Genomic DNA, 127,925 nt, shown 5'->3' on the forward strand with positions numbered 1-127,925 from the left:
GATAAAATGAAAGATACAATAAGTGATGAAATAAGATAACAAAATGCTGAAGTTGGTATTATAAATAATGCAGATTCGGGAAGACGTGGGGAAGTCCAAAAGATTCTGTAAAAGACTTATGATTTATGAAACTCTTGTATTTTATTTTCTTTCTTTTTTGTTCTTTTTCTTATTCTGTAAAATTAATAAAAATTTAATTTAAAAAAAAAAAAGAAACCTCCCCGTTTCGGTGCCAAATTAAGACGTTTAAAAATCCAATTTTCCGTTCTACTCACGGGTAGTTGTTTAAGATCAAATTGTCCACAGGAAAAAGTCAGCGCTCTCCGGCAACAGCAGTGCGGCTTCACTCCATGAAAGAAGCAGTCAATTCGAAGCACCGCACCACTCACCCCACATTGCTCCGGATCCCCAAAACCGGGTCTCCCTGCGAGTAGGGGAGGCGCAAAAGGTGCCAGCCGAATTCCACGTTCACAGGCTTCTCCCGCCTGTGATTTTTAGTGGGTCTCCGCCTTCGCCGTGGCGGCCAGACCCTGATTTCCACGGAGCAAATTCCTCCCGATCAGAGGAATTCTGCCATTGTCGGAGGCGCCAACCCGGAAGACCGTGATTGACACTTTCCAACATTACACCATTGAGTTGGATTTGTGGCGCTGTGCTTGTTGGTGCAGCACTTTGATTTTTTGGGTGTTGAGCGATAGGCCAAGCTTTTTGTAAGCTTCTGTGAAGATATTTAGGATGGTTTGGAGGTCATCTTCTGAGTGTGCACACACTATGTTGTCATCAGTATACTGAAGCTCTATGACGGAAGTTATAGTAACCTTACTCTTTGCTTTCAGCCTACTCAGATTAAACAGCTTTCCATCTGTTTGATACATGGTTTCTACCCCAGTGGGGAGTTTAGTGTATTATCTGTAGGAAAGTATCTGTAGGAAGTACTTCCCTCAGTTCCTCAGTTAGTTAAAGTAAAACCTATGTCTACGTTTTCCAAATAGGCCATATGCTTCTGTGATTATTTTAATCTGTTTTTGTGTTCTCTCTATTTCAGTGCCAATATTTATATTTTTAAAATCGAATACGTCTATGATTCTGTTCTTGAGTCTCTTCTGCCGTGTGGATTTATGGATCAGTGAATATATGAACATTGGACCACCTACTCTTTTTTAAACCTGTTTCATTTCATATGTGATGATCATCCTGGCATCTCAGGTAAGAAAATGTGTCCTGTTATTCATTACACCATTCTTCTGATATACTGTGTTTTGGTTTTTTTAGGTTCAAATTACTACAAGAATGGTGACTGAGAGGTAATGAATAATTGTTAAGGTGATAAATGATGATTGTATTAAACATGGGGAAACACAATAAATTGGCATTGTGATGAGTTGATCAGTCAACTGTAGTCTCAAGACTGAAACTCCATTGAGTACTGAACTGGCATCCCAAGGAATGTGGGGCAGGGATTCAGTCTGTGCCACTGTATTTGGTTGAACCACTGTGTTTGGTTCAGATTTATGCTTAATCAAGGCTTAAGATCAAGAAGTTAAAAGGCTACAAGAGGGTGCCAGACAGGCCACATGTGGCTTCCACAGCTCTAACATGACACCATTGTTCTCCACCCTCCAGCATCTGCTGCCTGAGGGGATTATGTTATGCTTCTCAATGGGAGTTCTGGCCCTGATATGTGTTGCGGTTAAACAGAACATGTACAGCCAGCCTTGCCTGAGCCACTAAGGGATGGGTAAAAATAAACTGAATCAGCATTTGATTCACTGGCTGCTGCATGTGGGAGGAAGCGAGGTTTGTCTCACTGAGGAAATAGGGGCTATAGCTCCCTTTTTGGGGCCAGTTGGTACATAGCTTATTTTTTGCTACTAGTTTTGGGTTCTAATGGATGTGCGTTATCCTTTTTTTTCTTTTCCAAAAATACAGATAAATAAAAACCTATCTGAACAAGAAAGCCTGAATGTACTCTATGTCTACCTTTACTTAACACTTCCAAGACTATTTGGTTTTAAAACAAGCTCTTTTAAACCTGGATGGTTAACCTGAGGGTCAAATCTGGCCCAACAAACCACAGGAAGTTTCTCCACAAGTCCTGAAGCTTGATCTTCTGATCTCAGTCAGGCCAAATCCCTCTGCTTGCTCTTTAGTGATTGCTCTATGAAAATGAGTCAGAGCACCTCACAACCTGGTCTCAGTGCTGTGGTGGTCAGTATTAAGATTGGGAGATTTAAAATCTCTCTCTAAACAGCAGGCAGGAGGCCCTTATCTCCTGATCTCAGTGCTGAGCATCACCATAGAGAGATGTACAGTGAAAGGCAGTATTTTCCCATACTGCACTGGACAAGTCCTATATGTGATGGGGATGTCTTTATAAGAACCATCATCCTGCCAAGGAAGAGAGCAAGTGCTGTATATATACATTCACATGCGCGTAAGAGAGTAAAAGATGTAGAAAGAGAAGGAGTGTTGTGTGCCTGTATGCTTTGATTTAAGCTCTGAGTCACGCTAAGAAAACTTAACAACTGCTACTGGTAGCATAGCTAATAAATTCTGAAACAACACACACACACACACACACACACACACACACACACACATGTGATACATACCATTTGGCTAGATGACACAGCTGTAATGAGTATACTTATAATTACCCCAAATATAATTTTAAATTTGGCTACAGTTGTGACTATCAAAGCTATTAATAGGGGAGAAAGCCTTGGTAAGCAAAGAACAAATATCAGAATCAAATCCCTTCTGTATACATTTGTTCAGTATTTTACAAAGCTTTAAAATTGGGAATGAGTCACCTTGCTAGCACTTATTCATGCAGAAAGAGGATTGTGTTTCCCTTTTAAGCTCCACAGTTTTGCACACAGTTTTGGGGGTACTGCTCTTTTGCACCTAGAACATTTTAAAGTCAGACTACATGGAAACAGTGGTGTGTGGGTGTGGGGGAGAGAGAGAGAGAGAGAGAGAGAGAGAGAGAGAGAACAAGAGAGACAGTAGTGTGACACTTTTTTCTGCCCATGGCAGGCATTTTGTGCCAGCACCCACAGCACGTTTATCAAGATATGAGTACCAGCACCTCATTCTCCCACTCTCCCAAAAAGCACTGAGCACTGTATAGGAGACACATGCTGTATGTGTGTGTTTGTGGTGTGTGAAAAACAACCTTGTAGGTTGTAATCAGGAGCAGAACAGTTAGAGAGGGGCTAGTTAACCCTCTTTCTTCCTGCGTTTGGTTCAAAATCACTCCCTCGAGGGGTGGAGGAACAAAGATTGTAAAGACCTAGTTTGAACTTAAATCATTATCAAAGTCTAGGGAAGCACAACATTCGAGATCTCAAGCATTTATTTTGTATCTCCAGCTTGTGCGGAAACATTGCCTCAGGAAGCAGCTAAAGATGATTCATGCTCTAGTCTAGCTAGAATGTGTCTTAAAGCAATAACATTTCAACACCATTATGGTTAACAGTTTATCATAAAGAATGAAAATTAAATAGAGCTTAATGAGGTAAATAGTTTTGTGCACCTTGTAGGTGATACCTTTAAAAATATGCAATTCGTCATTCTTTCGCCTCCAGAAAAAAGTGGTGGTGGGGAAACTCTAGGACCCCGTCAGAGCCTCATGCTTCCTTCCCGAAGCACGCTTCTTCACTGAGCCAGCTCTGGGAAGTCAGCACAAGGGCTGGGGGTGGGCATCAAAGTTTGGCCTTGTTTCCTCCACCCTCTGCATGACAATACAATGTGCGGCCTGCTGGTTCCATGTCAAAGTACTCTTGCAGCCCACTTGTTATGAGAAGTTGGATCGCCCTGATCTAGGTCAAGCAATCAGCAGGGGAGCCCTGTCAGTGATGCCCTGTGACAGGGTCTTGTTGGTGGTGGTTCACCGTTTGTGGAATTCCCTCCCTGCTGAAGTGTGTCTGTCTCCCTCATGATTGATTTTCAGGAGAAATGTAAATAGAGTACTGTTTGCCCAAGCAGTTGATGGCTAAAAGATACGGGCCTCGGCTACCTTGAACATAGCAACTGGAAGGGTATGTGATTGGTTTTATGTGTTCTTTCATGTTCTAAATATTGCTTTACATTGTTTAAACCTTTAACATAGGCTTTTATTTTGTTTTAACTTGCACTGTTTCATCTTGCTTATGTTTGCTGCCCTGGGTTCCTTTGGGAGAGATGACAGAACTAATAATGACAATAACAACAATAATAACAATAATAGCACTCCTCCCTCCTGCCTGCCAATGCTCCTCTAGAAATTTTTCTTCTGCCCACTGAAAGTGAACATCACTTTCACCAATGCACTTGCGTTACCTCAGTAAATGCAGGTTCCTGGCCATGGGTTTGCCAGAATGATGTCTAGTTTGGCTTTCAGTCACCTAGCAGGATCTGAAAGGTTGGTTTGTGTTATGGAGATGGGCCCATCCCTGAAATACTCATAAATTTATTTGCTGATATATATATATATATATATATATATATATATATATATATATATATATATGTAAATCTAAACAAATACTTTTTTGTACTTTAAGAGAACATTGAGGAAGTAAAGCACGACAAGCCAGCCAGGTTAAAAGTACAGAAAACCAGGCTTTGAATGCAAGTGATGGATTTGGACAAAGAAGGAATTTGGCTTTTGGGCAGAGACTGAAGTGTTATGAAAATTTTAGGAGGAGGTTTAGAACTCTCCTGTACTCCCATGAGCCATTGGCTCTTGCAACCAGCAGCTGCGTTTCTTCAAGCGAAACACCAAGTGTTACAGAGGATGACTTGTAGAACAGCACACTGAGCAAGATTGAATAGGGTAACTGCCTAAGGTATGTCATAGATCATCTCCTTTTCAAAGGCTGTTTCCTGAGCAAGGCAAAGGGAAGATTCAACCAAACAGAAAGCTATTAAGTGTTTTCGTTTCTTAAGTGTGGAGCTTTTACAGTTTGTGTGTGTTTGGAATGCTTCCCAGTCAGATGCCATGTGCTGTGAAACAGGTTTTGGACTTCAGGTAAGAAGCACCCTGTGCAAGAGAAGGAAAATCACGCCCCACAATCCCTCATTGCCTCTCTCCCTCAGGTGCAAATCTCCATTCCAATCTCATTCGGGGACTGAAGAGATAAGCTTCCCCTATCTGCATGCTGTCTTCAGAGTGATAATCGGGCTCCTCTGCCCCATAATTCGTTAAGGAGGCTCAGGGCTGGCACTGCTTGGAGAGGTTTTTGTTCAAGTAGTTTATACATTTTCTAAAGCAAATAAATAAAATATGGTGCACCCACAATCCCACTCCTCTTTGCTCCTCTCCGGCCATTCCCAGCTTAACTTTCTTCTGTTTCGTTCTTGGTGAAGCGGCAACACCTAAGGATTGGTAACAACAGCAACTGAAGCACCACTTTTTCAAAATTATAACAAACAAGTAAAAGTGGATTCAGTTGTAAGCTGAAGAAGAGGCACTAAAGCACTTGGATGATTTGTTCTGGATAGTGTTCTCGAAGCTACCAGCATGAGTTTGACCAAACTGCGGGTGGCAGTGGAAGACAGGAGGGACCAGTGTGCTCTGGTCCATGGGGTCATGAAGAGTCAGACATGACTAAACAACTAAATAGCAATAACAGCAACATGCTAAAATAGGCATGGATCCACTCACCAACTCACAGTGTTTACGTGCTGTGGGAATGAAGCCTTTCATAGATTAATAACGTTATAAATTGCAGGGGTCAATCTGGATGACACACCTGAGGTTGCTTCCAAATCTGTGACCCTGTAATCAGTGAGGCAAAATGAGTGAGTGGGAACCTGGTGGACCAGCCAAACAAGTCCCTTTGCAAAGGTAATGGATCTACAGTATCTAGGATCAATTGGCCTCCAGCCAGATAAGGGGGAGGGGGAGGCCTCCCCTCTCATTGGAGAGAACTAGCCCTATGAGAGGCTGATGAGCAATTAACCGACCAGCTAAAGCCATTACCTTTGAGAAGACATAGATACAGCCCTACTCAAAAATTACAACTTCAACATTTCAAAATATAAGTTACAAATGAAAAATAGGGTATTCAAAGGTAATGTGAATACTCTAATATACTGTAGCTCTCCTACCTACCACAAATGTATACCTATGCTATTTTATATTTGACTTTTCTTCTTATTTAATTGTATTTACTGATGTCTGTCACTACTGCATGGTATGCACAACTGACATATTGCTAATTAACAATACTTATTAATGAATCTCTCACTTTGAATGTCCTTTGTCCTTTTAGAGAATGTACAACTCATTTTTCAGTGTGAAAATTTTCAAAGTGAGAAACACGCACACACAAACACACACTTCCCATATGTTTCTGGCTGCCGCAAAGGTCATTCTATTTAAACTGCCTCCTTATACTTCTCTCAGGTTAAATCAAGAGCTAATTTGCATGGCGAAGTCTCACGCTCCATTGACTTGCTTGCATGTAGTCTGCTTTTGCTTTTAAGTTGTCAAAATCCAAATTAAAAATGCCAACACATTCTGCACATAAAGAACAGACCCAAGTTAGAGCAGGGACCACTATCTTGGATGCTAACTTCCTGCTCCAACCCCCTCAACTACAGGCTGAGGTAACTCATGCGCAGGAGTGATACATTAACATACGTTCTTGTGGACCCCTGCATGTACAGTATATACTATTGTGAGTTTGGGTGGGAGGTGGGTCAGGCTGCATGCTTGAGTCCCTTCTAATTCCTGGATCCGGCAATGATTCAATTGCTGGTATACTTAGGCCAGCTTCCTGGTGAAGCAACGGCCTAAGTATGGGTTGTTGTTGTTGTTGTCGTTTAGTTGTTTAGTCGTGTCTGACTCTTCGTGACCCCATGGACCAGAGCACACCAGGCACTCCTGTCTTCCACTGCCTCCCACAGTTTGGTCAAACTCATGCTGGTAGCTTCGAGAACACTGTCCAACCATCTCATCCTCTGTCGTCCCCTTCTCCTTGTGCCCTCCATCTTTCCCAACATCAGGGTCTTTTCCAAGGAGTCTTCTCTTCTCATGAGGTGGCCAAAGTATTGGAGCCTCAGCTTCAGGATCTGTCCTTCCAGTGAGCACTCAGGGCTGATTATCTTAAGAATCTTCTTAAGATCTTCTTGCAGTCCATGGGACTCTCAAGAGTCTCCACCAGCACCATAACTGAAAAGCATCAATTCTTCGGCAATCAGCCTTCTTTATGGTCCAGCTCTCACTTCCATACATCACTACTGGGAAAACCATAGCTTCAACTAGTTAAGGTAATAGACCCCCTTCCTCAACTAGCAGTTAGTTAGAAGGGAAAAAGCCAGAATACTGTGTGAGAGTTAGAAGCAGAGTGCAGGCCAGGCATGCCATCTCCAGGGAGTCCTGGAGGCCTGGGCACCCACAAAATGTTCATTGTGGGTGCTCGGGCCGCCATTCCTTCCTCGCCATGGCCTCCTCCTCCTCTGGTGTGTACAGCGACATGCAAATGCAATTTGAAACACAGTACAGAAAATAACCTTACCACTAATGTGTTTTTAAGCCGTTAATGTATACATAGCCTTTGTTATGCCTACAGAATGCTGACTGATAATTGAAGGGGAACTGGAGAAGGGGGGCAATGCAATGGAGTATTCTGAACAAGAGCACTCCATTTCACACTGCAACACTTTGTTGCAGATTCCAGTTTATCTCTTACATTTCAAGCTTTGTGAATCTGGGTAACTTGGTGAGAAGGAATCTGTCATCCCAGCAGAGCTTTGCAAAGGCGTAGCTATGATTATCTTAACAAAAAGCCTGTTTGATGGAGATGCATCAGAAAAGTGACAGGTCAAAGGGCTGCCTCTTGACACTTGTTTACCTCATGGGCTGTATTCAGCTGAGACATAAGTAGTCACAACTCCTCCTTAAACTGAATCAGAGATTCATTTGCCAGCAGCTGAGGCACAATCTAACCACATATGCTGAGCATCAAAATGACTGCGGTTTCTGTTTGATTCCAAACCAACCGTAAATAGGATTGCCACCTTATTTTATGAACAAATGGCCGTGTCAGTCTCCCAGAAGAAATACAGAAGTAAAACCAGTATGTGCAAATGAATGCATGTGGCCCCAATATGTTTTAACTCCCACTGGTTCTTCTTCAAGAAAAACATGAAAATTTTATGATAATATTATCTAATAATACTTCTTTTTTGCAACAGCAAACACTCTCAAAAATAATACTGTTTCCAATTTCTCATTTCAAGTGGTAAACAGTCTCAGGGCCACTTTTTTATTGCAGGGTCAATTGCCTTGCAAGAACAGAGCACTAGAGAATCATGGCATGCTTGTAGCATATCTGTCTAGTTAGAAAAACAGAAATTGAACAGAGTGGAGAAACTGCCACACAGGCTGGCAGTACTGAAAAAGCATCAGGTCCTTGCAGTCAGCAGGACAACCGTGCAGCTCCTTGACACTCTGAAATATACTCGGAGTTGAGTGTGAATTTCATGCTCTTTATTCAGCTCATAGTAGCAATGAACGAAACTTTTCCCAAAAACGTCTAGCTATATATACATTATTTACACAATGGGCCCCACGTGATTGGCTAATTCTGGGCTGCTCCTGCAAGCCAATCAGGTTGCTGATTCACTTCCACCTGGAGCTGGATTGGGTGGCTCCTGCGGACCAATCAGACCGCTCCATTCTGGATCCTATTGTTCTAGGATTCAGCTCAATACATAACACACTCCTTGGTAGTCATGTGCAAAAATTTAAGCCTGATCTATATAAAGTGGTGCCTCGAGTTAAGAACTTAATTCATTCTGGAGGTCCATTCTTAACCTGAAACTGTTCTTAACCTGAGGTACCACTTTAGCTAATGGGGCCTCCTGCTGCCGCTGTGCCACCGCCACATGATTTCTGTTCTCATCCTGAAGCCGAGGTACTATTTCTGGGTTAGCAGAGTCTGTAACCTGAAGCGTCTGTAACCCGGGGTACCACTGTATAATAATGGGCTACATTCAGGTGTTACCAACCAGAAGGTGCCAGTATGGCACTTGTGTCCGAAGAGGCCTCCTGTGGCACCCAATAATGCTTGAAAGAAGCATTATTTTAAGCTCCATACATTCAGTTGCAGAAGGTGCTTGTTTACAGGATGAGGATAGTGCCCACAACAATTTATCTGATTTGCAGATGCCTCCATAATCCCACAAAGGTTGAAAACCCTTGCTGTGAAGCAGGGTTCCCCAAACTTGTCTCTCCAACTGTTTTGGGGCTACAATTCCCTTGACCACTAGCCCTGCGAGCTAGGGATGATGGGAGTTGTAGTCCAAAAACAGCTGGAGACCCAAGTTTGGGAAACCCTGCTCTAAAGCAGAGTCTAGCCTGCATAGGCGCCGACTCCAAAGGGCCTGAGGGGGCCCGAGCCCCCTCAAAAATTCGTTTGGGGGGGCTCTGCCCCCCCAATAATTTAGGAAAATTATTAGTTATATTATGCTTTGTAAAATCACAAAATTATGTTGGTATTTTTTATTTTCCTTGTTTGACGATAGTTACCTTTTAAAATACATTCAGTAATGAGTTAAAACAAAGCCACTCCCGATCTAGAGAGGGGGTGGGGTTGCGGGCTCTCGACCCATCAACAATCTCGCGGGGCTGGCGTAAGCCCCGCAAGAAGCGGGGATTCCCCCTAGCTCATTAATATTCACCGCCCACGGCGGCAGCCAATCGGCTGCCGCAAAGGGCAGGCCCTCACAGGTTCACTTAAGGTCGGGGCAGCCCGGGGCTCGCCCCTTTCGTTCCTCCAGCAGCAGCGGTTTGGAGGTCTTGGGCCCCCCCAATATTTTTTATAAGTCAGTATGGGCCCCCGCCCCCCCAATATTTTTTATAAGTCGGCGCCCCTGCTAGCCTGACATGAACAAGCGTCAGCGTCAGGAACTGCTGATCGTTGTCCCTGATGTGGTGAACTTCTCAACGGCAACCTCTCAGTAAAGAGCCTTCTGGCTCTGAACTAATAATAATAATTTAATAATAATTTATTATTTATATCCCGCCCATCTGGCTGGGTTTCCCCAGCCACTCTGGGCGGCTTCCAACTGAATATTAAAAACAGTACAGCATCAGACATTAAAAACTTCCCTAAAGAGGGCCGCCTTCAGTTGTCTTTTAAAAGTAAAATAGTTGTTTATTGCTTTGACATCTGCTGGGAGGGTGTTCCACAGGGCAGGCGCCACTACCGAGAAGGCCCTCTGCCTGGTTCTCTGTAACCTTACTTCTCGCAATGAGGGAACCGCCAGAAGGCCCTCGGCACTGGATCTCTGTGTCCGGGCTGAACGATGGGGGTGGAGACGCTCCTTCAGGTATACAGGACCGAGGCCGTTTAGGGCTTTAAAGGTCAGCACCAACACTTTGAATTGTGCTCAGAAACGTACTGGGAGCCAATGCAGATCTCTCAGAACCGGTGTTATGTGGTCCTGGCGGCCACTCCCAGTCACCAGTCTAGCTGCCGCATTCTGGATTAATTGCAGTTTCCGGGTCACCTTCAAAGGTAGCCCCACGTAGAGCGCGTTGCAGTAGTCCAAGCGGGAGATAACTAGAGCATGCACCACTCTGGCAAGACAGTCCGCGGGCAGGTAGGGTCTTAGCCTGCGTACCAGGTAGAGCTGGTAGACAGCTGCCCTGGACACAGAATTAACCTGTGCCACCATGGACAGCTGTGAGTCCAAAATGACTCCCAGGCTGCGCACCTGGTCCTTCAGGGGCACAGTTACCCCATTCAGGACCAGGGAATCCCCCACACCCACCCGCCCCCTGTCCCCCCAAAACAGTACTTCTGTCTTGTCAGGATTCAACCTCAATCTGTTAGCCACCATCCATCCTCCAACAGCCTCCAGGCACTCACACAGGACCTTCATCGCCTTCACTGGTTCTGTTTTAAAGGAGAGGTAGAGCTGGGTGTCATCTGCATATTGATAGACAACCAGTCCAAACCCCCTGATGTCTCTCCCAGCGGCTTCATATAGATATTAAAAAGCATGGGGGAGAGGACGGAACCCTGAGGCACCCCACAAGTGAGGGCCCAGGGGTCTGAACACTCATCCCCCACCACCACTGTCTGGACACGGCCCAGGAGAAAGGAGCGGAACCACCGTATAACAGTGCCCCCAGCTCCCAGCCCCTCTAGACGTTCCAGAAGGATGTTATGGTCGATGGTGTCAAAGGCCGCTGAGAGATCCAGCAGAACTAGGAAACAGCTCTCACCTTTGTCCCTAGCCCGCCGGAGATCATCAACCAGTGCGACCAAGGCAGTTTCAGTCCCATGGTGAGGCCTGAATCCCGATTGGAAGGGATCCAAATGGTCCACATCCTCCAGGCGTGCTTGGAGTTGTTTGGCAACCACCCGCTCAATCACCTTGCCCAAGAATGGTAAATTTGAGACTGACTCAGCCTGCTAGGCATTGGCTCCTCCTGGAGAGGAAAGAAAGCAAGAAGACTTCCGGCTTTCCTTGAGCAACAGGCCAACCTGAACTGTGCTATGCCTCTGTGTTTCTTTTGGTCCTGCCTCTTCTTGCCCTGATTGCCCTTTTATCCTGACTCTGGTTCCCTTCCTGTTTCCATACTGGTGCCCATGGCTCAACCCGCAGACTAGGTGACCAACAGGCAGGGGCAAAACTAGGCTTTATTTCACCTGGCCCAAAGACCCAGTTTGGCAAAAAACAGAGAACCCCACATTTGCTTACACACACACAAATGCACACACACGCACACAGAGGCTGGGAGCCTCAGTGGTACTCCTCAGGAGGCTTCCCCTGGGGCAAAAACCCCAGCTAGGCCCCCACCCCATAGCTATGGCACTGCCATCAGGCATGCACTCTTGCCCCTTTCCCTAGGCTTACTCATGCCATACTAAGCCATGCTTTAGCATGCCATCCAAAAAATGCAGCCGTTGGGTTTCTTCAATTGACTTGCAGGGCAGATCATAAAACTCTTATTATTGTGCTTGCGCTGCTTGGCAAGAGAGGTAATGCTGTTGCAATGAAACAAAGCAAAACAAAACACCAAAGCAGTTATGCTAAATAAAACTATTAATGTCTTCTGTTTTGAAAAGAATGTTCATGGCTGTCAAAGTGCAGGGCATTTTATAGTGAAAGAGACTCTGTCTTGAGCAGTAATAAGGTGTTGTGAGTCACGCTGTCCTCCTAGGGTGGGACCTGAGTAGAGTGCGGTGGAGCAGTCATTAAGCTGCGCATTCCCTAAAACCTCCTTTAAAATTCAAGAGGGGTAGCCTTGCTTATTCTGTAGCAACAAAAAGAACAAACAGTGTTCTGGCGTGTTAAAGATCGATAAGTTTATTGTGGCAGAAGCTTGTGTGGGCCAGAGCCATCTCTAATGACTGCATCAAGGGGAGCCTAAGTGCTTGGTATGTATACCTTGATTGCAGAGAGAAGAGCGCTGTTTCTATTTTGTTTTTGTCTGTCCCCCCCAAAGTAAAAGGTAATAAAGGTCAAGCAATGCAAGAGATAGCTGTAGGTAACCTGGGTCACACCTGCCTCCAAGGTATGCTGCAGATAAAACTGGTTTGCCCAGTCTGGTCGCAGGGAGTGGGGGCAAGGAGAGTTGAACAGAGTAATTTGTTTGGCAGGTGAGAGGAGAATGAATTGGTTCTTGATTTTTGCAGGGAGAGGACAGGCCTTGCTTTGGAGATAACAGTGACCGCCTCTATCTGCTTGCTTTTAAACCCCTATACCAGTGGTTTTCAACCAGGGTGCCTTGAATGATGGTCAGGGGTGTTGTGGGCAACACTGGCCTCTGTCCCTCTTTCCTTCCCTCCCTCCTCTGATGCCCGCTTGTGTCTCTGCCTCCAAAAGGCTTGCACAGGTATTCGTTGCAGCAGCCCTAGCTACAAGCTCCCCAGGTGAGTGGTGCCTCTAGGGCTGGCGGGGGGGGGGCTTCCCAGGCCTCTGTAGGGCAGTGTGAGGAGGCACCTCTTCTTGGGGTAGGGGCGGGGCAGCTCAGAGACCAGGGGCGGCAGCAGTGGCTACCCGGAGGACTCCCAAGGAGAGGGAAGAGGAGAGGAGGCTGAGGGAACACTCCACAAAGGAGGGTGTTTGAAAAGGAGTGAGGGGCTGCTGGCTCTGTAGGCAAGGGGTGACATAACTGGGCTCCTGAACCCCACGGGGGTGCTACAGAAAGAATGTAGTTGGTCGAGGGAGCCGTGGACCCAAAAAGGTTGAAAGCCTCTGACCTACACTATAGTAATTGCTCAAACTATGCTTAAGAGAGCCAGTGTGGTGTAGTAGTTAAGAGTGTTGGACCAGGGAGACTAGGGTTCAAATCTACTTAGCCATGAAACTCCCTAGGTGACTGAAATATACTCAGAGTCGAGAGTGGATTTCATGCTCTTTATTCAGCTCATAGTAGTGAGGAATGGAAGTTCCTCCGAAATGTCTGCTTTATATACCAGTACATTATTTACACAATGGGCCCCACGTGATTGGCTAGTTCCAGTATTCTCCTGTAGGCCAATCAGGTTGCAGACTCACTTCCACCTGGAGTTGGATTGGGTGGCTCCTGCGGACCAATCAGACTGCTGCATTCTGGATCCTATTGTTCTAGGACCAATCAGACTGCTGCATTCTGGATCCTATTCAACTCAGTACATAACAGTGACTTTGCTTTAGTCATTTCCGCTCAGCCTAACCTACCTCACAGAGGCGTTGTGGGAATTATATAAGGAGGGGGTGAACAGTGTACACCACCTTGAGCTCATTGGACGAAAATATATAAATGTAATAAATTACAAACTTTTGTAAATAGATGGTTTCAAAGACAATAGATGTTTCCAGTGTTGCATTATTGAAAGGAAAGGGTTGCTCCAAACTTTCCATAGTCTGGGAAAGGACAAGCACACAGAACAATAGATTATTCCCTAATGCTATTTAATTATGCTGTACCTAAGGATATATATCGGAAAGGAAAGAGGTTTAGAAAGCGCTGCTCAACCCTGGAGGGTAAAAAGGTATTATACCAACTCAGAGAGCTGTTGACACGAAGCATTTGATAATAATAGATTTCATCATTTCCTTCCTTAAACAGTTCTTTAAGGTTGCTGTGCAGCCGAGAATCTTTGCAAAAGCAATGCAGGGTGGGTGGGTGGGGGAAGAGTATGGGCAATATTTGCTGTGTTTTACCATGAATCCCACTGAATGAATCCACAGGGTGGACCAGTTAAGATGCCATGAGAAGACTATGCTTTGGCCCTTTGGAACATGCTGTGGACACAGGTCCTCCTTTCTCCCACTTTCTCGGCTTCTTCTCCCCTCTTCCTGGTTTCTCATAACAATAGTAATAATAGTAATAATGATAATAATAATAATACCGCTTCAAACCATTTCCCCCAATTATGATTTGAAGGCAAACCATGGTACAGTCCGTAGCAATACATGCCCAGTTTGGACACCAGTGTAAACTATGATGACCGCAAATCAAAAAGGAGAATCTGTGTATGGGAGGAGAGAAGGGGAGAGAGCACATGACCCCTGCAGTTCATTTCTAACTACCGTATTTTTTCGCCCCATAAGGTGCACCGGACCATAAGGCACACCTAGTTTTTAGAGGGGAAATTTTTTTAAAAAAAAATTCTCCCAGAGCTTCTCCCAGAGCTTCTCGGGACTGCTGGGGGAAGCTGGCTGTCTTGGCTTCTGCCATAGCCGCGCGCAGCCTCTCCCAGCTGGAGAGGTTGCACATGGCTAAAGAAGAAGCCAAGACAGCGAGCGCGATGGATCCCGCTCGCTGTCTTGGCTTCTTCAGCTGCGCGCAGCCTCTATGGCAATTCCCCCACCTCCCGCAAAAGCCCACAGGAGCCGCGCACCCTTTAAGGAGCGTGCGGCTCCTGCGGGCTTTTCTACACTGCGTCAGTCCCTTCTCCCTCCTGGGGAAAAGCCAGCAAAAGCTGCGTGGAGCTTGTGTGAGGTTCTTGGGGGCTTTTCCTGCCTGCCTCCCCCCTGCATTCACTCCATAAGACGCACACACATTTCCTCTTACTTTTTAGGAGGGAAAAAGTGTGTCTTATGGAGCGAAAAATATGGTATGTTTTGACCACAACGTTGAAACTAAGCTTGAGAATCAGAACCTACCAGCACAGCAACACCATAAAGATATATCTTTCAGGACAGCACCGCCATGCTGAGACCTATGGATAAAGGACGATATACAAAATTAATAAAGAATAATAAAAGTACACAGGCAAGCTGGTTGAGCTCCAGCCAGGGTCACACTGAGATTTTTATTCAACAGAACACACAATCAAGCCTGACCATCCAGAATCTGCTTTGCATGCCTGTGGTTAACTCACCAATAAGCAGAGGTTCATCCTGCACAAGTTTTGACCAGTTGCACCTCCAGCCTCTCAGAGGACTCAGTGAACGTTGTTTTGGTCATGCTTGACATTGCAATAAAACAGGAGGGAAGTACCTGTCAGGCTATGATACATGGCTGGTGGATGGGACTTGGCTTGGCAAACCACAAGTTACGCAAGTCTGGTTTAAGGCTGTGCACACGTTATTTTTTTTAGTCCATTGCTAGTGTTTGCTCATGACATTAGCCACACTCCTTATGTATCCTGAAGTCCCAGGAGCTGAGAAGGTCAGCAATAAAACACCCAGTGTCAGTGAAGTTAACTCTTTATTCGAATAAACCAAAAGAGCACAGGCCTAGTGATCACAGGTGGTCTTGCTCCAATGAGGTCGCTGCAAGGAATGAAGATCCCTGCCTTCCTACAGCTCCCTGTCTCCTTCCCCGGGTCCTTACCCATCAAGCTGAGGCTCCTTTGCCTTGTCTCTCTTTACTCCACCCTCTTCATTCCTATTCTGGTTCTGGGAGACCAAGGGGAGGGGAGCTGGTCGCAGCAGGAGGGGATGACTCTCTGGCTTCTTCACCAGCCTGTTTCCACTGTGCCTCTTGCCTCCGCTCCTCTCTAAACCTTGTGTTCAGTTTGTACCTTTCCAACCACATCCATCCCAACAGACCTTTCCAGACAATCCTACAAGTCTCTTCTTTCCCCGCTGTCCCCAAATATTTGTTTTCTCCTTGTGGTGAATGCTGGCCTCACACTCCCAGGCACAGTGAGAACATACAAAGCTGTTCATGCTCAAGCATGTGCAGATGAGCAGTGCTCTTCCGGAACCACATCAGCAGGGATGTATGACAGGCAGTGGCAAGACAAGGGCGGGGTTAGGGCAATGAGCCCCATAATTTAACCAACGGCAAATTTAAACCCTTCCTTTGTTAAACCACGTTACACCAGTCAGCAGCTGGCGTAGCCCCCAAGATGAAACTCAGCGTTGGAAGAAACTCTTATCAGCTGCATACTGCATCATTAAAGGCTTGCCTACTTTGCAACAGTAGTAATTTTTTAATTCCAGAAAAAGCAGATGAGCTTGCATCACTGTCAAGCGAGCTCGGTCAGGGTATGGTGGTTCAGCGCGGCATCATTATCTTACCGCCTGTGGTTTTGTTTGACATTGCCGTGTAACCTGCTTTGTTTTTACCCAGCTTTTGCACAGGAAGTTCATTCAGTCACGTATGTATTTGCAGGTGCCTTCTGCTCATCCCCCAATGTATTTCCCATCAATTAAAAAAATGGGTGTGGCATGAGCAAGTTTTTATTCTGAAGGTTTGGCCCAGAGAATTAAATTTTGGAACTACTGGGTCAGAGCACACAACAATATGAAGCGGCCCCACCTTCCCACAGAAAAGTTGGGTGCAGAATAAGAGAGTTGTGAGAAAGCGCTGGCAGATCCACTGGCAGAAATTAGAATTATTCTGAGGCAAGAGATTTAAGGCTCCCTGGGCTTCTCAAGAAATGCATACCACTGCTCAGCTCTGAATACAGTGGTACCTCAGGTTACAGACTCCGCTAACCCAGAAATAGTACCTCGGGTTAAGAACTTTGCTTCAGGATGAGAACAGAAATTGCGCGGTGTCAGCGCGGCAACAGCAGGAGGCCCCATTAACTAAAGTGGTACCTCAGGTTAAGAACATTTTCAGATTAAGAACAGACCTCCAGAATGAATTAAGTTCTTAACCTGAGGTACCACCGTACTGAGGTTTGTTCACCTGTAAGTTGTTGGTTCTGGGCCACTGGTTTCTAGTAGGCGACATCTTTCATACTGTGGCCATCTCATCTGGGGGAAACAAATATACGCAAACTGTAAATGCCAGTGTGAAACTTTTCCATTGCTTAGCTAGGGAGCTATTTAAAAAAACAAAAACAAAAAAGAGCAGGAAAACACCACCTCGATATGGCCAAATGGATCTGGTTAGCAAGCTGCCAAAAGTACAAGCTGTCTGGAGGCCATTCCGTCAGCACACAACAAATAATTTGGAATGCTGCCTTCACCGACATCCAGCTCAGCAGCCAGGAAGTGTGTGGGATCCTGTTTCACTATCAGACACCTAAGGGACTTCATAGCTCTGCTCTGGTACAAAGCAACTGGGGACAAAAAATACCTTAGCACCATCAACAAGAGCTTTTTCACACACCCACACCCTCTGGAGTGGATATTTTGCCTACGGAGTGTTACAAAGATTCACTGGCAGACATTTCTTTTAAATTAGAATTTGTTTTATGGGTGATCTCAATTTACTGGTGTAATTTCGCTTTTACATTTGAAACAATCAGCCCATCAATATATAAACAACTATCAGCCTTGTTCGTGGTGTTACTTAGGAATTGTAAGAAACCAAAAAATGGATGCAAATTTGAAATCAGTGGTTAAAATCACTGCAGTTTTGAAAGGTTCGGTCTGCCATCTTGATTCAAAATGGCACCCCACTATTTCTAAACGTAGACAGAAACCTGCTCTTTGAACTCAGGAACCATCATGCAAAATTTGGTTATGGTATTTTCAGAAATATGTCCAAATGTGTAGTAGGATGACTTTCCAAAATATATAGTGGTATAAGGAGTTCAATATGGTATACATGCTTTCCCCACCAACTGCATTATCACAACAACGCTGTTCAGACTCTCTCTCTCTCACCCTAACTGGCCCAAGGTCACCCAGTGAACTTCATGGCTCAGTGTGGTGCTGAACCTGGTTCTCCCTGCTATTACCTTCAGCTCCAACCACTTCCCCATAATAGCATACTTGGCTAATGCAATAATGTGCAGAATATGTATATTTTTGATAGATACACATGTGACTATTTCCCCCCCTACGTGCTTCTGAAATTCAGCGAAACTTTTTTTAAAAACCCTACTTGTTACTGTTTGTTTTTTAATCCCAGTGGATTACATAACCAATGTCTTTTTTTAAAAATAGAGATGCATGCGTATTAACCTCAAGAGACAAGTAGTCAAATGGGGACAAAGTTACAAATAGACAGTGACTTTGCCAAGACCGAACTGAACCATCCCTAGACCTTATATGCGGAGATAAACTAGAGATTGCTTTGTTTGAAAAGGAGAAAAGTGGGAGGCAAAATTAAATTTCTCTGCAACTTTCTACAGTGTGAATTTAATGCACATTCAAGGTCCATTTTGGACATGGCACAAAGGCATAGTTTAGCATTGTGTCAGGGGTGGGGAACCTTAGCTCCAGGTGTCAATTGTGGCCCTCTAGGCATCTTTACTTGGCCCCTGAGATGATCCCCAGGTCACGCCCTCCTTAACTGCTTTTGCCCGGCTGGAATGTATTTGAACTATAGTGATGGTTCTTGTATGCCTGGGAGTATGTGTGTGTGTGTGTGTGTGTGTGTGTGTGAGAGAGAGAGAGAGAGAGAGAGAGAGAGAGAGATAGATATTTGTAGAAACTTCTAGCTTCTGCATAGCTGTAATGTAAGGTAAGTGTCTCACCATTGCTCCACCTGTTTTGCTTCTGGCCCTGCCCACCACCTTTCCAGACTGCTCTTTCCTTTGGTGTGCAGCTCTACCTACCTAGAAGAACAGGAAGCCTTTCTGAAATGTATCCTTGAGAGGACATGCATTGTTAGAAAAGTCACTTAAATAACGCAGGCGACATCCAGAAAGAAAATAAATCCTGGTACCAAAAGCTGAACAAAAAACACCCAGCATATAATCTGAGGAGAAATAAACAGAGAGATTTTGTCTTTCTTACTTCAGGCCTTGTTCATAGCAGGGACACATTCAAGCAAATATACAGACAAAAACTCCTTCAGAACTACACAGCCAATCAGATCCCTTGCCTCTCTGGGGAGAGCATTCCACAATCGGGGAGCCACCACACAAAAGACACGTTCTCTTGTTGCCACCCTCCAAAACTTTCTGGGTTGTGGGGAGGGGGAAGGGGAGAGACATAGAGAAGTGTCTCAGATGACAAGCGCAGGGTTGGGGTCAGTTTGTATGAGGAGAGACGATCCCTGAGGTATTGAGGTCCATAGCCGTTTAGTAGTCATCAATCACCTTTGTCCTCCAGGAATTTGGTTAATTCTCTTTGAAAGCCATCCAAGTTGGTGTCCATCATGAAGGATAAGCCTATAAATAAGTCAGGATGGCTATGATCTACCTGCACGGTTGAAAGCAGTATGCCTGTAAAAATAAGTTTCTGGGAATTACAAGACTCAGCTCCTGAACCAGTTGGGCCTTAGGCTTGAGGCAGCAGGTCTTCTGTTCTTCCTAGTCTATGTTTCTAAGCTGTTCCACATAGGAATGATTTTTTCCTTCCAAGTGCTGGGTTTCCTCACCTGCGTACGTCTTGGCTTCTTCGGGTCTCTCCGTGAAAAGATAAAAATAGCCAGAAACGCACACTCTCAATTTCAAGCCACGGTTACCATTCAGCTGTTTCTTTTCTGTTTTACATTTTGTCACGTCATTCTGATTCGTGAGCCTACAGCCTGGCAGTTATACAAATTCCAGCCAGGAAACTTCTCTGTTTAAGTGACGGGAGAGGAGAACGGATGTACCACCGAGCGCCAACACTTCAAATAAGCCAACAGGCCCTCCGTGATCCTGGAACCTGATATGCAAAAGCCTCACAATTCAACCGCTTAAGTGTTTTGATTCCATTTTAAAAATATCCCTGGGCTGGATGCGTTGTTTTCCCCCCCTGGGGTCGCCTGAAGAAAGGACACATTCCATTTTTAGCCAAGGTGCATGTTCTCCTAATAAGAAAAGCAGAACTGTAGAGATTGTGTAACATTTGTTCGAATGGGGTTGCCTGGCAACCAGCAGGAACTGCGCTGGAGAATGAGACAGGCCTCAGATAAAGGAAAGCCTCTTAGGGGTGGGGGAGAGAAAGAGAACCCTGGCCACAAAACGCATTCCTCATGCCCATGTAGGAAACTTTTTGCCTGCTCTATAGTCTCTCATTGCGGTGGGCAGGAGCTGTGCTTCCTGCTGAAGCTGCCTGCTTATCAGAGTGTCATTTCCAACATTTCGCCGATGAAAATAGGGACGTGCCATTCCATAATGATAATTTTACTATTTATACCCCTCCACATCTTACTGGGCTGCCCTAGTCACTCTGGGCAGCTTCCAACATATATAAAAGCATAATAAAATATTAAACATTTAAAAAAACCTTCCCTATACATCTGATTCCCTTCAGATGGTTCCCAGGTTGGATAACTCCAACATTTCTCCATTGAAAATAGGGACATGCTAAGGAAAAGTGGGACATTCTGGGATCAAATCAGAAACCGGGATGGCTTCCCCAAATTTGAGACATCCCTGGAAAATATGGACACTTGGAGGGTCTTGGAATGTAGTAATTATAATTTAATTAGGGGAAAGGTTTTGGGGTGGAGAGAGTCCAAGCTTCCTATGATTTTGTAGGAGTTCCAACCATGGAGGCTTCTCTTGAATGCATAGAAAATGAATTAAAAAGTTGTGAAACTCTGGCTTAAGCAAATTGGATCTTCAGCCAGACCTGCTAAGCAGATTGGGAAGAGAGCAGCAGAGTGCCTGAATAGCACCTCAGATTCCATCCCTGGTATCTCCAGTTAAAAGGATAAAGTCGTGGGGTCAATGCTACAATCCTGGCCTAGATGGACAAAATAGTTTGATCTGGTGTGAGGCAGCACCCTGTCCTCAGAGATCAAGCAAGTTCTAAACTCTAAAAATGAAGTTTACTTTAACCGCAACACCACTCACCTTCTTAGAAAATATAGCTTTCAAAATAATGTATGTGGGTTTACATACTCCTTAAGAAACGGTCCTTTGCTTCAGATAATTTAAGCTACAGGCCAACAGCAAATGTCCCATTCTTGGGGAAGGTATTCAAGTGAGTGGTTGTCAACCAGATCTTGGGTCATAGAATCATAGAATCATAGAGTTGGAAGAGACCACAAGGGCCATCGAGTCCAACCCCCTGCCAAGCAGGAAACACCATCAGAGCACTCCTGACATATGGTTGTCAAGCCTCTGCTTAAAGACCTCCAAAGAAGGAGACTCCACCACCCAAAGAAGGAGACTCCACCATCATCTGCTGGATGAAACCAAGATCTGATTAGGTTCAGGCTTGGTTTTGGCACAGATATCACCTTGTCTGTAGGAGTGAAAAAAAGGATGTAATGCTTATCTGAACACTTGCATATCACAAGTTCTTTAGGATAACCTATAGACACAGGGGAAGTGTGACATTGCAGGTTCTCCTTGATCGCTAAGCTAATGTAGGCACCATTATGGTATTTTTTCTGGGACAGCTGTTGGAGCAAGGGTGGAGGGCAGCACTTTGCAGTTCTGCTGCTACTTGAATACTTGGTCTCAAAAGGTTGCTTAGTCCCATGGACCCTCTAAATTTGGGGTTCCATGTGGCTCTGTCTTATTCTCCATGAAAATAAACATGAAGCCACGGAGTGGGATCATCCTGTTCTGCCCCTTAGCATATCAGGGAGCTAAGGGCAACCTTTCAACAGTATGCCAAAGATACCCATCTCTATTTCACTGTAACATCTGGATCAGAAGAGGCTATGCATGCCCTGGACCAGTGCCGAGACTCAGTGGTGGACTGCATGAGGGCCAAGAAGCAGACTCCAAACACTGGCAAGATCAAGATCATCATCATCATCATCATCATCATCATCATCATCATCATCATGTTATTATTTATACCCTGTCCATCTGGCTGGGCTTCCCCAGCCATTCTGGGCAGCTTCCAACAAAACATTAAACTACATTAAAATCATCAGATATTAAACATTAAACATTAAAATCATCAGATATTAAAAGCTTCCCTAAATAGGGCTGCCTTCGGATGTCTTCTAAAAGTTGGATAATTGTTAATTTCTTTGACATCTGATGGGAGGGTGTTCCACAGGGCGGGTGCCACTACCGAGAAGGCCCTCTGCCTGGTTCCCTGTAACCAATCACAATGCTCTGAAGCAGAGGGCCTCTTGTAGATACTATCTGTACAAGGCAGGACTCAGGCCTTTAGTGTGGAAACAGCCCCTCTTTGGAACTTCCTCCCTTCATATATCAGATATATTGTCTTTTTAGACTGATGAATGTCTTCGTTTTCCAACAAGGCTTTTAATTAGAGATCTTTATCCCAGTTTGTACTGGATTTGAAACTGTGTTTATTTATGGAATGTTTCAGTTTTGTCGGTGAAGTCTTTTTTCATATTGCTGTTTTATTGTTAACCGCTTTGAGATCTTTCATAGGAAGTGATTCATAAATGGAACTGAATAAAGGATATTTTTTCCACTGTTGATACGGCATCGGTGCCATTAATTCCAGTCAGGTGTTCTTTTGTTTCACATATCTAAGCACTACAGCAGTTATTTGAATATAAGCCCCCGTGATGTGCTTCGTTCCTGCGGTGATATTGTGAGGAAAAACTTGACTTTAGCATTGCGTCCTCAAGCTTTGCCAATGAAACAATTAGCATTTGGTTCAGTGTGTATTATTCCCCAGTCCCTATTCTTTCCAAGGTTTAGGAGTTTAATCTCCTAAACTTGTACAATTAAAAAAGGGGCTGAAAACCACACTTCTACCTAAATAACAGGGCTTAAATCACTGTTGATGACACTTCACTTGAGGGGGGGAAATAGGGCATGATGAACTCACCTACTTTTCTGCTGCCTCATTGTGAAAGAAGGCTTGCTTCCAGGTAAACACAGATAGGACCTGGCTGCAAAGCCCGAAACTATAAAAAGCACCTTGCAGTGAAACTGGATTATGAGAAGTTCCAGAGAAGTGTCTGCATTAAGTGTGCCACAGCAAACACAAGAAGCCCACAGCACCTGGAAAGGCTCTAATAAGCTGCAGTATAAACGTTCATTTGGTAGACCCTATCTCATCAAATACACGAAGTCATGTCTTAAGTGGGTAGGTATATATACTCCAGAGAAGAAAAACAAACTCAAAAAGGTCTAGCGATGCAAAGCAGGAATAGGTGTGTCACGGTACTAGGCAATGTGCCAGTGAATCGAGGCTCTGATCACAGGATATTATAAACAAACACTCTAAAGGCGGGCAAATTACTTTCTGCGGTGATCCAGCCATTTGCAGGATTTGCTGAGATCAAGCTCCACTTTGCTAAATAATCCTTTGCATTGCTTGACCCTTTGGACTCCCTTTGCCCAAATAATAATCTCCCCCTTTGTTAGTCAGGTGCCTGCTCTGGCTGGCATCCCAGAGCAAGAGCTCTGAGTGTATGCTAATGCTCAACTCCGGCACTTGATTTGTTTGCTAGGTGCTGGCTTCCAGCACAAGCATGCGCCTCCATTTGGCCATGAAATTTCCAGCTCTGGCTGGTTCAACCAACTACAGCCACTCTTGTACTCCATGCTCTGGGAACTTCCAGACTGGATGATTGCAACATGCTCTATGCAGAGCTGTCCTTGAAGACAACTCAAAAACATCAATTGGTTAAAAATGCAGTGGCCAGATTATTGGCTGGGTTCCATTTAGAGCTCACATAACCTGTCTGAAAACAGGTTCAGGGTGCTCATGTTAGTGTTTAAAGCCCTAAATCGCTCAGCTTTGACGACTCAGGCTCCAAATAGCTGAAATGCTGCCTCCTTCCTTACAGACATCCTTGGGTGTTAAGATTGGCAGAAGGGGCCCTCTTGGTTGTTCTACTGCCCTCAGAAGCAGAGGGTGTGGTGGCCTGGAAAAACGCCTTCTCTGTGGCAGCCCCAAAGTTGCAGAATTTCTTCCCCACAGAGGTGTGTCTGGCACCTTCACAAAAACATTACAGTGAATGCTGAAGACATACTTCTTTAGCCTGGCATTTGACACGCCGGCTCCCACGGCCAGTAAAGCGAGATGAGCGCTGCAACCCCAGAGTCGTCCGCGACTGGACCTAACAGTCAGGGGTCCCTTTACCTTTTATATGAGTGTAAGACACCAGAGATTTGTGGGAGTGTAAGTTTTTTAAACGGATTTTAACATTGTGTCTTAGCTGTTGTAACCTGTCTTGGGACCTAAAGGTGACAGGCAGGTTACTGATATTAATAGCAGCCCTGACAAAAATAAAGTCTTCCTCAATTAGTATTGTCCCTACCAATCAGTAGATGTTTGTATCACTTAAGGATGGATTCACACTCAAGGCCTCTTCTAGTCTCGGCCATTTGATTTGTGTCTCAGCTCTCAGGTGCCTTCTCCTCTCAGAAGCCCAAGTTATTTTAAGTGCTTGTCCATGGAGGACCATGCTGTTCAGCTTTCCTGGGAACTCTCTCCTAAGACAGAAAGCTCCAAATGTCACTTAGTTTCCCTCCCCTACCTGCTCCCTTGCCTCCTATCTGTATTTTTCCTCGTACTAGCCAGAGATGCTTGAGAGAATATGAAGGCATGCATTGTCCCCTTAAATCAATTTTCTATTCTAGGAACTGTACTTGGAAGGTTCTGAAAAGAACCATTCAGTGATTAAGATTACCTACAAAGGCATACTTACCTTTGGCCACTCACAACTGACATTTTCCTGGATAAACCAGACTGATTTTCAGTGTGTGCAGTTTATGGGTTGTGTTCTGCCACTATAATAGCCTTGGTATCCAGTCTTAGTCCTTGACCCCTTGGTCACAGTGAAAGTTTCTCCTTCTATTCTCCTTGGAACAGGAGTTTCAATCCTTTTGTTTTTGTCATTTCTTCCCTTGGCTGGTTCAATTCCCTACCATTTACATTTGAACTTTTCCTGGAAAACATAGGCCTCATTTATTACAGCCTGGGAGATTCCTCCCACCAGTTCCCATTCCTTATACAGCAACAGTAATATTCCTTATCTCTGCCTAGATTTGTCCCTGTCATAGAAACTAGTAGAGTAGAAGATGCTAGGTCCAGGGAGGGTGGAGCATTGAAGGCTGTGCACACATTTTACTTGAACTAACCATTTTAATCTCTGCTCTAGCAATTGAACTACACAACTATTTCAGTATTTGACCCCAATTTGGACACCTGTAACAAATGTATTTCTCTTGCATCTAATCAGGGGTTTTTGCTAATTCATCCTAGTAACTTTCTTACGGGTCATGACTCTGAGTTCAGGTTCCTGAAGTTATTTTTGAGATGTCCACTCCATGTATTTTGTAAATATCTTGGGGACTTCCGGGTTGGCGCCAGCGCCGAATGGCGGACTCCCTCCGAGCTCCGGAGGGAGTCTGCTCGGCAGGGGCTGGGTCCTACCGCACCGGCGATGCGGGGACCCTTAAAAACCACGGCCAGAGGAGGCCGTGGACATGGAGACTCGGCTGGCACCGTTAGCGCCCTCCCGACTCGTGAAGGAGCCTTTTTAAAGGCTCCGGATCGGGTGCCGGGGAGAAGCGTGGTGCTTGAGTTCTCTGCTATCCCTGCCGAGCGCAGCCGCATGCCATCCGGCGGAGAGCGCTGACTTCTTCTATTGAAAATTTGGATCTAAAAGAAGAACCCGTGAGTAATTGGAATATGGACAAAAAAAAAGGGGGACAAATTTTTAAAAATTTGGAGCGAACGGGGGAGGTGGAAAAAAGGAAGTCAGCCCCCCCCGAAATTGTAGAAGAGCCAAAACAAAGGAATGGATAACTAAGATCGAGAGTAACCTTATTTCACTGAATTAGCAACTTCGCGAGGGAAATTTATAAGATTGAGCCGGAGGAGAAAAGTGGAATTTGTATTAAAAAGCAACCCCCCCCCCCCGGAATCCCTGGAGCGATTCGTGAAAATGCCTGGAGAAGAGTAACGGAGGTTTTGACAGCTGTCAAGGAGCTGTCAAAACGGAAGAATGTAACAGAGACTTGGTTATGGACTTTGCCGGTTACATTTGATATAAGTTGGGTATAAATTGTTTCAAATTGTTTAAATAAGGATAAACAAGCTATTTGGACTGGTGGATGGGCTTTGGAAGGGAACTTTGTTACGGGAATCCACCTAGAGGAGCTGAGGGATATTGCATGTGTTTTTGACAGGAAACATGTGCAGTTGAATAGAACTTTTAATCTCCTGGGAAACTGCAGAAATGGAACACTATTTTGTCTACAGAGGTCTACACACTATAGGAAACAATGGAACTATCTGTTGGAAAATGAAAGGATCATGATGTAATGTTTTGTTCCTGAACAACAAGCCTCTGCAGGGATATTAGAAACTTTTGGAGAAAGAACATTTCTGTGGGAGAACAGAGAAACAAAAAGGAGGAGAATGGCCGACAAGAACAAGGAAATAACAAGAACTGGACAGAAATGGGAAAGGGGATATTTGGGATATCCAGATTTGACAAGCTTATGGTTTTAAAATTGGAGTTTTTACTCCTGGATATAAAAATCTGGATAGAAGAAATGGACCCTCTTCTCGTTAGACTTCTTTTAGGATTGGACATTCGTAATTTAATGATTGGACATTTGCAATTAATAAGACTGGCAAAGAATCAGAGGGATGTGGGTTTAACGCAATGTGGGAACTCCAGGAAGATATTAGAGATGGAGGGTTAGGAGGAACGTAACAGGGAAAAAGGGGAGGGAAAGTTGGAATCCAAAGGTTGTAAAATTATTATTTAATTCTATGTTTTTTTTTTTTTTTTTTTTTTGGGGTATTATGTTTGAAAGGGGGAAACTCGTGGAAGGGAATAGATCGATCTTAGGGGGATGGGAATTACGCTAAACTGGGTAATGGAGGATGATTGCAATTTGGGGATAAGAATTTGTTGAACCTAATTGTTTATTTGGAAGATTTGGAATACATGAGGGGGTGGGGAGGGGAAGTCCTAGTTATTGGAAAAAGTCTTTAAATTGGATTTAATTTGTCTTAATTTGGAAAACCTTAATAAAAATTATTTAAAAAAAAAAAAATATTTTGTAAATATCTTAGAGGCTGCTGTTGTGCAACCAAGCAATCTATAAATTTTGTTAAAAGAAAATAAAAACAGAGGGTTGAGAAAAGAAGTGAGTCTTTCGCATGTCAGGGTATTAGGCTTTCTGCCTCACTTCTCTGAACTACGGTGACAATAATGCTCTCACTTAGGCATTCCTTCAAATGACGCTTCAAGGCATGGGTGAAGTATTTTCCCCAGTACTGTATTAAATGTTTTTCCCTCCTCCCATTCATATGAACTCCATTAGAAAAGAAGGAAAAAGTAGCCACGGGTGTTAAGAAACTTTGCATTCATATAAAACAAGTCACATTTACACTGATGCAACAATGGAAGAATGAGCAGCACAAAATGTAGATATTTCTTTCAATGGGAGTCAGAGGCTCAGCTAAATATCTAATTTTACCATTAAAGGCAGGGTGCTAATGTTGTACTTGAAACCTCCTTTCATTGAAAGCAGTATGCCAGACATGGCAAAACATATTTCCAACAAAGAAATACAAAGGATTTGAAAAAAAGGTTGTTAGAAACATTACAATTAAAAACACACACCACAGTTTATATTTTAAAATCTATCTGTTCCTATACATTAATTGAGCAGATATCCCCCCTTAGCTGGTGTATTAACTAATTAAATGCAATAAATGGATAACAGATTTTATATTTTTTAAAATAAATAAATCAGGAAGTTAATTTTATTAAGGTCCAAAGACAACAGTGTCTTTCAATGGGTGGTACAAATCCACTCACAGTAATATCAAGTATGCTACAACATTACAGAAAGTCTAGAAGAATGTTACTCGTCAGTTTTTCTGCAATTTTCGCTCGAAGTATGTGCAAATCTTCCTCATGGGAACCAAAGTAGCTACGCCCTGCGAGGGGAAAAGAAAGGCAGAGTTATGTATCAGGTCAGACACACTTATAGACATTGGATATGTACTTTTTAAAAAAATTTTATCCTCTCTAAAGCCATTCTAGTCCAGAAATTTGAATCCTAATAATGAACTTCCTCAGGATCCTCATGTACCCAAAAGAGCACCATTAATGCTGAGGTATCAGCAGTCTCTGGGGAACCCCAAGGTTTGAAGAAGTACCAAAAGGAACCTTATTTTATAATACTTTTGTCGCTTTCCTCTCCCCACCACAAAGTTCTCAAACTGGCACGATATGGTTGTCCCCCACCGCAGACAACATAGTTGTGCATGGCTGTGAACCCAGACACTATCAAGCATCATGTCAAGTCTTACACCTTACTGGCTCTTGAGAAGACAACAAACCACAGAATGCAAGCCTTGCAGTCCATAAGTATCAAATTGATGCTGCTGAGCAAGGGCAGAACCCCCTTCTTCTCTCAAGGAAAGGGCAGCCCTGAGTTACCCACTCATCATCTGAGTGAGATAGTGTTATCCTCACTGCAACTCTCAGAGTGCAGGGTCTGCACTATGAAGTACCACTGCCTTTCAGAAAACATAATCAGAGAAATTAAGCAAGGTGAAGTTAGCTACCCATGAAGCAAGAGAGGCCCAATTCTGCCCTGGTCTCCCAAAAATGGCAAATACGTTTCCCATAACCCCAAAGCAAAGTGTCCTTCCTATCATAGAATGGAATGCAGCAGTCCTGTTATAAATGTTTCCATCCCCATTACACAGCTAAGCTCCACTTCCTTGTATCTATTGCTGCAGCTTTGCCTGCTGTGACAGAGCAGGAAAAGAAACTCAGATAACAATGGATGATTTGCTTCCCGGTGCTGTTTCCCGCTGTCAGCAACAACCCTCATCAAAGCCTTTAAAATGGGATTGAAGGGAAGGCAGAAAACACTTAAAAATGCTCAAGCCACTCTGAGCAATAGAACAGGGTGGGGTAAACATTCACATAAATGGGCTGCCCTACTTCATCTGTGCCTGGCATGTCCTAGTAAAAGGTAAAGGGACCCCTGACTATTAGGTCCAGTCGTGACCGACTCTGGGGTTGCGGCGCTCTTCTCGCTTTATTGGCTGAGGGAGCCGGCGTACGGCTTCCGGGTCGTGTGGCCAGCATGACTAAGCCGCTTCTGGCGAACCAGAGCAGCGCCAAAATTTTTTGAAAGGGGGAAACCTCCAAAAATAGAACACACATACATAAATTAAACATTGGGAGTGGCATATAACAAGTGGAGTACCTGAGGGACTGCAGGGTCTCCTCAGGCACCACACACTGGAAACCCCAGAAATAAACTCAAACATCAAAGATGTTGTAGCCACGTTAAATGTACTTACAGGCCCTGATGACACAATTCCTGCCCCAGATTCCTGTCGCCTCGTGCTCAGATTCCGCAATGGCTGGGAGCTGCAGCCAGACCCATTTGGACAAGTAGGCTTGTTATTCCGTAGCTTGTCCCCTAAAGCAGCCAGCCAGTTTCTTTTGTCTGGAGAACCGTTCTCCTTGTCAGCCATTTCCCCACAAGGGGCCTTGAGAGGAAGCGAAAGGTTTGAGAAGATTGCAGGGGAACAAGGATTTCCAGGTGGGGAAGGCCCTTCCAGGCTTTCAGTGACTTGAGCTTGACCACTGAGGGTCAGGCAGCCTTCCCCTTCTAAGTCTGCTTCCAAAGTGTCCTGCTGCAGCCTGGATTTTTTAGGCACCGGGTGAAGATCAGTCAGACAGTTGCAGGTTCTTAGGCACTTGGTAGGTCCTTCCTTGCTGGAGTCTAGCCTCCTCTTGGCTCGCACCTCAAACCTCAGACGTGGCGATTCAGAAGTGGCGAGGACCTGAGAAATCTCTGCCGCGGCTTTCACATGGGAAGATACATTTGGAGTCTTGGTAACCCACTGCCGTATGGACATAACTGAAGCAGGAGCTGGTTTGGGCACTGTATCTGTAGCGGTTTCCTTCTGCCTTGTTGGAATGTAGGCCGATGTGGCTGGAGGTTTGACCGATGACGATGTTGGTGTGCTGGAGGGAAGAGGAAGATCTCCAGTGTAAGCTGGAGCGCACGCTGCAGGCTGCGGCGAAGAAATAGGGGGGCTGCCCGTCAGAGAGGCTTTAGCAGGAGTCCCCTGGCTGCTGCTTTGAGTTCCTGAAGGTAAAACACAAAGCCCAGATGAGGACAAAGAATCCCAAGGGTGAAGAAAGCAAGGGCACAATCAGGACATACTAGCATTCCACATAGTCAAAGGGTCTCTCATTGCAAACTTCTGAGGATTGCAGCCTAAAATTATGGACGTGTGTGCAAGTAATACAAACACTGAAGCAAGACTCATCTTCTTGAAGGATTCAAATACTTGTACGGCGCCCTGCCTCCCAGGTTATAGCTCTGAAGTGAAAGGGAAGAAGAGCTTGCTCTATATTGCAGTCAGTTTAATAGTCTCTGCACAGCTGCAGCTTTTGCCAATCACTAGCTGGATGCAAGTTTTATTCAAATAAAATAGTACCTGGTTAAGGAAACAGTGAATCGGAGTGCAAATAACTATTGTGTGCACATAGCGCATGTTTGGTGTTCAAAAAGCCAAAGTATGTAGGAAGCCTGCCTATGTCTGCATGATCCTTGCACTTCCTTTTCCATTCCTGAGCTGAATAAAGAATAAGGAATCACATTTTTTTCCTAACAAGAGCCAACTTTTTGACTGTAAATATCCAGCACGGACATCACTTGCAGTTTTCAAGCTGGGAGATTTAACAACTACTTCTGTATCAATAGGAAGTTGTTTTTTTAAAAGTAGGTTTCCTAAGAGGACAATGACGTATGCATGTGTACACGAGATACACACAGCACGAAAGAACTGGCACATACCCTCCTATTGTTCTGCAAGTTTCCTGCGAGTGAATTCTATGTTGGCAAAACAATCCCTTTCTTCCATTTCTCTGGGTTGAAAGAAGCCATTTGTGAAGGTGAAAAAATCACCCCCTGGTCAAAAGCAGTATCTGGGATACCCTCTCTTGTGGGTCTGGCATAGGGGTTCTTACATACCTTTTGGGTTTGTTAGGGGTTTTTTTTAGACAAACTCATGGGATTTGGGATAGATTTGAAAAACTTCTGGTCCCCAAGATCAAGATATTAGGTCTGGTGCCAATAACTTGCTACACAGCTGCAGACCCATACAAAATTGCTTTAGTACATCAATTGGACCTTCACAAATCATAGTGGTTATTAATAGTTTGAGGTTCTAGCTCATTTACTTGTAAAACTAAGTTGAACAGAAAGGCAAGGACTGCAAAGCCTCTCGATTCAGACAGAAACAGCAGCAACTGCAATTGTTCAAGGCAAATCCCAACAAGCTCCCTGCTCTTTTGCACAAGCCACACTTCCAATTTGCTATTCAGAACCTAGGGCATGCTAATGTCCTCTTTTATCCTCTCCACTAATGCCCCCTTTTTCTGCAAATAACATGTAAGTAAGAAGAACACTGTCCTGAATAATTTGCCACACTATTTCTATTTGCTCTGAATGGACTGTAGGGCAGGAAAAGTCAAGTCATAATTTAGTGGCCTGGACTGAATGCATATCCTTCCTGTTACCTCCACAGAGTAGGGATCTGTCTTGCAATCACCCTGTTAAGTGCCAAGCACACTGACAACAGTACAATAAACAGCGTAAACCTGCCTGGTAATTCTGTTCACAGTAGGATTTCTGGATTTGAGATTACAGTTTAGCAACTATGATTGTATCTGCCACTGCAGTCCCATGGATAGGCAGGATACAACCCAAGGAGGTGCTGTGGACAAAGCCCAGGAGTACTGATTTTACTCAGGAAACTTTTGGGGTGGGGATGGAGGTTGTATAAACTTTAGCTCTGAACCACTAGTTCAGCACTACATAACTAGAATTCCTCTTAATCCAAATATTTGTATGCCCTACCCAGAGGATTTAGATAAAGATGGTTTTATTTTTATTTATACAAGCCAGGTTGAACCAGGAAACTCCATTTGTTTACATTCCTTGTGCTGCATTGTCCTAGAACAGTAATAGACACATGCACACCCCTTCCCAAACATAGCTTGGCCAGGTAAATAAGCTTTAAAGATAAGTGTAAACATACAGCTGCTGCCGCCACGATTGCATCTCACAGCTGCCCAGAATTTGATGGCTTCCAGATGTTGGACTCCAATTCCCATCAATCCCAGCCAGCATGGCCAACGATTAGGACGATGTGAGTTCAGCAACATCTGGAGGGCCACAGGGTCCCCACCACTGCTGTGAAGAATGGGAGCTCTTTAACCATTTCATTAGTCTTGTAATGCGGTGGTTCCCAATTAGCTAAGTACCGCAGACTCCCTGTTTTTTCAAAAGCCAAGCCATGGACCCCCTACTGGTAGTTTTTGTTATGTGAATTGTGCTATCATACCCTCCAACATGTTCCAGCACAAAACCAGGCTGTACTCCTGCATGAGTCATGTGACCCACACAAGAGCATAGTACCCCCAAATGAGATGTCCCGGACAGCTGGTGGTTATGTGCTACAGAACCCCTGGGAGGATTACACAGATCCCCAATTGGGAACCAGTGCTGTAAGACATTTGCTCCCCAGCAGGGCATCTTTCCCACAATTCAGCAATGCATGCATGCATGCTTATTTATTTATTTAACTTTACTTTTTCATTGAACAAAAACCAAACACTGCTTTTCCTTCAGAGCGGGTACCTCTTTCAGGATTTTTTTTAATTTATGAGTTGCTAAGAGGACTCTAGCCAGCTCCTTCTGTTTCCTGCCTGTAGATATCATCAATCTTTTTAGCAACTGGGAAAACTACTCCAAAAGCTTTTATTTTTATGTGGTGGAATAGAGGGGAAGAGCTCTCCCTGCCCTCTAGGTAGCAGCCTAGCTGGATTAGACAAAATGTCCACCTAGCCTGGCATTGTTTTGCTCAGATATAGGTCCAAAGAAGACTTCACAGGGCATGAGCGTGAGGGTTCCACACACCCCCATCCCTATTTATGTTCCCAGCATCTGACATTCCGAGGTATGCTGCTTCCAGACATCAGGCTCCATTAAGGCTTATGGTTAATAGCCATGGCCAAAGCTCCTCCATGTATTACTCCAGCCCATTTTAAAGTCCTCTAATCTAGTGGTCATTATGTTTTGAGGCAGTGAATTACACACGGTAATCATGCATTTCTAGTCTCCTGAGCCTAGAGCCCATCAATTTCATCAGCTGATCTTGGAGATCTCATTTTATGGAGGCAGAAACTTTTCTCCTTATTGACTCATTCTATTCCTCATTATGCACATGCAGCTTCCAGGTTGCCTCCGCCACTCCAAACACTACCCTTTCCTCAAAGAAAAGGTGCCTCATCCCTTTGGCAATCTGGGCTGCCCCTTTTTCAGTGATATCCACAGAGCGAGCATGCATGTGATAGGTGCACTTCACTCTACAGTATGCAGCTGAATTTCTGGTATTTTTGTTTATTGACATCTATTATACAATTCTTATGGAATGAGGGTGTGTGGCTATCTTAGCCACAAGATGGTTGCTAAGTCACTCCTCGGGATGAAAAGCTCTCTAAATACATATTGGGAACAGAGAAAGAATGATCCGAACACCATGAAGAGATCAGCAGCATAGGATGCTGCAACTAGATCTGAACTGAAGGAAGGAGAATGTCTTGGCACATCTCAAGAGACCTGAACTTTTGCTTTTGTTTCAGTTTACTGACTTTACTTTCTTTGCTTAAAATAGACTGTGTGTGAATGGACTGTATGCTTGTACCTGTAATTGTATGGTTGCAAATGAGACTATGGAGAACATATTATAAGAGAGGCTTTATGCCTCAAGCAGAAAGACAGCCTGTTTCCCTATTACTGTGAAATCCCAGGGCAGGGAGCACGATCCAGAGAGTATTGTTGTTTTAAACTGTACCATAGGATCAGTCTATCGCCAATAATAAATGTTGTGCTAGCAAGTGGTCTATGCCATTGTCTTATGCCTTAGCACGTAGGTGTGAATAGTGTGATTCAATCACAATCCACTGAAACAGTTTTACGTGTTGGTGGTTCTTTTTCTTCTTTGTTATTGAGTTGTGGGAAGAAAAGGATAGGGGGAAGAGTGTTTCCATGGGTATGCTTCAGCAATTGTGAAGTGACAGATTACTGAATTTTCCACATGATCACAAAACAATAAAGCTGTATTTTTTGGAAGAAGATTAAATAATCTAGAACCAATTGTTTGTGGGATAACATACTTAATTAAACATCTATAATTAAAACATGAAGGGGTTAAAACCATAAGAGTAAGCTGTCGTGTAAGGTTTAGCTTGCCTTGGGAGGGCCTAGTCAGGCATGGCCAAACTTGGCTCTCCAGCTATTTTGGGACTTCAGTTCCCATCTTCCCTGACCCTGGCCCTGTTAGCTAGGTGGGAAGGAAGGCTGCCTGATTATGACTGGTGAGCTTCAGTATTGGTCTCAAGTGGGCCCTGGGAGCACAATGTCTGAGAACCTCTGGACTATGCAATACAACCAATTGTAAATTTTCTTTATTTGCATAATTCACAGAAAATCCTTAAAAGATAAATAAGAAAAATTATCCTTGATTTCAGGGCCAACATAATCAGCTTCAGGTGACCAGCTTACTGCATTAACTTACAGAGCTGTTTGAATGCTTCCACTTCTTACAAATGTGTGGCAAGATTGGGTTTTACCATGCCTTTAAATGCTGTTTTAAGCTGGTAATCACCGAGCGACAATTTTGCCACATGTCTGCAATGCTTTTTGACATTCAACCTGTTACCTTGCATACACACGTTCATATTCTGTGGCAGCTGTGTCCTCTCAGCTGCACATCAAACTGATAACCTGAATTAGTAATTGTTTTCCATGAGCTATGCAGAGGGGTGGGAAAAAATCATCTTCCGGCTACACAGGTATTTCACACACTGACAAGACATCAGTTTCATATAGCTGTTGCGAAAACTGTTCTCGAACCTAATTTCTGCCATGCCTCTGCTTTATTAAAGAAATTGCCCCCAAGCTACAAATCTACTGTCAGCGTCTCAGAAGTTCTTACCTGTTCCACTTTGTTCTCCTACTTTCTTCTGGCAGGCCCAACCCACCAAGCTGCTTTTGTCTAGACAGTTCTCTTCTTTGGTTCCTCGCTTTAAGCGCCAAATCTTGATGGTGTTGTCGTCTGAACATGTGGAAATCTGCAAAAGAGCACAGGGAGCCGGTTGAGAAATGCCGCACTTCGCAAACAAGTGAAGATGTTGACTCTCTAACAAACAGTGGAAGAGTGGCGAGTTTTGGGGATGGTAAATGTGTCATAGAAGGGACTTGCAGCTATCCTGCTACATTGAGAACCTCAGGCTCTCTCTTTATTAGCTGAATTTTAAAGGATGTAATGCTATGTCATTTCAGATTAGAGCCTGGTAGAATTTTGAGTCAGTAGTATTTTTTTTTTACCACCTGTCTTATTAAGCTTAAATCAATAGATTTCTATACCACCTCTTAAATAAATTTCAGAGCTGTTATGGAATTAAAATATAATAAAACATAGCAAGAGAAAAAAAAAAGGTATGAAATGGGCCTTTAGGCTATAACATCTGGTTCCAATAATTGCCAAATATGTCTCTATGCTACCAAGATGAGATGCTGGCTGTAGTTTTTGCATTTTCTGCTGCTGCTTTTTATAGATTGTTTTATGTTGTTGTTTCATTCTGTAAATCCATTAAAAAAATATTTTATTGTTTTAACAGTGATGTTGTTAGCTGTCTTTGACAATCTATTGGAATGGTGAGATATTCAGTTTTAAAACATGTAACTTTGTAAATGATGAAATATTAAAAACCTTATTGGGGAAAGAATTCCACAAAGAGGTACTAGCTCTTCAGTTGACAGGATTTTTTAATCCACTCTTGAGCTTACAAATCAAACACACACACAAAACGAACAAAGGAGATAGCCCCTGTCTTTAGGCTTACAATCTTGACAAGACACATCACAAGAGGAAAAGGGATTGGGAGAAATGAAGAACTAAGCAAACACATGTTCCATGTACAAGAACATGTGAGAATAAAAAAAGGGTTTGCCTGGTGCAAAGATAACCTTGCCAGACAAAGCCTTAAAAATAAATAAAATTATTGTTATTAAAAAATTTCTTAGTTTACAAAAGTATGTGCATTGTCTCTTTTTTCAAGTTGTGTTTTCTACAGATCCATTACATTTGTTGTGAGACATTAGTGTTGTATATAGTAGAAGGCTGGGGAAGAAAAGATGGGGTTGGGGTGGTAAAACTTATATTCTTTTACTTAGTGCACGTGTGACTTGGGTAGGTTCTCTTTCTATTTGTTTATTACATTTCCTTGGTAGTGAGAGGGATGGAGGGGCTAGGGTATGGTTGGTTGTCTTTAGTTGGTTGTAGTGAGATTTTTTTTGCTTGTGTGTGTGTGGGGTGGGGGAGGAATTGTTGGGTCAAGCTAGCCATATTGATTCATATGCTATTGGTGGGTTCTTGTTGTTGTCTTGTTGGGCTGTGTATGTGATAAAGGGGAGTTATACCAAAGTGAAGGCGTACTCTTCTATTTGTCCCCATGTCAGTTTCAGTCTACTGATTAGCTTTTCTAGTAAGGCACATAGTTTGATACCAGTGGCCCATGTATACTCCTGACAGGTCTTTCCAGTGGTCCTTCTGAGCTCCACAAATGGTGCTCTACAACCAAAAAAAGTCCTTTCATCTGCCTTATCTCATAGCGGGAGAAGCAGTTGTAAAGCCAAGGGCTTAAGGCTATCTAGGCAGGAGAAGCTACCGTATTTTTCGCCCCATAGGACGCACCAAGTTGGGAAATAAAGAAAAAAAAATTTATTTCCCCCCCAGGCGCTTGTGGGGCCGGCAGCGGGGAGAAGCGCTCTTCTCCCCGCCGCCCGCCTGCAGACCAGGTCCGGGGACAGCGGGAGGACGCGCTGCGCCTCCCAGCTGTCCCCGGAGCTTGCGGGGCTGGCGGCCGGGAGAAGCACGCGTCTCCCCGCCGTCAGCCTCCAAACCACATGGGGAGACATCGGGATGGCGGCGTTCCACCTCCCCGCTGTCCCCCGACCTTGTGGGACTGGCGCTGCGGCTCTCCTGAAGCCTGGAGAGCGAGAGGGGTCGGTATGCACCGACCCCACTCGCTCTCCAGGCTTCAGCGAAAGCCTGCATTCGCCCCATAGGAACGCACACGCATTTCCCCTTCATTTTTGGAGGGGAAAAAGTGCGTCCTATAGGGCGAAAAATACGGTACTTTTGCTTTGAAGCAAATGAAAAGAAATTATATTTAGGCTTTTGTTAGTGGAGTTTGTTCCAAAAGGCAGGTATAAGGAGAGACTTTGAAAATGTGGAAGCAAACCTTAGTGAAGTCAGATGGACACCAGGCAACAGAGGTAACCTCCTGCAAATGGCCAATGAGCATCATGGGAGGAAGTTGGGGATCAGATACCTATATAACGGAAAAATTGCAGAGAAAGTCAGAAAAGCGAAGACACCGGAACATCAAAACATCTAGGTATCAGAAGGAGAAACATCAATCTGGGATATTTTCCAGCCCGGCACTCTCTGAATGTTTTGTACTACAACTCCCATCAGCCCCAGCCAGCACAGCTGGGGCTGCTGGGAGTTGTAGTACAAAACATATGGAGGACGCCAGATTAGCAAAATCTGCTCTGTAATCCACAATTACCAAACAGTGCTGCCTTTCAAACAGAGCAAGTTTAAAAGGAAATTGAGAAACCAGCGGTATGCTGAGGAAATGTGTGTGTGCGCACACACAAAATGTTAAAAGCCATCCAAATTCTGCATCTAGAAAAGCTGTACAAATCACGCACATTTGCAAGGCCTCTCTTATTTTGCTCAGTTTGCGCCAATTGTCTCACTTGTAGCGGGGGCAAAGAACAATGCAGGACACAACCTTCGCTTCCCAGTCACTGGAAATGTAACTCAGCTGCCACATCAATTCCTGGCTTCAGAGATATCAGCAGCTGTTGGCTGCACACTTTCAAGCATATCTTATTATAAAATCATAGAACTGTAGAGTTGGAAGGGGTCGTGAGGGTCATCTAGTCCAACCCTGCCCCCCACAATGCAGGAATCTTTCACGCAATGTGGGGTTCAAACCCACAACCCTGGGATTAAGAGTCTCATGCTCTACTGACTGAGATATCTTGTCAGCCATAAATCCCAAGAGCTTCTTTTAAAAATTATATATATTCCCCACCCCACCCCACCCCAAAACCTGCTCAGTGTTTTAAGTAACATGATTTAAAAACAAATAAGGTTGTCAGAAGTCTAAATTCTGCACTCAGAACCACTATTCCTGCTTTTTCCTTCCCCATCTTCCCCTAGGACTGATATAGGGAAACCTGTGGCTTTCCGGATGTTGGACTATGACTCCCTTATCCCTGACCTTCGGTCATTCTGGCAGAGGGGCTGGAGGGAGTTGGAGTCCAACATCTGGAGTGCAATAACTTCGACATCCTTGCTCTAGAATCACAGCACACACAAACCTGGCCACATACAGAACAGGCATCATAAGCCCAGCTCATCAGCAGCGCTTACAAAATCTCCATTTCTTAACACAGAGTTATATTTTGCAGACAGCCTTGGTATGAATGACGTCTTTCAAAAAAAGACAAGCATTTTTAACCCAGGAAAAGTAATAGGGAATAAATTTAAGTGTGCAGGTACGGAAAGCTAGAAATCCATAAGTATGTTGGGCACATCCTGTATTACATCAGCCAGGGTTCAGGAACCTGCAGTCCTCCAAATACTGCTGGACTCCCAACTCTTATCATCTCCAACCAACATGAGAAATGCTCAGGGATGATGGGGGAGTTGGAGGCCAGCAATATTTGAAGGATCACAGCTTCTCTGACGCTGGCATAAAGCCAAAACCCTGCACCCTCTCAAGAACCTGCAAAATTAACAGCTATGTATGAGTCACTTCAAGTGCAATCTTTTCCATTCTCAAATAATGCAGAATATTTTGGAAAAGTCTGGGGTGGCAACAAAGATTATGAGACAGGTGGTGTGGGGATCAGGGGAGAGTAGAAAGAAGTACTGATTTTTTTCAGTCACCCTTGCACAGCCTGCTGTAACTCCAAAAAGCTCAGAGCAGCTTACCTCTGGTTCCCTGGCAGGCTCATACCCAGAGAGCTTATGGGGACAGATCTGCTTAGCTTCAGCAGCGTAGCATGTGCCTTCAGACTATCCTCTGGCCCATGTAGGGCACAGCACAAAAATCCCCACCACCTCCCAAACACACACAATTCCAGCATTCTTGATTTTCCGTTTGAGAGTCCTCGGTTGATTTACCAGGACACTTTCAAACGCTTCTGCAAATCCACGAGGCAAAGTAATTTGCTCTGATGAATTAGGCTGAAGTCCTTCGGAAGCCCGATTCTGTGTTAGGTTCCCTGTTGCACTGTGCAGACAGAACGTCCATATAGGAAGCTATCTGTAAATCAGAATTCCTTTCTTGAAAGGTCAAGGCAACACCCTTCTGCTTCTCATACAGAAACAACCGGTTTTGTTTGACTGCGATGCATTCAGAAATCTCAGTAGGCCTTGTTGCTAGATTTGCTTGCTGTGAGTCAAAGGCGACTATGGGGTGTGGCCTTGATCCACTTTCAAGGAGACTGAGTGCTACAGCCTACCCGGGGCCTCTTCACTTGCCTGGTCCACCTCTTAGCTATGCCATGGCCTTTTGACAGGACTAATGTAATGACCAGCAGCTCCTTGTATGCTGTGTGGCAGAGGAGCTAGGGGGGTGTGTGTGTGTGAGAGAGAGAGAGAGGGGGGGGGGAGCTCCCTTCTCAGAAGGGAAAGGGCCAGAGGAGATGTTGAAGAGTATCAGAAAGCAAGATAAAAGGTTAGTGTGTTATTTATTATTATATAAATAAAAAAACTGGGGATATAAAGGAAGGAGATAGGAAATAGGAAAGCTATTAAAAGGAGGAAGACGTGAACTTAAAGAGGCAAGGGAGTATGGATAAAAAGAAACCAGAAACTGGAGAGAGCTCAGTATGAAAGGAGAATGGGAGAAGTTAGAGGGCAAAAAGGCATATGGGGGTGTGAAAGGAAAAAATATAAAAGAATGTCTTCTCTGCCGCAGCAAATACCGCCTAAAATGGGATGCCTAAGTTGTACTTGGGTTGAGGAAAGTCAAGCTTTGGAACACCTTGCCACACTGTGGTGTTCTAGCTATTTGCAAAGATGGATTAGATAAATCAGTAGAAGCTGTCAGTAATTTCCAGCTGGTTATGACTAACTCTGCCTCCATCCGCTGTCATTTTGTGACTGGCAGGGACCCCTGATCCCTGTTTTGCGACTGGTGGGACTCAGTAATTTCCAGCTGCCTCATCTGGTCCCTGGGGAGTGGACAGTTTGAGGACCCTTGTTCTACGGTTTCTTTCTGGAGAGACACCAAGAGGGACAGAGGTGACATGGCATGGGATCTCCACTTTCTGGACCTTGCATGCCCACCCCATCCTGAAAGTGCCTTAGGCGTAAAAAATCTTTCAGTACAGTCCTCTATGCATAACTCCTCCTGGCTATCTGTACTGACCGAGGCAGAAAAACTCCTCGCAATGCCGCAGGTGAGGGAGCAATTGGGAGAAAATGCCACACCACCTACTCTGACTCATTAGGCCGCTAATGAATAAGGAGTAACCTAAGCTAACCTCAAGCTGCAGCAGATTCTCAGATGCTCGATTCTATTTTTCAGCTGCTCTCTTTCCCAAAGCTGTGAGTCACCGTCAGCAATGTGATATTTGACGAGGATTTGCACTGATGACTAAGCAAACTTTATTAAATTCTTCACCATGTGGGTAAATGAAGCTTTGCAAGGATGTATGAAAAGCAAAAAAAGGATGCTCTACTTTTCCTGATCTAGTTCCTCTTTATTGTTCTGGCAGCTTGAAAAGCTATCCATAAAGTTCTTAAGTAGAATACTGAGGATTGGGTTTAAGTCAGGTTGGTGCATTTTAAAGGGGTTTTTGCCCCCTCTGAGTTTAGGTCAGCTTCTTGCCTATATATATTTAGAAAATGCCCTGTTCAAAACCCATCCTCTTTGCCAAAGGAGGCAACAACATGGAAACCAGAGCCCTTTTAAGGAGAACAGCTAAAGCTAAAGCTCTTGGTAGAGAGAGTATCTGTGTTTACATTTATCCATTTCCCCCTTCCACGGTGTGTAGCAATGTCTCACAATCCCTTATTAATGAGAGCAGGCCGAAAAAAGACATACTTCTTGCTGGGTCTGGATTCAACATTCATAAGGAATAATAATAAAAAAGCCCTAAGCAGCTGGTCCCACTCATGGGGATTGAATTGAGGGGTAACTGACACCTTTGAGCACATCCTTCCTTACAAATGCTCATCTTTAGAGCAATAATCAATGCATGATGGAGCAATAAATGGATCAGCCCAGCTTTGGCTTAGCTCTACTAATAGTTAGAAAACACTACCCACCCCCTGCCATAAAGCTTGTGAAATTGCAACTACCCAGACTTTCTGTGGCCCATAAGCTCGAAACCTGTTTTATGATTTTGAATTCCCTGAATACCCATGTTATTTGTTTTTAATATGCTTTTATACTCCTGTTTCATGCTGCACTTCTGTTTTGATGAAAATGGTCATTTTATGTTGCGCAGCACCAAGAGATTTACAAAACTTTAAGCAGCTTATAAATGCTCTTAAACCAAATAAACAAACAGACAATCCCAAATGTCAGCCTACAATTCAAGCCTGGCACGCTGGCAAGACGCTCCTGTCCAGAACAGCCAATCTCTGCATGGAAACAAATCTGTGGTAATGGCAGAGCCAATTCATGTGCAGAAAAGGCAGAGTGGTGGCAGACCCCACAGCAAATACCCAGGCCCTGCATTAGACCTGGATAGGGAACATGCAGCCCTCCAGATCTGGACTACAATTGCTGCCATCTCTGGCCACTAGCTGATGGGAGTTGGAATTCAACTTCTGGAGGGCCAAAGATCCTTGTCCCTCTAAGACATGACCAATGCTTTCACCTCCAATGGCTGCCTTCTCCCCTACCAGCTCCTGATAAGCACTCAGGCTTCTCAGAATTAATCACATTTGAAGTGGTGCTGCATGTGGGGTGCCTATAGTGGCCCATAAGGACAATAGATATTCTGCAGCCTCCTCTTGCCCTGGCAAGAGAAAGCCATAGTTTTCAGCCACAACAAGTTGTGTACACAACAAAAGAAACTACCAGGATACTTTTTGTGGAGTACTGCCTAGAGGTATCCCAAATGCTGAGGTAACAATAAAACTTGCTCTTTATTACTAATGCACCTCCTTTCCTTACAGAATATTAATTACACTGCTTCCAGAGAAGGTTATGGCGCTGAGGGAACTTTACCTCAGGACACTAGGTTGGAACTGGAAGCAATGATTTTACTCCAGTGTGCTCAATGAAGTGACAGACGTCTTAATAAATTTCCCTCCTATTGGCGATCAGGTTGCAGGACAAGAGTTGGAGGGTTGGGCCAGGCAGCCATGTAATACAAGGAGGATGGCAGGAACGTCTCTTGAGAAGTTAAGACTATGGGATCAGCATGCAGTGCAGACAAAAAGTGAGGCAAGTTCACCCAGGGAGTGATGGTTATTATCTCCATGAAGTCTTACACCTGATAGGCCACAATGAAGAATGACTTGTTAGTGTCGTGACTGGCTACTTTGCTTGTGTGAACCGGCCTCAACTCCAAGACTTCGGTCAGAGAAATGGCCATGGCTCAGTGGTAGAATGCATGTTTTGCATGCACAAGATGCCAGGTCTAATTCCTAGACTGTTCAGGTAGGTTAGGTTTGGGGGAAATCCCTACCCTAAAGAGCCACTGCCAGCCTGTGTTGACAGTACCAAGCAACATGGACCACTGTAAGACTTGGTGAGAGGTGGCCCCCTATGCTCCTTTGAAGGTGGAAGAGGTTAATGCTTTGTGCAGAGACAACAGCTAATGAATAATGGTTTTTCAGTACCTAACAAGCAAGGCAATGTATAGTACAAAATTTAAGATTTACAGAACACAAAACTGTATCTGTAAGATAATAATCTAAATAAACACATACTTGAGATAAAGTAAGGAGGAGGAACATAAGGGAAGGACAATTAAAGGACACCAGTTAAAATCTCAGTGGAACAGAGAAGGCTGGTAGATAACGGAGTATTTCAACTTTCAAAAAGGCTTTGACAGAAGTCTCTCAACCAAAGGTTCCTAAGGAAACTGTGCAATCACGGGGTAAAAGGATAAATCCTCTTATGGGCCAGAAACTGGATAAAAAACAGGAAGTGGAGAACAGAAATAAATTGACAACTCTCACAATGGAGGGATGCAAGAATGGAGGGAGATTCCCCCAAGGATCTCTGTTGGAACTGCTGCTTTTTAACTTGCCAAGAGAGAGACAGACAGAAAAAGTATGAGACAAGAGATCTATTGTTTGGCCCAACTAAGGATCTGGAATCAGGAGGCATATAAAGAGGGATTAAAGAAGACAGACAGGAGCAACAGAGCACACACATTTTTTTTAAACAACAACAACAATGGAACTTTACAGTGAACTGAAGAGAAAGGGAGCCAGAGCAGAGAGAGAAGACAAGGAGAAAGGTGGTCACATTTATGAAAAGCTGCAGAGTGGGTCTCTTCCAACTCAAAAGCTGACAACTTAAGGGCTGGACAGATTTGATCTCTGCATATGGCACAGCGACTTGGAATGCAGTGGGGAAAGGGAGGCACTGGAAGGCAGAGGATCATTCTTTGGGCAAGGGGTTTTTTTTGGGTGATGGGGATATATAGCCTTCTGTTCTTTCCAATGCTATGATTTTGGCTTCTCTGCTCAAAATAAGAAAAGGAATCATGTAGATGTCAGTATGGTGTGATTCAATTTCATGCTTTGTTCCTCTCTCAGGATCTGACGTGTTCCTGGTGTGGAACAGTGTGGTGGGAAGGAACTTGTATCCAATTTTTGGTAGCCGAGAGATGAATGAATCCGAGCGCTAACATTCCAGAATTTAGGACAGAAGTTTTAAGAATCACACATGAGGAAAGACCGCCTATTATACAGTTTAAAAGTGCAACCACAGATTTGTACCTGCTGTGCCCAAAGTCAACCCAAGTTGACAGGGGAAGAAGTGGCCACTCTAGATTCTTATTCTGGACAGGGACAGCCTAATTTATGTTGTCTATGCTGTGGTAATCTCTATGTTAGATTACTGCAATGTGTTCTACACAGGGCTGTCTCTGAAGACTGTTCTGAAACTTCAGCTAGTGCAGAATTTGGTGGCCAGGTTGCTCACCAGGGTAAGGTTTGAGCATATAACACTGATCCAGTGGCACTGGCTACCAATTAGCTTCTGGGCCCAAGTGTTGGTGTTCACCTGTAAAGCCTTAAACAGCTGAAGACCGCAATACCTCAAGGACCACCTCTTTCCATATGAATCTACCTGGACCCTGAGATCATCATCCAAGGCCCTTCTTTGTGTGCATACTCCATGAGAAGAGCAGAAGGCAGCAACAAAAGAATAGGCCCTTTCTGCAGTGGCTTCCCACTTGTGGAATGCTCTACCCAGGGAGGTTTACCTGGCGCCTTCATTATACACCTTTAGGCGTCTGGCAAAAATGTTCCTCTTTAACCAGAACTTTGGCTGATTGACACCCAATGCCCTTTTAAATGTGTTGTGGGAGCGGGGGTGGGTGGGTTATTGGCTTGTTCTTGTTCATATTTTTATTACGTATTTTTTTTTTTTTTACTTTGCAATTTTACGTTGTGAACTGCCCTGAGATCTATGGACAAAGGGCGGTACTGAATATTTAATAAAAAAATTTAGCAGAAGGCATCTCTTACTGAGGTTGTTTTACACTGGATGGGGTGGACAAAAAAAGAAGCCTACATAAATAAGTGCCCTTGGGTGGAGAAATAATAATACAAAAGCCTCACATCATCTCAGTGTGCCAGCTAAGCTTCTCAGCTGCTAGCTGGTGCTTGGGAATTTTGCTGAAAGCTCTGGCTCAGCCACCCTAATAATGCAGAGGCCTTAACTCCTGAATACTAAGCAGCTAGGAAGGTGAAAGGTGGAGCAGGAGGAGAGGAAGAAGAGAGACAAACCTGACGAAGGAGCTTGTGAAGTGGGTAAAGTGCGGGGGGGGGGGGGAAGAATCAAAACAATCAAACCATTAGGCTCTGTTAAATATGAAGCAAGAACTTTCAGCTTGTCATAGCTGGCTGAGTAAACAGGACTGAAAGGGATCTTTTAAAGGCCTATTAAAACCAGATTAAGATCTGCAACTTGAAATAAGCAGGAGCCATGAGAGAAAGTAGAAGGTGGAAGTTAGCTGTTTTCTATCAGCGCTTGCATTTGGGCTTGACAGTTGTATACTCTTGGCACAGTAATGCTAGGAACACCCCACCCCCCAACAATGATCTTGTCTCTGCCTCCTCTCCGTGTTCACTGGGTGTGGAAGAGACCAGCCGCAGGGGTTGGGGCTGCTTACCTTCCAGATGTAGGCATTCTGGTCACTTGAGCCGCTAATCAAGAACTGGTCATCTGGGCTGATGCTGGATTTGACATAGAAACTGGAATTTTGATGCCCACTGAAAATGGACCCTGAGATTCAACAAAGAAAACCAAACTTTCAGGATTAGTCAGTAGTTATAGACACACAGACAAATAGTGCGTCCATTTCCTGCCAGTTCACATACACCGAGGATGAGAGCCCCTTCCGCACTACACATTTAAAGCAGTATCATACCACTTTTAAACAGCCATGGCTTCCACAGAAGAATCCTATACTGCCGTTTGTTAGGAGACGCCAAGAGTTGTTAGGAGACGCCTATTCCCCACCCAGAGCTACAGTTGGAAGAGTGGTTTAACAACCGGTCCTGTTTCCCAGGGAACTCTGGGGAATTGTAGCCCTGGAACTGAAGCTCTAGCCATCCCTGACTATTGGCAGTGCTGGCTGGGGCTGATGGGAGTTCAACATCTGGAGGGCACCAGGTTGGGGAGGCTGCTAGATCCTCTTGTCCGCTGAAGAAGCATCCCTTTGCAATAAAATATGAGAGGTCAAATAACACTCCCAGCAGTCTTTTGTCAACCCTTCATAATACTTCGCAGCATTTAGTAAAATTTGAACGGCCGACTTCAAAGCGATAGCATTAGAAGCTGGGCTTGTTTGGAAACAGCTGCGCTCAGTTAAGCAACAAGTGAAATGGTTGGGAAACTTGCTTCACTTGACACAAAGCCTACATGGAAGAAGAGCAAAGTGGAAGTTCAGCCCAAAGCTTTTCAGAAGTCATCTTCAAAAGGCTTTCGTTTCAGACTGGGAGGGCCTTGGCTTATGGAGGGCAGGGGTGGACACACAATTAAGGGAAAGCTCACACAGTCAACAGAAGCACACTCTGCCCCAAGGAAACACTGCCAGTGCCTTATTAACATTTCAGGGCAAGGGCAAGCAACCACAATGCAGTTCCTAACTTTTACCCACAATGAATGCTGGTGGTAACTAAATTCTTATGTATATATGCTGGATTCTGCCTGTAAGTTCAGGCATCTCATCTTATGGTCTACACGCTGATCAAACAGGAATCATGCTGTAAAGTGAATGTGTGTCTGCATGGCAAAAGGTGGGCAAGCTTCAGACTTGTCAGATCCATTTTGCCTTTTACTAGCAACTCCCTCCCCCCCCAACTTCTACCTTCTACCAAGTAGAAGAGCCAGATGCAACAACAAAAAAACTCACAAGAATTTAAAAAGAGTGCCTCTGAGCACATTCTGAGTTTAGGGACTTATTTCCAAAACTGAAACTTTCACACAAAAGTCCCCATTTTTAGGAGGCTTATTTAGGTGGAAAAGGTTGTTTCGTTATTGCTACTACTGCTGAACAATCGGGAGGCAGAAACCTGGGCCTGTCTGCAGCTCATGACCCAGGGATTGACCATTAGATCCTGATCTGCCTTCTGCTCAACCCTGCTGTACAGCCCAGGAGGCATTCCAAAACTGACAAGGATTTCACCAGCAGTTTATGATAAAACAAAATTATTTTGGCAAGTGATTTATACCCTGCTTTTCAAAAGGTTCCTGGTTTGCCTTACGAAAAGATCGCAATAAAACAAATCTGACCCGCTCTTCCCTTCGCCCCAGTCAGTTACCCTATGTACTCTTTGCAGTGCAGTTTTGCTCTGCTTCTCAGTCTTCAAAGCCCCCAGTTATGGCAGCTTCCTTAAACCTCTTAGCACTCAGCACTTCTTGGATAGAGAATGAAGCTCCAGCATCTGTCAGGGAAGCTGCTTCTCTCTCACTTCCTGCCTCTGGTATCCTATTTCTCAAGGAGGATATGCACCGGCTTGGTGACACGGGTCAGTGGGCTATTTTTAAGGGCTCCGTAACAGCTCACCTGATCGATTACGCCTTGGAACTACTGCCCCAAATAGCTGTGACTCTTGGCACATCAAGAACTGGAAGTGGCTGTCACTAATGGGGAGAGTTACGTGCAGATGCCAAGAGCTCTGGGTTGACTGTGAAGGGGGAAAGGGCGCATTCCTAGCCTTAGCACAGAACGTTACCGAGGCCTCCCTCAGTCCTGAAAGAGAAGCTCATTGCGGCACCCATCATATAGACGGCAATACCATAATCTGCAGCGATAACTGACTTCAGAACAGTAAAGGCGGAAGGAGTTTCTTTGGTATGTGGATTTGACATATTGGGCTATTTGCTTCCTAACATTAAGGAAATACATACACTTGCTACCTTTGCAGTCTCCTTCCTTTACACCCAGCTGCTAGCAGCCTCTATGTTTTTCTTATACTGCTACCTCCCACCCCAGTTCCCTGCCAAGAAATAAATAAATAAAAATCGAGGTGCCACTAGAACAATGCTGTTACTACAGCCAGAAATGTATACGTTTGCACAACTGCTTAATTAAAAAAATCAAGTATTTGACTATAAATGCAGGGCTCGGGATAAGGTGTTTAAAATTGCCTTTGGCGAAGTCACCCAACACACCCAAAAAAGTTCATTGGACCTAGCCAATTTTTATTAAAATTGTACAAAATTAAATTACAGGATATAGTATGAGCTCAGATGCTTGGAATGTAGACAGACGTCCATGAAAAGTTTGTCTCAGACCACATTTCCTCCAAAGGGGGATGGGTGGAGAAGAAGGTTTAAGTAATTATGCTCTATAAACTCTATAGCGAAGAGACTTGAATTAGAGGAAGTACAAAAGGGAAAGCGAGCAGCACTTGCTCTTTCCAGGCTTTCAGTATTTGCTGCTCTCTGGTGGCCTAAGAACAGATTTTGAAGATAAGCCACTGGCTAAAGTGGCAGAGTGAGGAAAAAAAATACAAGAACAACTTCTCTCCATTATAATAGGATATGGAACTGAACATGGTAACAATTCACAACTATATTTCATGGGTATTTATTTAATCACTTATAACCCATTACAAGCAGATCCTCTATGGATGTGTATAGGGTGCAGTATAGTAATCAAGCAAATATTTTGATTTTATGAATACAGTGGCCCTACTTCTCGGTAAATGTAGGAGATAACCGCACAGTTTTGCCAACCTGGTGCCCCCAGATGTGTTAGACTAAAATTCCCATTAGCCCCAGTCAGCAAGGAGCAAGGCTCATTGAACACTGCAAAGGTTCTTTTACAGGAAATACACATAGGATTTGGCGATGCACACACACATGCCATATTCGCCTAAGCTTCATGAGCACCTAGATTTAAATGTGTGACATTAATCATACTTACCTGGAGTGGTCTTTGTAGTCGACATACTGAACATGTATATATTGTCGTCAGTGCAATTAGCGAATAGGCTGGTACCACTCGAGTCCAAAACAAGACTAGAATAACCTAGAAGAGAAAAGGGTCTATGTCAAATGTACGATAAACAAGTAGCTGCTTCAAAGGAAATAAGTAGAAACTGCAGAAAAATGGTGCAGTGTGGAATGCTCCCATCTGGAGTCCCACCCAGCTAACTCTCTCTTTTCCATTCTAGGGTCATAGCAATACAGTGGTACCTTGGGTTAAGTACTTAATTTGTTCCGGAGGTCTGTTCTTAACCTGAAACTGTTCTTAACCTGAAGCACCACTTTAGCTAATGGGGCCTCCCGCTGCGCTGCTGCTGCGCTATTTCTGTTCTCATCCTACAGCAAAGTTCTTAAACCGAGGTACTATTTCTGGGTTAGCGCAGTCTGTAACCTGAAGCATATGTAACCCAAGGTACCACTGTACTGCAAACTTCTATTCAGCAGGCTGATCATTACCAACCCACACAAGCCACCCACCAGCAGTTCCTCCACCTTCTCTGGATTGAGTTCCAGTTGGTTAGCATTCATCCAGCCCTTCTAAACTGAATTATGTGTTATAGAGTGGAGTTTATTGATATCACCCTCCGTATTCCCAGATGACCCCACTCAGAGCCTTCATGTTGATGTTGAAAAGCATGGGGGCGGCGGCAACACAGATGCTACGGGGCCAAGCAGCAGTCCCCAGACACCATCTACTAGAATCAGTCCTCCAGTAGGAACAGAAGCACCAAAGTTCTGTGCCCTTAAATCCTAATCCATAAAGCCTATCCAGAAGGACACCATGGTCAATAGTATTGAAAGCAACTAGAAGATCCAGGAAAATTAGGACCGCACTCCCCACCCTTCTCCTGGAACAGTTCATCGAAGCTGAAGCCAGATGGACAGATCTACATAATGTGTCTCACCGTAAAGTGAGAAAGCAGAGGAAGGCCTGCTGTTTTGTTTTTAAAGGATTCTGGTTCCCTTCAGTCTTCAGCACAATGCTAGGACATACCAAGCTTACGAGTGCTGGTCCCAGGGTAGCTGAAAGATCTGGATGGCACTGGATCCTGTCGATACGTGGTGTAGTTCTTGCGCAGGTCCCATACCTTGATTACGCTAAAATTCAAGAGACAGGCCCTCTCAGAACTCCACAGTTCTTTCTCGTTTGTAACACACATACCAAGGGGAATGGAATGTTGCGGGAGGGCGCGAGATTGGAGGCCATGCCTTTTCCTTCGGAGCCCTGTGTCAAGATAAGGCATTCCACGCTCCATTGCCTCCACCTCCCCCACCAATGACTGCATGGGTGGATACTTGCTTAAAAATGTGATCAGCTTATATGGGCACTCACAACTGAATAGGGCAATATGCTGATCCATAGTTTGCTGTATGTATGTATGTATGTATGTATGTATGTATGTATGTATGTATGCCCCCATTCCAGGACAAGGGTAAGAATCAGCTCAACCGTATGCACGTAACCAATAGTCACCACCTATTTCCTCCCCATCTCCTTTTATCTCATTAGGTAACTTTTTTCTTTCCTGGTAAAAAAATTTACTTGTGGTAAAATGCATCCCCACAGGGAAATGAGGGAGTTTTTCCTGAGCGAACTCAAAATTGAGGACACATATAGCAAAGGAGCAGTGTTTATTCCAAATTGGCTTTCCATCTTTGCCCTTCACCTGTAAAATACAGCTATATTTCTTACTTGTTTTAGGTTGTTTTAGTACCAGATGGGCTTGATGTGGGACAGGAGCTAAGAGGGTTTATTAAAGAATTGCCGCAATTGCTTCCTTACCCATCAACTGCCCCAGCTGAGATTAAGGTGTGTTCATCTTGAAGTAGCACCACTGTTACACTCTGCTGAAAATCCTAGGGAGAAGGAAGAAATTCTGTCTGAAAACCACAGAAAAGTTATGCGAGGTAGTTTCAGCCTTGATTTATTCTAAACATTCCCTGTAAACAGCTTCATTAAGCAGCTTCTCCTTGCTCCCCAATTGCTGCCCTAATATTAACAGAAGGTGGAAACCGAGGCCATGAAGTGGCATAGATGGGATATGCGTTCATGCCCGGAAGCCAGTGATATGCCTACTTATTAACTGAAAGGACTAAGTTTAAGATAGGCTGCAGAGAAGCAAAAGAAAAGGGAAGGAAGGCTATTACATCATCTCGGCTGAAAAACCAGCTGCCTTTGGCACTCCTCATTTGCCACTTAGCAGCAGCCATTCCATCAGGCTAGCTGAACTGTTCCAACCTAGCTGGTTGTTATAAGAACTGTAAGAACCTGTGTTTGCTTATTGCCCCTCCGCATTCCTTTTTCCTTATGCATCGTATCATTTTGACTGCAAGCCACAGGGCAGTGACTGTATTACTACTTTTTGCTGGAAGCGTTTTCTGCTAAAGAGCAACGGAAAGGTAAGGTAAAAGCAGAATGGAAATTAATGTGTGGCAATGGACTGCAGCTCAGCGGTAGAGCATTTGCTTTAAATGCAGACTGTTCGCTCCCTGGAATTGCCAGTTACAAAGGACCAGACACCTGGTGATGTAAAAGACCCCTCTCCAACTGGAGATTCTGGAGAGCTGCTGCCAGCCAGAGTTGGCAATGCCAGTCTGGACAAACAAGTAGTCTGACCTGGCATAATGCATGTTCCTAGTAGGCGCCAAGCAAAAACATTCCTCTTCCCCCCAGAGCTTTGGCTGATTAAACAACCTTTTAAAACTGTGTCTGGGGGGGGGGTATTGTTTTGCTTGTTATTTTTGTTTTGATATTGTAAATCGCCCTGTGATTCCCAGATGAAGGGTCGCAAATAAATTTACTAAATAAACAAACAGCAAAGGGGAGAGTGCTACAAATTCAAGATATACGTATGCATATGTATACAAGTGGTGTGTGATGCTGCCTGCGGGTGAATGTTCTGTAAGGTATACATGTGTGAGAAAGCACTAATACACATGGGAAAAATGAAAGGAGAAAAGTTTGTACACCAGACTGTGTGGGCACTAATTTGGAGAAAAGCCTAACAGAATAGTCTGGTGAAAACAGTGGATTTTTGGTTTTTTTATCTCTTGCTGGAAGCAAGGCTAGCTATTGATAGAGGCTCATGTGGACCTATTTCATTCAATTTGCTCACTCCTCGCCCCCACTCTCTAGTATTTACAACGTCCACAGTTTATTTTCAAGCCAAGGCAAAGCTCAACCTTATGCAGCAGAACATTCTATAAAGCTAGTCTCTTTTCTTTGCACAAGCGGGCGCTGAATGGCCTTCAGCTTCCAAATCCTTACCACTGAGGGAGCAAGTCCTCTCACATTCTGCTTTTTCTTCTTTAGTTTGGATGGAGTCTGCTTGTCTACTATGTTGTGGGCCCCACTTATTTGCTTCACCTGCCTGTAAAATCCATCTGAAAGGCAGTTTCAAGAAACAATATTAAAAGGACCTCCGCTGCATGGCAGTTCCACACAGAGAATGAGCTCGTAAATAAACTAAATTGGAAGGCTACTATCACACCACTACAAAGGAAAAAAGTCAGCAATCATTATGAATGCTGCACTCAGCCCATATTAAGTGAACAGACCTGAATTATAATAGGATGTACCTTTCTTATTGCACCGTGTGTCCCAAACCATGATGTTTCCATCCCTTCCTCCAGTACAGAACACAGCTGTGGAATATACAGTGCAAAATTATTAATAATAATTATATTTCTATTCTGCCCTTCATTCAAGGATCGCAGGGCAGCTGTACATATACAAAAATATGTAACATAGTAACAAGCAAAAAACAGTACAGTGGTACCTCGCAAGACGAAATTAATTCGTTCTGCGAGTTTTTTCGTCTTGCGATTTTTTACGTCTTGCGAAGCACGGACTTTGGAAAAGCTTCAAAAATCACCAAAGTCTTCAAAAACCTCAAAAAAGGCTACCACACCGCGTGCTATGAGTTGCTCCTCGAAGTGAATGCATGGTTTTAAGAAAAAGGAAACAAACTTGCAAGACGTTTTCGTCTTGCGAAGCAAGCCCATAGGGAAATTTGTCTTGCGAAGCAACTAAAAAAACGAAAAACTCTTTCGTCTTGCGAGTTTTTCGTCTTACGAGGCATTCGTCTTGCGAGGTACCACTGTATCTCCCTCCTGCTGTTTAAAAGACCATTGACTGAGAAGAGAAATAGAAGAGAAACATTTTTACCAGGCACCTAAAGTTATGTAACAAAGGCATCAGGCAAGGCTCCTTGGGTAGGGCATTCTCCAAGCGAGGAGCCACTGCAAAAAGGGCCCATTCTCGTGCTGCCACCCACCAGACCTCTCACAGGCATACGAAGATGAGCCTCAAATGATTGTGGGGTCCAGGTTGGTTAATATGGAGAGACACCGTCCTTGAGATATGACAGTCCTGAGCCATTTAATACTCTCAGAGACCAAAATCGTACTCTCAGTTTGAAATACTGAAACATTTTTCATATGCAACCCTGCAATTTAATTTAAACTCGGTAATTATTTAGGAGGTATTCTGCATAACAACTTGAGGTTTAAGAAACTTGCTGTTACAAGGAATCTCTAATTCTTTTAACATCAGGTTTTGGCTCTGGACTCTATGACATCTCTATTTTCTGTTTCTTCACCTGCACCAAGCATGGGGCAGTAGGAGTCCTGTTTAGATGGCTGAGAAAGACTCAAAAAACACCTTGAGGAGCTAAGCTGGAATCACTGCCTTTCCACTCACCGAAGCTCTGAAAAGGACACAATATCACCACAGAAGCAAAGGCTGCCAACATACCTAGATGTACCAACATGAGACTTCTACCCCATTTATGCAGGACTAGCCACAATCTCGTCTATTCAAAGGAAAGCCAAGGATTTCCAAACTTTCCTGGTAACATTGGAGCAGCTTTTTAAAAACCTGTGATAAATCTATAGAAAGACTAACTCAGTGGCAGAAAGCAAGCTTTGCATGAAGCAAGTCTCAGGCTCATTTACTGGCATTTCCAGTTAACAGGGTCAATTAGCAGATGACCTCAAAAGTGGCGAGATACACTGAAATATAAAATAGGAATATTTACCCCTTTCAAATTTAGAGAAAGCAACCGACTTGAGGCTGCACTGGTGCCCTTTGCAGACTCCCAGTAGCTCACTAGTCCGTACATCCCAGACTTTTGCAGTTTGGTCTCCTGAAGTGGTAACCTTAAAAGATAAAGAAGTTAGCTAGTTGTAGTAAAAAAGAAAGAAAGGCAGAGTCCTGTTGCCCTCCAAGACTATAGCTTGTATTGGCATGAGCTTTTGAAGGTAAAACATGTTTCCTTTCAGCATAAAAGACACTCTTTGACACTCTCAGTGCAAACCTATGGGTGTTTACTCCAGCAAGTTCAAAGGGACTTACTCCCAAGTCTGCATATGATTGCAGCCTTAGAAGGTGGCAGCAACAATATGACTCAGATATGAAAGTGGAAGTTTCAAAGGTAACAGAACCACAAATAACCAGGCCCCAATTTTTGGAGTTGTAGCCAACTAAGTTCTACTCAGAGAAGATCTACTGCAATTACTAGACCTAAGTTAGTTATGTAAATTTCAGCGATTCTGCTCTGAATGGTACTGAATGCACTGTGTAAAACAAACGTACATTATAAAACAAACATACATTATAAGTTGTAAATTTTATATGCAGCTGCTGGGTCAAAGCATGGGATCTAAACTACTGTAAAGGCATTCTGTAAACAGAGAAACAATCATGAATTTTAGGTAAACCGCAAGATACAGAATCGGATTCATTCATGGATACTGTCCATTTACATTTTTTTAAAGAATGGCTAACAAGGTCAGCAGATATCCAAAAGGTTAAAAATGCCCCCTACTAATGGCCATCCTTCTGTACATTTCCATCTTTAAGAATCCACTTGTGGACAATTCTTTAATAGATTGATTGCCTCCTTTGGCCTATGAAACAACAGAACACAATGATTTACCTGCATATCAGGTAAACCAACTTTTGCAAGTATGAGTGAGGTTACTGGGTCTGCTAGTGATCTTATCATAGAAGAGATGGAAAGAACACTGGAATTTGTGACAGAATTTGTAAAGGGCCAAATAAGGAAGGGATAGTTTTAGCTTACTCACAATTTTATGTTCTCCAGGCACCCAAGCAAGATCAAAAACAGCATTTGAGTGAGCCTGCCACTCTATTGGGAAAATAAAAGCCTGTGTTAGTTCCTAACAAACAGCTGTTGAAAAACACTGAAACAACTACAATTTACTGTATTGTGTGCACATAACTTTCATACAAACACAACTTCCTCTGTGGTAGAGCAGTTAGCAGGAAGAAACCCCAAGCACAGAGCAATGCATATACCGTATGAAGGAGGTGGCAAGGAACTAATCATCCTCTCAAGTTTTGACTTGCCATCAACCAAGTAAGAAAGAAGTAATGGAAGCAGACATAAGAATTACAATGAAAGGTATAGTATGCTACTTTTTAAATACTGAAGTTCTTGTTCCCAATAACTGCCAATTATTTAATCAGTCAAAACTTTTTTTGTTTACTGCCTTTATCAACTAATTCAGCTCATAGTTCCCATCAAGGTTTCCTTTTTACCTCTAAAAATCCCCTTGTTACTTTTTCGTGTATGGGTGTCATACAGCCTAACAAATCCTTCTTCATTTGCAACGGCAAGTACATGCTGCACATCTGTAGCTGTAAAACAAAGCAGTATTTGTACGTTTGAAAACATTTTTAAAAGTGCTTTGGATAACACTCCACTAAAGAGGGTCCAATCTAACAGCACAAAATGTCAGGATAAAAATGTTAAGTAATCACAGAACTAAAGTAAGAACATATATAAAATAACGTATCACAGCCCTGTTATTTTATTATATGGGAGCATAGATATACTTCTATAAATAAGCAATCATAATGACTGGTGCGCATCTGAACTGGAATTGTTATAAACATGTTTTTATTGCTAGTTGTTTTACCACCTTGGGTTCATATGGGAGGTAGAATGGGATATAAGTTTAATAATAAATAAATAATAAAGATAGCCCCTGCAGGTTTATATGAAAGGCCCAAACATTACAGTATAACCTTTCTTCACAGAGGAGTTGCTCTAGGCCTTGACCATTTCGGTTGCCCTTTTCTGCCACACTGCAATGTTTACAGATAAAATTCCCCCATACCTGTTGAAAAGGTGCAGCCAAAAGGAGGAACGGGCATTCCTGTTTCTCCATATGAAGCATGTTCATCTCCTTTAGTACACTGATAGCACTCCAAAAGGTGGTTTAAGGAAAACCTTGGTGGAAGACCTGGGAAAAATGATTTTTGTAAAGATAAGCAGTGTTTGAAACTCAGATATACAAGGTAGGAGCCAAGTGGCTCCTTAAACCAGGTTACAGTAGCCAAAACGGAATGCCTAGTTACCATTTTTTTGGGCCAGGTAGCTTGAAAATTATATTTTTCAATACAATTTGCTGGTTCCTGAAATTAATTCTGCAGATAAAATATAATGGATAGAATTCTACAGCAAAGAATTGAAAACAGTCAAGATCCAAGGATCCCCAGGCATGCATCCCAGATGGATGAGATGTCAGATGACATTCTGGCACCCGGGCATCTTCACTTGGTCACAAATGGCCGACTGTTGCTGTTTAGTTGAGTCCGACTCTTCGTGACCCCATGGACCAAAGCATGCCAGGCACTCCTGTCTTCCACTGTCTCCCACATTTTGGTCAAACACGTGTTAGTAGCTTGTTAGTAAGTGGCTGATAGCCATGTGCAAAATGCCTGACGATTTTGAATGCTGAAGGTAAGTACCAAAAACTCTGCAAACAAGTTTATAAAACTGCAGCTGACATTTATGTTGTCCTCAAATCTACTATTTCACTGGTTCTGAGCATCATTCAGATGGTCCATGGCATGTTGACATTAAATAAGTGTCTTGATTATTAATTGTATTTTATTGCTTCTTTTATTTATTATTTAATATCTCCACTGACTGATTTCTGATACTGGACACCCCAAGATCGGTTAAACTGTTGTCTGGAGTGAAATAGTGGAGGGGGAGGGGAGATGAGGGATCAGGAGCGCTGCATGTTAAGAGCAGATTCCCCTGCTTAGTTCTGATGCTCACTGGTGATCTTGTGGCAAGGCTTGCCCTGTATGGCATAAGGTATAAGAGTCCTTTGGAGAAAATGTGGAATTAAAAATGGATACAACTTATTTATTAAATTGATACACTGTCCTTCATCCAAAGATCACAGGGTGGTTTACAGCATAAAAAAATACATGAAAACTCATAAAATAAATAAACAAATAACAAGCACATTTAAAAGGCCACTGATTGTTTAATTAGCCAAAGGCCTGGGAGAAAAGGAATGTTGCCTGGTGCCTAAGGACATGTAGTGAAGGCACCAGGCGAGCGTCCCTGGAGAGAGCATTCCACAAATGGGGAGCCACCACAGAAAAGGCCCGTTCTTGTGTTGCCACCCTCAGATCCTCTTGCAGAGGAGGCACCCGAATGATTGCAGGGTCCTGGTCGGTTCATATGGAGAGAGGCAGTCCTGAGGCTTCAGAGTTCAAACCCGCACCTTGAACTGGGCCCCCAAACTGGCAGCCAGTGGCTGTCAGCACAGGCTTGGTGTACAGTGGTACCTCGGGTTACAGGCGCTTCAGGTTACAGACTCCGCTAACCTCAGGTTAAGAACTTTGCTTCAGGATGAGAACAGAAATTGTGCGGCAGCGGGAGGCCCCTTTAGCTAAAGTGGTACCTCAGGTTAAGAACAGTTTCAGGTTAAGAACAGACCTCCAGAACAAATTAAGTTCTTAACCTGAGGTACCACTGTAATTTGCTTCAGTTGTCTTGCCCTGGTGAGAAACCTGGGATTAAGTTCTTAACCCGAGGTGCCACTGTACAGTGGCACCTCGGGTTAAATACTTAATTCGTTCTGGAGGTCCGTTCTTAACCTGAAACTGTTCTTAACCTGAAGCACCACTTTAGCTAATGGGGCCTCCTGCTGCTGCCGCACCACCGGAGCACGATTTCTGGTCTTATGCTGAAGCAAATTTCTTAACCTGAAGCACTATTTCTGGGTTAGCGGAGTCTGTAACCTGAAGCATATGTAACCTGAGGTACCACTGTAATTTGCTCCAGTTGTCCTGGTGAGCAACCTGGCCGTTGAATTCTGCCCCAACTGACGTTTCCCAACCGTCTTCATGAGGCAGCCCCAATTAAAAGGGGGGCTCAAGGCAGCACTCGAATTAAAAGGGACGCAGAAGGGGCCTGACCCGCTTTCTGCAAAGGGGAAGCGCGTGGTTTGGCCAAAATTAGGGTGAGGGGTGAAGAAAGGGGCTGTATCTCCCCCCCCCCGCCATGACTGGAGCGCTGGTGAAGTGGCACAGAGGGAGACGTTGCCTCAGAAACTCACCTTGCGGCCCAGCCTGGCAGCGGCGAACGAGAGAACGGCACAGCATGGTAACGACGGCCGCAGCTCACACGCCTGCCTTTTCCCCGCGCAACGACCACCGGGAGCAATGAGCGGCCGGCCCCCTGCTTCGCGACGCTATCTCCCGCCAGCCCAAAGTACGCGCCAAAGTCGCCTCGCGCGTAGCCATTGGACAGCGCAGAGGAATAGACCCCGCCTCCTGCTCGCCATTGGCTTCTCCTTTCCCACCGGCAAGGGTGAGGCCACGCCTTCCGCCGGCTATGAAATTGTAACAGGCACTTCTCTTCCATCAACGCGCATGCGCGACAACGTCCCGCAAACTCACGTTTCATTCGACCGCAAAGGGAGCGCGACTACGACACGCGTGCGCACTAGAATAGCGGAGGGGAGGTTCCACCGCGCAAGCGCAGGTGACAGTCCGGCGTCTGCACATGCGCAGTGAATGGCCGTTAAACACTGGGAAGAGGGAAGTTAAGCGCGTGTGCGCGTCTGTGTGGCGGATAAGTGCCCTCCTCCCCGCCCCCTCCGGGCCTTGGCTGCCATGGCCTCTGCTTCCAAATCCTTCCTCGCCGATGCCGGCTACGGGGAGCAGGAGTTGGACGCCAACTCCGCCCTCATGGAGCTGGATAAAGGTAAGTCGAGGAACGGCAGCCCCGCCGCCGAGCGAGATGTGCGCATGCGCGGATAGCGGCGCGAGGAAGTCCCGCCCCTTTTGATGGACGGTGGGGAGTTTGAAGGCGGATTTAGGTTGTGTTTAGATGGTGTCACAAGCCATGCATGGGGATGTGTGAGACGATAAAGGCAACAGAGAGGCTAGTTGTTCTCCGTTTCACAGTGTCATCCTATGCAGGCCTGTGCAGAAGTAAGGCCCGTAGAGTTCAGTGCGTCAGACTAATAATAATAATAATAATAATAATTTTTATTTATACCCCACCCTCCCCAGCCAAGGCCGGGCTCAGGGCGGCTAACAAGCAATAATAAAAACAAGTTGAAAGAATACAACTTAAAAACAAGATTAAAATACAACAATTAAAATATTGACTAGGGATGTGTGAGATTGCAGCTTTGTATTGTGGCACCTTAAGCTGCAACAGTTCTATTATAACGTATTTTATGATAGCCCATTACGTGTGGGATAATCAACCTTGGTACACTCCATGGCAAAATTTTACACAGAATTAGATGTGTAGCGGTTGTGTAAGCGGGGCTGCCACCCGCATTGTAACAATCAAGGTTTCGGCTGCTTAGCCATCTACAGATAAGGCACCCAAGACTAATTATCCGAACCGAATCTTGTATTTCTTCAGCCCAGCTAATGCAGTGTGTCCACATGCCATGAACGGCATGCCTGCTTCTTCCATGGCTGCAGAACTCCATTTCACAGATAACACAGTCGCCCAGTGGAATTTGTTGTTGTACTATGACAGCTGTTATGTCTGCACAGGCATACCGGTGTGCTAGATGGAATGATACCTTCCTCCCCCTGCTCTGTTTTGCGGGTTTCCCAACACCCTCCCGAGCCAATATGTGTGGGGGGGGGCAAGGGATGGTGGTGGGGAAAGCCCTGTTGCTTAAGTGGAAACCCTTGCTCAGGGCTCCCACAGTCAATGTTCGTTCAGTGAATCCTCCACCCCCCCCCAATCAAAGTACTTCACATGGTAGATTGTTAAGGTTCAGAATTCACATCCACACAGTATTTTTAGGGCCAGCATCTTAGATGGCTTTAAAAGCAGATTAGACAAATTTATGGAGGGCACAGTTTTCAATGGTTACTAGGCTCTGTTAGGAGGAAGGGTAGGATATAAATAAATTTAATTAAGAAGCCATTTTTAATACTTCTTCAAGCTTAAGAGGCAGTTGTGGAACACGAGCTTGGAGAGCAGTATTGTGCCTGTTTCTTGCTAGTAGGCTTCCAATAGGTACCGTGTGTGGTTGGCCACTGTGGGAACACGATGCTGGACCAGGTGGGTACTTTGGTTCAGTCTAGGAAAGCTGCTTTTATATTGCATGTCAGTTTGCTTCAGTTTCTAAAAGACCAGAGTTTTTAACTGCTATGGTGGTATTCTTATTTATCACAGGTCTCCGATCTGGCAAACTGGGGGAGCAGTGTGAAGCAGTTGTACGTTTTCCCAGACTCTTTCAGAAATACCCATTCCCAATTCTAATTAACTCAGCATTTTTAAAGCTAGCTGATGTTTTCAGAGTGGGGTAAGTAAAATTAGTTTGTTCCCGTAAAATCTGTTACTAAAAGGATTTAAACATAACAATGAAATAAAGTAAAAATTGGGGATAAGAACTTGTTGAACTAACATTTGGAATTGGAATACAAGAAGGGGAGGCGAGGGGAAGTCGTGGGAAATAAGGTATAAGAAAATAAGGACTGAAAGTATACTTGTTTTGTGTGTGTTTTTTTCTGTCTTTTTGTTTATTTGTCTTATTTGAAACTTCAATAAATATTATGTTAAAAAAAAAAATAGTTTGTTCCCGATTCTTAGTGTTCAAGAAACTGGTGTTTTCAATTCAAAGTACTGGCGATGACTCTTTAAAGCCCTTTTATGGTTTGGTTTTAAGATACCTGAATTACCACTATCTCCCATATGAATGTTGCTTGCTCAGTAAGGGGGTCCTCTTGCATGTCTCAAAGATGCCCGTAGTGGATTTGGTGTTCTTTTCCCCATTCTTCTTGATCTTCTTTCCTGTTGCATGTTTTATTTTGCCGCTTCTGGGCCTTTAAATGTTATGTTGTAAATATTTGATATTGTTACATTTTTTGTACAGTGGTGCCTCGCAAGACAAAAAGAATCCGTTCCGCGAGTCTCTTCGTCTAGCGGTTTTTTCGTCTTGCGAAGCAAGCCCATTGACAGCTTAGCGGATTAGCGCTATTAGCGGCTTAGCGGCTTTTAGCGGCTTATCCGCTTAGTGGATAAGCGGATAAGCGGCTTAGCGGCTTAGAAAAAGGGGGGGGAGGGGAAAAAAGCCACAGGAACTCGCAAGACATTTTCGTCTTGCGAAGCAAGCCCATAGGAAATTTGTTTTGCGAAGCACCTCCAAAACGGAAAACCTTTTCGTCTAGCGGGTTTTCCGTCTTTCGAGGCATTCGTCTTGCTGGGCACCACTGTATTTATGAACTGCTAACTGCCTTAGACCTTTCTAAGAAAGGTAGGGTACAAATGTTGTAGGTAAATAAATAAAATTTGTTTTAAAACAGAAACAACTTCCTGCGGCTGTGTGTTTTGAAAGTTACTCAGCAGAGTGAGAAGCATTTGGAAAAAATCCTGAATGTGGATGAGTTTGTGAAAAGAGTTTTCTCAGTTATTCACAGCAATGATCCAGTTGCTCGAGCGATCACACTCAGGTATGCATGTTTAATGAGCAAGAACCTGCCCAAATGCTATATTCTTCAGAGTACAGTCAATGCAGTAAATGCAGGGCCAATGTACATAGGAAGTTGCCTTATACCGACTGAGGATATTGGTTTGTGTAGCCCAGTACTATTTATTCTGGCTGCTAAAATATCTTTAGGGTTTTTTCCCCATCTCTGCTAGGGAGTGAACTAGGGACTTCCTTCACAGATGTGTTCTTTCACTGAGTTCTATCTGCCCAAGTCTTGAATTTATCTTGTTTGTCATGCATAGAATGGAATGTTCACATTTTCTTTCATCTTTACAAAACACTACCTGGGTGACTGCAGATTTATCTTGTAGGCATCCTCCTCCTTTATAGCAGGTTCAGTCCCTCTGTTTTATTTTCCAGGATGTTAGGCAGTATGGCATCCATAATTCCAGAAAGGAAGAATGCACATCACAGTATTCGTCAGAGCTTGGACTCACATGACAATGTAGAGGTTGAAGCTGCTATCTTTGCTGCAGCTAATTTTTCTGCCCAGTCCAAGTAAGTGGAACATCTGGTGTAATTCCATCTTTCCTGAATGTTCAGGCAGTACTTTTCAATTGCATAATGCTTTGCTTTCATTATCTTAGTAATCTTTACAGCAGTCCTATCAGGTAGGTCCGTATTATTTCCCCCATCTTGTTGATGGGAGGGCAGCCGAGTCTGCCTCAGATCACCAATTTAGTGATTTATACATTTTCATGGTTTTAAAAGATTTTTATTTCATTACCCTGAGAGCTAAGATGATGAATAGGAGTATATATTAAGAAAATTAATAAATAGTGAGTTCAGGAAGGGGCCAAAATATAAACTAGGGGCCTCCTGGTTTGTAGCTCAGGCTGCAATTCTGTGCACTTGTAGCTGGAAGCAATTCCTACTGAACTTAGTTTAACTTATTTGTGCTGTATAGGTTTGTGCTGCATACAATTATGCTGTTCATTTTTCAACCATTGTGCAACTCTAGCTTTCACCTGCAACTTCTCTGTATGTGTACATTTCACATTCATTTTGCTTACCCAGATGTGGGAGTTGGTTTCTGTAGTTTGTTCAGATTGTATGACTGATTTATCCTGCTTCCACTTCTTGTTCTTGACAGAGATTTTGCTGGAGGGATTTGTAACAAAATCAGTGAAATGATTCAAGGTATGGACATTTTATCCAACAAATAATGAAAAGCAATAAAAAGATTTTGATTTTGTTAAAGGCTATTGTATCTTAAGTAACTATTCTTTTGAACTAACCGTTCTTTTCTTTTAAAAAAGTGAATCTTTTTAGTTGTTAGAAGTTTCCCTGCATTCAGTTGCCCCTGCATTTGATGCTCAATTTCAATACTTGGTGTTAAGAATGCTTTTTCTGTCTTCTTTCCATAGGGTTGGATTTTATTTTGATCTGGCATGCAGTGTTTTTAATGTTACCTGTTGAAAGCGTAGTACTTTATTTTAGAAGGTGGTGCTATACAATAGAAACTTTCTTTGACATTTTAATTTGTTTTTAAAATGTTGGTTATATTATGTTGGTAGCTATGTGGGAAAGCAGCAAGATGCTAAGCTGATTTGAACTTGAATACTACTAGCATTGGATATTGTCTTTTTTAAATTGACTAGATGAGTCTAGTATTTAATTTCACACTTAAGTATTTGTATTATTTGTTAGCGCTATATGAAGTGATATCTGTGTCCATGGTGTGTGGTAGAGTGCCATAAGCAAAAATGACAGGTCTGCACATTGAGGAGCTTATGGTCTAAATTTCAAGTGGAGTAGAAGGGATTTTTTAAAATCATCATCATCATCATCATCATCATCATCATCATCATCCAGCTGCATGGTCCTTGTTCTGTGACTCTAGTACTGAAATTAGTCATATTATTTTTATTTGCCCCACAGCTCTCAATATTCACATTTTATCATAGGCACACCACATGTCACCCTGAAAGGTATTTTTCTTTTCATGTACTAGGTTTAGCCACTCCTGTAGACTTGAAGCTGAAGTTGATCCCCATCCTGCAGCATATGCATCATGATGCCAGCCTGGCCTCCAGTGCCCGCCAGTTACTCCAGCAGCTGGTGACATCCTACCCTTCTACCAAGATGGTCATTGTTACTTTACACACCTTTACCTTGCTTGCTGCCTCCTCTTTGGTTGACATTCCCAAGCAGGTAATATTTTCTTTGAAGTGCTTACTGTACTCAAGTAAAATTGTCATGGTTCAGTTGAAGGGATCTTATTCAGTAAGACTTCATAGGCTTCATCAGGCCTTTCCTAAATATTTCAAGCCTATCTTGGAAGTCGTAAGAACTGGCAAATTGTGTTTTTTTAATTTTTAGGTGGAAAATATGTAAACTAAGATTTTTAGGTAACCCAAGGTCTGTACCACATTTTGTGTCCATACTTCATTTGTGCAAGATTGCAAAATATCCAGATCCTGTCCGCTTAAATGGTATCATGGTGAGTTAAATCTACAGAGGCATCAAAAGCTGTGTGTAATTAAAAATTTCGATTGCTTGTTGAAGTTTCTTAAAGCTTTAAGGTTATATCCATATGTGCCCAGGACAGAAAGCTATTTGATCCAGCAGAGGCTTCCGTTGGTGGAAAAGTGGAGGTGATTTTCATTTATTTGCCCTTCTTTCTTTTACTCTCCCTTGCTTATGCAAGTCATCTTTTGGAACAATATGTTGATGGTGCAAGGAACTGCAAGAGAGAGGGGGAATTTATGAAAAATCTCTTCCTTTTGGTTAATTGAAGCCTCTGCTGAATCAAGGACTTTCCATCAGTGGAGAGACTCAGAATCAAACCTTCATGTTCAGGCTTCTCTTTTTATTTGCTTGTACTCGCATGCATGTTGAGAAATACAAGAAAGTAGTCAAAAGTAGTTTCATCTAAAACTCGCTTTCTTACAGATACAGCTCTTATTGCAGTACTTGAAGAATGACCCAAGAGAGGCTGTGAAGAGGCTTGCTATGCAAGATCTAAAGTTACTTGCAAATAAAACCCCACATACATGGAGCAGAGACAATATTCAGGTATCGTAAACACTATCATGCTTGTTTTGGATCTGAACGACTAGGCCTTCTTTCAGATAAGACCTGTTGAACTCTTTGTTGTTGACTTCCAAGTAGATCTGCTTAGCATCACGCTCCAGATGTAGGTCTCTGTTCATCATTTTAGAGATGTAACTTTTTGTTTAAGAGCTGATTTACCCACCATGTTTTATAAGTAGTAGAAGAAGAAGAGTTTGGATTTGATACCCTGCTTTATCACTTTATCACTACCTGAAGGAGTCTCAAAGCGGCTAACATTCTCCTTTCCCTTCCTCCCCCACAACAAACACTCTGTGAGGTGAGTGGGGCTGAGAGAAGTATGACTTATTTGAAGTGTGACTGGCCCAAGGTCACCCAGTAGCTGCATGTGGCGGAGCAGAGACACGAACCCGGTTCACCAGATTACGAGTCCACCGCTCTTAATCACTACACCACACTGCTGTAGAAGAAGCTTCTCACATTCTGCTTGGAGAAACCTCCCATCACTGCTCCTATACCCTGTAGCATCTCTCATAAAGTGGTGACTCTTCATCACACTCCTCAGGTGCTAAGGTAGAAAAGCTCTGTGCGAGGATTGAGGAACAAGGTGATGAGGTTTCCAAATGTTGCTGGCCTATGGCTCTCTCCATCCCTGACCATGTTGAGTGGGACTGTTTTGAACCCAAAATAATAATAATAAAATCCTTCCAGTAGCATGTTAGAGACCAACTAAGTTTGTTATTGGTATGAACTTTTGTGTGCATGCTCACTTCTTCAGTTTTGAACCCAGTAACATCTGGAGGGCCACATTCACCAAGGTCATTTTTCAAGCACATAATAGGCCAATCTTCCGTAACAGTATATTGAGTTTATGTTACGCTCCAGTTTTTTAAACGTATGGTTTTTATTGTATTGTACTTTGGTATTTGCTTCTCTGTGTGTTGCTTTGTGAGTCATTCAGAGAGCTCCTGTTATGGGGCAGTTATATAAAAGGAGCCAATAAATATTAAATAAAAATAATAAATCAATCATTAGGAATTTGTAGGCAGTCTAGAGTAAACCACCCACAGATCACCATCCACTTGCCACTCAGCCAACTGTACCTTTATAGCAGATTAAAAACAGCCTTTTAGCCTTAGCCAGCCATAACTAGTTTTAGGAGTACAAGTGTTGCCAGAAATGCACTTTGTCTTTGGTGTTAATTTGTGTCCCGCCTTTTGATGGGAGTCCCCACAAGCAGCCCATGGCATTAGTAAAATACAAGAGGAAGACTGTGATTTGGTGCCTTTGCCCTGCTTCTATCCTTCTTTGTATGTTGATTACCCGTACGTGCCAAAAATATGAACAAGGACGGTCAGATAGCAGTAATAGAAAGAGTAGAGAGATACAGAAACCTGCTAGGATGGAACTTTTTGGAAAACCATTTCTGCCAGGAAAGGTTTACTTGAAAGAAATGAAATGAGAATTTGTGAGGATTCTGGTGATTGGTTGCTTGGACAATAGGGGACTCCAAGCTTGCTTTGTCTTAGGAATCTGGGGCTCCTTTGCATTGTGTGTGTGAGGCAGGGGACAGAGGCTCAAATCTCCAGGCTATTCATTCTTGTTCAGTTGTGCATCCTTGCCTGCTCTCTGGATCCCTGCCTTCCTTGATACCTTGCCCTTCCTAGAGTGCTGGAACCCAGGACATCGGTGTATTTTCCTGGAGTATTGTTCTATAAAGATTACAAGCTTTCCTTGGGAGCACCTGCCTGTTTGTGTTGTTTTGAGAAAACCTTTGATTCTAGGGCTGGGGCCTGCCAGCAAGCCCTTGACAGAACTGAATTTTGCAAGATAGAGAAGTGCTTTAGAAATGCTTCCCTGGGGCAGTGTCAGAGCCTTCTGATGCGTATTACTCATGCTGAGTCATTAAGACGTTATGTTCCTTAAAATTTGCAGGGCTTGTACAGAAAGTGGGCAGGGCAGTATGATTTGTGGTGTGTCTGCGCTTGGATTCCTATGTGTGGTTCTGGCTGCCTCGCCTCAAAAAGTTGTACAATTGGGAAAGGTTCAGAAAAGGACAACCAAGATGATGAGGAGGATAACTCCCTTCTTAGGAAAGGTTGCAGCATTTAGAGAAATGACATGATAGAACTTTGAGTGTGGCGTGGAGGAAGTGGGCAGAGAAAAGTTTTGCTCCTACAAGAAGTAGTGACAGCTTTAGACAAATTCATGGAGGACAAGACTATCAATGACTATTAGCCTGTATGATCTACCTCCACTGTCAGAGGCAGTATTCTTCTGAATACCAGTTGTTGGGAGTTGCATGTGGGGAGAGGGCAGTTGCATTTGAGTCCTTCTTGCAGGCTTCTCATGTGCATCTGGTAGGCAACTGTGAAAATTGAGGGGTAGATGGGCCCTTGACCTGATCCAACAGAGCTCCTCTTCATTTTGGTGCAGATTTGCTTTGCCCAGTGCTCTCCCATACTATATTCTGGAGTTGCATCACAATGCGCAATGCAGCCAGCCACCTTCTCTTCCCTGGACTTATGCATTCATGGGTGCATCGCTGAATTTGTCACAGGAAAGCAATTGAGCCATTTATTTTTCTCAGAATGGAATTTTCACCCTGCTCTTAACAAATTCACCTTGTCAGTTTCTGTGTAAGTTCTGGTTCCGCCTTTATTCTGATCAGATCTTTAATAAAGAGTTTTGATGGATTGCCTAGTTAACAAATGAATCAAATTTTTTTCCAAATGCAGCTTTTGATTAAATTTTTACTCCAGATTGACTTTTTCTTATTTGGTAAATTAATGAAAAAATGCAGCGAGCCATGCAAAAACATGTCAGCAGCTTCAGATGGCTTGACATCATAAATGATAGTGGGGCTTAGGCAATTTGAAGAGAGTTTAGTTGTTGTCCAAATTATCCTTTACGTGCAGCCAGCTAGAAGTGGCCGTTTCCCACTTACTTGTCTGTGAGCTGCCCCCACCCCACCCCCCAAACTATCTGCTGTATTGTCACAGCATGTTCACAACTATTCAGGAAAAAGCTGGAGCTTTGGAGCATCTTCTGTAAAGGAAGTAAAAGGTCAAGTTGGCTAGAAAAAATCCCACTTGGAGCTTAGAGACAGAAGGTGTTAAGTGTGTGTTTTGGGGGGAGGGAGAGACTGAGACATGGGTGTCGGGAAGCAAGAAGGCTTGGAAATTGTCTGAAAAAGGCCAAGGACCTGCAGAACAGAGTTCAGAGGGAGAGTAGCTGAAGCAAGGGCAGAATAAGAAGTGAGCTGACAAGTAGCGTGGGGCCTACAGATGAAGGAAGCCAAGTCTGAAGTTAAATTAAGAAGAAAGGGGAAGCTTAACCTAGGCCTAGGAAGCTGCCTTATGCTGAGTCAGGCCATTGGTCCATCTAGCTCAGTATTGTCCTCACTGACTGACAGCAACACTCCAGGGTTTCAAGGCAGGGGTCTCTCTTAGCTCTACAGTGGTACCTCGGGTTACATACGCTTCAGGTTACAGACTCCGCTAACCCAGAAATAGTACCTCAGGTTAAGAACTTTGCTTCAGGATGAGAACAGAAATCGTGCTCCGGCGGCACAGCGGCAGCGGGAGGCCCCATTAGCTAAAGTGGTGCTTCAGGTTAAGAACAGTTTCAGGTTAAGAACGGACCTCCGGAACGAATTAAGTACTTAACCCAAGGTACCACTGTACTTGGAAATGCCAAGCATTGAACTTGGGACCTTCTGCAACCCAAGCAAATGTTGTACTACTGAGCTACCACCCTTCTCCTTCAGCTGGAGGCAAACCTTACACAGGACCCAAGGACAAGGAGAGCTTTGTGGTGCTTGCATAAAAGAAATTTGGAAACTGAGGGGGTCACGGCTAGGGATCTGCACAGCAAGTTCAAGAGCTGGAGTGTGCGTTTGAACTAACCGCCCAAGTCTCTAGCTGTAGGCCTCTCATCTTGTAAACATTAGAGCATTTGTTGGGACAGACTACCTGTTTAGATGAGCACTGTTTTCATTTTGTTCTATTCTTCCATGGCTAATGATGTGAAACAAAGGTACATGTCAGCTGCAGTGTTCTTTAATATGGTTTTCTTCCTTTCATCCACGCTCAGTGATGCGTTGAAACGTTCTAGCAAGAGGTGTTGTGATACAGACAGATGGTGGTATTTTAAATCTCTGCTATTTTCAGTCTAAAGTCAAAGGCTGGAGAGAGAAATAATTGGTGGTGCACCTTTTGCTGACAACCCTGTTTTGCTCTCCCTCACTCCTCACAGTATTGAATTCTGTCAGGTGCTCCTTCTCTATTCTGCAAAACATTTTGATGCCTCCTGATCCCATGAGCAGGACACAGTATAGTGTGACCTGGCTCTTGTTTCAGTTGTCATTGATCAGAAGTGTTCTGCTAATACTGTTTTGCATGTAAGCCATACTAATTCTACTCAAGATCTGTTCAGAAGAACGAGGTGGGGAACAATGTCAAAACATGTGGGCTTTTAGCACTTTGTAGAACTGTATTTGTTTGTTTAAATTTATATCTTGTTCCTTGGTCTCTGTGGTAACTTCTGTCTCTTACATCATGGATGTTGGCAAATTGGATTTTAAAAAAGCAAAATAATATTAGAATTGGAGCTATCAGCAATGCACAAGGGAAGCTGTTTTAGCGCTCTGGAATTTGACAAAGTGTTTATATTATGGATGGATGTTTTGTATTATTTTATTAATACTATTGCCTAATACGAGTTTGTCCTGCCCTTCCACTGGAACAATAAGCTTAAGAAAGGAACTGAGTGCAAATACTGATGCAAGTCTTGGAAAGCTGGATTTTCATTTTATTTTGGTTAATATGAAGAGTTAACAAAGAAAGGGTCATGAGAAAATGAAAACATACGGGCTGAATATGTGGGATATGCCATGCTTTATTATTTGAATATGCTGCTGAGTGCTGAATTTGAGCTAGGGTTCAAAGCTGAGCAAATATAACCAGCTCCCATAGATCTGGGGAAATGGTAGGGCCTGGGCAATTTGGTTTTGTATCTGTGACACGGAAAGAGGGATTCCTGCCTTTGGTCACTATTCTGAAGATTACTAAAGATTTATATCACTCTTGCAAAATGTCAATAATGTGGTTTCCTGATAAAAAACTAGAGGAAGTGGTGGGAAAATGTGAAAGATGACTGCAAGTCTTTAACTTTCTTATAAGGTATATTCTGACTGCTGAGATCAATGTAGTATAGTACTGTATTACCTATTTTAGAAGACAATGGCAAACTGAGTGATTTATTTAGTTTTAAACACTCTAGGGGCACAATCAAATTTCACTTTCGTTTTCTCTGTAATTTATGGTTGTGCATGAATGGAACTCTTTTTCTTTGTGTATGGAAGTTCCAAACGGCTAGGAGAATATTGGGTGTTTTTTCCAGCGTGTTGTGATGAAAGGAACAAATGTAATTTCTTTAGAGAGTTCTGTTAAGCACTGGAGCATTGTGTAGCAATGGCAAGGAAAATCATTAATTAATTGGAGGGGTTCTATTGATGGGTGCAACATACACAGTTCCATTTAAAACAAAAACAAACCTGGTCTTTCCCCCTTGCCTTAGTTGGACACTCGATACTTTGTTTTCTGCATATTGCAAATCTGACTGTCTTCAGAATTCTATTTTGTTCTTGAAGCTTTCCTTTCTCACGGAGGTGGGTGAAACTTTGAAATACACAGGCGCTATCTGCTGAAAAGCCAAAATTAGAACAGATTTGTCTGTGACTTCTTTTGGCCTGCATAGTTTCTTCTCCTTCCCCACACATCTGTCTGTTCCATTAATCTTGCCACTTCCTCCTCCTGCCCTATTTTTCCTTTCTTCCACATCCAATCTCTACTCAAGCATCATTAATTCTGTAAAAATCCAAAAATGACAGCTAGAATAGATTATTCTAATCTGATGCCAAAAAAGATGCTTTGCATGCTTTATTCCATGCACATGCTGTCTTACCTAGCTTTCCCCCCCTTTTGTACAGAGGGGAGAAGGTCCTTCCACCATGTCTTGCGTCCCCTTTTATTTTTATTAGGCCACTAGTAAAAAGACCACTTTTCAGAACAAATAAACAAGTCAGTACTTAGTAAGGACTGTTGCTCTAAAAGGAAACTATTTTTTCTATGCCTATGAAAGTTTGCCAACAGGAAAATAACTTTTGTTGCATATCAGCAGCAGCTGCTGATACCAGTTAAGGACAGAGATGCTCTGTGCTTATTTTTGAGGCTTCTGTATTCCTTAGGTTGTGTGGGCTACCAAGACGTATCAGAGACTTTCTCCCTCCTTTCACTTTTTTACCCCTGGAGGTGTGTTGCTTAAGTGACAAGCATTTTACCTAGAAGGGGGCAGGGGCTATAAATGCATTCAGTTGTACCTGAACTTTAAATGATGATGCCACATTAGTGAATGTTGCACATAGGATTTTATTCTGCCTCCTGCAGCAGCACAAAGAAAACTACCAGTGTACTTCATGGTGACATTTAATCTTTCCCAATTGAGAGACATATACTTTCATGGAATGACACTTCCTTTCCTGGTGTGAATGAATGGGAAATATCAGGCTGGTAATTCAGCTCAAAAATCCTTGACTTAGTGAAGTGCATAGCACACTGATTCTCATGACTGACCTCAGCTTCTATGACTGATTTCATACTGGCATGTTCATCACCCATGGCTCCAGTAGCAAATGTTGACTTGCATGTTTGAGGCAGCCATCACTTGTGAGAAAGACCACAGGTAAAGCTTACCTGTCACCTCACATAACCTCAAACAGGACCTGGCATGGTGTAGTGACTAAGAGCTATTGAGCTGTGAGCCTGGAAGCCTGAAATTCAAGGGTGTTATTCAGCACAGTCACTCTATCAGCTCAAGGACTTTTGGCTGCACAGTGGGACAGCCTCACTCCAGGCACCCCATAAATCAGTTCTGGGTTTTTCCCCAACCTTCAAGAGTGGATTTGGAGAGGGTGGAGGTACATGCAGGGAGAGGAGGGGGAGACAGTTCTGTTGCGCAAAAAGATATCCTTGAGCTGATGGAATGTGCATATTGGATACCTCCCCAAATCCCATAGTGTATAATCATAGAATTTAGAGCTGAAATGGCCCTTGGTGGTTATCCCTCACAAGAGAAGACATTGTTCCTGTGCCTAAATTGCTCCAGAAAATGAGAGCTGGTCTTTCCCTCTATCAAACAGCTCTTTGCATTAGGAAGTGTTTTTTCCTCTGATGTTTAGCTGAAATTATGTTCCTTGCCATTTCAAAACCTATTAGTTTAGGTCCTGCCCGCTGGAGCAACAGAGAACAAATCTGCTTTCTCCTCATTGGGCAGCCTTAGGCAAGATGCTTTCTCTCTTTCTCAGCTCCACAACCTACAATATGCGGATAATATTGAACAGCTTTATAGGGTTATTATAAGGACTGCTGAGATAATGTGTGAAGGATTTTGAATACCCAGGCCTTATACAATTGCCAAGTATTTAAGGTTACTAATAATTTCCCCCCACCCCAATGCAGGTACTTTGCATCCTCAACCAGGAATCATAAAGTTGTTATTATTTACTATTATTATACATTACATTTCTGTTATATTAATGTTATGTATGCGTGTGAATCAAGCGTGATGAACACATGTTAATAATTTTTAATTCATTTTCCTTCCTTGTACTAAAATTGTCCTATCTCCTGGCTTTTAGGCACTATGTGAATGTGCTCTTCAAACTCCTTATGACAGTATGAAACTAGGCATGCTATCTGTACTTTCCACACTGTCGGGGACAATAGCCATCAAACAGTACTTCAGCATTGCTCCAGGTATGAATAGATTAGATCAGCCAAATTTTGGCACACTTTCAATTTTTCCTCAGTGTTGTTGCAGATATTAGTATAAGTGCTGCTTTTCAGTCTTTTGAACACTGTAAATAATGTTGAAAAGTGTGTTTCCTTGGAAGGCACTGCAGCGGTTCAAAAACTGCAGAGCTAATTTTAATCGCATTGTAACACTATGATAATGACCGAAATTATAAACCAAGAAACCAGTCCTGCGCTACAGTTGCCTTCCACATTAGTATTCTCTGACACCCTTCTTCTCTGCATATGATCATTTTAAAACCTGCACTTCTCTGTCATGAATTAATATGTTAGACAATAAGATAGAATACATTATTTACCTTTTAAAGTTGCTTGAGTTGCCTGGTTTGCTGTTTCACTATACACATTGCATGAATCGATTGGCACATCTGATTTAAACCATCCTCCGCTCTCCAGCTATGTCTCAGGATGGCCTCTAAGTTAATCAGATTGTTGATGCATTCTGTATTTTGAGTCCTGATTTGGTTTGTGTGAAGGCCTATTGATTTTGGAGAAGTTTAAACCCACTAATCTTTGGTAGCTCTTTGAATCTGAATGAATGATTTGTTGTCTTCATATTCCGCTCCTTCTCCAATGAACTTGGAACAGTCTTTCAACCTTGAAACAAGCCCCCTGAAGCAAGGTAGACTGAGAAACGATGAGGTTCCCAAAGCCACCCTGCAGACAATTTTTCTGCAAGGGTGTGGAGTATCTACCATTTCACTTAAAAATAAATAAATGGAGGGGCTGATGGAATCTAGGGTATATTGTAGTGATTGGAACTTGCATAAATTTGAGATAAGATGGATGTGGATAGTGGCCATCTGGCTGTTCTGTGTTTTGGAAGAGCAGTATAGTTCTGTGCAGGTTCTACAATGTTGGCTTAAGAGCCAACATTATTTGTAGTCATCTTTGGGTCCTCCCTTCTCCTGTGCATGCTGTTTCTGAAAAAATGCTCATGATAAAGCAAAAACTCAGCTCTTGGACCCCCAAGCCCCAGGACTTGTGTCATGAACAAATTACTTGGGTGGGAGGGACAGAGTCATATTTCACCCTGTGTGAGGCATTGAGGAAGCTGAAAAATGACAGCAGCACCCCCTTCCCCAAAGCCTCTAGAGGTGCTGAGATATAAGGAAATTTAGAAAGGGACTCGTGCTGCTGCTTCCCTTTCTGGAAGCTTTGCAGCTTGCTCCGACGGATGCACTACACCAGTCTTATTTCTTATTAGAAGACATCTGAAGGCAGGCCTGCATAGGGAGTTTTTAATGTTTGATGTCTTACTGTGTTTTAATTTGTTGGAAGCCACCCAGAGTGGCTGGGGTAACCCAGTCCGATGGGTGGCGTTATTGTTATTAAAATAAATACCCCTTTATAGCTTAGTTGGAGGTTAGGCAATGCTTATAACCAGACCATCTTCCTATTTTTCCCTTGCTCTTAAACTGTGGAAAAGAAAATACTGCATGTAATGAACAAGGCTTTGCTATTTAAAAGTATCCCACTATTTCTCCCTTAGGAGCAACAGCTACGACAACAAGATCATCCGATATAGTCAAACTAGCACAGGAATGCTGTTACCATAATAACCAGGGTATTGCGGCTCATGGAGTCCGAGTTCTGACAAACATAGCTGCTTCATGCCAGGAAAAAGGTAATTCTAAAAGGATGGGTGGGTGGGTGTCATAGTATATCTCCCCATGTTTGATGTAATGTGCTGTGTTTTCCTTTGGAAACAAGTTGAACTCATGTGGACGTCTACCTTTGATGCTAAACTAGAGAGCTCAAGTAATTGCTGTTTACTTTCACTATTTTTCCATTGCTTATGCAGTATTTTGTTGGAATGAGAGCTAAGCATGGTCATCCTAATGTAAATCAGTGCACTGCTCTTAAGTTGACTGGGTGTGAACTGCAGACATCCTACTCATTTCTCTGCCAATGTAATGAAAGAGAAATTTTAAGATGGTGTTGCTGCCTTCCAGTTCATGGCCAAATCTAATGGTCATGTGGTTTGTTTTGTTTTTCATTTCACCATTTTCTCCTCCCTAACACCAAGAAATGCATGCAAGCTAGAACTGACAGCATTTCAGTTCTTGGGGTTTTAAAACTGATGGAATTTATTTGAAACTCATTTGGCTGTGCTGTATTACTGCATCAAGGCATTTCTAGCTCCCAGATTTCCAAAGTATGTTAAAGGGGAAATGTTTTGTTCTCTTTCATGGCCATGAGGACCACAGTGGCTAGTATTAAAACAGTCAGGAATTAAAGTTTAAATATTTGTCCTAGATCTTTTGCCGTTGGAGCAGGATGCTGTCTTTGGCCTTGAATCCCTCCTTGTTCTTTGTAGTCAAGACAGCAGTCCAGGTACTCAAGCAACCTTAAAGGTAAATAATAAATCCACCCCCACCAACCCAGTTGTCTTCCATATTAATCTATGTAAGAGTAATGCAGGTTGTTTTAGTGGGGCTGCTTTTTGTGGCCTGGTTAACTACTTAAAGTAGAAATAAATGCCCAAGCACTACTGAATGTTCACAGATCAAGGGCAGGACTCAATAAGTTAGCAAGTCCGGAGTAGCCCAACATTTGCCTCACTGTGCTCTTGTGAGCTGGCCACCCCATATAACCAAAGAGGACTGACATGCAAATGAGTTAATGCCTTTTGTGGAGCAGGTAGTCAGGAAAAATACTTGGGATAGGTGAATATGTAGTTTGTCTCATTGTCGTTCCATACAATAAGTAGTAATATTATATGTGTTGACTGTATATCGCATGAGTCTCATCTTTGTAAAAACAGAACGGAGATGGGACTAGATTGCTATCCTATGTTTAAACCACATAAACCACAGTTTGATCCTGGCTTCTTCCAATGAATCATAGTTTAAGCTAAACACAGTTTATCCTTTTTAGGCAGGATGTAATCAGCCCAGCTTAGTTTTAAGTTTAGAAGCAGCTGATGTTTCCCAAAGCTGGAAGGGTCTGCTGTACAGAAGCTTAAAGGCAGTATCCAACAAAACATTTCCATTAGTGCAAGGACTTCTGGCTCTGCAGTGTAACTTCCATTCCCTCTCCTCTCTCTGTGCACTTCCTAAATCTGAATCCTCCCTGCATGTTCTTTAGTTTAGAGGGTTTGGTGGTTTGGCAGAATGCCTTTGTGTTTTTTGGTTTCTCCTTTATTTTGCACCTTCATGGTTACATGAGTGTTGTGACCAAAAGCGAGTAGCGTTTCACAGATTTGTGATGAATGTTGAACAAGCGTTTTTTTTGTTTTTCCCCAATGCAGATAGCACTCACTTGCATGGTGAAGCTGGCCAAATGCCGGCCCCACCTGAGCCAGTCCATTGTGGAGTCCTTGTTGACACAGCTGCACAGCGCACAAGATGCTGCCAGGATTCTCATGTGTCACTGCTTGGCAGCCATTGCCATGCAGTTACCGGTCTTGGGAGACGGAATGCTGGGGGACCTGATGGATCTCTATAAAGTGATTGGACGATCTGCATCTGATAAACAGCAAGAGCTTTTAGTAAGCAACATTGATTCCAGATATAGCAAACTGGTCCTGGGTACCATTGGATTGAATAACCATTTTGTAAACATGTAGTATTACATGTTGTGTAACAGTTAACTTGCCTCATTGCAGGGAAAACCATGATGCAGTTACAACATTGCTGTGTTTTTTGCTTTCTCTTCTCATCATGGGGTTTCTTTCTCTTTTTTTGTATCCTTGTATCCTTTGCCATGTTTCTTCTACCCCATTCTTTCACAATGTTAGCATTCACATTTAAAAGACTTGTTACTTCTCTTTTCGTTTTTGGTTATCAAACCTGTTGTAATAATAATAATAATAATAATAATAATAATAATAATAATAATTTTTTTTATTTATACCCCGCCCTCCCCAGTGAAGGCTGGGCTCAGGGCGGCTAACAAGCAATAATAAAAACAAGTTGAATGAATACAACTTAAAAACAAGATTAAAATACAACATTAGTGTTGTAGAGAAATGCCTAGTGGTTTTGGATAACAGTTTTACACGAAAGGATTTCATTGCTTCTCGTTTCCTACCTGTGGTACTGGAGGAATGTGTCTATGAACTTGTGAGAGAGTGAAAGCACATTATGACAAACCACTGGTCTCACAAGTTTGAAAGCATATATCTGGGCAGACCTATCCTTCATCTAACCTATGCTTGCCACTAGTCATGATGCTTAAAAAAAAAACCCTATTATTTTCAAAGCCAAAATGCTTCTGTCTAACAAATATGAGGGGTTAGCATCAGAGCACTGTTTTAGATATTAACTGAATGTTCAGTCAGTAGAGAAGCTTGTTAGGCTACTAGATGAGGTGCTAGATAGACAGTTGGCTTTTTTAATTAAATAATGATGTCACTGGACACCTTGGATTTCATGAAGTCAATGTGATTACTGAAAGGTGTGTGTGTGTGTGTGTGTGTGTGTGTGTGTGTGTTTAGAGAGAGAGGAAGAGAGCATTTTTAATACTGTAAATGGAAAAAAAAACCCCATTGAACTTGATGGTACAGAGGAGTGGCATGTTAAGTTGTTTAACTTCTATTAAGTAAGCATCAAATAGATGTTTGTATTTTTCAGCCAGTAAAGGAAACTGAAAAGTCTGCATCCCAAACCTGAAACACATCTATTTAGGAGTATTTCTGCCATCTTACTAATCTTAATCCTCCTTCAGTCCAGTAGGTGGCACTTGTTTTACATGGGTGGTCAGCTTGGCCTGGAAATGACAGCACCACTGTAAAAAGTCTTGCCCATTTCCACCATGGCTGTAGACACAGGACAGCTCAAAGTGGATTTGATGCATCCCATGTCTCCATGGTTTTTGTATTGCCCACCTTATCCAAGTGGCAGCCCTTATGCACACCCCATTTGATTTGAATCTTGCCCAGTTCACGGATAATGTGGGTTGGGGAGCGACTTTACTCAGCTGTGGAGGTGTGGAAGCGCATTGTGTGGGTGTGGTTTTTTATACGTGTGGTGATGTTTTGCTGGGTGCCATAATTACCCCTTCTACTGCTTCCGTTGGTAAAGCACTCTTTGGTGGGCTCAGGCAACACAAATGAACATACAGTGGTACCTCAGGTTACATACGCTTCAGGTTACATACGCTTCAGGTTACAGACTCCGCTAACCCAGAAATAGTGCTTCAGGTTAAGAACTTTGCTTCAGGATGAGAACAGAAATTGTGTTCCAGAGGCTCAGCGGCAGCAGGAGGCCCCATTAGCTAAAGTGGTGCTTCAGGTTAAGAACAGTTTCAGGTTAAGAACAGACCTTCGGAATGATTTAAGTACTTAACCTGAGGTACCACTGTATAATTAAACCTGCTTTGTGAAAGTCTTGTGTATCGGAAAACATGGAGAGAGAGAGAGAGAGAGAGAGAGAGAGAGAGAGAGAGAGAGGTGTTGCATGCACAAGTGAACAGATATTTGCCCGCAACAGAGCTCAGGTTTCTGAACCTCAGTGAGGGTGTGCAGGTATCAGTTGAGGGCAGCAGGCAACAACTCAGCATTTCAACACATCACCATCAAGTACCACCTACTAGTGTGGGCAGGAAACATTGAGACAGTTCAATTGAAAGTGCTTGTGTGTGGACAAACATGCACAAACTGCCTTGCCAATGCTAGCCAAGGCAGAGAGGAAGTTCCCTCAGCTTTCTTTCTGATGCTCAGGGAACGGGCCCAGGGAAGTGGCAGGCTTTGAGCAGAGCTGCCTGATCCCACACACTGCTGTGTGTGAAACTGATAAAGGTATTTCAGATATAATGGGCAGAGGGCTGAAACAGCCTGTTGTTTGCTATACGATATTTCCATGTAATTTTGTTCCAGTTAATTATTGTGACTGTGTTGCTGAATGTTTTTCTACTTTTTAATATCTTTTTAAGCCTCAAAAGCATAACAAATGGGAAAGTGTAGAAAAGGACCACCAAAATCAAGGGGTTAGAACGCCTTCCGTACCAGAAAAGGCCTTTTTGTTTAGGAAAGAACATGTCTAAAGGCTGGACATGGTAGAGGCTCGTGAAATTATGTATGGTGTGGAGAAAGCAGGTTTTTTGCCCTCTCATATAAGACTAGAGATTGGATCAGTTGGTGAAATTGATTAGCAGTAGATGCGGGACAGACAAGAAGAAGCACTTCAGATAGCACATAATTTATGGAATCGTGCTCATAAGATGTGAAGGTGACATTAGCTTAGATGGCTTTAAAGGGGGGATTAAGCAAATTCTCACATCAATCATTAGCCATGAGGCAGTGCTGAATGCAAGTTGCAAAGCAATAATGCAGAGCTGTTGTTTTAATGCCCTTCTGGTCATACCTGAGTGATCACAGGTGCTGGATTTGTAGTTTGATTTAACAGGGCTTTTATGAGGGCATAAAACCATTTCAGTACCATTGGTTGTATCCAGCTAAGTTGTTCTCAGAGTAGACCAGTTGAAATCAGTGGCCTTAAGCTAGACCTATGCATTAATTTCAGTGATCCAGTTGTATATAACCCCATGTTTACTTGCCAAAGCTTGCAATCCTTTTCAGACAGACCTACTTGCAAGCAATTTTCACTGAAATCCTTGAGACTTTACTGGAGGTGAATGTATCCAAGCTCAAGAGTGTTGGACTGGGTCCTAAGCTTTATTGGAAGTGTATTTGGTATTAGAGTGGTTAACCTTTCAAATAAAGTAACAGAAAACTATTCAAATGTAGCCCTAAACCGTGGTTTATGGAGTATGAACCTTGGACTCTTCCTTCCCCTTCTATATTCCTCCTCTTGTGGTGGTCAGAGATTGAATAAAGTACTTACCACTCCTGGTTTAGCAGCAATGCTGTTTTGTCTAAACCTAGTAAACTATGGTTTGTGTAACTCCCCGTTTCCCCACAAACCAGGATTGCATTGCAGTTTGATCCTAATTTGTCATTGTGATTCTGATTGGAAGGCAAATTTACTAATTTTTTACTAGCAAATTTACTAGTGAACCAGGTACATAACTACAGTCGTACCTTGGATGTCAAATGGAATCTGTTCTGAAAGTCTGTTTGACTTCCAAAATGTTCAAAAACCAAGGCGCGGCTTCCGATTGGCTGCAGGATTCCAAAGAACGTTTGCAAACTGCAACACTCACTTCTGGGTTTGCGGTGTTCAGGAGCCAAAACATTCGACTCGCAAGGCGTTCGGGATCCAAGGTACAACTGTATTCATTGTGCAAGTGGGGGGTGGACCTGATGAGACCAAAGCTCATGCCGGTGATGGCAAACTATGATTCCACATTATTTGTGGCTAGGGTCTGTGTGATCTATTTTTTCATTCAGCTTTGCACTATTCCTTCCTTGTTAGGTATCTCTTGCTACTGTGATATTTGTTGCCAGCCAGAAGACTTTATCCTCTGAAGTGAAAACTGTTATCAAACAACAGCTTGAAAATGTCTCCAATGGATGGACAGCTTACAGGATAGCCAGACAAGCTTCCAGAATGGTATGTGTGATCTATAATTTATAATTTTGGTTTCCCCAATAAGCAAGGCTAATTGACTGAGTTGAAAGTAACTCTTTGTACTCCTTAAATTCCCCATGAAGACTGTAAACTTTTGGGGAGATAATTGCCCCCCTATGTGATATAAAGTGGCTGCATTTTTTTTATTATTTCTTTGCTGTACTAGGATCTTTTTTAAAGAATAAGGAGTAGAGTTAAAATATGTGAAAGCATGCTAAACTAAAACAATTCTACCTGCCAGATTGCAGCTATTGATGGACCAATTCCCCTCAGCTAATTTTACAACAAAAAAGTCAGCTGATTTCATTGGAGGCATGGTAGGGTCTGGATACCATTTTGTAGAGTCCCATTTTGGCAGCTGTTAACTGGAGCACTCATCTTGAGCAAGGGCGCTATTTTAGATTTCATTGGGAAAGACTAAGGCCTTTCAGTGGGGAGAGCAAGTTTCTCAGCAAGGTTCCACTTGTGGAATATATTCAAGCTTTAAATGGCAAGAACAACTTTGAAATGTTTTTGACGATTTCATATTACTGTGTTCTGATCCTGTTTTATCGTTTGGTTTAAGTGCAGAGTTTTGTTTTGTTTTTGTTCTGTAAATCTCTCTCTTGTTGCCCTGCACAGGGTAACCATGGCATGGCCAGAGAGCTGTATCAAAGCTTGCTGACTCAGGTGGCTTCAGAACACTTCTACTTCTGGCTAAACAGCTTGAAGGAGTTCTCCCATGCAGAGCAGTGCCTGACAGGGCTGCAAAAGGATGATTATAGTTCAGCACTTTCCTGTATTGCTGAGTCACTGAAATCTTACCACAAAGGAATAGCATCCTTAACGGTCAGTGTGAATTCTCCCCCCACCCTTTACTTGTTGTAGACCTGTAGGTTAAAGCAATTGTCCTTTTTCACTACTGTTTCTAACTAGACTCTTCTTCAGATGTCTTGGAAGAACAAATGTTGTGCTTACACCTACTTTCTTAAGCAGCAGTAGCTTATTCCAGCAAGAACTTTAGCATTTAAGATCTTCACCTTCTTTCTGTCTACATGGCCGTCTGAGTGGATTGGTCACTACCGAATTGGCATGTTGGCAGTGCAAGACTCCAGCAATAATTTCATCAGTAAGGTAGCTTACTCCTGTAATAATTAAACCAGTAAACTACTGCTGTTTGACAGAGTAGGTATGAACCCACTGCTTTCATGCTCACATTAACATTTATCATCACATGAGTGCACAGGAGGCAGAGATTGAACAATAGCAGTCTTGGCTGCAGTGTAAACAATCTCGGATTCCTTGTGCAATCAGCCAAGAGCCATCGGAGTTCTCTTCGTAAAACGAACACCTTTCCTCCCCTTTTGTTTACCTTGGGTTGCATTTGCCGGAATGGAACTGTGTTCTGCATTCTTGAAATTCTTAGCCAGGGAGAGGGACTTGCCCTGCTGCACTGGAAATATATTATGCAGTAGAGAAACAGCAACTAATTTGTATTTTGGTTACATGAACAACGACATTTGTGGATTATTTGCATTAATGTGTTGGAGGCTCGGTTTGACCTTATTATGGACCATGTTGCATAAGCTTATTCTGACATAAATAACCAATCCAAGAAATTCTGGATCTACCACTTAAAATGGGTGTGGGAAGCATGAGACGTGGCCAAGTAATGAATATGCATTCTTAAGCTTCTTCATTTTCAAAGCTTTGCTCAGTTCAGTGTGTTGTTGTGGTTAGAACATTGGACTGAATTCAGGCAGGCAGAGATCAATCCAGCCTCACCCCAGAGGTCCAGAGGTAAACTTGGCTTGGTCTCTCCTTAATCTACCTTGCAGGTTTGTAGTGAGGATAGGAATGGCCCTATATCCTCTGTCCTGCTTTTTCATTGCCATGGCTATTCAAAGAGCCAGAAAAGCCGTTTTCTCCTCAGGGAAGGAGGAGAGCCTGCAGAAAAGCACCTTGAGGGGGATACATGTTGTAGTGAGACACAGTTTGTCCAAACTTGATCTCAAAAATTACAGGATATAAATACATTGTCTTCAAAGTGAGTCCCTTGATGTGGTAGGAAGAAGACATGCTCAAGGCTTATTTAACTTGCCAGTTCTATTGAATTGCTGCAGTCCTGTGTTGCACAATGTGTGCGTGAACATTTCTGACTCCAGAAGAAGGCAATTTGTCAGCTCAGGCAAGCAGAAATAAGATAGAGCTTGGTTTATATGGAGCAGAAAATGTATTTAATTGCTTATCGTGACAAAAATAGTGCCCGTTTCAATAGAAGAACCACAGTATGAGAAAATTGATGTTTTATGTTGCCTTTGCAATGTATGTGCCCTGGTTTGAGCCTTTTATTAACCAGTAATTGTTTCTTATGAAGCTTTAAAAAAGCAGCTAAGTAGTTTGTTCATCTCTCTGGGCAAATACTGATTTGGTTGTTTCATGTGTCTTTTATTGTGCCCTTTGTATATGGAAATCAGAGAGCTTTGTTTATTAGCTTGGACATCCGCAGAACTCTGACAAATATGTTAATTCAGAAAGTATTGCTGCTGAATGCATACAAGCTGTGTGTCTACATGCCATTTACAAATGCATATGCTCTGTCCTTTTCTTTCTCCTCTGTCTCCCTTTACATCTTTGGCCCTTAACTTGGGTTCTCAAGCCAATCTAGGATCAGAATATCATCCTTCACAAAGGCTGGACAGATACATATCCTTATATCCTTCTTTAGAAATCTGCTGCTATTGTGGCTGCTCATTTTTAAAATTGGCACTGGAAAACACGGCTGCTTCTCCCTTTTCTTCAGCTGTGGCCACACATTATCCTAATGCTTGCGTGATGATAAATTTTTGAAGGTGCCTAGTGCAGAGAGAAAGGAGGTATTGGAAATTAGGACCTTGCTCTACTCGGCAGAGACCTCTGCTGGGGTGATTATGAGTTTGAGGGAGATGTGACGGGGTGGAGGGATGGGGTCATTGGTTCTAGCAGGGTTACAGATAGCCCATTTCTGGACTCCCCAATCCTGGGTCTTTTGCGTATGAAGCTGCTCATCTGCTGGACCTTCTGATTTAATTGTGGCTGAGGGAACTGGCCTGGCATGCATCTCCATGAGCTGGGTGAGCTAATTGGGTGGAGTGGATGTGAGGACTGACTTAGAAGGCCTGAGACACTGACAGGTTGGGGATTCTGCTGTTTTTTGCATTGGACTTGGTAATTCTTGCGGTATTGTAAAAAACAAAGTAGATCTCACAGGCCTGAACTCTACCCACTCCTAATCTAAATTACGTTTCCTTATTAATCTAAATCTTGTAAAAGTCTATCCCCCTGCTCCAAGCAGCAGTAGCAACTTCTGAATATCTGTGGGAGCTGTCATCCATAAAGTTCACCCGTGGAATGTTCTTCTGAATACTAATACATAATCCCCCAAATATCCCACATTATCTAAACAAAGTGTTCTTCTAGAGAAATGATTTCTAAAATCAAAAGGGCATTCTTCAATGGCTTTTGGCTTGGGTCACCAGTCTCAAAGTTCTGACTCTGTGTTCTGTTTGTCTTTCAGGCTGCCAGCACACCCCTTAACCCTTTGAGCTTTCAGTGCGGGTTTGTCAAACTCCGGATTGACCTCCTTCAGGCTTTCTCTCAGCTCATCTGCACTTGTAATAGCCTGAAGACTAGTCCTCCACCTGCCATTGCCACAACCATTGTCATGACCTCAGGCAGTGACCTTCAGCGGTGTGGACGCATTTCCAAGCAGGCATGTGCTCCAGTTTGTCCCTGTTATGAACGTGCAATTATATTTTTACTTGGCTTGGTGTGCTGAGATGAAAACAATGAACAGTGGACACTGACCAAAAAAGTGACCATTAGCTGCAATTCAGCCGATCATTAAAGAATGAGGCTCCTTTTGCAATGGGCAGAAGCCACTGTGTTCTCCTATAAACATGTTGAAAAGGTACAGACCTTCTGCAGAAAGAATGTTGCTTAGCGCCTGTGCCCAGGAGCTATGAACTCCCATCATCCCCGACCACAGGTCACACTGGCAGGGAATTATGGGAGCTGGAGTCCAACAACATTTAGAGGCCTACATGTTCCCCATCTCTGATTTAGCATAGTAAGATCTGTTTCATGATGCCCTGCTAAAGGTTCTACCTTATATGGAGGCCAGAAACATAGCTTTTTCAGTGAAAGGTACTCCCAGTGGAAGTACTTAGTCGCTCCTTGCTTGCTTGCCTTCTGGGGTATGTTAGCACTTTGACTTCACAGAATTCATATGGCAGTTGATTTGTTTAGATGTTCCTGCCCTGCTTTAGTCTTGCTTGCACCAGAGTTAATCTCTTACAGTGAATGCTCCAATCTTGTCCCCTTTGCTCCTCCCTCCTAGTGCACAGAGGAAACTAAACAAAATCTCTGGCTTACAAGAACTGGGGGGTGGGGTGGTTTGTTTCAGTTCAGCAAACCATGATAAGTAAGCCAAAAACAAACTTCAGTGTGCATAAGGTCAGATATACATTGACCCAGTTCAGACGTCACATCAAGCCATAGTTAGGGGTATTCACAATGACTCATTATGTGGGCTATTTTGACCCATTCCCCAATATACAAACACTCAGGGGGAAAATATATCAACTGTGGACCTTATTTTCCCTCTGTCAGCCCCCTTGACCTTCTGCCTGGGCTGGGATTAGACTGGAAAGGGTTTGGATTCTCCCTACCCCACTGAACTGTTTTGTCCCGTAAATGAGTACCCTGCATTTTGGCACACAAGGATCCTCCAAAATTGCCACAAAACACACTTTGAAAATTCATAAAGCAAACTAGAGCAAATTAATAATACTTTAAAAAATCTAGTATCAGAGATTTCAACCTTCAGATTCCAAACGTCTGGCAGAGTGCCGTGGTTTTCATTTGCCTCTTAAAAGCAAGAATTGATTTAGCCAGGCAGGTCTTATAGAAGAGAATATTCCACAATAGAAAAGGCCCTGCTCCTAATAGAGCCTAACCTAATTTAGATGGGCAGGGTGGCGGAAAGGCAGGAATCGGATTGTGAAACCAGGATCAGGGAGAAATCTGAAGAGCAAATTGGCAGGGAGGAGGGACTTGTACGGTGCAAGAAGTGAGGCAAAGGCAACTTTCAACAGGGCAAAGAGAGAACTGATACGTTTGAGGTGCAAGTTGTAATTGGATTCTGAGCAGCTTGCCAAGAATCACCTGCTGGTTCTATATGTTAGGGGCTGCTAATGGGAGCCAAAGAAAGCAGGGAAGCTCAGTTGGCTTCAGGCGAACCTGCATCCCAAGACAGGATGGAGAGAAGGTACAGTCTTGCCAGTTGAGCCAGTGATATGAGGGCCCAGTGCAGGGGTTCTGTGGTGTATTTGTTTGACCTTTTCAATTTATGACCTAATGGAAACAAATGAGAAAAGTGAGCATAGCACAAGGATATACAAAGAAACAAAAATATTTGTTCAGTTCAGCGCAATCAATCATGAGTAGTGCTTTGTTTTTGTCCCCACCCCTTTTGCTGCTACAGATGAAACTCTCCATGGAAGAATTCAGGAACCTAGCTGCAAGATACGGAGATCTCTATCAATCATCTTTTGATGCAGACTCAGCAACTTTGAGGAATGTGGAGCTGTATCCTACTTTTCAAAGCACAGGGCTTGGTTATTTTTCTCCAAGGATATGCTTTGTAAAGATGACTCTTAAGAATTTATTACTGGAGCTTAGGACATGGGGAGAACATAACTTTCTTACAAATTCAGCATGCCAGTTTTCTTTTAAAGCCAACACCAAACACCAGAGTTTGTTTGCCAGAATTTAGCACTTGATATCATTGTGTCAGACCATTACCCAGCTATCAAGCATCATACCTAGAAGGCTCTTCTTCAGCGCCTTCTGGAAAACAATGCAATGTAGAGATTTGGCACAGGTTCAATGGGAGGGAGCTCTGTAGCTATGATGCCGCCATGGGCAAGGATCTCTCCCTCATGGTCACCCCCCTTGCTGACCTGAGGGTTGGGCACAGAAGGTGAGCTTCCGAAACGGTGATGTTGGCAGATTAGCATGGGTGCAGGCAAACCAGTAAATAGCTTGAGTCCAAACGTTTCAAATCTCCTGTTCATGACCAAAATGCGGGGGGCGGGGGGGAGTGCATGGACCTGATGCTCCCTTGCATAGGGCTAAACTCTGGTTCAGCATTGTATCCAAACCAGGTATATGTGTGAAGTGGTCTGTAGAATCAAGTTGCTTAAATTCAAGTTGCTCAAATTAATGATCTCCCCAGAAATGAAGGCCATGCTGATTTTAGTAACTTACGGCCATTATTTTAATGAACTATGTAATATTAATTTGATTTTGCCAATTTCATTTGTTCACCTTTAACATCACGTCAGACAGCAGCAAGGTTGCTTATTGATATCTCATGCAATCGAAGCCCTGATTTTAGATCCTGAATCTGCAAGGTAAATATGACGCAGACTTAACTTTCTTCAGCCTCTTGTCACCCAGTCTTGTCATTATTTTCTAATTTAAGTAGCCATTAATCAAGGCGAAAATGTCTAGCAGTAGTTTAGCCAGGGCTCCTGTAAAATAAAGTTGCACAAAGTTAAACATTTTGAGTATATGGAAGAGTCCATTCAAATTTACCTTTAGTTTATTTGTTCATCTGAAAGAAACTTCAGCTGCATTTCACTGAAATGCAATGTTTCATGGGAAGCAATTCATTAACTAACTAAATAAATAATGTAGTGCATGCTTATTGTCATTCAGAAAGTATTTTTTTAAAAAACCATATTAGTTCTTTAGCAACTTTGCCTTTTTCCTTGGCTCCAAAATTAAAGATAAACGTATACTTTTAAAAATTTTCTGTATACTTTTAAAAATGTGACAGTGACTTCATACATCAATTTTTTGATTTAAACAAAATTTTAATAGAAGTATTAAAATAAAATACTGTCGGCACTGTACCGTGCTGATAACGAGATGCATGAACTAGCACATGAACTTGTCATGTGGAAGAGTAGTAATGTAAAATTCAGCAGATTATTGTTCATACTGATAGACATCAGGACAGCAAAAATTAGAAATCTTTTGAAAGGAGTCCTGATTTCCTTAAAGTGGGTTGATGATTGGGCTAAATCAGGGATGGGGGAACCTGTAGCCCTCTAACTGTTGTTCGACTTCAATTCCTATCAGCACCAACCATTCGCCATTCTGCCTGCGCCTGATAGGAGTTTGAAGTCAACAGCTAAATGAAGCTGGCTGGGAGTGGCAGAAAATATTTAGAAAAAAATCAGATTCAAGTAATATGGTTATAATATTTTAGCTAGGCAATCCCTACTTTAAACATTCTCAGGGCTGTATCCAACTAACATGTCCCATCAGTGTAAAGATTTCAGCTTGCACAACAGGACTTCCTCTTCTCCCTCCACCCTTTCCCAGTCCCCTCTGGGTGGATGGAGAAACCCACAGACACATTTAGGGGGTGTGCAGTGGAAGGAGGCAGGAAGTCCTGTTGCACAAGTGGAAATCATTGTGTTGTTTGGAGACGTATTACTGCCACTTTGGATACAACCCTTAGTGATTTTTTTCTCTAGGGATGAAAGCATTGCGGACATTGCACCTTGGTGAAACTGAGATTCTATAGTTTAGTGCTTTTCAGTCTTCCTTCTAGGAAGGATTTTCACATTGACATCTCCTGTGGAAACCTTGCATGTCTGCCATGGAACCCCTAATGTTACAGAGGATGTTTTACAATATTATAACAATAACAATAATATTTATTTATTTATTTATTTATTTGCCACCTTTTCCCCAAGGCAGCTTACAGGTAAAACAGAGAAAGCAAAAAAGCATAGAAAAGAGAGTCATTAAATTACACATTCAGTTCCCTGGCTTGGGCCTCCTCACTGACCCATGTGAACTTAAAGCACAGACAGGAGCACGCATCAGCGCATTGCAGTGAAAGATCACTAGTGTTGCACAAGCCATCTTTTAGGAGAGCTTGTCTGTCATTTCTGTTCTCACTGAGAAGCCTCCATTAAGCTTTAAGAGAACCCTGGCATTCTTAGAAATAGTTCAGGATGAGATGCCACAAGATCTTGTCGAAGTTAAAAATAAAATAAATGACAAATACTTCTTCTTGTATTGCTTGTATACCTGGTGCTAAATAAACTTTATTTGATGTAAGCACTAATAATTTCAATGGAACTAAATTCCAAATAAGTTTACTTAAAAAGCCAGGGCTCCCCTCCCCCAATACCATTGGGCTCTCTTGAATAGTCCCTGTTTTCCTCCTTAGCTTTTGAAATCCCCTAAATTAACCAGATAATTAATCTCTGGTGTAATGCCATTGACTTTGATGAAGTTTCTCGAGGGACAAAGATAGCCATGTAAGCCTTCTTGGTGCTAGTAAAAGGTCTCCCTTTGGGCTGACTCTGATTTCTGTTGATAGAATGTAAGTTGATCAGATCCCATGAGACTGGAAATCGGAAAGAATTGCTCAGAAGTAGTAATGGCTCATTTAAACATGGGAATTACAGGACTGAACTGATGCCTAGTAGATCTTAATCCACATAGACAGTACACACTTTTTAAAACAATGGCCCGATTCAGAGGTAATGCTAAAACTGTTGTGCGCAGCTTTTGGCTCCTGCATTTTTCACTTTCCTCTTCACTGCTGTTGAACAGAAATGATTGGAAGCTGTCACTTCCGTTTTCTATTAGCTGCAGTTTATCATTACACCCAAACCTGAAATGTTACCCAAGCAAAAAGATTTTCAAGCCCTGCACTGCACTTTGACGTCCTGACGATCGGGGCTTCCGGGCGCAGCATCACCTGGCGATAGTGATGCCAGGTGATTAGCAGGCAGCATCTTCACCCACATGTCAGATTTGGTCCAGAGGAGAAGGAAAACCATGTTTGCCAGACACAACAACCACATCATTGTTTTGGTGAACCAGTGCAGAGAATGCATTGTGTGGAGGTGGCTTCCATGTGTCAGTGCAGGCTACTTCAGCAAAACTGAGCCATCTGCCTTTTCAGTTCAGGGGACACTTCTTGTGTATTCAATTTGGCGCTGAGTGCACAAGCAACTGCTTTGCAGATGTGTCACAAATTTATTCCAAGATTTTTTATTTTATTTTTTAATTGAGTAAGAAATGTTTAAGTGAATTGGAGATGTTCAGATTAAGTGTGAAATGCCTATAAAGATGGGGAGGGTTATCAATGGAGTACAGCATTTAAAAGGACAAAGGAACCTGTCAGAGAGGCTGTGCTATTTCCAGGAAATTATTTGTTTTCCCATGAATGGTTAAGTATATAAAGACAAGATGATGATGATTTTATAGAATCTTTATCTCACCTTCTTATCCAGCCTAGAATCCCAAAGCATTGTGTAAAAATACCCAAGACACTTTGGAAAAGTTAGAGAAAGGCACACATTGGGCATCACTGGAATGAATTTCTTTTCTAGTTTACAGGAATATGGCTCTGCTGGAGTGGCACATGCCACAAGTGAATATGAAAGGAGAATGATGTCTGTGTTCAGTCATGTGCTGGAAGAAGTGGAATCACTGAACAGAAAATATGCACCCGTGTCTTACATGGCAAGTAATAGCCACTTTGTCATAGAGACTTTTAAAATAGTAGTTCTTTACATTCCTTTGAAACAAGAAGTCAAAAGATAGATGACCCCAGGTTTTGTATTGGTCACAAATAACATATAACCAGAGAGATGGAATAAAATCAGTTTCTACCATAGAGCAACATTGGAGATTCATTTTATGCTTTAGAGGGTATAATTTTTAATGACTCACAGTACCAGATTTGTATTTCTGAGGAGATGTGTGTAGGATTGTACTGTTCAGTGGTCAAGGTGGAAGTGACAAGTCAAGACTTGGCTTCAATCTGTAATTTATTAACTAAAGCTATAGGAATGGTGGAAGCAGCATTGATATTTAGGTATAATGAATTAACCAATACAAACATAAGTATAATCCAGATATTATCATGCATATTAAAAAGCTTAAAGAACGTGCAGAAAAGTAAAAAATATTTTTTGTTTGTAATAAGTCTTCACTCATTCTCAAAATTTTTGACCAGCTGTAGCAAAATTTGTCTACTTTTTAATGAGTAGTATGTTTCTTTATCCACAGCTGTTTAGATTTTGGCCCTTTCCCCTCTCCTAAATTTGAGAATGGAAAGCTTCAACTTGAAAAGCATTATATACATCTTTGGTATACATCAGTAGCAACAGACGGAAATATTTGTAATTTGAAATAAAGGGATGAAGCTTGTAGTGACATGCGGAGCTATATCATTGTTCTTTGGACTGCTTATAACTTTACTCAGTTTTCTAGGAGCTGTGTTATTTAATACCTTTCTGATTCTGACGCTGTGATGGCTGTCATGCAGAAAGTTCATGTGTGGAACATCCTAGAGGCCACCTGCCATTGCTCCACCTTGGCTTCATTCATTGAAGCTGATTGTGTTTCAGTACAACTTTTCACTGGTGTAGAGTTTCTCTTATCAGGTCAGGTCATCCGAGAACACATGCGCTAGCTGATGTAACTCCAAACACAAGGCGGAGAACAGTTCTAAATGAGCTTAATCTATCGACTAGAACCAGATACTGACTTTAGGATATCTCTGATCTCTCTGAGAGCAAGCAATCTGCTGTCCTTCCATGCTTGTTGTCCATATATTATATATGGACATGCATTTTTATATGAATAAAAATGTACACAGAGTCCTGTATGAAAACAAAAGCAATTATTCAAATAGCAACAGCAGGGGATAGCTATTGCCCTAATTTCTTGCTTGTGGGTTTCCCAGAATCATCTCACTGGCCACTGTGAGAAGCGAGATATTGAACTAGATAGAGCTTTGGCCTGATCCAGCAGGACTCTTCATAGTTAATTTCTCGCTGGCCATATTTTTGCTCTCGTTTTATTGCAGAAAGCACTGTGGGACCAGAATAGAGAACAAGCCGTTTTTCATAAGACTTCAGAATTTCCCCATATTTAATCTTCAGCTCCATTCATGGCTTGTCTTTCTTTGTTGTAGGGACTCCCCACTGCTACTTAGTTTCTCTCAAGCCAGTACTGCCTTGCCTTGCCCTGCCTTGCCCCATTTGGCTGCATTCTTCCTCCTGGTGGCCTCTGGTCTCCAGGAAGCCCCTGCCTTGAGATCTAATGTGCCAGGCTGCATTGGCCACCATTTTTTCTTTCCATATATTCTTGATCAAATGATGCACTTAGGAATAGGGGATGTTGGGGAAAACAACAACTTTTCCCCAAATTCCTTTAGAGCTGCTACAGAGCTATTTTCGGAGCTATTCAATGCCTCTCTTATCCTGATACAGAAAGGAAACTGGATTTGTTTCCACCAGCTCTATAAGCTATTCCAGCCTGGTGCCCATCAGACATTTTGGACTACAACTCTCATCAGGTCATAGAAGCTGTAGTCTAAAACACCTGGAGCCCCCCAGGCTGGTGAGGGCTGCGCTCTTCCATATTCTTGATGATGCATTGTCTTGGCTTCCTAATAAGTGCTAGTGAATGCAACGCTAATGCACAAAGTACATTCTGTTTCCGCTCCCTGCTGTAAAAAGGATTAGTTCTGATCTGGCTTGGCATTATTTTGTTCCAGCACACGGCTTGTCTATGCAATGCAGTCATTGCCTTGCTGAAAGTTCCCTTGTCATTCCAGAGGTATTTTTTCCAGAAGCTGCAGTCGACTAGCATTAAGGTAAGCTTACGGTGTCACCGAATTTTAACTGCAGTTAATGCAGAGAAATGTCTACAATCCCTTCACTGTCAGGAAGAGGAAGGGGAAGGAGGATTGCTGCTGATCCAGCTCTCAAATTTCTCACTCATTGTAGGTTAAAATGTAATTGGATTTGGACATGCAGATCCATATGTCTGCTTTGATTCTTTAATTATTGCTATTTTTCAGTGGGAGATTCCATTCAGATCGCTCACTGCATTCTGTTTGGCCCTGGCTCTTCTATAAACAGGAGAGAGAATGGGAGCCTTTAGTGATTGTATGGCACCCAATACACCAGTTATTTTTTCCAGAGCTTTTATTTGTTTGTTTATTTAAACAATGCCTACTTGCAACTCCCCATTTACACACAATCTATTTGCATGAGTGTCCTCCTGGCTCACAAGAAGACCCTCCCCAGAGCCTGAAGAGGACAGAGGCACAGCAGGGCATTGTTGATGCTTCCCGCCTAACCGCTTCCCCATGCATCAGCTGAGCAGCCTCAGCAAAGCCCCTCTGCCCGTCCGGCTCACGGAGGTCCATAACATAACCCTGTATAAATGGAGAGTCACAGAGGGCCTTCTCGGTAGTGGCACCCACCCTGTGGAACACCCTCCCATCAGATGTCAAGGAGATAAACAACTATCCAACTTTTAGAAGACATCTGAAGGCAGCCCTGTTTAGGGAAGTTTTTAATGTTTGATCTTTTATCGTGTTTTTAATATTCTGTTGGGAGCTACCCAGAGTGGCTGGGGAAACCCAACCAGATGGGCGGGGTATAAATAAGTTGTTGTTGTAGTAGTAGTAGTATAAATAAGTTGTTGTATCACTTAACTACAACCTTATCTAAGCAGTGTACAAGAAATAGGTAAAGGTAAATAAAAAATGAAAATAGAAAAGGTAAAAATTGATTAAAACTGTACAGTCAGACTTAAATGCCGTCTGGGATATATAAAAAAAAGTCTTCAGTAGGCACCAGAAGTTCATCAGGAAGGGGCCCTGCATCACCTCAACTGGCAGGCAGTTCCACAAAATGGGTCCATCATCCCACACTCATTCGAGCCATACATCAGAACCATGGAGAGCCACTAACAGTGACTGGGCTAGGGATATAAGGGATTAGGCAGCCCTTGAGCTGTCCTGGACATATGTTGTTCAGGGCCATGTCAGTTAAGACAATACTCTAGAACCTGGCCCATTAGTATATGGGCAGCCAGTGCAAGCTTTTGAGCACCAGGGTTACAGGCTAGTGATTGTCCCCACTGACAATCTAGCTGCCAAAGATCTAAAGAACTGCCCATCAGAGTAGGCAAAACAGAGTTAAGATGGGGACACGGTCTTGCATGTGAGTAAGGCTGCTTTGTATGCCCTGACTACTGGTTCATGTAATTTCATTTTCTAAGGCTTGTACCCTGGCATCTGGAATCATAACTTTTGAGATTTTTAGGCCAGTGGCAAGTTACAGATACTTCAGTTAAGTAAATAATAGTAAAAACAGTAGTGAGATAAAGTTTGTAATTATAATATCAAGCAACAAACAAATTTGCCACAAAGTTTAATTAATACACACACACACACAGAGAGAGAGAGAGAGAGAGAGAGAGAGAGAGAGATGCAGGATTGCTCCCCAAAGAGCACATACTTTGCCAAAAAGGAAGGTCTTTGCTAGCTTTCTGAAACTCACCAAGAAGCTTGCTAAGGTTTCTCTTTACAGCAGGCTCATGGAACTTCCTTCAGGACTCCTTCGGCTAATCAGTTGCCTGTGTCAACAGCAGTTGACTTAATGTCTATTTGGAGTCATTTAGAGTATGTGTACTTAAGATTGTCAGAGTCAAAAGCTAAGGGCTCTTAACAAGCAAAAAAGCTTACTTGAAAGATTATCAAATGTTGCAGAATCCATGCCCCAGAGTATAAGTCGTCTCTCTGATTGGGGTAACAGGGCTGTTTGGAATATAAAAACACAAAAATACATAACATAGCAACAAACAAAAACAATACCCTTCTCACAGTTCAAAAGACCATAGATTGTTTAATTAGCCAAAGGCTGATTTCCTGCTTGGTTTCAAACACAGTTTTTAGGCTGTCATCCAGCCTTCCAGCTGCTGCCCAAAGTGCAGAGAAAGCTTTACTGCATGATTGTACTGAAATATTAAAGCTGCCCTAATATGGAGGTATTAAGGACAGCATCTTCATTGTGTAAACTAACGTTCTAACAGAAAAGTTAGCTGCAATTCAGTTTAGAGAAAATGCATTTCAAGTTTGGAGTGCTTGAAAACGTGTATTTTTTTCCTGACAGTGCACTATACTCATGCAATGAATGCCCTGATCATAAATTGTGTTGATTATATCTCGAGCATTGTAATATCCCTCGCCATCTTCCATGTGCTTCTTGTTTCAGTTGCTTTTTTTATTTTATCTGTACTTCAGCTTGCCCTGTCACCATCCCCACGCAACCCTGCTGAGCCCATTGTCGTTCAGAATAACCAGCAAATGGCATTGAAGGTAGAAGGAGTGGTTCAGCACGGCTCCAAACCTGGCCTTTTCCGCAAGATTCAGTCGATCTGTCTAAATGTATCTTCAACACTGCAGACCAAATCTGGGCAAGAGTACAAGGTATGGAGTTGTGTGCTGTCAACATTTTACAGTGTCTGAAACCTATGAAGAATTTAAATGGAAATATCATTTTCTGCTGTTGGGTGGCGAGGATTTTAATCTCAGCGGGGGAGGGGTATGTGGGTGTGTAGGCATTTCTGGCAGGTTCTTTGAAGATAAAACCTGTAAGTAAGATCTTGTGGTGGTGGTGTGTTCATATCCCCATGGGAAAAAGCCTGCGCCTTGTGTATTTGCATCTCGGTGGAAAGGGGAAGGTGGAACAGATAATCCTTTTCCACACTTGCTGTCTTGGCAGTAGCACTGAAAAGTCCTAACATTACAATCGACTAAGAACACACAGCTGTCTGGCAGCAGGAAGCAAATCTGCTCAAGTAAGAGAATGCTGATCACTTGGGATGGCTAATCACTTAGAGGTTCCCAAGCCCTGCTATGAACAGCTGAGCAGTTTGCAATAGCTTTAGCAGAGAGCGCTAAATGGCTTCTTACGTTTTGCTTAGACACGCTGAACAAAAGCAAAGGACAACAGTTCTGATATTGTCCTCCGTGAGCCAAACCTTTGCTTATATGGCAGAATTGAAACATTGAACACCCCCTTAGAGAAGCTGTGGAAAATGCCATTCCTACTCCTCTTTTCTTTCCCAGATGCCCATTGACAGCCTGACAAATGAGATGGAGCAGATGGTTGAGCCTCACAACGATTACTTCAGCACACAGTTCCTCTTGAACTTTATTATTGTTGGCACCCACAGCATCACAGTGGAGTCTTCTGTTAGAGATCTCAATGGTATCATATGGAAGACAGGGCCCAAAACCACTCTGTTGATTAAGTCTCTTGAAGATCCGTACTCCCAGCAAATTCGACTTCAGCAACAGCAAGGACAGCAGCCACCACAACAGCCGCAGCCACAGCAACGAACTGCCTATTCCCGTTTTTAGCACTGTTCTTATCATTCATCAGCCCAAGTGAAAGGCATTCCATTTTATGTGGACGTTGTCATTTCCCCCATCTGTTTCCCTTGATGCTGTTTGTCTGTCCTTCCTTCCTTCCTTCCTTCCTTCCTTCCTTGGCAACTGCAATGATCACACCTATAAAATGCAGCTCGGTCACTGAAACCCAATCCTCTTGAGGCACTCCATATAACAAGCTAGTTGAATGAAGTGGCTCTGCTCATAGTTCCAGCTGTTTCCACCATGCCACTGAAATTGCTCTAGCAGTGGAGTGCAGAAATTTGCTAAAGCAGAACAAAGCCTTGGTTATGCACTTTAAAGCCTTTTTTCAGGTTCTTATGGCCCTGTTCATGTGATGTGGGTGAGTCACTAAGGGCCTGAGGGGGCTAAATCCATGTTTTTATGGCTTCATCACATACCCAGCTCTTCTCGCCATCATTCAGCACAGATTTTAGGATGGTGTGATGAACTGAAATCTGGCCCCATTACACGATCCATCCATTCACTGTTTTATTGTGCTTTCCGTGTGCCTTGTAACCTGCATTCCACCACACACAATAGAAAAGCCACTTTAACGCCTCAGATAAGAATGGGCCAAGTTGGTTTCCCTTTGCATCATTGTTGATGGCTTCCAATTGGAAGATAGTGAGCAGTGAAAGGTCTGCAAGAATTTCCTGGGTTGCATCCCAACATATTGGCTGTTTGAGTAATCCAGTTGCCACTTCCTGAGGAGCATGACTTTCGATTCTACATTTAGTCTTTCAAATTGCATTGGGTTTTTATGTATGCAAAACTGTGTTCCTCTGTGTTATTCAGTACATCTACAAATGCAAAAAGTTTCAACAAACGTCCAGACATTCTGGGTGGTTAAATGTAAATAATCATTTTGAATGCTGCTAAGTTAGAACGAGGTTTGGATATCATTCCAATTATCGGGGTGGTGTTCTTTAATGCCTCTGAATCTTGCAGCTGCTCATATTTGTTGCTTCTCTATATAATAATGCTTGAGCTATGCCATTGTGGGGAAAGGGAGATTGTCGTGCTTTATAGGAAAAGGCATTTCAGATTGGTTGGGATCCTTGCCCCGCCCCCCAACACAAAGTCCCCCAGAAAGAAATATATTCATCTTTGAAAGGTTAGAAAGTTGAAAGATCAGAAAGGGTTGTGTTATAACTGTTCTTTTAACAACAATATGAAGGAAATGTGCATTGAAGCTACGTGAGTACTTTTTAATAGGGTTTTGTTTTTGTTTTTGGGAAGAGGTAACTCATTCTAAAGCAAAATGCAGCTTGAAGTGCAACAGATGACCAGGCCCTGCACCCTATAACCTAAAGAGGGTATATTTTGTATGGTATTATGAGTTACTTCAAGAGAGCAAGGAGACAAGTAATGATCTTGGAGCCTGCTCCACATGGACTCTTGCCCCTACCACCTCCAGGCCAGCTATCCAGTGAGAAGAATCCTGTTATTTTTTTAAAAGCAAACATACGTTATAAAGTACTTTAATTTTACCAGTAAGGCTTGGAAGCATTTGGTATCCTGAAAGGCAGGATGAAAATAATTCTAATACTAATAATTCCCCGCTTTATTCTGTACCAGAGTTGTGAATGGAGAGCCTTCTTCCATTAAATACTCTTATGGTTGGTGGAGTGCATGCCATAGCTGTGCAGGAAGAAATTGACTTTGCATTCTCTTACTGAACTTGAAATGTATCCATTCCTCTTGCTTTCAGATGTGAGAAGTTCACTCAGCTCTTGATGATACAGGTATGCAGGTTGAGGGTTTCTTCCATTGTAAATACTGGGGGGGGGTTGGAGGTTACTTGCAACATGTTCCTTTTTTAGAAACTACTCAGGTGTAGTTTCTTACTTCATCTTATATCAAGAAGATGCCTCCTTGTTATGTATAGAATATCCTAATAAACCATTTGTTTCCCATTTGTATCTGATCAGCAAAACCTGAACTTCTTGTGGGGGGAAAAAGGCATTGTCATTCTTTAAACGCCAATACTTGATTCACTGGCTGCCTTGAGTTTCAAAGTGTCTCTCCAATTTAACGAAGAAACATTTCACCTCTTCTGTCCCCAGCATTTTGATTTTGCAAATTACGAATAATCTCCAGTGTTAGAAACTCAGATATATAAACTAGGCGCCAAATGGCTCCTTAAACCAGGGTTACAGTCACCGAAACAGAATGCCTAGTTGCCATTTGGGGGCCAGACGACTTGAAATATGACTTTTTTGGTTCCTGAAATTCATTCTGAATGTCCAGATAAAAGATAATGGATAGAATTCTACAGGATGGGGTATTAGCGTGTGAAAAGAGTGCAGATCCAGTGATCCCCAGGCATGCACCTCCAGATGGTGGAGATGTCAGCCACCAATCCTGGCACCCGGGCATCTTCACTTGGTCACAAGTGGCCGATAGCCAGGTGCCTCTGATAGCAAGCAGTCGGAAATGTGCTGCTTGACATACGTAGGTAGCTGGAGCTTCGTGTTGATCAGCTGGCTAGCTTCACAGTTTGTTCCCCATTTTTATCTTTTAGCCACCTTCGTCTAGCACTGACTTAGATGAAGTCAAACCTATATAAACCCAATCCAAAGGCTTTTCACCCAAGTTACATAGAGGTCACTAGAGCTAGGTGTGTATGCCATCAGCACACCTTGTGCTGAAAAATCCAATTTCTGTCTTCTAGAAGCTGATTGAATAAGCTCTTTCCCTTCAGCACTCCTCTTTCCCTAAATTTACTTAATTGAAAAAGGAGTTCTGTGCCTGTAGATACTGGACTTGTTTAGAAGCCACTTACCCCATTGCTGGAATACTGAGCATCCCTTTGTTTCTACATGAGACTGCTAGGGGTGATTTGGAGTTGGATATCATCAACATGCTGATGATACTTAGCTGTCTCTCCTTTCCAGCAACTCTAGGAGGTCTTGGAAGTCTTTAACTAGTCTGAAATCAGTAATGGAATCAATGTAGGCTAGCAATCCTACAACTCTGGGAATTGTAGCTCTGTGAGGGGTATAGGGATTGCCTAACAACTCTTAGCACCCATAACAAATTACAGTCTGCAGGAATCTTTGGGGAAATCCATGACTGTTTAAAGTGGTATAATTCTGCTTTATGATGTAGTCTATGGTGCCCAGTTGAAATGCTGGGTGAATGGTTTTGCATAATCTCTAACTTTGCTCAAGAAGAAAAGTTGTCTGTTGTGTTAACAGCCATATATAACAATCCAATTAATGTTCATTTATGACCATGGAAAGCAGAAGAGGAAAGTGTGATACCAGGAGCAAGAAGAAGGAGCTGAAACATGGTTAGAAAATACTCTGATGTTGGTTGGCCTTTGGGGACACTGGTGAAATAAACCTGGGAAGTAGGGGGAGCAGAGATGAAGCTAGAATTTCTGCATACCAGCACGGAGGTCAATTCTACAAGTTGGAATCATTGGAGGAAGAAAGGTATGGAGTGAAGCTTTTTTTAAAAAAAATGTGTAATCCATTATGATGATTAGGCAGTTCCCACATATAGAATAATACAGATTTTCATGTTGGTTCCTTCCTCCGGTGCATCAGAAATAGCCGTAGCTGGAGATGGGATTACAAACAGGATGGACTGGCTGAAAGGCAATAGAATTCAAAGCAGGGAAGAAATTCAATATTTTTTCTTCATTTTTGTGTAGCTGCACTTTTAAGAAAGATACTTAATTCAGGGTTTTATGGGCCTTATGTCTGAACTTCCGAGGCTGATGAAAATGGAGCCATGACCAACATCAGCATCTGGAGTCCTTGGAGCCATGGCCCCAGCCTCAAGCTTGAGCCAAATATCCTGGTCAGAGGCAGCATTACTTCTGAATACAGCTGCCTCCACTGAAAAGCATAGTGATCTGGGCCATAGGAAAATTCTAGCCTGAGTGTTTTATCTGCAGTTAGGACCCACACATTATGATCAGGGATGGGGAATCTCTTTCATTCCACAACTTGTGTTCCTTTGTGGGTAACCTTCTAGGGACGAGACTTTAGGTAAGCACGTATGTGATCATAAATTAAAACATGGTATGCAAGTTGGGACTTCTTTTCCTTGACCAAATTCTGTTGTATTTATTTCGTTTGTTGTCTCAGGAACGGTCAAGTCTGGGGGAAGCTATTGCACATAAGCTGTGCTGGATTTTAAGGACCTACTGGAAATGTTTCTTTGCTTCATGTTTCAAGCACCTTGAAGAACTGTTTGTACTGCATCAGTACTGCATCAGTACATCAGAATTTTACAGAATCTTAGAATTGTGATTTTATTATATAATGCATTTTGAAGGTTATCTTCACAACATGGAAACGAGGTTGCATATTAAAAGAGGCTTGCAAAAATATTTCCTAGTAAGCAGCCATTCAGAATGCAAATGCTGATTGTCCAAAAGACGAACACATAAAAGGGAACATTCGGCATAGAACAGCTTTCCATTTGCATAGAGAAAAAGGCAAATTATATATAGCCTACTCTGAATCTCTTATATCAGTGCTAGAGATTCTCTTCTTCGAGATTACTAATGCCACCACTTCTGTAGCACATCTCATGCGAATATATATTTCAGTAATTTTCACAATAGCTCTATAATGTTGGTGAATGTTACCTCCATCTTCCCAGTGGGGTAGGGGCAAGACAGAATTTATTGCCTGTAATTGTCTAGCAAGTTTGTGGTAAAGGAGAGATTCTGAAAGATTTCCTGTTCATACCCATAGCCACCATATGCTATAACAGCTTTACAATAGATCATGGATGGGAGTGGACCAAGAGTGGGAAATAACTTACAAGTTAGGAGAAGGCATGTCCATCAGTCCTACATCTCTCAGCTACTCCTAGGTGATCCAGCAGCAATGGAGAATGAAAATACTAACAAGGTGTGCACCCAATGTGGCAGTTGCCACAACAGAGACGTCCCAGCCTTGGCTTTTGGATCTCCCCTACCCGAGCTGTGTGCAAGCGAGAGAAGACTCTGCCTGCATGTCACCTCCTGCTCTTCCCACTTCAGTCCTCTCCTGGTCCTGGGAGACAGAGGAGCAGGAGGAGGTGTGGAAGCCCTTGACTCTCCACCAAAAAATATATTCTTGCTCAGAAATATATTCTTATACACTGTAATAGGAACCAATAAAAGTACAGGGGAACCTTGGTAGTCAAATGCCTTAGTTGTCGAACAAATCGGCTCCTGAACGTCGCAAACCCAGAAGTGAGTGTTCCAATTTGTGGACGTTTTTCAGAAGCCGAACATCCAATGCGGCTTCCGCTTGAGTGCAAGAAGCTCCTGCAGCCAATCGGAAGCCACGCCTTGGTTTTCGAACCGTTTCAGGAGTCGAACGGACTCCCAGAATGGATTCAATTTGAGAACCAAGGTACGACTGTAACTGCTAAAAGGAACTGAAGTTTACCTTGTATTTCCTAATGCACTTAAATTACAGCATTCTTACCAAAAAAAAAAAAAATGCTGCAAAAATGAGGCCTACTGAAAAACAAATAAGAGGGTGATGGTGTTGTTATCAAGGTCACCCCAAGGTTTGCAAAAGACCTCCCCCCCCCCACATGGATTTCACATTTATGTGGAGTGTGCCTGAAGAAAGCTGAGCTGTGGAACTCCTCAGCATGAGGAAAATGCTGTGGCAAAGAATCTAGCAATTTCCAAACATGGTTTAGATATTGGTAGAAAAATGATGTTGGTAATTACTAGCTGATTGCTGAATTCTGCCTCCATCTGCCACCCTTTTGTGACTGTTGGGCCTCAGCAATAATCTCAAGTGGGACTGAAAGTCTGAGCACCTCTGCCATACAGGAAAGACTTATTAATGAGAAATCAGCAAAGCCTGGATTTCTGCAGTAATAAATTTCTCCCCCCCCCCCCCGTCCCCCAATGGATAACCATGCATACATTTGCTAAATTTTCCTAATTTATTTCTGGTAGCAGAACCTGTGTGTTTGCATAATATGAAATCCTCTTACATGACGCAGACCAGCCAAGGAGGTAAGAGCCAGGAAGACGGAAAGCCAGTTCTCAAGGTGGTAATAAGGTCGCTCAGTCTGGAAAAGCTACCTTCCAAACTTCACTCTGTTGTCTGACTAGGGAAGGAGCAAGCTTGACGCTTGGTGAGTTATTTTATAGCTTTTGGGGGGGGGTCGTTAGGGGCGATTGTTGACCCCACCCATCAGTGTCCCTTGACTTTCTCCCATGTTAATGAGGGCCATTCCCACCACCACCCCCCAAATAAGGAAACATTCATAGGGAAAATATTGAGTAACCTGACTCTCATAGTTCGAAATCCCCTCAATTCTGGGCAATGTGTTTTGGACCTCGCAGGCAGCCCATCGGTTGTGATGACAATCTTGCTTCTCTAAATGAAACCAGTTTCCCAACATTCTGCCACAACCATAGCGCAGAGATCGCCAAAGGGTTGTCCTCTTGATGTTGGGCGCCAACTCCCATCAGCCTCAACCAGAGGCTGGCCTGTGGTCGGGGCAGATGGAAGTTGTAGTTGAACAGCACAAAGCACACAGTGTGTTGTCTCTTATTACTTATGACGTTTATTTGTCGCTTACAAAAACATCTCAAAGCTGCTTACAATTATAAAAGCAGATGGGATACAGTGGTACCTTGGGTTAAGAACTTAATTCGTTCTGGAGGTCCGTTCTTAACCTGAAACTGTTCTTAACCTGAGGTACCACTTTAGCTAATGGGGCCTCCCGCTGCTGCCGCCACACGATTTCTGTTCTCATCCTGAAGCAAAGTTCTTAACCCAAGGTATTATTTCTGGGTTAGCAGAGTCTGTAACCTGAAGCGTCTGTAACCTGAAGCGTCTGTAACCCGAGGTACCACTGTACAAAGATTAAAAAATATCACAAAGTTAAAAGGAGCATTCATTGCCTAAATGTGCCCATCCTTCAAAAACAAAAAAATAACAAATCTTGCCCTATCCTACCATTATGGACTTGGGTATATCATACTTTATGACCCCCAATTAAAAGCCAAATTCTAGGGTGAGCAGGAATGTCTTTTCGTGGCTAAGAAGTTGTTCTTATGATGGCACCAGGCACCTTTATCTGAGGAGAGCAAGCCACAATTGGGGAGCCACCACTGAAAAGGTCCGTTCTCGTGTTGCCACCATCCAAATCTCTTTCAGAGGTGGGACAAGAAGAAGGACCTCAGGTGACGAACGCAGTCTGGCATAATCAAGATATGGAACTGGTGCCAGGGTTACACCAGGCAGGGACAGACACAATCCTTGGTGGATCCCCTTCTAAAATATTGTCTGTTGGTGAGATCAAGACCTCCTCCCTGGATTGGAGGAGAACCTCAATAGAGAGGCAGTGCACGCAGGGGGCTGGGTCTTTCCTTGGACAGAGAGTCCATAGTTCAGTGGTAGAGAACATGGTTTGCATGCAGAAGGACCCTAGTTATATTATTTAGTAATATTATTTAGTAATTTAGTAATATTATTTAGTAATATTATTTAGTAGTATTATTATTTATTAAATCTATATACCGCCCTATACCCACAGGTCTCAAGGCCGTTTACAGAATAAAATCAAAATATAAAACTATAAAATCCATATTCAAAATAAAAACAACAACCCAATAACTCTCCCCTCAAAAAAAAAATAAATTTAAAAAGGACATAGGATGTTGAATCAAATAAACCAAAGGCCTGGTTAAAAAGGAACGTTTTGGCCCGATGTATAAAGGTGTATAATGAAGGCACCAGTCAAACTTCCCTGGGGAGTTTTCCACAGATGGGGAGCCACTGCAGAGAAGGCCCGTTCTCATGTTGCGGTCCTGAGCCATTTAATGTATATAGCTGGTAATGTGTCCAACAAAATAGTCAGGGCTGGCACAAGCCATTTTGCTGCCTGAGGCAAAGCATCAAATGGCAACCCTCGAGTCATAGTACCCAAGATCAAGATATTTTGACATCTGGGGCGGGACATCCCACAAACAGTTCTTCCCCCATCTAGGTAGCACACGTATATTAAATGATAATAATTTGCTGCCCTTTCATGAGGCTTAAATCAGTTGCCTGAGGCAGCCATGTCCTAATAGTTAGGACCAGTCCTGCTGGAGTTCTACATTGTTTGAACCAACTCTTCATTTTGGGCCGTATGGGGAAAGTCACAGGCTCGATCTCCGGTATCTGTAGTTAGAAAAAGGATCAGGTGATGGGAAAGGCCTCTCTTGCCTGAGACCCCAGAAAGCAGGCCTAAATCTGGTAGCACAGTGCTACTCCAAGGCACCTCCCTCCCTCTAGTCCTTTTGCCATTCAGCCTGTTGGACTGAGCATTGGCTTTTCAACACTGCAGGTCAGAAACCTCTTCCATCAGAGGATGCCGTGGTTTTGGCGTTGCTGCCTCTGCCAAGTCCCAAATGACTTCCTTGTGGCGTGTCACGATGGCTTCTTGATCCTAGTTAGTGCCATTATGTCTCCACCTCTGAAGAAGGATGCCAACTGTCATTCTAAATTTATTTTGCTTTGAGTGCTTGTTATCACTGGCATATTTCCTCATGCATTGTGCTGGCTGCATTTCCCAAGAGGAGAAACTGAAATTGCACCTTTTTAGGAACCAGCAAATTCCTTTGATTGTTTTTTTTTTTATTTGCCATTTTTTAAAAATAAATAAGTTTCAGAGCTTCCATGACTTGGAGAGTGATGGAGGCACAGTTTAGCATGATCATTTCCACTCTCCATGCTTACATGTAGGTTAAACACATAAGCAGAGGGCCCAAATAGGGTTTCTGGTGTATATTGATTGCTTTAAAATACTGCTCTTTAGCACCATATTTTGGATCGTACAACACCGTGAGTGTCAGGGAAGGCTGCTCCCTCCTCAGGCTAATTCCACCTGGCCTAGGGGGCGGGGCCCAGACTCACCTCCGCCACAGAGGCCTCATTGAGGCATTGGGACATCGCTGCTGCTGCACCTTGGGTGTTGGGGAAGGCCGCTCCCTCCTCAGGCTAATTCCACCTGGCCCAGGGGGCGGGTCCCACACTCACCTCCGCCACAGCTTTAAGGACACTGGTGCTGCTGCAGCAAATGTTAAAAATGTTTTTATCTATTTTAAAGTGTTTTAAAGGTGTTTTTACTTTTTACTTTGTTGTACCACCGTGAACAGTGGTTTTTATCTATGTATTTTTATTTTGTTCCGTTTTATTTTGGTTTGGGGTTGGATATTGAGTGGGGTGGGGATTGGTTTTGTTTAGGTATAATTGTTTTTGGTTTGTTTTGTTTTTCTATTTTGTAAATGGAGGCTAGTATGAGGCTTGGGATTGCTACCGTGGAGGGGCGAGGGAGGTATGGCGGTGGGGGCAGATGTTATAGGCGAAGGGGATCGAGATACGGATATGCTCGTACCCCTTCCAATCTGTGCCCCATCCCGAGAGACGAGGGTAGGGTGAGCAAGGATTACTCACCTCCGTCACTGGTGCTGTGCAATGCCAGGTCTATAGGCAACAAAACTGCCACCCTGCGAGATTTCTTTATCTCGCAGGCGGTCGACCTGGCTTGTGTGACGGAGACACACTGACCAGATGTCTGGAAGCTGTGGCTGGATGGTTACGTGGGAGCCGGTTGAAGTTAAATCCTTCGAAGACAGAGGTCCTCTGGCTGGGACGGGACGATATGGGATTGAGGGGGCAACTCCCATCTCTTGCGGGGGTGCAATTAGTGTCAGCACCGTTCGTTAAGAGTTTGGGTGTAATCTTCAATACCTCCCTCTCTATGGAGGCGCAGATTACAGCTATAACAAAGGCGGCATTTTTTCATCTCCACCAAGCTAAGCAGTTGGCTCCTTACCTCTCTCGCCCTGACCTAGCCACTGTGATCCACGCGACGGTCACCTCCAGACTGGATTATTGTAACTTGCTCTACGTGGGGCTGCCCTTGAGACTGACCCAGAAACTCCAGCGGGTGCAGAATGCCGCGGCGAGACTCCTTATGGGGTCTTCGCTGTGAGATCACATTCATCCGGTACTATACCAGCTGCACTGGCTCCCGGTGGAGTACAGGATCAGGTTTAAGGTGCTGGTTTTAACCTTTAAAGCCCTATACGGCCTAGGACCCTCGTACCTACGGGACCGCCTCTCCTGGTATGCTCCACAGAGGAACCTACGGTCTGCAAATAAAAACATCCTGAAGGTGCCAGGCCACAGAGAGGTTAGGCTGGCCTCAACTAGAGCCAGGGCTTTCTCGGCTGTGGCTCCAATCTGGTGGAACACTCTGTCACAAGAGACTAGGGCCCTGAGGGACCTGACATCTTTCCGCAGGGCCTGCAAGACAGAGTTGTTCCACCAGGCCTTTGGTCAGGGCGCAGCCTGATTCCCTCCTCTGGCAACCTGCACAGAATCTTGCTTAACGGTTGCCATCAATTTGATTTTAATTATTTTTTATAATGAAATGTTTTTAGAATGTTGGATTATTTGATTATTTGATTGTTGTTAGCCGCCCTGAGCCCGGCTTCAGCTGGGGAGGGCGGGATATAAATACAAATTATTATTATTATTATTATTATTAATCATATACTGTATACTTCCCAGAGAATGTTGGTTACTGGATGACTAAAAATGCAATAAATTAGATAGATTTACATTTATCTGTAAATATTAATATTAATCATTTATTTATTTCATAGAATGTATACACCACTTGATTGTTAAAAAACAACAGCACTCAAAAGGTGGCTACAAAAGACAAAACAGTGAAATCGAAAGAAATCTCAACTATACTGTCAGGGAACTGCCATCGGAGAGACAGGTGGTGGACAGGCTACAGGAGAATAGGAGAGAATCTGCAGTAGAAGAGGGAACCAGCAGGGGGAGTGCAGGAGTCACAGCGGAGGGGAGGCTCTGGGATGCTTCCAGTGAGAGTAGTGGAGAGGTAACGGGACCCCCGTTGGGAACGCCCACCCTTCGCCGGAAACTGTCACGCAGAGAGTCTCGAAAGCGCATGTCTGTCAAAGAGCTTTTATGTTGGCGTAAATTCCGTAGACGCCCACTGTCAGATTCTACCAGCGACTGACGGAGTCATGCTTTGGGGGCTCCGTTAGTGCATCGGTTTGGATGACCAGCCAAACCCCAGAGGGATCAAGCTTTTACGCACAAGCAGCTCACTATCCCATCACAGCAATCTGACAGTCTTTGAAAGCAGCTTGTGCAAGCAGAAGGCATCATGAGCGAACCATCCGGAACCGGAGGAGCAGGAGCGGGAGCTGGCGCAGATCCAAGCCTGGAACAAAGGTACAGGGCGTTGGAGGTCCAGCTGGCACTGCAAACGGCGAGGCTCGAGGAGAGGAGGGCTCAAGATGCAGATAAGGGGAAGACCACCCCACTTGCCAGACGGGTGCCTGGACTGGTGCAGAAATTTGGGGGGGATCCCCGGAACTATCAAGCCTTTAGGACAGAGATGCAATATGCTCTCAATCTACTGTTTGATGACTTCCCCGACGAGAACTCTAGAGTGGCGTACGTGATTGGCCATCTAGAGGGAGGGGCGAGGGACTGGGTTCGGCCCCTGATGGCAGCCAATAATGAAATCTTAAAGGACACAATGAAGTTTTTCCGCGCCATGGACTTGATGTTTTCCAGCGAGATCGAGCAGGGAGTGGTGCGCAGGCAGTTAATGGCGTGTAAACAGGGGAGCCGATCTGTACGTGAGTACTGGACTGAGTTCACCATGCTGATTCATAGACTTGGGTGGGACCTTGCTAGTGAACCTATTCAAATGCTGTTTGAAGAAGGTCTCTCTCCGGCAGTGAAAGATGAACTTTCCCGGGCGCCTAGGGCGGAGTCTATGGATCAGCTGACTAAATCAGCGCTGTCCATTGGGGCACGCCAGGAAGCTAGAGCTATGGAAAAGCGGGAAGGAAAGGGGGAACGTTGGAAGGACTTCCGCATTCCAGAGATTCCGGAGCAGCCTTTCCCGCCAGCAGAGCCGATGGAACTTGGAACAGCGCGCGCGCGCGCAGTTTCAAACACCAGTGAAGGGCGGAAGAAGGAGGGAAAGAGCGGCAAGCGATGCTATCTCTGCCAACAGCCAGGTCACTTTGCCAGAGTCTGTCCGCAAAGGAAGGAATGGCAAGGGATGGCGGGAACTGTTGGGGGGAAGGAGGAAGAAGAAATCACGGAGCCAGTAAAAGCCAACGCCTGGTTGCCAACATCAGGGCACAGCAGCCAGGCCAGGGAGTAATGAATGTGCCCACGCCGGAACCTCCAAGACCAGCGCTTGTGATAGAGGTGTTGCTGGAACTGGCAAACGGACATCCACTGAAGATAAAGGCGCTATTGGATTCAGGTAGCTCATGTAATTTCATGAGCAAAGAGTTTGCAGCTGCACACCAAATACAGACTATCCCATTGAGTAAGCCTTTGCAGGTTACCACGATTGATGGGAGGGAGCTGTTGGGAGGAGAAGTGAGCCAACAGACTGTACCAATGATAATGAGGGTGGCACGACACACCGAACTGATAGCGTTTAACGTAGCCACCTTGGGAGGAGCTCCTATTATCTTGGGTATGAGCTGGCTGGCGCTACACGATCCGCTAGTAGGCTGGCATCAGAGAGTGGTTTCCTTTGGATCAGCACATTGCCTAGAACACTGCAAGGAGGGAGAGGCTCAGGCAGGCACCAGGGGCACTCTAGCAGTGATGGAAGTGATGGACAAAGGGAGGGTGCCACCACAATACGCTGACTTGCTTGACGTATTCAGCGAAAAAGAAGCAGATAAACTGCCCCCGCACAGACCCTTTGATTGTCAAATTACCTTACTCCCAGGAGCACAATTGCCAGTGGGCAAGCTGTATGCAATGTCAGACAGTGAGATGCAGGAGTTAAGGGAGTTCATTGACAAGAATCTCAAGCGAGGTTTCATCAGAGAGTCACGAGCGGTGGGGGGCAGCCCAGTGTTCTTTGTGGACAAAAAAAACACAGGCAAGCCCAGGCTTGTATGTGATTTCAGGGCCCTAAATGCAGTGTCAGAACCAGTGACTTTCCCTATGCCCAGAATTGATGACATTCTAACACGGGTGAGAAAAGGGAAAATTTTTACCAAGCTGGACCTTAGGGGGGCATATAACTTGATACGTGTGAGAAAGGGGGATGAGTGGAAGACCACTATGTTCACCCCCTTGGGGGCCTTTGAGTACACCGTTACGCCTTTCGGATTACAAGGGGGCTCCGCCTGTTTTCAATCATTCATGAATCACGTCCTGGGGCCACTGCTCTACAAGAACTGCGTAGCGTTCTTAGATGACGTTCTGGTGTACTCAGACAATGAGGAGCAGCATGTGCGAGATGTAAGAGAGGTACTGAGCAAGCTGCGAGAAAACCGGCTGTGGGTGAAACTGGAGAAGTGTCAGTTTCATACCAAGGAGGTGGAATTCCTGGGGTACCGGTTGTCTGACAAGGGATTGGCCATGGATCCCAGCAAGGTTCAAGCGGTACTGGAATGGAAAACACCAAAGACCAAGAAGGACGTGCAAAGGTTCCTGGGCTTCGGAAACTTCTATAGGAAGTTCATCAAAAACTTTGCCCATTTAACAGCGCCCATCACGGATTGTCTTAGTAGCAAAAAGAAATTTGTTTGGACGGGAGAAGCGCAACAAGCGTTCGAACGCTTAAAGCAGGCGTTTGCGTCGGAAGAGCAACTCTTGCACGTGGATCTACAACAACCAATGAGAGTGGAGACTGACGCGTCAGACCGAGCGGTGGGGGCCGTTCTTCTCCAGCCGGGAAAAGATACGTCTGAATGGAGACCGTGTGCATTCTTCTCGCGGAAGTTGAACAAATCAGAGAGGAACTACACAGTGTACGACCGAGAACTGCTCGCCATTCATGAAGCATTCCGGAAATGGCGGCACTTGCTGATTGGGGCGCAGCACAAGGTTCAAGTCCGAACTGACCACAAAAATCTGGAATACTGGAGAACAGCCCGAGTGCTGAACCAGAGACAAGTGAGATGGGCCCAGAAGTTCTCCAAATTCCACTTTGAGATTCGTTACGTGCCCGGCTCCGAGAACGTGAGGGCGGACGCTCTTTCCAGGAAACCTGAGTACTTAGAGGGGGAGGGCGCGCCTGAGGCAAGGCATGTAATCTCTGAAGACCGCTGGGTGTGTGGGGCGGCATTGGTGGGGCAGAGGGAACTGATAGAGGGTACGGAGAAAGATGAATACGCCCAAGAGAAACTCAGAGAGCTCCGGAGGACAGAGGAGAACACAGGGGGGTTCGAAGAAAAGAACGGGGCGTTGTATTACAAAGGGGCACTGTACATACCCGACGGGGAACTGAGGGGGAGAGTACTCAAGCAGTTGCATGACAGCCCCACAGCGGGACATTTTGGACAGCACAAAACCATGTGGTTGGTTACCAGGGAGTTTTGGTGGCCCAAGGTGAGGGAGGACGTACGGGAATATGTCAGGGGTTGCGACAGGTGCCAGCGAGCGAAAGGAGAGAGGGTGGCGCCAGCGGGGCTATTACAACCCTTACCCACGCCCGAAAGGCCATGGGAGGCAGTATCCATAGATTTTATGACGGACCTGCCAAAATCCAAAGGCAAAACAGCTGTCATGGTGGTGGTAGATCAATTAACCAAGATGTGTCATTTTATAGCTTGTTCACATGCAGTCACAGCGGAGGAAACCGCCAAGTTGTTTGTAGAACATATTTTCAAGTTGCATGGCGCCCCCTTGAGGGTGGTCAGCGACAGAGGGAAACAATTTACTTCCAGGTTCTGGAGGAAACTTATGAGCTTACTGCACGTAGAACTCAATTTCTCAACTGCCCGGCACCCAGAAACCAATGGGCAAGCGGAAAGGGCAAATGGGATTTTACAACAATACCTGAGGTGTTATGTAAAAGACAGAGAAAATGATTGGGTGGATAAGTTACCTCTAGCAGAATTTGCCTACAACAACGCGGAGAACGTGTCCACAGGGATGAGTCCCTTCCTGGCAAATTATGGGTGTCACCCCCGGGCATTCCCAGGAGAGGGAGGGGAGAGGTGGAGCGTGCCGGCGGCGGAATATTTTTTTGAAGAGATGGAGGCGATCCACCGTCAGCTTCAACTTAACTTAGAGAAAGCCAAGGAAGAATATAAGAAGCAAGCAGACAGAAATAGGAGGGAAGGTGAAACTATAAGGGTGGGGGACCGGGTGTGGTTGTCCACCCAAGGGCTACCGTTCAAGGGCGGGAGTAAGAAATTGAGGCCCAAAAGATTGGGACCCTTTGAGGTCATACAGCAGGTCAACCCAGTGGCATTCAAACTCAGGCTGCCCAGTCACATGAAATTACACCCAGTATTTCACAGGTCATTACTGTCGCCGTACCGAGAGGGACGCGAGTGGGGGGAGCGTGAGAGAGAGGCCACCCAAACGCCCGTGATAGAAGAGAGAGAGCGCGACATGAACGTGGCAGGAATCATTGATTCCAGGTGGAAGGGGAATCAGGTGGAATATCTGGTAGAATGGGAGGGGGAAGCAGAGTCGGAAAACACTTGGGTACCAGCAGAGGTAGTCAATGACGAGGTTTTAATAGAAACATTTCATCAGCGTTTCCCAAGAAAACCGCAACCCGTGGCTCGATTTAGAAGGGAACACTTTGGGACCACCGATGAGGAAGGAGAGTTTGAAGGGTTCCCAGAGTCAGGGGTGGGTGAAGAAGCCGACTCCGACGAAGAAGAGGAAGACGGGGAGAGAGACGGTACGCCGTGGCTGGAAGTGTTAGAATCCTCGGACGACGAGGAGAGTTCCTTCAGGGGCTTTCCGCCCTCACCGCCAGTGGGAGAGGAGGCGGGAGGGGGTGAAGGGGGCCCTGGTGGGGAGGTGGATGTCAGGGAACTGCCATCGGAGAGACAGGTGGTGGACAGGCTACAGGAGAATAGGAGAGAATCTGCAGTAGAAGAGGGAACCAGCAGGGGGAGTGCAGGAGTCACAGCGGAGGGGAGGCTCTGGGATGCTTCCAGTGAGAGTAGTGGAGAGGTAACGGGACCCCCGTTGGGAACGCCCACCCTTCGCCGGAAACTGTCACGCAGAGAGTCTCGAAAGCGCATGTCTGTCAAAGAGCTTTTATGTTGGCGTAAATTCCGTAGACGCCCACTGTCAGATTCTACCAGCGACTGACGGAGTCATGCTTTGGGGGCTCCGTTAGTGCATCGGTTTGGATGACCAGCCAAACCCCAGAGGGATCAAGCTTTTACGCACAAGCAGCTCACTATCCCATCACATATACTTTAAAACACAAAAAAGTTAAAATACTAAAACAGATTAAAATCACCTCAACTTTCTGATTTTCATGTATTTAATCAAATATTGTTTATTTTCTTTCTTGAGCAAGGACTTTGGCTGTTCTGGGGCGGGAAGGAGAAGTTAAGTCTCCAGGCTGATTCAGTTAAATCCTCAACTTTTATGAGCACAATAAAAATACATACATACAGGCACTCAGTTCGATTGTACAGCACAGGAAATAATCATATTTGGAAATGCATTTCCTTACGACAGTGCCACCGAGTGCTCCTCCCACAACCTTTGCTCAGGTCAAATGCAGGCCTAAAACATGTCCCTATGTATGTCAACTGCTGCAAACAACTTCCTGTGTGAAAAACTGATTTAATCTGCAAGTATGGGTTTGTCCGAGCTTAATGCCAGTCACTACCAAGCTGAACTTGATTTAAGCAGCAGCTGGCTATCGGTGCAGGAGCACTGGAAATTCAGTTTACACAGTTCAAGTCGCAGTTTTTTGAAGAACGGAAAATGTTGCCTCCTGAATTTAACCGTATTACATTATGGAGACGTGCATCCGCCTTAATCCCATGGCTGGCCGTTGTAATTGCCATGTGATGGTGAAGCTGGCCTGTCCTTGTACCGTTCCTGCAGCTGCCTCTGTCCATTTTGCCTGCCGCAAGACTTGCGTATCGGGCAAGCCTGCTCTCTGTGACCTTTCCCCTCCCTTTTAGTACTTCTGATCAACATCATCTATAAATGCAAAAGTGCTTCAAAGAGAATCTGGCTACTTTAATAGGTTTGCACCCTCATTTTGTTCCAGTCTAACTTGCATTCAGTCCAAATGTTAATTGCATTCACACAGTGGGAATAACCTCCAGCTTAGCCCTGAGCATAACTGACATACAGGTCTCTTTGTGTGCTGTTAGTTGGTGATCCAAATCAAGGTCAGCACAGGCCATGCCAAAGCCAAAGTCAGGCCAACACACTTGCAGGCATTGGATCCCAGTCAAAGTTAGATTTTGCTCAGTAGCAACCTGGGTAAACGGAGGAAAGCTTACAGTCCAATAAAACCCACAGACAATTGCATGTGACTGAAACAAATTACTCCGTTAATATTTATTTATTTTTAATAAAAATATATATACAGTTTAAATATATTGCAGTGGTTTAGGTTAAAAAAAAAAGTAAAGGTCCCCTGGACGGTTAAGTCCCGTCAAAGGCAACTAGGGGTTTGTGGCGCTCATCTCGCTTTCAGGCCAAGGGAGTCAATGTTTGTCCACAGAGAGCTTTTCCGGGTTATGCAGCCAGCATGACTAAACCGCTTCTGGCACAACGGGACACCATGACAAGTGCCAGAACACACAAACGCCGTTTATCTTCCCACGACCTATTTATCTACTTGCACTAGAGTGCTTTCAAACTGCTAGGTTGGCAGGAGGTGGAACAGAACAAAGGGAGCTCACCCCGTCAAAGGCATTCGAACCACCAACCTTCCGACTGGCAAGCCCAAGAGGCTCAATGGTTTAGAGCACAGCGCCACCCGTGTCCCAACAACAATAGAAAAGTATAAAGGATATACAGTACAAAGCTTAACAGATATGGAAAATGACACTGATGTGAAATAGAATTATAAATGATATAGAATGTGCACAGAAAATGGAAAATATATAAAAAGCAATACAAAACCAGGTAGATTATTAGCTATTGGATATGACTTGCATGAGGATTACCAAATGGCAAGCATTGACAAAGCAATCAATCAAAGTGAATCAGGTCGTACAGCCACAGCAGCGACCAGAGGAGGAATGACTGCTGGGAGAAGCACCCAGAGAAGAAACGCCACGCTGCATCTGCAGCAGCACAACCGTGACACTTTCATCTTCCCAAGATGCCACAAAACTTGTCTCTTCCATATCGGTCTTTACAGCCGCAGCAGGCTCTATAACTCTCCAAGGGTTTGACTTCACACCCAAAGACACACTCCTCCATTGTCTCCCGATACACCAACCAACCAAGGTGCCATTTAGTGCACAAAGCAGCTGTTAGTTATGGTTTTATTAGCTTCTCCCCCCCATCAAAGGATATCAAATCTAGAAATAGTGGGTGGGAATGTTAAGGGCTATAGTCTGCCCAGGTGAAATGTTGATGGACCTTTGATAGCTCAGTCAGTAGAGCACAAGACTCTTAATCTCAGGGTCGTGGGTTTGAGCACCACATTGGGCAAAAGATTCCTGCCAGGCAGGGGGTTGGACTAGATGACCCTTGTGGTCCCTTACAATTCTAGGATTCTAGAGAAGGTGGACCTCCTCAATAAAAGAGCTAAAGCAATCTCAAAGCACAGACCTATAGCAGAAACGTTCAAAAGAGACTACAATCTGTGGTGGCTGGCTCATATTCTACATTTTTGGTCTTCGTCTATTTTTTAGTAAGTCATTGCTAACCTTGGGGCAAGATGAAACCCCAATGGGCAGAGAAATAATTGTACCTGGAAATTGACCTAACTGAATACGTTTGAGCCTCTAGGCAAGGAAATCCAGCCCTTTTCTCTGCAAAAGGTTCATGTGTGTACTTGTTAGCTGGTATGTTCAATCTTCTTGGCAAATGATCTGTCAAACTCAACAGCAAGAACAGATGCAAAGGAATGGGATCGGTGTCATATTTCTAGATAAGAGATAAATTTCCCTTTGCAGTGTTCAGATAGACAAATGATACGCCATGTTCCTGTGTTTTTCGCCACGGTGGCAATAATGGCTCGATGCATTCTGAAACCGGGCTTCTTTGTTTCACTTCAAAATTCCTCAAAACCAAGTACATAATTTATGCCCCAAGGATGGAGCAGGCTGGGCTTTGAGTCGTGACTCATTTGTACCACGTTGCAATATTAAAGCCTGCGAGAGACATCAATGACAAACCTGGTGTACAGGTTACAGGAACCTGAGACACTCAGTAGCAGTATGGTCACAGAATCAGTGCCTCCTGAAACCAGATAGGAAACTGTATACAGCAATCGAATAACAGCAACACAATCTGAGCGCAAGCAGGCGACCGTTCTGTTGAACATCCAACTATCCTGGCATCTCCTGGTAGGACAGGGCATGTCTCCTGTCTGAAAACTTGAGAGCCGTTGGTTCACATGTCATGGTAAGCCAAACTTGTCTGTTCAATCCGCAGCAGTCTATCTTTGCATGCAGGGAACTGGGGGTTCCTTGGAAACGCATGAGGTGTAATTGGCAGGTGTGTCTCCAAGTGTGAGAGCTCCGGTTACCATTTGATTTTCCCCAAATAACAATTCTTGCCCTGAGCAGCTTACAATACACATTTCAACATAGGGTGGAGGAGGAAAGGAAATGACAAGGACAACAAGGGATGGATGTGAGAAAAGGACACATCCCATATTGATAACTGCTCTTTTCCAGCTGTTCTGTATCATTTATTTTTCTATCCTGCAGGATGGCTGAGACTTAGAGTCAGCCTCTGTGGATCAGAGTGCACTCCGTTGTTTAAACTTCCAGCAGCAAGTGCTGCAACTGAAGGCATCACAACTTGTTGCCTCATCATTTTCCAATGAAGCTATTTGTTTCATAAAGGAAGCGACTCAAAGCTGCGTGACCCTATAGGACAGGGGTGTGGAAGATCCTTCTTACAGCCCACATGCTGGTGACGGGAAGGGCAAACAGAGCAGGGTGACGATTTCCTCTGTACAGTAATCTCTGCTGCACCCACACAAAAGTCTTGAGGTTTCTATACCCACACACTTGCAAACAACACTTCTCCATTCAGGCAAGCGAGAGATGTGATCACTGTTCTTCAAGGACTCCAGCCAGCCAAAAACAACTGAGAGAGCAGGGAGCAAGGACTGGTTAGAGGGGCCTGGAGGATGACATTCAGGCCTCAGGGCTGAGGTTCTTCACCCCTCCACTATTTTCGGTCTGTGCATAGCCAAAAGGTTTCGGGCAGTATTTTACTAATTCCTCCTCCAAGCACAAGGATTACCACGAATGCAGTGGAACTTTTCCCCCTTTCCTCCATCCCTGCATGCCCTGTACCTTCCAGGGGTTTCAGGGGAACCCTTAGAAGAGATTTAAGGGGTGTGCAGGGGAAATAGAGGGGGGAGTCCCATTGCACTAGCCATAATCCTTGCACTGACGGGACCCTGACGTGGTGCTACGCTGAATGCAACCCTTTGATTCTGAAGCTACCTGAACAAAATGAAACAAGCCTACAGGGCATGAAGGCAATGCCCATTCCCAAGTTTCGATAAGCCTTGCACCTGGCATTAAGAGATATACTGTCCCCAATACTGGAGGCTCAACTGGCTGAGTGGAGGCCTTTCTGCCCTGGTCCTTTCTTTCCTCTTCTCAATCTTCTACACTTTAGACTCTGAAGGCCGGCTCTACCATTAGGCAGTGAAGTGGCAGCCCTAAGAGGCCATTTTGGGGTGTCTTGAAAGGCTGGAAAGTGCTAGTTATTTAATGCATTATTATTTAATGCATTGCTATTGCATTTTTAGCACAAGGAAAGGTGAAGGACACTTGTGAGACTTTCTGCTTCAAGTGTCAAAGTAACTTTAACCTGGATTTTTCTTCAAAATCTGCTTGTTTGTTTTTAGAAGCCTGTTGCCAGATTATCTCAACGACTAGTTTACAGTATGAAGCTCTGATCTGGAAGCAGCCTTGGTCATTGTTTTAATTATTTGTTTTCAATTTTTGTTGTTGTTTTATACCTCATTAGCCACCCGAGCAACCTGTTTTGGAGGAGAAAAGCAGGATGCAAACAAATCCTAGTGTACCATTTGCGAGCATCCCATATTATGTATGATGTGTGGAAACAAGGCTGTGGTTCATCGAGCTTTCCAGATGAACAGATTAGAATTTCTTCCAAGTATGCCAAATTCAATCTGTATGCAGCATTTCAGAAGCCCAGTTGCTGGGTGAGGCCTTTGTGATTTATAATAATTGCAAATAATTGTAGCCTCGTGGCATAGCTATTTCCTAGATGCTGACACCACTCCTCTCCCACAAATCCTGCTAGAGAGGAGAAATCAGCAGTGTTGCTTTTGAAAAAGATGCTTCCTCTGTTTGCTGCAGTTCAGAGCCAGCAGTGAACCTTAAGCAGTAGATGCTGACGTGTGGAGAGCCACGTCTAAGTGTGAAATGGCAAGGGGAAAGTTGCTAGGTTATAACCCAGAGATGCACTGAAGGCCTTGATAAAGTGGGAAAGTCAATATGGTTATTGGGCCTTGTACGATCACTTTAAAAAAAGCAACAACAGGTGGATTAGGGCCTCAGTAGCATCAAAGTGTTAAAGTACCCTCTCCCCACACCAGGACCTTGAGCCAACCACTACAATCACAACACACAAGGCTAATTTGATACCAATGACATCATGTCTAGTTTGGTCTTTTCAGGAGTGGCCCCCTCTATGGAATGCTCTCTGCAGGGAGGCTTGCCTGCCACTGATCTATTTTTGGCACCAGGCAAAGGCATTTCTCTTCTCCCAGGCATTTATCTGGTGCCCCGAAGTCTGTGATGGTTAGACCTATGTTAGTGGATGTAGGGACTGCTTATATCAGGCATGTCCAAAATCCATTTCGGGGGCCTAATCCGGCCCACCAGTTGGTTTAATCCGGCCTCTGCAGCAGTTTATTTCTTTCCTGGGGGGAAATCCTAAAAAACCTCAACAACTTCAATCCTAAAAAAAAGGTTAACAATTTTGGTCAGCCCTTTGGTCGGCCCTCACAGCCCTTCAGTTCATCAAATCTGGCCCTCTTTGAAAAAAGTTTGGACACCACTGGTTTATATGGTTTGGTTACCTTGTATTGTGCATCATTTTAAACCACCGTGCTTTCAAAGGTTGCATACTGTATTTTTACTATTATTTGTGTCACCTTGAGATGCTTGTGACAAGAAACTACAAAGCCTTAGAAATAATAAACAAGGTGCTAAATGTGTCATTAGAAACTATAAGCACTTCCACACACAAGGCTTAATATTACAAATGGGTCATTCAGGCATTGCAAGTGGGTCATTGGCGCTTTTTTAAAAATTAAAAAAAAAACCTCTCTGGATTTCAGTGGCATAGCATGAGGGGGCACAAGGGCGGTTGCCCCGGGTGCAACATTGTTAGGGGCACAAAATTTCAACACTGGTGCTGCCTCAGAGTAGCTGTGTGTGTCTGTCGCTGAGCTCCAATGAAAACAGCTTTTCCATATGAAACAGGAAGTGGCCTCTCCAGACAACAAGACAACTCTTCTTTTCTTATCTCTGTGTCTGCGATCTCCTGGGTGATGCGGACGCCATTAGGCAATTGAATGTGCATGTGTACTCCATCCGTTTCCATCCCTCCCACTCCGTCCACCCTCTGTGTGGCCCTGGGCACAGGCAACCCGGACTATGCCACTGCTGAAAAGAGTAGATCTGGACTGAAGGGGGTGGGGATACAGGCTGTCATTTTGATGACAATATCATTTCTTTTCTCTCTGGCATTTGCATTGGTTGATGCAAAAAACAACAACCTGGCATGTCTGAGCAGCATCGATCCCACAATAAATACAGTGGTACCTCGGGTTAAGTACTTAATTCGTTCCGGAGGTCCGTTCTTAACCTGAAACTGTTCTTAACCTGAAGCACCACTTTAGCTAATGGGGCCTCCCGTTGCTGCCGCGCCGCCGGAGCACGATTTCTGTTCTCATCCTGAAGCAAAGTTCTTAACCCGAGGTACTATTTCTGGGTTAGCGGAGTCTGTAACCTGAAGCGTATGTAACCCGAGGTACCACTGTACTGCCTGGAATTGTCCTATGTTAAGTAGTGGTATTTTAAAACCAGTTGGGGTTAATCAGGGCAGCAGCATGCACAGATACAAGATTTGATTCTTGCTTTCCCAATTGTGCCCACCAATAATTGCCCCATGCACTGGTATTTGCCTAAGAAATAAATATCCCATTGCTGCCCATGGGAGCTTTGCTCCCTAAGGCTGACAGCATCGCATGGGAAATTTTAATCAGGATTGAGGCAGAGAACGGAATGGTTAAATTTCCCCACTCTTGTGGTCCCAATGAAAATTCCTCCCCCCATCTCCAATGCCTATTATTACATTTTAAAAACCTAATTTAGTTTCTAATGATCCATTTAGCATCACATGTAGTTCGGCTCTCTGAGTGCGCACACACTAATGGCTTAAAATGCAGCAAGGTTGTTTTCCACCGCATTGTTTCAAGCCACATTTGCACAGTGTTGTGTACATCAGTGAGGGAGCAGTCACCCGATGTGCATGATATTTCTTGTTTCCCTTCCCCTGCAACTTCCCTAGAATTCCAGTTAACAAAGCTTTTGTCTGTGCATGCACACCCATCTGCACATGTGCAGTGACTGTCTCAAATATACGCACCAGGCTTAAGCACAGAAGTGAATGCAGCTTAGGTTTTCTAGCTGGATTTAAGCTGGTTTGAGGGGGGCAGAAAATGCATCAAACTGTGGTATTTGTACAGGACTGGTACAGATTGTAGCTAATGTCACAGGCTTCAAAAACTAGCCATGGGAGCACCCTGGATGCAGAGTAAGCTGAAGCCAGGCAAAACCTTATCATTCTGAAGGGAATCCCTGATGACAAATGCCTTTCAAAATGTTCTTCAGAAATCAGATATGCATTATCCAGTCCCCATCAGCAAACTACGTTGTGGTGTATTCTGGTATTAAATCAGACCATTCACAGACTGTCTTGGCCACCGTGCTGCTGAGAACGAATCACTTGGGGCAGTGGCTCTGTGCCAGCAAGTGGAACAACCGATGATATCACCTTCTCCAAAGTTCTGAATGTGGGCCAAGACCCAACACCTGGAAGGATGCCATTCCAACTTCCCACACCGGAGATTAGCAAAGTCGATGGCTGTTTACAGAGACCTAGAAGGAGTGTGGGCAACGCCAAGATTTGCAAGAAGCCATTCATGAAAATGTCAAGAGATGGTTGTCAGCATTCTGTAGTAAAATGAAGCTGTCCAGAGCTTTTTTTCAGTCGGAACTCGTTGGAACCCAGTCCCAGCACTTCTCAGATGGGTGCCATTGCCATTATAAGTGAACAAGGGAGGTGTTCGTGGTGAGTTCTGGCGCCTCTTTTTCTAGAAAAATAGCACTGCATGGAACCCTCAGAGTTTTCTGCTGTACAGTGGTACCTCGGGTTAAGTACTTAATTCGTTCCGGAGGTCTGTTCTTAACCTGAAACTGTTCTTAACCTGAAGCACCACTTTAGCTAATGGGGCCTCCTGCTGCTGCCGCGCCGCCAGAGCACAATTTCTGTTCTCATCCTGAAGCAAAGTTCTTAACCTGAAGCACCATTTCTGGGTTAGTGGAGTCTGTAACCTGAAGCGTATGTAACCTGAAGCGTATGTAACCTGAAGCGTATGTAACCCGAGGTACCACTGTACTACAATTATAAAGCAAATGTTTATGAGATTCCCAGGACAATGATTATTTAGCGGACCCTCAGGCCATGATGACATTATTCTATTAGGGAACAGAGACTGAACTCAAGGCCTATCCTCCTAAGACTGGGATGGGGGATCTGTGATCATCTGGATGACCTTGGACTTTGGCTCCCAACACCTCTGACTGCTGGCCATGCTGCCTGGGGTTAATGGGAGTTGTAGTCCAATGTTACCTGTATGGACACAGATGCCCATTGCTGTCTTAGAAAATGTCATGAAAGTTTGACAGGTCAGTCCCTGTGGTACATTCACATAAATGCCTAGAATGGGACACCAATGCCCCCAGAATTAAAATATTGTGTTAGCTGGTCTTGAACAGTGTTGTGTTCAGAGGGATTATTGGAAGTATGAATCCGGATGTACGTTTAGCTTAATGAATTAAGGCTGCAATTCTATGCACACTTATCTGAAACTAAGTCCCACTGAACGCAAAGGGACTTAGACCTCCTTCTGAGTAGATATGCATAGGATTGCAGTCTAAGGGTTTTTAAGTTTTGTAATTGCTGGCTTTTAAATACTGTGACCTTTGATCTTTTTGCCAGTGGAACTTCAAATCATTTTTAGCATTGTTAATTATCGTTGCATATTGATTTGTTGTAAGCTGCTTTGGGAGCCTTGTCTGTACTGGAATACTGAGATCTGCTAGCATGTGAACAAATAACAAACTGAAAAATTGTGCCAAGGTTAATATTTTAATAACTGAAAATAGCATCAGCAAATAATTAACTCACTCGCAATGAGTCCTGCTGACCCATTTTGCCTCGAACCTAACAGGCCACTACCGTTCAGCAGGTAAGTAGAAACTAGATTAGTCATAAAGCAGTTTGTCTATGGGAGTTCCACAACATGTGGGTGAGTTTTAGATCTAATCTGCATGCAGATGAACTACTTCAGTTCTTTTTCCTCAAGCTCTTTTCTCCCTCTCCTTTTTAAAATAGATTAGCAAGCTGGAACTTGTCCTTCAGCAGCTGTACAATTAACTTGCAGTAAACACAGCTGATAATTGCTTTGTACTTGGGTCTTGGTACCTGCACACAATTGATTGTGTCCTGAATGCTCAGTGTCGACTTTGATTAAAAAAAACACTCATTGATAATCAGCCAGAGACTTCCCTATCATAATCAGTGAGTTTGAATACCCATATCTGCTGAGTCTGTTGATGACCTTCTAATTGTGGATCAATACATGTACTCATATGCTTACAGATATTTATTTTTTGTAGTCTCATCTTCTCATCTTTATATTTTCTCTCACACCACCCCTGCGAGGCAGGTCACCAAGAGACAAGCTCTGTTACCCAAAACATGGAGCAGCTGATGAAACAGCAGCCTCGTGTCAAGTTCTCCTCTTCTGTCCAACAGGGTGTTGTAATTAAACTCAAGACATACCATTGCCAGATGATGTGCTCTTCTGCCTTCCCAACTCAAGTTGGTGACATGAAGTGATGCCATGATGGAGGGATGCGATGCATTCATTACTGAAATACCCCATCCTTCCCAACATGCCCTCTTGGGTGTTAAGATCAGCAGAGGGAGCCCTCTTAGTAGTTCTCCTGCCCTCAGACGTTTAGGGTGCTGGCAGGGTGCTGGAGATGGCATTCTGTGTGGCAGCTCCTAGGCTGTGGAATTCCCTCCTCACAGAGGCGAGTCTGTCATTTTCAGTACAGTGGTACCTCGGGTTACAGATGCTTCAGGTTACAGACACTTCAGGTTACAAACTCCGCTAACCCAGAAATAGTACCTTGGGTTAAGAACTTTGCTTCAGGATTAAAACAGAAATCGCGCAGTGGTGACGTGGTGGCAGTGGGAGGCCCCATCAGCTAAAAGTGGTACCTCAGGTTAAGAACAGTTTCCGATTAAGAACGGACCTCCAGAACGAATTAAGTTCTTAACCTGAGGTACCACTGTATATAGTTTCCACTATATGCTGAAGACCCACCTCTTTATCCAGGGCTTTTGAAACTCAAGGCATGTGTTTTCAGTGCCTGCCCCATTCCTGTGACGGCAAATTGTTTTACACTGTTTTTAACACTGAATTTTAACTTCTTGTAACCCACCTGATGGGGGAAGGGCAGGTAACGAATTAAATAAATAAGAACAAGAACAAGAACAGCTTTGGGAGCAGGATGCAAAAAAGGGCCCAGGAACCAGGGGCATCGCTTAATAATTATAATTATAATTATAATTTATTTATACCCTGCCCATCTGGCTGGGCTTCCCTGGCCACTCTGGGCGGCTTCCAAAAAAAATTATTAAAATACTGCAATACATCAAACATTAAAAGCTTCCCTAAACAGGGCTGCCTTCAGATGTCTTCTAAAAGTCTGGTAGTTGTTGTTCTCTTTGACATCTGGTGGGAGGGTGTTCCACAGGGCGGGAGGCCACTACCGAGAAGGCCCTCTGCCTGATTCCCTGTAACTTGGCTTCTCGCAGTGAGGGAACCGCCAGAAGGCCCTCGGCGCTGGACCTCAGTGTCCAGGTAGAACGATGGGGGTGGAGACGCTCCTTCAGATATACTGGACCGAGGCCGTTTAGGGCTTTAAAGGTCAGCACCAAAACTGGACTGCGACAAAGGGGCATGTCTAGAAACTGGGTTGCGGCAATGGTTGGAAAGCAGGGTTTCCCTTCCTGTCTGGGGCCTGGAAATTTCGCCATCTCTTCAGTTTTGCACTTCTCCTTATGGCCATGCAGCTGATGTGTGCAGTTGACTGCTGCCTCTCTGGCACATGTTGGCTGTATGCTTAGAAATGTGCATTAGGAGAAGGGCTGCAGCTCAGTGGTTGAGAACATGCTTTGCATGCAAAAGGTTCTAGGTTCAATCCAAGGTCTCCTGGTAGTTTTCATGGCCCTCAGACATTCATGGGCTGGCAGCCCAGGAGAGGGCGTTTTTTCTGACAGCCCTTAAGTTGTGGGATTTCCTCCCCACAGATGTACGGTACATCTGACACCTTCATCATTGAAGATGCACCTCTTTCCCTGGCTTTTGACACATGGGAGATATAGGTAGAGAGAGAGAAAGACAGGACGACAGACTCTGTTCTTTTGACTGTAATTTTAACTGATTTTAATCATCTATTTTCAAATTGCTGCAACCTACCCTGTGATATTATGGTGAAGAGCAGGTAAAAAAGTAACTTAAAAATAAACAGTAATGGTTTCTGCATGTTATATGGGAGAGGAAAGGGAACTTGGTAAGTGTTGCGGGTAACATTTGCTTCTCGTTTGCAGATAGGGAGAGAAAGCATGACGTGTTCCCCCACCATAGGGACTACCCCTCCCTTAACACCCCTGACATATATAACTGTATTCTTGTGATATTTGGTTTGTCTCTGTTGCTTCAGTTTTTTGTTCACCACTTGGAGATACGTTTAATATATTGAGTGGCATAGAAATTTTATAATCAAACTAGTTAGTCTGGAGAAGATTTGGGAAGGTGGGGGCAGCGATAATATCCTTCAAATACGATGGGCTGTCACACAGAATAGGGCAAAGATTTGTCTCTTGCTACCCTAGAGGACAGGATTTGATTTATTGGGCTTAAATTACAGAAGGGAAGATCGTAGCTCAACTTTAGGAAAAAGACCTTGATTATGGCTGCCTAATCTCTGGCCCTCCAGAAGTTGTTGGACTCCAACTCACATCTGCCCTAGCCAGCAGGGACTACGGTCAGGGATGATGACAACATCCAAAGGACCACAGATTTGTTATCCCTGTTTGCCGAACAGAAGCTGGGCATCTGTTGTGGATGCTTGTTGGTTGTACTATTAAATGGTGCACTCATGCCACTTTCAACACTATGATCTTTAGACTAATCTCTTAAAAAAATTAGTTGCTCTCTCTCTCTCTCTCTAAAAATTTCTGTAACTCCACAGTAAATAGCTAGGTATTGCAAGTTAAGTTTCTTCCTTTCCTCATCACCGCCACAGCGGTATTCAGTATTGCTGTGATGGGACAGCTTGGTCTTTTATGATAATCAAGTGCTCTACCTAAGGTTTTGGCAAGCACTATGTGCTAATGAGCAGACTTCAATATCATGTCTGTTTTAATGCATCTGTAACGTGACCATCTGGATTGGATCGTGCTGCAGCCTTTGTAAGCATGTGGTAAACAGAGCATGACAAAATGCGCAATTGTTAAGTTTTGACGACATTTAATTGGGCATATTTAATGTTTGTTAATAATTTATGTCTTTTCCGTGTTTATATGTTTGTGGGGATTATTCACTATGCAATTTAAACTCCTGGTATATATCACCTTTTGAAACTTCTTGGATAAATGATAGGTTAAAAAAAAAGTCAATTTGCAAATAAAAATGTTTTGCTTTGTTTTAAAAAAGATAAATTTAATATCCCCAAAGACCTAAATAATTCAACAACCACTACTAGTACGTGAAAAATGTGACACAAGATACAGTGGATGCTTTTTGAAAATGATGGGTGTCTTCAGCTGCTCCGGCTGTTCTGACACAGGAAGAGGAAGAACGTTTTGAAGGGTGCTTTATTACTTCACAAATCAAAGTCTTTGTGTAGTTTACACTGGCATCTGTGAACTGCTCTGATTTTGTATGAAGAGTTGTATGTCAATGGAAAAAGACAATCAGCAGTTCACTGCTTCTACAGCTTGCTAGATCCTGAAATAAGTGTTTTTATCTGGGTATCCTGTATCAGCAGTCTCCGGCCAGCTCCCCAAAGTAGCCGTATTACAGTGCACTGTCTAATAATGAGACTTCCTGCCAGGTAACTGCGTGCAGAATTGCAGCCTAAGGCACACACCTGGAAGAAAGCCCCAGGGAACAGACATGTACAGTGCAGTGTCTCAAAGCACAGGCAACCGGGGAGTCTCATGTTGTACCTTTAACAAATGAACAGTATCATGTAGTTCTGCAGCCAAGATCCTACCTCATGAATCACTGTGCACAATGCTAGCCACATGGATTACTTTTCACAGCTGGCAGTCAAGTGACTCACAGTTGGGACACCGATACAGAACAGCTCTAAAGCTTCAGTTCTATTACACTAACCTTGAATTCAATGGGAATTATTTCTGAGCGAAGTGGCATGCATAGGCTAGTGCTGTGAGTTTGGGAGGGTCAAAATAGTCCTATTACGGTAGTAGGCGGGAAATGGTATGCATTCAGCTGTGTCATTGTTGAGGGAGTGCATTAACACTGTCCATGCCTGTGGCTTCATAGACATAATGCTGCTTTTTTCTGTGACAGGAACAGAAGACATTACTATATATGGAGGCAGACCATTGGTCCAGCTCTGAGGGCCTTCTGGCGGTTCTAGCACTGCAAGTAGTGAAATTACAGCAAGTCAGGTACGGGGACTTCTTCGTGGTGGCTCCTGCCTTGTGGAACATCCTCCTGGCAGATGTTAAGGAAAAGAACCACTATCTGTCTTTTACAATACATCTGAAGGCAGCCCTGCATAAAGAAGTTTTTTAATGTCGATGTTTTCTTGTGCTTTTATATCTGTCAGAAGCCACCCAGAGTGGCTGGGGCAACCCAGTCAGATGGGCGGGATATCATTATTATTATCATTATTCAAGCTCAGTATTGGCAGCAGCTCTCCAAGGTGTCAAATGGGAGTCTTTCCCACCCCTGGAAGTGCCAGGGATTCAGCTGCTTGCATGTAAAGCATGTTATGCTATGCATATGCTATGCTAATGAGCTGTAGCCCTTCCCCAGATTACAGTGGTTCAAGATAAGACCACCTCAAGAAATTCATGTTTCAGATGCAATTTGCATCAGAGTATTAGTTGTTGAGGGAGTGACAATGGGAGAGTGTGATTTCCTTCAGGTCCCGCTTGTGGACTTCATTCTGGGCCTTTAGCAATGTGGCAGCCATTTTGTTTTCTTCTTTCATTGTACAGATAGATTTTTAACACACTTCCTTATCTTTTCCACTGCCAGATCTTTATGTTAATTGCTCTGCAAAGCAGTGTTCTTGGCCAATTCCAGTGCCTGAGGAGGAGAGCTCACGTCTCAGACTGGCATGACAACCAACATTTCTTCCCAAGACTACATGGAGTTGAAATGTAAATTCTTATCACATAGGGTTACCATGTGTCCTCTTTTTCAGAGGTAAAATTTGAAACAGGTTGCATCTATTTGCTTTGAATGGCCATCATAGCGTCCTCTTTTTTCCTCTTCAAAATATGGCAACCCTAATCGGAGGCATTCTCAATGTGCTTAGAGACCTAAGGCTGCAAGTCCTAGAAAAACTATTTCCTGCCTTGCAGGCCTTTTCCCACCTGGCCTGGGAGAGCTGGGCCCTGACTTGAGCTACAAAAACTGAGGCTACTGGGCTGGGGTATTTGGTGGGGGGGTGTTGGATGTTTTTGCTGCTGCCGTTATTGAAATTAATTTTTGTACCTTATTTTATAATTTATTTTTATGAGGAAATTGTTTCAATTTACTTGTGTACTTTTTGATGTTTTTATAGAATCACAAAACTGTCCAGCTGGAAGGGACTGATGAGGGTCCAAACCCCTGCAATGAAGGGATCTTTTATTGCTTATTGCTATGCCTGCTTCTTGGGAGAAAAGCAATGACAAACCTAGACAGCATCTTAAATAGCAGAGACACCACCTTGCCAACAAAGGTCCGTATAGTTAAAGCTATGGTTTTCCCAGTAGCGATGTATGGAAGTGAGAGCTGGACCATAAGAAGGCTGATCCCCGAAGAATTGATGTTTTTGAATTATGGTGCTGGAGGAGACTCTTGAGAGTCCCATGGACTGCAAAGAGAAAACCTCTCCATTATTAAGAAAATCAGCCCTGAGTGCTCACTGGAAGGACAGATCCTGAAGCTGAGGCTCCAATACTTTGGTCACCTCATGAGAAGAGAAGACTCCCTGGAAAAGACCCTGATATTGGGAAAGATGGAGGGCACAAGAAGGGGACGACAGAGGACGAGATGGTTGGACAGTGTTGTCAAAGCTATGAACTTGAGTTTGACCAAGCTGCGGGAGGCAGTGGAAGACAGGAATGCCTGGCGTGCTCTGGTCCATGGGGTCACAAAGAGTCGGACACGACTACACGACTAAACAAGAACAACAAACATGTTTGTATGTGATTTTATTTAATGTTGTATGCTGCCTGGAGCATAGTTTTAACTACGGAAAGGTGGCATATAAATAAAATGATATATGTACACACACGGTCAAACGTTTTGAAAGCTGCATTTCCAAATTAACACGCGGTTTTCAGACCCACTTCACTTCCCGGCCCTCCCACATCCACTCCAACCTGGCCTGTCCACCCCACACCCGCCCAAAAAACCCAATGCTCCTTAAACCTTGAACAAGCAAACTCCCCCCCCCCCGCCTTTGCCGACCCCCCTTGCACCCCAACCCTCGCAGGGCATACATCTGCAGGCCCTTATGTGTGAGGCATGGCCCCCGCCTCCCCCAACCCAAAACCCATTGCCCGTGCCTTAAATTCCCCTCGAGTCCCCGCCTCCTCTCTGCCCATCTTTCCCCGCGCCCCGTGAGCACGAGCATGCACACGAGTCATGTGCCCGTGTTCGTCGTGCACGCTTCGAGCCCTTCCACGCGACATTTTCCAAGCCAGGGGTCGCTGGTTAATGACAATGTAAGAGGTGGAGGGAGAGAGAAGGGCAGCGTGGGGTCTTGCATCCATCCAATCCAGCAGCTTCCTCGCTTTGCTCAAGCTCAGTAAGAGGAGGAGGAGGCAGGAGGAAGTGTGTGGGGTGGGCTCCTATTGTCCCCCCCCTTTTGCATCTATATATATGTGTGTGTGTGTGTT

General features: G+C 43.8%; 2 protein-coding genes and 1 long non-coding RNA gene across 3 annotated transcripts; 2 read left to right on the forward strand and 1 right to left on the reverse strand.

Moving 5' to 3' along the window:
* Nucleotides 1-27,486: 27,486 nt before the first annotated feature.
* On the reverse strand, nt 27,487-58,626 carry DTL (denticleless E3 ubiquitin protein ligase homolog). Its single transcript, XM_081854680.1, has 15 exons — nt 58,364-58,626; nt 56,120-56,245; nt 55,539-55,637; nt 55,064-55,125; nt 54,013-54,133; nt 52,553-52,618; nt 52,242-52,357; nt 50,757-50,830; nt 49,968-50,071; nt 48,912-49,016; nt 45,648-45,760; nt 37,496-37,585; nt 35,185-35,320; nt 29,467-30,263; nt 27,487-28,083 (listed from the first exon to the last, which is right to left on the reverse strand). Exons 1-15 carry the CDS (start codon nt 58,407-58,409, stop codon nt 28,015-28,017), a joined length of 2,124 nt encoding a protein of 707 aa, XP_081710806.1. The 5' UTR covers nt 58,410-58,626; the 3' UTR covers nt 27,487-28,014.
* Nucleotides 58,627-58,812: 186 nt separating this feature from the next.
* On the forward strand, nt 58,813-97,377 carry INTS7 (integrator complex subunit 7). Its single transcript, XM_081855119.1, has 20 exons — nt 58,813-59,013; nt 60,460-60,589; nt 61,590-61,736; nt 62,135-62,272; nt 62,868-62,914; nt 63,729-63,928; nt 64,670-64,792; nt 72,489-72,606; nt 74,156-74,290; nt 74,923-75,020; nt 75,917-76,156; nt 79,983-80,120; nt 80,760-80,966; nt 83,674-83,868; nt 85,642-85,745; nt 86,504-86,572; nt 89,585-89,717; nt 91,762-91,860; nt 94,303-94,488; nt 95,131-97,377. Exons 1-20 carry the CDS (start codon nt 58,923-58,925, stop codon nt 95,422-95,424), a joined length of 2,892 nt encoding a protein of 963 aa, XP_081711245.1. The 5' UTR covers nt 58,813-58,922; the 3' UTR covers nt 95,425-97,377.
* A 17,409-nt stretch (nt 97,378-114,786) lies between these two features.
* LOC309338139 lies at nt 114,787-126,755 on the forward strand. Its single transcript, XR_014154753.1, has 4 exons — nt 114,787-114,818; nt 125,374-125,474; nt 126,070-126,194; nt 126,602-126,755. It is a non-coding gene; the product is annotated as an uncharacterized lncRNA (long non-coding RNA).
* The last annotated feature ends 1,170 nt before the right edge of the window (nt 126,756-127,925 follow it).

This window comes from Podarcis erhardii (assembly GCF_964252035.2).
Source record: "Podarcis erhardii genome assembly, chromosome: 3".
NCBI lineage: Eukaryota > Metazoa > Chordata > Lepidosauria > Squamata > Lacertidae > Podarcis > Podarcis erhardii.

Excerpts from the sequence above, each read along its gene's own strand:
- DTL (XM_081854680.1), bottom strand. The coding sequence starts at position 58,409 with ATGCTGTGCCGTTCTCTCGTTCGCCGCTGCCAGGCTGGGCCGCAAG. Across the intron at positions 50,072-50,756 it reads TCAGCTGGGGCAGTTGATGG|CGTAATCAAGGTATGGGACC; the intron begins GTAAGGAAGCAA and ends CTTGAATTTTAG. Across the intron at positions 45,761-48,911 it reads GACTACAAAGACCACTCCAG|GGTCCATTTTCAGTGGGCAT; the intron begins GTAAGTATGATT and ends GTTGAATCTCAG.
- INTS7 (XM_081855119.1), top strand. The coding sequence starts at position 58,923 with ATGGCCTCTGCTTCCAAATCCTTCCTCGCCGATGCCGGCTACGGGGAG. Across the intron at positions 62,915-63,728 it reads AATCAGTGAAATGATTCAAG|GTTTAGCCACTCCTGTAGAC; the intron begins GTATGGACATTT and ends TTCATGTACTAG. Across the intron at positions 94,489-95,130 it reads AATCTGGGCAAGAGTACAAG|ATGCCCATTGACAGCCTGAC; the intron begins GTATGGAGTTGT and ends TTTCTTTCCCAG.